The following is a 144,179-nucleotide window of genomic DNA, read 5'->3' as shown; positions in this document are numbered from 1 at the left end:
TCAGAATCTATCTAACAAATGATCCGAGAATAGAATGTCGTTCCGTTTTGATAGTGGGGGTGAGTCATAGCGCATTGCGCAAGTCTCATTCAGAATGTGACCTGACTCAGCAGGGAATTTCCCCGCTTAGTTCAGAACAATGCACTGCTGCGCGTGAGTTCGTATATAGGTCAGGGTCATACTTTAGTTACATGGATGGTTAATTTTTCCTTCGCTCCCTTTAGATAAATGAATAAAATGGTGTAAAAAATTCTTATTTGTCACGGAAGGGAACAAAAACTTACTACTTCGGGTGATAATAGATCTGAACCGGGAGAATTCTTACAATTCAGAGATTTGAATTTGGAGAGAACAAAGTTAAAAGACATGGGTGGGATGTCGAAAATTGAAAGAGGGTATTTTTGATACCGACGAAATCTGACAATTTATCAAGATTGACTGGGCTACTGTTACATTTGGAAGACAGCTTGTTGATGATGTTAATAAAGTATTCATTGAATGTATTTGAGATGTGTTTAGGATCGGTGAAAATGTGTTTACCTGATCTAAGTTTGATGGTTGTAGTTGACAATTTTGATGGAGCATGTTCACGAAATGATTTCCAGTCACTTAGATATATTCATGTCACGAGATGATAGGAGGTTGTTGTAATACTGTGATTTGGATTTAAAAATAAAATTTTTGACTCTGTTTCTTAAGTGTCTATAGTCTGAGAAGCAGGGTGTCCTTTTGGCTGTATCACGTAGTTTGATTAATTTTGATATCTCTTCGTTCCACCAATCAGGACGACGCAGGTGACGTACTCGTTTCTGTTTTATAGGAGCATGCTTGTGGCTGTAATTAGCTGTACTTTCGGCCGACGTTTCAATATCTTTTCTTCTGTGTATAAAGTTAACGCAGTTTTTGTTTTACTCCCACAGCATGCTAGGATAACAAATATTCTGTATGGCAAAATACTCTGTAGCTGTGTATACACAGTGATCATTGTTACTAATGACAAATAAATTCTAGTCCAGACTTGGATTTAATTGTATACAATAACAATATTGACTTTACACTTATGTCTGTGTTGATAAGTTAAGAACTGGGCTTTTCTTTTCATCAGGCTTCAGGGAGTAGAACAAGAAACTACAGTATCAGAAAATCACCAAACAATTAGCCGAAAATTTCAGCTATAAGTGGACATCCAACATATATTTGATATCAATCAGAGACATTTTCATTTCGTAATCCCTTCAACTGCCTCCCGACATACCCTTCATATTTTTAAATCCCCCAGTAAATCCCCCTCCAGAGAGGCGTTTGTGAATGCATCCTTACTTGAGGATGTCCTTGACACACTACTGTGTCAATTATCATGTGACTCGCCTTCCCGGGCTCGCCTTCAAGTGATACCGACATTTATGTCCCTGGACCACGCTTGATCCCGCGGTTATCACGACTAGGTTGATACTGTACTAAGAGAGTCACAATCAGGTATGTGTAGTGTCCTCTTGGATCAAGTTCGCCGTGTAGTTATAGAGTCGAAAGAACTTTAGAATCTGCCAGGCCATTATTGAAGGGTTAGCTCTGCATGGCAGGGCTTCCAGTTTGCTGCGGATCGGTAGCCCTACCACTCCCTTTGCTGGTTGTGTTGGGGGAGTGGGGCCCAACACAACCAGCAAAGGGAGTGGTAGGGCTACCGATCCGCAGCAAGGCAGGGCTGTGTGTTACCGGCGTTATACGGCCTCCCACCATAGACCGTATAACGCCGGTAAAATACAGCCCTGCCATGCAGAGCTATTGAAGGGTAAGCCTAATTCACGTGCCGCGAGCCACGAGCACAGGCGTTCTTTTTTGTGGGTAGTTTGTAAAGTGTAGTTTCTGCTACGCTCCGACGTTCTCTTCCGTAGATAAGGTGATAAGGCTACGGAAGAGAACGTCGGAACGTAGCAGAAACTACACTTTTACAAACTACCCACAAAACAGAACGCCTGTGGCCACGAGCCACGATCCGTGTGCCGCGAGCCAAAGTTCACGATGCATGTTAAGCTTGAAATGGCATGGGTCCTTTTCCCGGGGTCCATTTTCACTCTAATTCACTTCATCGATTCATCTTCACTGTTAAATCACATTTAATAGACGCCTTGTATGTGCATAAAGTGGTGACCTGCGATATCTGGTTATGTGTGTTCACGAATTCAACATGCGCTGGACGGTAAGGGACTAGAAAATTATAAGGAGGGAGGGCGAATTTGTCAAAATGATGCTGAGAAAAGTGACTCTCCCAAATTGTTATGCCGTTCCTGTACGTGCTATAGTCAACATCAATAATATTTTATTTGACAATATTTAATAATTCATAATATGACGCCTCATCCCACCAAATATGAAGGCTGTTGCACTAATATACTGGCAAATAAGTTAAATTCAGGTCAAAGGTCATCCTGGTTACTTTATATTTTTGCTGTACACTTTCCTCCCATGATGGCTGTCCAGCAAAAATCAGACCTATAGCAATATTGGTTAGGTCAAATGTCATCCTGGTCGCTTGATATTTTAGCAGAAATTGTAGTTAACATAATCATCTCCATCGACTAAACTTCAGACCTTCACTTCTGGTAGCTAGCCTATAATATATAGATGTGCATAATTAGTGAGGTACAGGATGATTTGAGGGTCGAAGGTCGGTGTCCCCAGTCAAAGTTCGGTAGACACCAGCCGTCTTTGACTCTTACGTAGGATAAGCCACAGCTTGGTTGCAGAGGGGGGAAAGGCAGGTCAAAGTTCATAAATTCTCAAAAATAATATTGTAAATCTTCTTAACATTATCATGGCTTAAAACCGAGATATTTGAAATATAGCAACCTTACCATATGGTCTACGAAACTAATGTACAGAATTTCGATTGATTGATTTTTAATGTTACAATTTTACGAGCAGTGTGATTTTGAAAAATACTGGCCCTCCCTCCGTATAATTTCTGTAGAATTCGTAAACACACATTCGCTGATCACCGGTTCATGCATTTAGAAGGCGGCGTTGAAGCCCGAATGTTGATTTATCCATGAAAATGAATCGATGAATTAGAGTGAAAATGCACCTAGCTTAACATGCTAATCATGCATCGTGAACTTTGGCTCGCGGCACGTGAATTAGGCTTACCCATATATTCAATGCCCGTTCGGAAAGGTCAGTGCACTGTGCAGGCGCAGTCAACGAAGCTGTTCGTGCAGAAAAGTGTCCGTGCAGAGTTTTTCAGAGAGTGGACAAATTATAAAACAGCTAATAAAATTTTCACAAGAGTAAGATGTCAGTAAGTCCTGCACTGTTCATATTATAGCCACACCTCAAAATTGGGGTCTTTTTAGTCGAATGCACATCACAATCTGTAAATCAATTCGTGACACAATGTTATTGCCTTGAAATTCAGAATTTTGCTCGTGATGTAAGTACTTGTAATAATGTAACTTTTTAATGAGATATAGAATTGGTCCGAACTTGCTATTCTATCGAGAGATTTGATTTAACGGCAACGTATTCCAAGAATTTTAACTCGGAGCCTTACTACTATTCATGGATTTGTGAGTAATGTCAATGTGATTCCTCCCACAGGAACAATGATACGAAAGCTAACGTCAGCAGAAGTCAAGGAGCTTGTGCAGGTGTTTAAAGGATGTTCTCCAGATTGTCTAAGTCTCTACTATTTACTGAAGAATAGTGTCAAGACAGACAACACGTGGCCCAAAATTGATGTCTGCGTAGACAGCGAGGATCTTGCTGGACTGACGTGTGCAGTAGCCACCTGGTATGCAAATGATGACAGAAACGGCGATGCCGAAACGTATTACTTTTTATACGCGTTGGACGTCGCAAAATTAAAGGCGTTTCTACGAAGGCCTGACGTGCTCGATTTGAAAGAGCATTCCAAAGTTAATTTTGCACTGTTAAAATCTGCCAATGATAAATCAATGAGAGAATTCTTGAACAAGGAGTTGCGTATGACATCTCAGTTCTATGATCCTGGATACTCTTATGTCATTGATAACATAAACGAGTCTATTGCAAACATGTCAACCAGAAACCTTCCAAGTGATTTTAAAGTTGGACCATTACAACGCAAACATGCAGAGGTACTTCACGAAGTGTATACCTACGGACAACCTCCTCCATTGTCAAGATTTGAAAATACCATCAAACACCAAAAACATCTTGCAATTTATAATCAATTGGGGGAACCAATATCTTGGGCCGTTGCCAAAGAATATGGAGAAATTGGAATGACCTATACAGTGCCCCGTTACCGGAGACAGGGCTTTGCCAGTATTGTGACCGCAAAATTAGTGCAGATGGTTTTAGATTCAAATGAAATTGCATTCGTTTCTATCGCACCATGGCATGAAGCATCGCAGGCTCTGCACACAAAACTAGGTTTTCAACGTCGAGGAGAGATGTGGGCGATAGAATATTTTATTTATAACTACGATATTACCCAAAGAAAATGACACATGGCTATAAACCCACATAAAATGACACACCGCTATATAGCGATCATACATAGAGAATGACCGTTAGTATTGATACCATTACAGTGGACGTAGCAATATAATCGATGTATACCATTTTATGTTGGAATTCGCAGGTACATTTATGGAAGTATTCAACTCAGTCACATCTATATAATAAAAAAAAACTATGATAATGCTGATGGATTGCATCAGTAATCCCAGTCAGACACATTATTGGCTAGTCTTGTAAAGCATCGTCAGAATAAGTACTTTCTACAAATGTGGTCAAACACCTCAATTGAAAAGGTTGAGCAATGTTGATGCAGATGCTCAATATGTCAGATAATAACCAATAAACATGTAGTTTAACTAAAACTGCTTATAAACTATAGACTTGAAAGTGATGAATAGATAAAATCCACGTGTATAAATGTCTTCTGTCACTGCTAAGCACCTAGAATCCACAGTACCTCTGCATGTTTGACAACAAACACACTGCACGAATGTAACAAGATGGTTTTTGGTAACAAATGCAACAGGATGGTAATTGTTTTTTCTTTAGGAGTGTTATAATTGGATAAGGACAAACCATAGGACATGGTGTGCTGAAAAACCTTGCCAATGAAGTGTACTGTACTTATCTACAGTTTCAAAAATCTACATTTTAATATTATGAAATACTCGAGTAATACTAAGGCATCCGAGGACTTAATTTGTGTAAACGAAACTCCGTTGAGTACAAAAGATGATCGATTAATCGACAAATATCTCTGAACACTTTATCCATGTGTAAGGATTAATTAATTGTATTTTTTATTGGTAACTATCATTGACTATGTGCGTGGTAAACATATTTGTTGGTCAAAAATAGTTAATTTGCTTCAATACAAGTCAAGTTCAATCACTTCTACTTAAATTTCAATCACCAAACAATACACCAAACACAACCATGGTACACTGAATTAAACGCTGACCAAAGTGTTTACCGATCTTGATAGTGATACTGGTAAATCAATTTGGCCGGCACCTCCTTCGGACAAAGCTGAACATAGTTATACATTTACAGTCAACTTTTTCGCTCCATAGAGTAGGTATTGATGATATATCTTTTCCTACCACAGATTCCACGTTCTGGTGGAATTGATAGTGTTATATTGCTTTAGATGTCAACGTAACAAGAATATCAATCTAGTATTTGCGGTATTGTCTTTCACCTTCCTAAGTGCGTTTCTTTCTTTTAGCCAATGTAAATTTACTTCGTGTCAAGTACTAGTATTTTATATTTTGAATTACGTCGTTAAATGTCATCTTTATAAAGCGTAGCTTTGATGTGCAAGGAGAATTTTTGCTAGACTTAATATGAGCGGAGATATAAACATTTGCTGGTTTAGACTGCTGAGTTCGAGTGCAGCTACGGTAACATTAAACAACATAAACTTCAGCATTGCTGCGTCTCTGTGTAGTTGTATCAAGTTGGTACCTCTCGACGAGCAATTTCGAAGAAGAAGAGGAAGTTGCCGACTTTATGAGAAAGATCAAGTTCAAGTACGGACGAGCTGATGAGATTATTTTAAATCGTAATACATGTAAGCAACCACTTGGTAACATTTTTAAAACACATATTTTTAATGCCAACGGTCGATATTTGACGTGGCAAATGCGCGCGGATCGCGAGATATCGATAAAAACATGTTCTCAAAAAAAGTAAAAGGTTGAATTCCGGTGGCCCACCTAAAGTCAGTTTCCGAACATCGAACGTTCGGCACTGGGGCCGTTGTCAACTATAAAGTTAGGGAATACGAGCCTACGCTAACGCTGCTGTATGCCATAGTACCACTGGCGTCGGTGACCGGTCATGCAAAAAAAAACGAAAAGGAAAGTTTGCTGATTCCACCAGAATTCGCATAGGTGACCACTATAGCAGCTGGGAAAACTATACATATTCAAATTGGAAACATTTTTACGAAAAGGAACTTAGTTTCGGCCGACAGGCTGTCTCAGCACTGGCAGACGACAAAATGTAGTGAAATCAGATAAGGTGAATATTTTATACGTAAAAACTGATATCTATGTGGTATTGCTTAAAAATATAATACAACTGATTGAGAATAATGAAAACGACAAAAACTAGGGAGAAGTTTAAACAAAACTTACTGAGGTAAAGGCATAATGTTGTATGTAAAGTCTTCGCAGTGGGAGGTAAATTAATTGCGTCGTTCGAACTTACTATGGACTCCCTGCGATATCGTCAATCAGCACAACAACAAACCTTCGGGGGATTTCGGGTCAAAATCAGAAACGATAGTAAAACTTCGGGATGTAAAAAATATGCTCGGGAAATGACGTTCTTTTATCGATATCTCGCGATCCGCGCGCAGTCGCCACGACAAATATCGACCGTTCGCATTAAAAAAATGTGTTTTAAAAATGTTACCGAATGGGAGTGCCACTTTAAGATTTCAATACCGGTACTGTAGAACTCAAGTCTTTTGATAGCACTGTACCATACATTGGAGTGTAATACGAATAAGTTATCTGAAGAAAAGTGACAAAAGTGATTTTATTGTTTTGATTTTTGTTATGACAAGAAAATAGTCATACAAACATGGAACTGCACAAATACGAAAAGAACTATAAGCCATGACAAAGATACAATATGTACTATACTGCATTACAAGGATAAATAATCAAATATGTAAATTTATCATTTATGCGAAATGGACTGCGAGACAGCAACTTGCATAAGCTTAGTTCACCTGAGTTTTGTTTTTTTTTTTTTTTTCCTAAAAATAAAATGCTTCAAAAATGATGATACTTTTGTCCAATGCCTACTTCGATATTCATTGTGTAGACTTCTTGGAATTCCTCTTGGCATTGTTTACATTTTTAAGATCAAAGAATAAATATAATACTTGTAACAGCGGTATACCCCTACTTCTCCTACAGGCTAAAGTAATACAGTGGAGTAACTGCACTTGTGTTGCCTTACCATCCCAATCGTCTGATTAATTCAGTGATTGAGAGCGTGTCTCTTTCGACAGATGTGTGTTAGAGCCTTCACTTTTAAGTCTCCTTCATTCAAGGTTACTCCAGAAACCAGTATGCATAGTAGCCATAGTTTAGAAGAAGTATAAGCTTATGAATGGTCTAGGGACAGCCAACAGTTTATTCCAAGAAATTGTACGCCAATGCGTTTCAATGTTTTGAAGTGTAAATATAGCATTAGAAAGAATTTAAGGCAAAACAAATTTTGGTGGGGAAAGTAAAAGCTGTTCCCAATTCCTTCGAATCACGGAAAAGTTTTCCCTTTCACTTAAAATTTCCCCTTGTCCCCCCCTTCTTCCCTTTCACTTAAAATTTCCCCTTGCCCCTCCCCTTCTTTAATAATGCGCGTCTCCCTACTACAAACACTGCCCTCTGCCCATCTAACAAGTTCCCCCGGTCCTTACATAAGCCTATAATGGGTTTGTCCTTCTATAACACGGACATCTTTCCCGCCCACCGATAGAATAAATGCCCTACCGAATCACCGAACCACTTTCGAACAGTGTCAAAAGGAACAGCTTCATTTGCTGCCACTGATGCCCCGCGTCGGACGCCGGCAGGCTTCTGACTTTGGCTTTCCATACGACATTAATTATTCATAAGAATGACCCCTTTTTGAAACGTCATCGCTGAACTGCCGTACCTGCCCTGCCCCTATCGAGCGTTAATACATGAAACAACGTTTGGGCTTTGATGATATAATTCTCAACATGTTACATCACATTCTACCCAACGTCAAGTGTTGATAGAGACTGTGATCGAATTAAATTACCAGGTAAGTATTATATTTAACAGTTTTCGGGTTCGAAGCAAACACAGTTCTTCGAGAGCACTGCATGTACATATTATAGCGACGGCCAAGAGTCATCGCTAAATCTGCGTGTAAGTACGTGTGCATGGAGTTTCGCAAGTATTTTCCTGCAGTTTGTAACCAGGTCACGCCTCCAGGCACTAAGCCGTTACCATAATCGATCACAAACCTATATAGTCTCGCTTGCCAGACCTCGGCCTCGACCCCTACCATCACCACACGCCCTTTGATCCCCTGCCCATTCCAACCGCTGGCTGCGCTGCTCACGAAACAAGGCAGCGCAGCCAGCGGTAGAAATGGGGTAGGGGCTCAGACTATATGTCACCCTTCAGTGATTACAGGTGGGGTTGGCCGGGGGAATTCTGTGCGCACGGTGGCACCTATGCTGTAAAATGTAACCCTCACCTATCCTTGTGTCTAAAATGTGACCGGCCCCCTTGTCTGACATTCTAAAACTCGACCCTCCCAATCACTGCGGTATTTATGGGGCGCCGAATGTAAAATAATTAGTTTACACATTCAAAACATCATGCATTACACATTACATCATAGTCTCTGCCTGGATACACACACACACACCACACACACACACACACACAAACACGTACATAACACGTGCACACATACCATTGATACACACACATACATACATACATACATACATACATACATACATACATACATACATACATACATATAAGTACGCTCATATGCACATATCACACATACATTACATACATACACACAAACATACGTACATACATGTTTGTATATGTAGACACATACGGACATACATATATATATACGAGTAAACGCACACACAGTATCTGTGAGAATACACGAGCACATATACATTCAGTACAGGACATACAGAAGACTTTGGTGGAAGGTCTGCTCATGATACATACCAACAAAGGACGCACAAACTTATACACAAACACATTCCCACAATTACTGCACACTGTCAACGTTGACGACGATACGTATCACGGAGATGCATAGTACATGCAGATTTCTCAAACACACGAGTGAGTTCAGCTTCGCGACACACATGTGAACTACATACAATTCAAAGATACAGATATCACTGAGACTGAATGCGCATGCGTTAAAACAGCTACACATACAAGTGAAGTTTCTCAAACACACAAGTGACTCCAGACACACAGGTGACGGGGGTTCCCACTCATATTCTAGGAAAAACTGCATAACACACAAGTGACTTTAGACACACAAGTGACGAGGGGTCCCACTCATATTCTAGGAAAACTGCATAACACACAAGTGACTTCAGACACACAGGTGACAGGGGGTCCACTCATATTCTAGGAAAATGCTCTGCATAACATGCAAGTGAATTCAGACACACAAGTGACAGGGGTCCCACTCATATCGTAGGAAAATGCTTAGCTATTTATGTCACCGAAATTGAAGTGTAATAAAGGGAAAGTGGCTTCAACATCACTCATCTCGTCTTGTATGTGCTTTGGTGTGTTTAGTGTCTGAAATGTTTTGGCTGTTAGTGTGAAAATTAACAAACGAATCGTTAATTTTAAAATAAGCCATGGCGAGACGTGGGCGTAGTCAGATGTGTCTTTGACAACCTTGACTCTTTTTTTTATCCCCACGTTTCGAAACCAGAGCGGTCTCTTCCTCAGTCGCCTAAGATATATGTATATCTTTTTTGTTTTATGTCACGTCGATATTGTTGATCTCCTGTTCTTCTAGCAATGAAGCCAGAATATTTATGTTTGGATCGTCATGTGTTCGTTCGTTCATTGACTTGTTCCTAATACAAAAATGCCGTGGACTTTGGCCTGTATCAGTATATCGCTAATGTTTGGATTTCTTTTGAATGCGATGATCGGTTGTTGTGGAAATATTTCATTGAGGCGTAGTGTTTCGTCCTCGTCTATGTGTTCCCAGTTTTCGCACATTGCTGCTTTTTATAGCTTGTGTTCTTATATATATTGTTGCTATAATTTTCGTTGTGAAGACTAGTGTTTTCTTTGTTTCTTCGTTTGTTCGCTTGTTCGGTCTATATCTTTTTGTTTTATGTCACGTTGATATTGTTGATCTCCTGTTCTTCTAGCAATGAAGCCAGAATATTTATGTTTGGATCGTCATGTTCCTAATACAAAAATGCCGTGGACTTTGGCCTGTATCAGTGCATCGCGTATGTTTGGATTTCTTCTGTATGCGATTATCCATTATTGCGGGAATAGTTTCCATGGGTTTTGTCCTTCTATGTGTTTACACTTTTTGCACATTGCTGTTTTTATAGCTTGTGTTCTCATATACGGGCTTTGTTGGGAACACAAGTGTTTTCTTCGTTTGTTAGCTGGTGTTCTAGTTGCGTATTAGTGCACAGGGAACGTAGTAATCTTGTTGTTGTTGTTGTTGTTGTTGTTGTTGTTGTTGTTGATGATGGTGGTGATGATGATGATGATAATAAAAATATTAAAAAACAATGTCTCATTCCTTGCTGTTGTTTGTCGATGTTGTAGATAATTATAAAAGAAAACTGTAATCGTGACCAAAAAACGACGTAGGTCGCCCAACGTCACTCCCGTTCTATTATACAACCAAGGTTGTATAATAGGACGGGAGTGACGTTGGGCGACCTACGTCGTTTTTTGGTCACGATTACAGTTTTCTTTTACAATTATCTACAACATCGACAAACAACAGCAAGGAATGACACATTGTTTTTTAATATTTTTTATTATCGTCATCATCATCATCACCACCATCAACAACAACAATAACAACAACAACAACAACAACAACAAGATTACTAAGTTCCTGTGATTAGTGTAGCCAGTTGAGTAATGGGGCAATCTGATTAAAATCAGATCTAGAGTACGGCGACGTCTCTGTACTTGCGCGGTTTTCTCTTGTTGTCGCCTTACAACAAGAGAAAACCGCGCAAGTACAGAGACGTCGCCGTACTCTACATCTGATTTTAATCAGATTGAGTAATGGGGTGTAGCCTGAGTACCGGGTGGAGTGCACGAGTGCGTGGAATGTCCATGGCCTTGAAGTAACGTTTGACTTAGCGTAAGTGCGATAGCGAGTCCGCAAGATTAATGTTCATGTTGACGTATCTTGCTGTGATATAGATTTTCGAAAGGGCCGAAAGCCAGAACAGTTCGCGGAGCCAGGACGTGGCTATAGTATTGCGGGACGTGCCGGAGTTTATCATATACATCGTCGTAGTATTGTCCGTATATACTACAATGTAGAGTTGGTCCACTGGCGCGCCGGCCTGCAAGCAAGCAGTATACGATTGTGTAGAGTTCTTGCAAATTGATATATGCGTCTGCAATCGCAGGGTCACGGTGGTCCGTTGACCTTCGCATACAAGACCAGTCGTTCGCGTACATGCCTGGTCCTGCCCTAGAGCGCGTCGGTGGCGAAGATCTGTTGGGGCAACGGTGTTTCCTCGATTAAGAATGCCGTACCATGAAATTCGCGTGTAGCGAACTGTGTTTGCGATGTGACCAGATTTCCTGTTTGTTGTTAGCCACGTTCGACTAATCTTGTTAAGTGTATTGACCTTTGAAACAAAGTTATTTTTAGGGACTGTTCAGAATTTACTTCCAGGGGGAGCCTGGAGGATTTTCTTTTTCTACTACATCAGAGTCAGAGCTACATATATCACTGTCACTGCCAGTATGTAGTAGCAGGGCAGTAGTTGTATTAACTTTTATTTTGACAATACTTTGTTTAGTTTATACAATTGCGTCCTTGTGCTACTCCCTACATCATGTTGAGTTGTCCAGTATAAAGCTTGCCAACACACCCTATGTGTGCCGTGCATTTTGATTAAAGACATAAAATGCATAAAAAGGTTCTAGATTTTGTTTAATTATTACTAACATTAAAACCACTGGACGACATCAAACTGTTGGGAATCAAAATATTTTCAGGTCCCCCCTATAGGCAGAGCAAAACTTTCACGTCCCCCCTCGACTACCCCAAAAATTTTATGAATCCCCTTGAATTCCTCCAGCCCCCCTCACCATTTTTGAACGCGGTCTTAATTATGCGTACCACCATCCGGAGCTCTGTGACAAAACATAGTGTTTACTTTCACATCGACACATAGACATTTGTTAAGTTCAGGCGATTGTTATTATTTCTTCGTCCACTTAAATCATAGACAGTAGATGAACGACACAGATGTAAGACATTTCCCGGATCCAAGAACCATGAGTAGGCCCTCGGATACTCATATGTTGTGAAACTCACTTGCAATAATTGTGTGTTTGAGTAATCTCACTCGTACGCCACTGTTCACAAAGACGCATATGTATTCAATTTCGGTAACATACACAGGCTGTGCATTTTCCTAAGATATGAGTGGGACCCCTGTCACTCGTGTGTCTGAATTCACTTGCATGTTATGCAGAGCATTTTCCTAGAATATGAGTGGGACCCCCCGTCACCTGTGTGTCTGAAGTCACTTGTGTGTTATGCAGTTTTCCTAGAATATGAGTGGGACCCCCCGTCACCTGTGTGTCTGAAGTCACTTGTGTGTTTGAGAAACTTCACTTGTATGCGTCGCTGTTTCAACGCATGCGCATTCAGTCTCAGTGATATCTGTATCTTTGAATTGTATGTGTGTCGGCTCACTTGTGTAGCGAAGCTCACATGTGTGTCGCGAAGCTGAACTCACTCGTGTGTTTGAGAAATCTGCATGTACTATGTATCTCCGTGATACGTATCGTCGCCAACGTTGACAGTGTGCAGTAATTGTGGGAATGTGTTTGTGTATAAGTTTGTGCGTCCTGTGTTGGTATGTCTCATGAGCCGACCTTCCACCAATGTCGTCTGGATGTCCTGTACTGAATGTATATGTGCTCGTGTATTCTCACAGATACTGTGTGTGCGTTTACTCGTATATATATGTATGTCCGTATGTGTCTACATATACAAACATGTATGTACGTATGTTTGTGTGTATGTATGTAATGTATGTGTGATATGTACATATGAACGTACGTATATGTATGTATGTATGTATGTATGTATGTATGTATGTATGTATGTATGTATGTATGTATGTATGTATGTATGTATGTATGTATGTATGTATGTTGTATGTGTGTATCAATTGTATGTGTGTATACGTGTTATATATGTGTGTGTGTGTGTATCTAGGCAGTATGCACGTTTTAAATGTGTAAACTAATTATTTAACATTCGGCGCCCCATAGGTATTCTCCCCGGGAATAACTAAAACAGTATCAACCAATTTACAAAACGGTGGTACTCTATGAGAGAATTATGATCACTTTTTGCCAATATATAACATAAAACTAACTGTGCATTTATGGACGTTTGATAACTGATATACACTTTGCCATCTGTCCCATATCTTTTTGTCTCTTGTCTTTCATCAGTTTTAACTGTTCAAGGTGTTTAATGTAGGATACCACTGCATCGTCTTTGCTTTCAAAGCTTGTCGATAATGTGAATGTGTGTAAAAGAATCAGTGTATTTCGTCGGCAATTTCCTATTCACGAAAAGTAAAAGGGACATTCAAAGGTTTGGCCGTAAAATCATCTTCTGTGAAAAGTGACCCTCCCCCAAGATAGGTTTAAAAAGTGACCCTCCCCAATCCCTCAGCCCTGGCTGTGGAAACGCAGCTATCTGTGGCGGGGTAGCGTGCGTCTATGCGGGTCATCAAAGGTCAACCCGCCACGGATATATCCGTAGCGGGGTTGACCTTTGATGACCCGCATAGACGGACGTTACCCCGCCACAGTTAGCTGCATTTCCACAGATACCCCGGCCCACCCCCCTGTAATTATTGAAGGCTCCCTACAAATGAACCTTCAAATTTCTGATATTTATTCTCTACCGATACTCTAAAGATGTTAGGCACTCGTTCTAGATGTGGTATTATAACGAAAAAAGAAAGACGGTTCAGATTCTACAGGTACAGGTCAGGTTTTTTTGGAACCCCGGGATAACGCATCAAAACAATATAATGAGCAGGTGTGCCTTCTGGCATATCTCCTCCCAAATTTCCAAAATGTGCATTTGTACTACCGAACTTGTTGTCTTGTTTTTTCTTCCTAAGGGAACAATGACACATAGGATGACATCAGAAGGAATAAAAAAAATTGCGCAGATGTTTAAAGAATGTTCTCCAGACTGTCTAAGTCTCTACTTCTTACTGAAGAACAGTCTCAAGACGGATAATACGTGGCCAAAAGTTGATGTGTACGTCGACAGCGAAGATCTTGCGAGACTAACAAGTGTAGTAATTACATGGTACCCACATGATGATGGAGACAGCAGAGCTGAATTGTGGTACTTTTTATACTCACTGGATTCCAGTAAGTTAAAAGCACTGCTTCGAACGCCTGGTTTGATTGCGAAGCGGGAGTATGCCGAAGTCAATGTTGCTCGATTTAAATATGCCAATGACAAGTCAGTCGGCGACCTGTTCAAGAATGAGTTTCACATGACATTCAAGGCGCCTGATCCTGTACACTCTTATGTCATCGATAACATAAGTGATTCCATAACAAATACGGCGAACAGACAGCTTCCTGAAAACTTCAAAATTGCCCCATTGCAGCTCAAACACGGGAAAGTGATGCACGCAGAATATTGGTACGGCGACCCTCCTCCAGTGTCGAGATTTGAAAACACCATCAAATATCAACAACATCTAGCAATCTATAATGAAAAGGGAGACCCGATCTCTTGGGCAGTTGTCAAAGAATACGGTGATATTGGAATGACCTATACAGTACCAGATTACCGAAGACAGGGCTTTGCCAGTATTTTGACTGCAAAGTTAGTAGAAATGCTTCTACAATCTAATGAAATTCCATTCATTACAATTTCGAGATCGAATGAAGCATCAGTGGCTTTGCATACGAAACTGGGTTTTGAACGTCGAGGGGAGGAATGGACCTTTGATTTGTATCACCAAAACACAAGTTGATAAATAACTCAATGATGACATATCTCCCAAAGGGTGTTTCGGATTTATGATATTACGAAAGCTGACCTTCTTCAATCGTAAATCGCCGAGATTTTACAATTGATGAAAACATACCTGACTCACCAATGGTGCGGAAATATGTGCGAATATTTTTCAGACAGCATGGAAATAGAAACACGCGTCGAGAAGTTATCAGAAATAATTGCGGTAATTTCGTATTTAATGGTGACATTTACCGTATGGATATGCAGCGGAATGAAGTACGGCACAAAACTGTGCATTTATCTCCTCTGAAAAGAAATTACGCATCCACCGTAAACGTGTCATGCCATAGGTAACGGAAATGATTCAAACCAAAGTTATTGGAGGTAACATGATTGTATATGTACTTAACTGCAGAGATATATTGGAGTCGAAAATCAACCCAGAAAAACGTCTTTGGAAGGAACAGTATGATTAGACAGCAGCTAGTGAAATATAAATATATACACACACATACACACACACATATATATATATATATATATATATATATATATATATATATATATATATATATATATATATATATATATATATTATATATATATATATATATATATATATATATATATATATATATATATATATTACTACAAACGATTTTGAAGGATTAAAATAAATAGTGTCAGCAGAATGTTAAGCCACGGCGTTTTTCCAGGAAAATGATACCTTGAGAACAAAAAACGCCCAATGTATTATGAGATACAACTTTGAACATTAAATTGCTGACTTCCGCTGTATCACGGCTTGGGAGGACAATAAGACTTGGGAAGACAATTGACGCTCTAGAATTTCACAGTAACGGACGTTCAAGGTCATTCTCACCCCGAGTATCTTCTGGAAAGGTGACAATTGACAACATTTGCCGAAGACTTTTACAGCAAAAGTCCGTGGATCATCAGTTTCTCACGCAACACATTTCGTTGAGACTATCGGTAACTTTAACCCTTTGAGCGCCTTGTCCCCTTTATAAAATAAACCAAAGTCAATTTTTCTCAGATTTTTGCCAAAATTTGGAGAAAAACTATAGCCAATGAAATGAGATGTCCATTTGGTCCAAAATTATCAAAAAATTACATAAAAATTCATAAAAATTGGTAAAATTTTGCACTAAAATTTTGGCGGGAGAAATTACAGTGCTCAAAGGGCTAAATACCAACGCTGAGTATGTGAACACCATTTTTGATTTTTTTTATGGTAATACTCCGTTTAAAATGTGAACTTTTCTATCAAGTATTGTCATGATGCCTCCACCAAGTAACAATTAGATGAGGCAAGATTGATCACTATCCCTGTAATTAAGAGAGATAAATAAAGGCAACACATATGGCTTCTATAAATCAAGCAGTGAGACTTCTCGTCGCAGTCATTGCATCGTATTATTAACCAGCCCCTTATAGCAGATTTTTCCCGATTTTATCTCATTTTATCTCATTTTTTTTATCTTTTCGTCTGACCGACAAGTCGGTCTGCATGCAAATCTGTAACACTACAGAACGAACAAAATGCAATATTTAAATGTTATGACCACAAGTTTGGGATTTATAAGTTGAAACATATCACGAAAAATAATTATATATTTTTAGGTGATTGTACCGCAAATAGTGTTATTACCAATGCTTTATGACGGATACCAATAGTAATAACACATGAATGTGCGTATGGTTTAAAAAGTGCCAGGCACACTCACCTGAAGGCGCAGTTTGAAACTTGACATCCTGCATCACAATATACCGTGTCATAACAATATTCACTCAAAAAATAGAGTTTTCTAAAGGTACTTACGTCAGTCAATCAGAACACTTTGAACACACTTATTCAATTGTATTACGTGTATTTCAGATCGATCAATTGCGTTTTCCAGCACTTTTTATCACATGACCAACATTGACACGATTGAAACTATTTTGGGATATTTGCATGATGTTGTAGGTCACGGACATTTTGTCCATGCGCCCCCTATAGCTCCACGCATAATCCAAGCTGTTGCATTCCTTCCCTGCCATCTCGAACATCGTATGATGCACGTCTATTAACGCCATGCGAAACTTGATGAATGTTTTTCAGTTTTATGTCACCTGCCTCAGGCTTGCCTGCATGGAATACGCTTTTAACTGAGTCACCTACCAACTGATGCATGCAATATTCGACTCCCGTCCCTATATAACTTGCATAACGTCACATTCCACACGGGCCGTCCTACTTGAACTCTGCCCGTCTTGCAATTCAGGCCGCCTTGCCCGCATATTGATTTGTGTCTCACTAGTCAACTATACAGTAAAGACAGTATTGACTTCAGCCCTTCTCTCTATTGTCTTCCTCTTTACTCCACCACCCACATTCTCTTTTCCCCTTTCAACCAAGTTGCCTGGAACGTCGGACTCTTTGACGATACGACCATGGAGGTAGATGATACGACATACCCTTCAGCTTGGCTGAGGCCGATTACGTTTTACCCTATACACTGTCGCGTTTCCGAAAATTAAGTGAGTTTGTCATTTTTTCCCGTCTGCAGGTCAGTCCTCACCCAAACATGCAGCCCTAGTTTTATATTTAGCAGTCAAGTGATCTACATTTTCCACATCATATTTTATGTATTAGGTACAACTTTGTCTCAAGTTAACCTCAGGAGGCGACTGCCAGTGCGGTTAGTGTTTGAAAACGTCGACTTTCTTGTCACCATCTCTATTGTGTACGAAATGTGTTGTTTTGATGACTGCCAGGATTTTGCACACATAATTCGTGTTACACGGCTAGACACCAAAAGAATGCTACGAACAACAATGGTGTCCTTTATCAGTTGACATTAAACAAAATCTACATAAACAAATCGTAACATGACAAAACTATCTTGTCACAAGCACAAGAAGATTTATAATGGTATACATACCAGAGCCACCAGGCTTTTGAAACTATTTCTTTCATTCCGCATTTTGCGACTTCATTGATTTCACCAAAGATCACACTGTTGAGACTGACATTTTTCTGCCATGTCTTTTGCTTTCGCTAAAGGCATCACATCAAAGCGACATATGCCATTACTGTACGACCTCATGATAATAATCGATTTTCAACCAGAAAGTATCATAAAATCGATAGAAGTACTTATCATTGGGCTTTAAAACGCGTGACTTTACAACCGTAAACAATCCATCGAGGTTAGACTCAGAAGTAAGAAAATTAAGGACATTTGTGGCGACTTCTTCTGATAAGACTTGCAATTGGTATCAAATTAGTTTTTTAAAGTGAAATGTGCACTTCAAAGTCAAGGGGCATTGCCACAGCGTTATTATCAAATATTAGGACGGTTGAATTTAGTTCATGAAATTAATGATACTCAGTGCTTTAAGGAACAGACTCAAAACTGCAAGACAAATCATTGAAACTTTCGTCCGGTTTGTAGACCATATTGTACTTCATTAAAAAGGAAAACCCAGCGGCATTCAAGAAAACACACGTGTCTGTCTGTCTGTCTGTCTGTCTGTCTGTTTGTCTGCCTGTATGTCTGTCTGATATGTCTGTCTGTCTGGTTGTCTTCGTGTTCGTGTGTTTTCAAGGTCAAAATTTTACAATACAGTGTACAGACGAAACTTTGTCTTTAAAATGTTCTTTTCTGGTTTAAATTGGAAATTGTGTCGAATTCCTAGTGATGAATTCGCCAATACATCCGAAATGGCTATAACACATCTTCTCTTGTACGCCGTGCGAAATGTTCGCAAAGTTTCTGCTTTGAATGTCAACATACTTGAAAAGAAAAATAAATTTGTATTCTAGTACAAAATTTTAAAACAAAATATCAAAAGGTAAAGCTGTTGTCTTATTGACTTTACTAATTGAAGTTGTCCATTTTACATATTGTCGCTATGACTAGTCGCCCACTTGTAGAGAGAGATTGATAATGTCTGTGCAACTAAGCTGAACGGACAATTTCCGACCAGTCAAGTATTCGCAATATTTCATATAAAATACTGTCTTTTCAGCTCATGTCATTAGCTGTGGTGTTCTCATTTGACAAAAGCCCCCGGCCCGTAGAATGTAGCAAGGTAGGATACAGACTGACCTTTATCTAAAAGGAAGTACTCGTTCAATAACCTTCGCTATTTACGTGACTCATTCAGAGATCGTTTGACATGCTTATGTTATGAACAGTTCCCAAGTTATTGACCGTAAATTACTGTGTCGGAATTTTTGCTGACAAAAGACATTTGACAACTTAATTCCACTAATAAATTATCTAATTTTATTGAAATATTTGACCTGGCGTTGTCGAGTATGAAACTTGTATAGTCCAAAATAATATCAATAGACTCTGATTTTGACTTTACAGAACGACCCCTAATACTTCCTTTGACTCTATGATTAAATATCCTGCATTATTCTCCATCTCATGGTACATGATCCACTATTGTAGAAAGTCAAACGCGGTGGTGCAATCGATTATATGTGTTCCAAAAAGTAGCTGACCAATTGGGTAGAGTAACAGTTGTTGTTCTAATTTCCTTGGTAACATTTTCACCATCGTCTTGAAAACTTTGGGAAAAACCGTGTGGATATCATTATTTCCTTTCGGTTCGGATCAATGGTATCATGATGTTAGGTATGGAAGTTCTATTATGAACTGCAAAATTGATTTCATTAACATCAAAGGAATCAAGTGCGAGGCAGATGGTTATTACTCCAGATTTAAGTAGCTGGGCTTGTTGTGTGACTGAAGTAAGAAAACGTACACGTGGTGATGAATTTACAGCACTAAGAAAATCAAAATGTTGATAAATTTACAGAGTGAAAATAGTTAAAATATGATGGAAAATTTAAATGGTGAAAAGCGGTAAAAGTTACGAAATTGTGAAGCATGGGTTCCGCAAACAAACGGTGACCCTCCAAGTTACAAATAGCAATGAAAGAAAAGGCGAGTTTTTAAACCACATTTAAAACAGTCTTTACACCTGGCTTTATGGACGTCTGGCAAACATTATTTAGCACGCTTTTATTGTTTTTCAGTGATAAACACTCGCATAGTCACGAACTGCCTATTCAATTGACTTGCTTCTGCTTAGGCGTACAGATGCAGGTAAGGTTTAGTCAAAAGTTAACATCATTTATCATTCATTTGGAAGGAAAATCCTCTATTTTATAAACTTATAATTCGATGAATATACCAGGCGACCGGAGATAGACCAAGTATTGTAATAAATACTTAAAAACGCAAAATGTCTGAGCGAAGAGACTGAATGCTAAACGACGCGGCTTCCAATGTAATTATAAATTAGGGTTGGCAATGAAACTATTTACAAAGTATGTGCAGAAGGAAGAACTTCGTATTATTGCATTAATCGATATTACTTGATCAGATTAATCTATCGCCCTTCGTAGCACATGTAGACACATTCTTGCCGAATACATTTGTTGTGCAGTTGACAAATTGACGTCATTGTCACCTTTAAAAAGGTGATTGCTTTTCGATGAAAGATTCTCTTGTCCTCGATTATTGCATATTTTAACCCTCTTCCCATGCCATCATCAATTCAGTATACATTTATGTTCGGCTGCGTTCATAAATGCCCCTGGAGGAAGCGAGAGATTTGAAAGGGGAACTACAGTGGCATTGAAGGGGGACTTGAACATAAAATAATGCCTCTGGGAGAGTCATACTGGACCAATATTGAACAAAAATCACAAACAACAGGTTCGTAGCTGTACATTTCATTGTCTACATATATTAAAAGCATTACTTTCTCACATCCACGCTGTCGGCACAAATCGCATGAAACTATCCAGCCACTTTGTTGTGTTAAGGTAGAATGTTCATCGGGGACAGATATTCGGACTCTCAATCGTTTACAATTCTTTTCTGATCTACCACTTTTTGAGGCTCATTTTAAGCTCTTGGAGTAAGAAAAATTTTCACTGTCTTAGTTTTTCAAAAATCTAAAATTTTATTTTTCTCTGTAAAGTTAACACAGGGATTGCGGCCCTTTTGAATTTCAAATATTGGCATATCTTGGATAATTAGTGTCTTTAAACAAAAATTTGCAAGGTGACCCCTGGTTTTTATTCTTGATTTTTGAAAGAGGACGGTTGAAAGATTCTTTGAGGGAAGTTTGAGAGAAACTTTAATCCTTCACTTTCGAGGCGCATAATACAATAGGAGAATGTTCCTTGTTGAAGACACAGTGACCCCTCTCGTTTTGAGCAGTCTGTTTGGAATTTATGCTCACAGTTTGTACACAATATAATTTTCCAACAGAGACATAAAACCAAAGGTGTAAAACCAAAGGTGTGCGTCAGTTACCTGACTGCTATACCGCCCACCTTTTAGCTCTGACAGCATCTAGGCTAAAGGGATCCACATTCTACGAGTCCACACCGGACGACAGAGTAATTTCAAGTGGAATTTTACAGTAAGCAAACATTGACTCTGAATGAGGTTTTAACTGCATATACTTCCCCTTTAGCCTGATCCGTCAAAAAGAGAATTCTAATGTGGTTTGAGTAAGAAACGATTTTTGTTCGAGGCCAAAGGCGCGCAAGATACACTGTCAGTGTACTAAAATGTAGCCAGCACGTAATGTTTTTTTTTCGTTTTATAACTCTAGTGTTTAGCCCTCCGCCTGCCACAATGACTACAGGACAAGTCATTGTAAATGACAAAGTCGCTCCACTGGTTATAAACGTGATTCGATTTGCCTAGATTTTACTAAATTGCAATCAAAATAATTGACTGACGAAAATTAAAATGACCACCAGATGGCTATGTTGTATCATGAGAAACAAACTGACGTAAATATGTTTGTCTTGGCACAAGGGTAGAACGAGAGTCGAGAACTGGAACATGACGACACTGCCATCTTGTAATACAAATATAAAGAGGTGTTTACAACCGACAATTTGTGGGCCGACTTGCAGCGATTTGGAAGCTGTTATCCAATTAGTTGGCAGCATCTTACCGTTATAATTGAATAATACAAATAAACTCCCTAAGTTGCTGTGAATAGTGGCAATCGACCAATCAGATATACCCTTGCAAACACGCTGCAAGTCAGCCGCAATTTGTGTGTCAACCGCAGTAGTGAAAGCACTACGATCCAGACTGATATCTCAATTAACATTCCTCTGGGTACAAGCGTAACAAATGACTGAAATCTGCCCAATCATGTCAGAATACGTACTGGCTCAAGACGACAAAAATGAAAACAAAATGAATATCAATCATTCATAGTGGAATGTGTCGCAAAGCAAATCAAATGCATGAATAAGACAAAGAGTACTGTTTTTTGTGCAAACTTTGGATAATTCAGATAAGGCGTGTGTAAATAATAGCTCTTCGCACGAAAGGCCATCTGACGGCCATGAGTCGGATTAGATCGATCGTGTCTTGTTATACTAGACGAATCGACCCAGTCCACATGTATGTCTGCGAAACGGCTCCGGACGCACGGACGGACGCGCGCGCGCACGCACGAATGGAACCAAATCCGTGAATTCCGTTCCGCACTGCGTCCTATGGGACTAATAATCTATAACCACAATATCTGGTCTAGAATTAGCTGGCGTTTTGGGGTTCTGAAGTCAGACCAAAGTAAATGATTATGACGTCTCTTTCTAGTCTCCAGTATTTCCTATTTATTCAGCCCTTTGGAAAGTCTGTTATTCAGTTTATCATCGCCTTTACTATGGTTCCTCCACGTGCATATTGCTGTGTGAATGATCGCATGCAAAGAATTTTGTCTTGTCCACTTTCGCAAGGTTCGTGAATGCATGAAAATTGCTCAAAAATGTGTCCGAGTTTCGAAAGTTTTCACAGTCAAGGAGAGGATCGGGTCTCACATCATCAGCTATGCAAGGTTTTATGATTCGGCAAAAGTATCAAAGCGGGGTAATTAAAGCCTGGCTTGAGCGAAAAGGAAGTACTTGTTCAATAACCTATACACATGACTCAATAAGAGGAGTTCACCCACATTCCAGTCTTCTAAAGCAATATCCAGGAGATTACCCATAAATTGCTACTATCGAATTCTTGCATGATACAAGTTCTTTTGCGACACAGTTCCACTTAACGGCGATTTCATCGAAATCTTCAATGGAATGAATGAGCTTTACCTACATGAATTGAATGTATGACTTAGCTTCAATTTCATATCAATAGAATTGCTATTTCGAATTCGATTTATACAGACCGAACCTTGCAGACTTCCTTCGAGTTTGTGATTAAATATCTGATCATGCATATGATTATAGAGAGTTTACTGTATTTTCCACCCTGGGTTAATAGATCTGTTGGTAGCCAGAATCGTCCGCAAGACTATCTGAATCCCAGTTAAGCGATATAATATGTATTTTGTACTACGTTTTCAGGAGTATGTTTTGTTTTAGTTGAAAATTATGCAGCGAGCCTACTCAAAGGTAGCACACTATAAATTCAAATTATTGAGCTGCGTGTCGTACTCTCGGGCGAAATCATTATACGAAACCAACACTCAATGAGATTAAGCAGTTAACATTGTTTTACCAGCACGAATACTTACTATGTTCGTAATCAATGATTTCTTTACAAGTTAAACAGTTGGAATCTTTGAAAACTAATTTATATGCCAATATATTGCAGTTTTGGGTACGTATTCGTTTTCATTTTAGCACTTTATTACGAGAATATATGTGTGTTTTGTGCAGCCGCACATGTCTTAATAGCTTGAATAGCTGATGGTACTGTAAAGAATGTAACAATTATCCAACGTTATAGCTGAAATATTTAACTGCCGGTGCCATTCAATGGTTCTGAACAATAGTTTGTATGAACGCGTTAAGTATGATATTCCGTAAATCAGTCCTTATTTGGAAAAGGAAAGGGATTTTACCGCTTTTGCACCTTAACATGGATATTTTGATAATTTACTGTTCACTGTGATTGGTCATCCAAATACATTAAGGATAAGTATTTAGGGCACACGATACTATAAATTCCGTCAACCAAGCCGTAGTAACGTAGTTCGCCGCTGGCCATTCATACTGTTCCCTGTGACTACTTCTTGAACTGACAAAAGTCCACGCAATAGTTCTTGCATACCGTTTTTATTAATCGTATGCTTGTAAATGCACGCAGGTGCATGCAGATAGTCTCTGTATACTGTACATATCGCCTTTCATAAGTGAACGATAATCGTTGGGAAACCTTAGTTTCCTTCGTTGACGCTACTTTTTATTTCGGTGAAATTTAGATCTGTGCCTTTATTTGACACCATCTTCCCAAATATGGGTTGCGGGACAAGCCAAGTAAACGGAGGCGATGGATCTGGTTTTCTTGACAAAGTCAAGGAGGTAGCAGGAGAACACCTTGCTCATGCTGGAGAAGTAGCCGGAGAGGTTCTAAAAGTAAGTAGAGGATTATTTTGAACAGGTTTTCTTGCCACTGTTTCACAAAACTCGTACAACTATGGATAGTTATCTATATGGAATTGCGGTGTGGTATCAATTACGATCATTGTTGCTGTAAACGGAAATACAGCCAAACCAAAACAATTTCCATGGAGTTACGCGCACAACTGTTAAAAGAATAATTACAAAATCCGAACAAAAATTTGTTTCCATGTGACCTAATATGCCCTTTCAACGGGAAGATAGCAATGCACTAAACGCAGGGCAGCAATACCACAGTGAAATTTAATCGTCATATCATACTAATTCTTTAGAAAAAATGCTATCAGAAAGACTGCCTATTTCGGTAGGTGTGTTGAAGCGGTCAGGTTTGAACTAAAACTGAACAGCGTTTAACTATAGGGAGCTTCAGTCCATTTATTTATGCTCAGAGGTAGAGATGGTGTAAGATTGGTGAGAAATGCACTCCTTGGCGAGAATTAAGTGTGAGAACTAATTCTCACCGGTGAAAATTGAAATTCACATGGTGAGAATCACCAAGACTCCCCATTCATTCTGATTCATTCTGATTCTCGCCAATGAATGGGGAGTCTTGATGATTTTCGCCAATGAACCGGCGAGTCTTGATGATTCTCGCCAGTGAATTTGAATTCTCACTGTACTTGGTGAGGATTTGTTCTCACACTTGATTCTCGCCAAGGAGTGCATTTCTCACCAATCTCCAGTGGAAATTAAATTTTCTCACTGACAGCGGTGAGAATAAGAACAGATTCTCACTGATTGCGAGAAAGCGCCATTTTCTCGCTCTAGTCTCGCAATTTTTCCCTATAGTGTATGTGAGTTGTGTAGTTTGCAGACAGTTGAGGATGACTACCATTTTCTACTCGAATGTCCAACGTATGAACCCCACTAGCTGTAAATCTTGAAATTTAAATTTCAAAATATCTTCCTATTCTCTCCTGGTTTTCTCTGAATTCTACCCTCTGAAGGGATATGGGCTTTTACTGCATCATTGACAAGTAAATTCAAATTTTTACGGTCATTGATTTCCCCCATTTTCAAAAATTGGTAATATTACAAAGGAAACAGAACATACAAGGTCACATTTGAAAACATTCACCCCTATGCATTACATTGGACTACTCTGTGCAGTTTATGTGAAGAATGCAGTGCAGATTTGCGTTGTGTCCATGGCTTGTATTTTTCTGCATGGGGCTGCGATTTTATGTTTGGGCAAACATTTAATCACTGTCAGTGTAATCTTTATCTTTTCCAAAATTGCACATTTAGTCCAAGCGGGTATTTAATAATAAGTGTAAGCACACCCCTAAATTAGTACATTCTCAGAAACTTATTTTAGCTTGAAAGTAAAACCTTAAAAATAATGCTAAATGAAACAGCTAGTGGGGCTTTAATCCTCCTGTAATGTGCAAATTCAAGATACTTCTTTCAACCTAAAATACTGCCATATTAAGGAAACAGAGCAAATATATGTTTCCAGCAAAAAAACGCAGTAGAGGGCCTTGCCATTGATGCGTAAGCATACCAGGCTACAGTATTACATTCGCTCTCTGGTCAGAGTTGTTTTTGTGAACGCTTATTTATTTGTAGATAAGTTGTTTTTTTTTCCTTTTCGGGTGTAATCACTGCATTCGACTTGCGATCTGCATTCAACATTACTGTTACTGTTTGTACACATTGGCCGGAGGCCGTATATAGTACTGAAATAAACTGAATATTGAAAATGGTTTTGTCTGTAACAATACTTCATCAGTTTGGCAATTTCCATAGTACATTCTCTGAGAATTTCACTGTGAAAACAGAGCAGTTATCTATCATATATATATATCTGTGGATTTATAATTGATTTGTAGCAATTTTATTTTTTTCTGGAACAAAAAGACATTTTGTCCAGAGTATTGAGATTAGCTTTATATGGTTTCATAAATTCAACGTTTCAAGATACACATGTGAAACCTAAACCTCGCTGTGCATGCCTTATTGTAAATAAAATATCTATACGACAAAGAAGTGAAAACAACGTGTAAAGGGGAAAATTCTATGCAGATTTTCTGAGACTGGAAACCTTGTATGACTCTTTTTGATTATTTGCCTGGTTTCGTTTTGCTTGTGCTGTGAATTTTTGTCTGTAAATTGAAATCAATAAATCAAGTCTTCGTTATTCACCAAACTGACTAAAATTTATCATTTCTATTTTAGGCAACTATGATGGCAGGAGGAGGTGGAGAAGGTGACTATGGAGGAGGGGACGAATAATCAGATAATGAAGGAGTACAAGGTCACCAATAACTGTGGCATGTGTGGTTGAAAAGAAGAATTAAACATCAAAATATAAATATTCAAGTACAGCTGTAAACTTTCGACGCTATTAATATAGAGATTAGACAATGCTCACACCAAAAACACTAAGCAATGTGACAGTGAAAAGAAGAAATTTGTAGATTTCATGTAATGGTTTAATTTGAATCAACAACTAAGTTTGCATTCCTTTGGCAAAGATAATGGAAAAAAGATAATCATGATAATTACTTTTTATGAGGATATTAAAGCCTCAATAGCTGTAAATTTTACGCATAATTTTCATGATTTTATTTTCAAACCTAAGTTGGCTCCTGTAAATGTGCTAACTGAAGGACATGTAGAGAATTACTACTGGTCGCTGATTTGGACCATGTCTACACGTTTTAAGAGGCTGAATAATAAACGGGTGCCGCACCCATAAAATGGCGCCCTCACGGAAAAGTACAAAAAAAATATTTTCTGCTCATACACATCATGATCATACCAGAAAAAAGCATGATGCCATTTACCTAGCTGAATGGACAACACACAGTGGCCAGCATTTTGTTGTTGTAATCTTTGGCTTCTCTGTCACATGATTACTTTTTGAAAATGGAGGGAAATCTTAAACTATTGTAAAACATTTGAATTTACATGCAACTTTCAATACTTATGACAGTGTTATACACTTTTTGAGTCTTTGATTGGTCTTCTTCAAAGAAAACTTTTGAGAAACTGAGGATATTTTTAGATCAGTTTATAACACATCCACAGCTATTGGGATTTTAAGGTAGAATGCCATTCAGGGACTGATAGTCAGACTCTCAAAGTTTTACAATATTTGTATGCTTTGCAAAGCATACGGATCATCATGAAATTTCCAGTTTATATACAAAGCATGACTATAACCTGACCCTTGACTGTGTCCTCTATGAGAACTCGGTACGAGAAAGCAACATGCACTAATATTTAAAAATACATTGATCATGGCAACAGTCTAATTATCCACTGAAGTTTTTGATTTACTGCTGTTCTCTTTAATATTAGTGATTGACATCAATTTACGTACAACAGTGCTGGAAATCTGGTTATGCATAGAAAGTGTGATGTACATTAACAACTCATTCAAAATGCTATATTCACAATTTAACCAATGTTGAAATTCCTATGAACTCATGTGTCAACAATGTAAAAGTGGACCTTTTATGGTCTGCAAACACCAATCACTGAAGCTGCATGTATTAACACTCCAAATGTAATATTTTAACTATTAAACGGTCAGTATGTAAATGCATGCAGTTCAATGTGGGCTGATAATTTCATTCCAAACTAATATGACACACTGGTGACTATATGGGTCATCATACGTACTACACTGATAACAGAGAGATAGCCTCATTGGCAGTGGTAAAAACAGAGACCATAAAAAGCATGTCCACCTATGAGCATCATGTCTTAATTGCCGTAAAAAATATCCATCTACACCAAACCTAGTAGTGCTGTAAAAGCCAACTTAATACTGATTGCTGCCTCAATGACCAGCAAGTTTAAGGTACTGCTATCAGTCCAGAGGTCACTGACCTGCCTCTGAAGCATCAGGTACAATTGTGTGGTACTCAATATCTCAATAACAAGTTGACCTCTACTGTACTCCAACAGCAATCTAAAATTATCCACAGTAAACCACACTGTGATAGAGCCTTCACTTGTTTGCTATGTATTTTAACTTTGTGTGTTTTCAGAGATGGATGTGGATGCATTGTTTTTGTGCATATATATCGCTCTCTTTTTGAGAATATGCTGGCTCTGAAAAAGGAAATTCAGTTTTGGGTTTTCAAAGAGCAAAGTAAACTTCGTTTTTTCACAGTTTGGCACTGACTTGGCTTGTATTTAGCATCTTTAGTAAATTTGTGAAATGTTCTCGTTTGTTTTGTTTTGCTCTGGCCCTCTGTAATCACATGCATTTGTTGGCTTTTTTGATGAAAGCGCCAGTACTTGTAATGTTTGATGGTCTTTTTCACTAGTTTTGTTTTACATTTAATTGCCACTCATTGTTCTACTACTAGACCTGGTACAAGTCTTTGAATAAAACTATTTTTAATGCAATGTACTGGCATTATCGCAATGTATAGTGCAGCAATCACTATGATTCCATCTGAAACTTCTCTATCACATTCACTCTACGCAAGTTCACATGTTAGTGAAACTGGGTGAAGACATTATATGATCATATTGTGGTCAAGGTCAAAGTGTTTCACATAAAAAAATACTACTAATGCATAACTTGCTTAAATGACTTTATTTTACAAAACTTATTGGAACCATACCTTCTGGATTCCCCCAAAGTATCGAAACACCCATTATTTACTGCATTTTGTTGATGTGTATAATACGGTATGTTATGTCTAAATTCACTGTTATTGCTTACCTTTGAATTCTTGTCTGGAATTCAACTGTCAACAATAACAATGCAGTCTGCACATATACAAGCTAAGCTGAATATTATCTCAATATGCTCTTGGGATTAGAACAACACTTCAGTTTACATTAAAAAAGTTCAAAGTGAAAAAATTATCAAAAGTTGTATTTATATAATATATAAAATTCTAGACAGTAAATCCTGCCAAATTGCTTGCTGTAAGTGTACAAAACTTTCTTTCACCAAAGAGAACTTTGGATGGTGAAATTCTTTTGGGAACAATTATCACAATTTAAATACTGATAAAAATGCTCTGACAAATGTTTGTTGTTCAGAGTATAGACTGTGCTGTGGATTCATGAGTAAACATGTATCTTCTTTTCTGATATGAATAACGGTCTAGGTAGGCAGTGGAGACTGATCATATCTAAATGCATAAAATTCCATGGTAAATTTTATGTAGAACCATGTTCAAGGAAAAACGTACAATGTGCAGTATTTAAAAAATATTATGCATCAGGCACTTCATACACATCAGCAACTCTTTGATACATACCCTGTTTGAAATAGCTGTGATTAAACTGGCAACTAATGCTATAAAACTAACTTCTGTTCATTAATGTATATATTTAATCCACTAGCTTCCTCTGGTTTTATGTCATTATGAAAAATGGGAGAATGATTTCACACTTGCTTGTATAGAATGGCAAAATTGGCCCAAGTCCTTATCCAACAATGTCACATCACAGTTGTATTACAAACTGTCATGTTACTGAGTGAAGCAAAGCTGCTGTTTGTCTGCAGGCAGTCGTCGACATCGTCAGGTAGTGTAGGAATTTCAACAAATATGTAAATCAAGATACTTGCTGCAAATATCACAGAAACTACTAGTAATGAATAAAGTCTCCTACAGATGATCACATCCAAAGGCACTCTGTCAGAATCATTGTCCTCAATGCTATTAGATTCTGAGTGACTTGGGTTGGTCTTTGTCAATGTGGAAGACATATGGTAAGAATTGTTCTTGTTGTGTTTTTCATCAGGATCATCAACTACATGTATGGCTGTGTTTCTGCTTATGATTAGTGCCATATCCACATCTGACAATGGTCCAGTCTGTGAATGTGAACTTGTCTTTTCACAAGTAGCCCTGACATCATTGTCCATTTCCAATTGTTCCATGTGCCCATCATCCTGTACTGTCCTTGATACTCCTAGACTGTCAGTCCTCATTGCATTAAAGCCTGCCCTCTTTTGAACCTACAAGGAGAGGTTTAAAAGGCAAAGTCAGCTACACCGTATACATCTAAAGCAATGCATGCATAAACAATATCTGAAAGAAAGACTTTTGAATTTAAAAGCAATTGAGACTTCTTTTCCCATTGATCAGGGTTTTTACTAACACTTCAAATGTAATATTTTAACCATTTAGCTCCTCAACTCCCCCGTTCATTTTCACATAAAAGACAACAATTTTAAAAAAGAAATTAAAAACTAATGATGCAAAAGGTTTGTGGAAATAATGGAGGCAAATCTTTAAACGCTTTCACTTTCAATGTAAGATCTGCCTACAAGCAGGCTGTCATGATTTGAAGGAGCTTACATGATTCTGAGTTCCCTGGTCACAAAGCAGGGGTAAGGACTCAAAAATAATGAAAGAATTAAGTCTCACCTTTTCTGCTTGATTTTCCCACTTCAGTCGTATAACAACAACCAGCAATACCGCAGCTTTGAACGCCATTGCTGCATTTAAACTCACCCATACACCTAACAAGAGAGAAAAGTCATATTGGGTGTCTTTAGTATGCAGAGAGTAATTTTCAATGATTCTGTTGGAGATACTGCATGTTTAATATCAGCATAGACAGTATTGACTCTAAAATTCAATCCTGAGGTTCTTTGATAGATTGTGGTTGAATTTTGCCAGTCTGAGAGTGTTCAATACACTTGTTTAATAAGTTGTTTTACTTGCTGTCTTCAAGTTCACTGGGTGCAACCATAGGAGGAACTTCTTTGATGCAATAGATGACTTCTTACATAGTATTCAGCTTGTCAACTCAGCCTGTACATGTGTAATCTTCGTGTTATTGTTGACAAGTGATTCTGCTCTGGCCTCGAATTCAATGTGTTTTACACAAATAGGTATGATGACAATCTAAGTAGTAAGTGTTTCAACATTCTTTTGGGAGCAAATAGACTTCAATTGACATACAAAATGAAAATAATGCACAAATCATCAAAAGTTAGCATTACTGGAATGGTAGAATTCACCTTGGGGACAGACATTTGCACTCTAAAACTTTTATAATTCTTTTCTGATCTACCAATTGTGGGGGCTCATTTGAAAGCTCTTTGAGTATTAAAAGAAAAATTTCCATGGTCTTAGTTTGTAGAAAAGCAAAAATTTTATTTTCCCTCATAGAGTTAAGACAGGGATAACAGCCATTTTGAATTTCAAATATGTCATGAGTAAAAGTTAGGCTATTTGTTTCTCTAGTACAAGAATTGGCATGGAGACCCCTGATTTTTATTTTTCATTTGGTAAGAGTATGGCTGAAAGTTTCATTGAGGAAAGTCCGAGACGCATACTGCCTTAACTTACTTGTAATGCCTGGTTGAACAAAAACATTTTGGATTTAAGTTTTTAAGGATGATCTTGTAAAATGTTTGTTCAAACTATGACAACTGAGCTACCTGTCACATGAAAGTTACCTTCAGTGAAACAGTAGTATACTTAACGTAATACCGTATTCAAGTTTCCCATTGTTTAAATGGGAACACGGAGTCATTGGCACTAGCTGTTACAATGATTGAAACTTAATAAACATGATGCCATGACTTTTTAACTTGCAAAGAAAATATGATTGAATAAAAAATAATAATGACTATATTAAAGCTTTTCAATATAAAGTATGGGATTGGCTTCAAAAAATATCATCTTCAACACCTTATTTTTACCAATACAAGCAAAGTTCCTAAATGATGTAAATTTCATTTTGATATGTTATAAAATCCAGTTCCAGACTTCTCCTCTCATTGATTTATTGGTATTTCATGATATGATTGCCATATTCCGGATTCTAAATGTCATGCTACGTTTTTCTCTTTCTCTGGGTTTCATAATATTAATGTTGTTGTGCTTGCATTATTAGGGAGAGATTTCTGTGCTCCCACATTAAATCATCTAGTTCCAAAATATAAATGCTCAGTTCACCCAACAAGGTTCTCAGTGCTCTATGAATGTTCTCTTTGACAATTTCATTCGTGAGAGTAAAAATACCGCAATTATACAGTGTCGCTCAAATTTGATCAGAATTGGTATATATACCAGTATGGGTTACCAATGATCAACAATAAATGTTGTTTCTATCTGTTCAGTGGAGGAAAATTCTACGTTGATGTTAACCAGAAATACAACAAGAAATATTTAAACCAGAAAAAACAAGAATGACAAAAGTAATTAAGGTCTGAAACTTTAGGTACTGGAGGTCAACTTTAGCAACATGCATAGCAGAAACAAGCCCCTCTTAGTTTGAGTATAGATGGTCTTCCCCCCCCCCCCCCCTCTACTGTCTATGGTTTCAGCATGGTCTGTAACAGTTCATAAACAATGATAGGAAATGACTCAAGATCAGTGGAGTTTGCCTTTTTCTTACTGGCATGCCATCACTCCTGCACATTTGCAGGATTTCACTTTTTCTTACCTCATTTGCACATTTTTGACACTGATGTGTTCATTTGAACAAATTCACATCTCAACCCCTGCATCTACCTGTACACCAAATACTGAGATGGTAGCTCTGGCGGTATGGGAGCCTTTGTGTGTGAAGGACATACATCCACACATAAATACCCACAAATATACAGACATACAGACGCCAACGACTCATCATATAAGCTCTTTTGGTATTTATATACAAAACCAAATATGAGCAAAAAATTAAGCAGTTTCGTTGATGAAGTAACACTTGTGCAATGATTCTGCTCTTGCCCACAGAATGAACACATACAGTTTTAGAGTTACATTCTTGAACTCTTCTGTACAAATGAATGTTACTTACCAAGAACACTCATGTCAGCTGCCAGCACCAAGGCAAACATTGTCGGTACGGTAATGATGTAATAAGTAATGAAATTGACCATAGCACCGACTTTTTGAAGACCGCAGCCTTGAAGGATACCAATACCTGCTTCCTGTCACAAAAGGTTGAAAACAGGTAGTTAAAATTTATCAGTACATCGCCAGTAAAAACACACCTTAGCCTGAGCTAGAACATACATGGATGATTGGTTATTTTGCTGTGCTACCTTAACCGATGCTCATGGTGCCTTAAGGTAGAATGCGTCTCAGGGACATATATTCAGACTCTCAAACTTTTAAAATTCTTTTCTGATCCACCACTTGTGGTGGGGCTCAGTTTTAAGCTCTTGGTGTAAGAATCCTTTCAGTGGCTTAGGTTTTTGAAAATCAAAAATTTTATTGTTCTCCATAGAGTCAACACAAGATCGGAATGCCAGCTATTTTGAATTCAAAATCTCAGTAAATCTGGTTATTAGGGCCCAAGCGACCGGCTGGGACCCTATTGTTATTGCTCAAGTTCTACTACTTCCTCTTCTTCCTCTTTTTCTTCTTCTTCTGCCGATTCTTTGTCGACCTAGATCTCTTAAACGGCTGAACGAAAACTTCTCAAATTTGCAGGGCAAATAGGTGTCAATTAGTACTCGTGCACCTGACCCTTGAAATTTTGATTGGTCACGTGACCTGGCGGCCATATTGGATTTTCCAAAAACCAAAAAACGGCTTCTCCAGAAGACCTAGGGGTCTAGTCGATTTGAAATTTTTTGTGTAGCAAGCATGACCTAAGGTCTTTAGAATTTGCAAATAAAATCGCGTGCGGTCACGTGACCTTGGCCGCCATATTGGATTTTCAAAAATACTCATTTAATCTTTAAAAATCTTCTTCTCCAGAACCAAAACACCGATTAAGCTGAAATTTTACTCATGTCATCCTTAGTGTCATCTCTTTCAAGTTTGCAAAAACCATTTCGATCGTCTCGTGGTTTGGCCGCCATATTGGATTATGTGAAATCACAATTTAATCTTTAAAAATCTTCTTCTCCTGAACCGGTCAACCGATTGAACTAAAATTTTATATATATAATCTTTAGTGTGATCTCTTTTAAGTTTGCGAAAGGCGTTTGGATCGGTCACGTGGTTTAGCAGCCATATTGGATTTTGCGAAAAATCGTAATTTAATCTTTAAAAATCTTCTTCTCCAGAACCAAAACACTGATTAATCTGAAATTTTACTCATGTCATTCTTACAGTGATCTCTTTCAAGTTTGCAAAAAAAATTTCGATCGGTCACGTGGTTTGGCCACCATATTGGATTTTGTGAAATCGCAATTTAATCTTTAAAAATCTTCTCTTCCAGAACAAATACACAGATTGAACTAAAATTTTACACTCATAATCCCTAGTGGTAGTTTTTTTAATTTCCAAAAGGCGTTTGGGTCAGTCAGTAGGTTTGTTCGCAGTATTGGATATAGCGAAAATCGCAGTTTAATCATTAAAAATCTTCTTCTCAAAAACAAACACACAGATTCAACTGAAATTTTACTCATATCTTTCTTAGTGCGAGCACTTTGCAAACAGCATTTGGATCGGTTAAGTCGCCTCAATGTTCATAAGGCTGCAGTGTAATACCTCGTCAGTCAGAAGATCGATTAGTGATGTACGATATATTGTACACTGGAAAGTCAAAGACGGCACAACAGACTGCAATGCCCGCTGTCAAATTCAGCTGGCAGTCACACGAACCCTAGCTACACGAACCCTAATCTCGGCGCCTTGTGTAAGGCAACTTTGGCGACCAGCTTTTGTACGCCAGGATGACGTTGTCAAGTATACTGCCACGGAAGTACTTAGAGCAGTGTGCCACTAACTTTAAGGGGTGGCCGACTGAATAAGAGCGGGACAAGGTCCCACCAGGGCACAATTACTGGGGTCTACGCACAGCTGATATGTGAGTGTCAAGGATCATAAATGAAGCTTTTCGGGTAATGTTATGTATAGGTGTCTGAATGCACGCTCACTTGTTCATAACTAATAAAAAAGAAAGATACATGACATTGCAAGGTGTGGTGATTTGTTTATGTTTCTCTATCAGACATGCATGGAATGGCCCTGGTGTGTTGCGTAACTGAGAGCATGTAGCTTATTAAAGTTGTAAACAAGACCACATCAAGCCCAGTGTGTTAATGTCGTAAAAATCGCTGATACACATCGATTAAAACAACACCTTGTTTAATAAAGTTCTGCACCTGATCGTATTTCACTGTAATTGCTTTGTGCCATTGCACGCCCGGTCTGTGAAATCGCCGAAGTTTACCTGATATTTATCAGCGATTTGGGGACTCTAATATCGATACTAGACGATAGTAGAATGACCGGCCCTGTGCTTCGGTACGCCAGATCTGTGAAATCGCCGAGATTTACTCGATGTTTATCGGCAATTTGGGAACTCTAATATCGATACAAAACGATACTAGATTCTGTCAAATCGCGGGTAAATAACCGATATATATATTGGAGATTACACCACCTTACAGTTCTGGTCAAGCCCGACTTCCAAGGACTGACTCTAACTTCGATACTGGACGAAACTAGATTCTGTCAAATCGCGGGTAAATATCCGATATCGGAGATTTCTCCACCTTACAGTTTTGGTCAAACCCGACTTACAAGGACTGACTCTAGTTTCGATACTAGACGATATAGATTCTGTCAAATCGCGGGTAAATATCCGGTATATATCGGAGATTTCACCAAATTACAGGTTTTGCCAAACCCGACTTCAAAGGACTGACTCTAGCTTCGATACTAGACGATAGTAGATTTTATCAAATCGCGGGTAAATATCCGATATATATCGGAGATTTCACCACCTCACAGTTCTTGTCAAACCCGACTTCCGAGGACTGACTCTAGCTTCGATACTAGACAATACTAGATTCTGTCAAATCGCTGGTAAATATCCGATATATATATCGTAGATTTCACCACCTTACAGGTTTTCACAAATCCGACTTCCAAGGACTGACTCTAACTTCGAAACTAAGCGATACTAGATTCTGTCAAACGATCAACTCCATGACTCATTTAGCACTTTCCTTGTGTATTTTATCCACACACTCTACATTAGGCGCCATACAATAAATTCTTGTTTGCTTTTCGCGTGCGGGTAGGATTTTCAATGGACGAAATCTGAAAAACAAACATAAATCGCCTGCTTGAAAATAAGGTGCGTTGTGGCCTTCCTTTGTTCGCAATGACGCAGGCAGTGTTTCCGCTGCCTGCTCGCAAAATCGCAAATGCGAGAAAAAAGTAGCGTTTGCTGAGAAGATTTAGGCAAAAATTAGCCAAACCTGCGAATCGAAAATTGCACTATGATGTCATCACTTAGTCTGTCCACGCGCTGTCCTGCGTTCAACTTGAGACGTAATGCTTTATCTCTGTTCATCCCCGTCAGAAGATCGTATTTGTAACACATACAGTAATGAATAACATTGTAACGAAATAGCTCACAAACCAAAAGTACCCCATATGTTTACCATGACTATTTGACTAAAATGTTACTAAGTTTTGGGTTGGACAACTTCGCACAATGTGCCTACAGATTACTCCGTGCACTGTGCAGTACAGTGTCGTCGTCAACACTGAAGGATTGTAGTGACGGTGAAACTAAGCAAAAACGGTAAACTTTCGTTTTTTTACTTAGGCAGCTCCACCAATATGGGGAGAAACCACCCCTAACACAGGTTCTAAGCGCAAGTAGAGCTATGAAATGGAAAGAAAGATTATGATCAGAGTAGGAAAGTCAACTGGAATTTGCATGGTCAAAAGCTTACGCCTTTTTTGTCAACGTAGAGCGAATAAGGCACTCCTGAACGGTGAAAACATTGGTGGTGTATTGCTGCCAACAAGAAAATATCTTTACTGACGTTAGGAACTTGTGTGAATTGGCCTCCTTAAAGATGAATTCGCAAGAAATTTCAGTGTATTGTGACGTGATATCGTAAACAGATTTTCAGAGAAGGCGCTCGCTCGTCCGCCGAGTACAGTCGACGTACTTACGCATTCATATTGTGCCAATGCGCAAGTCTTGTCGCGATATTTGAGCATTTAACTTGACTGTCAGTGAAACAAAAGATCTTTCTCCATATCAAATCATTATGTGTTTTATATTTTAGGGTTCTCTTTACGTAATAGACATGAACATTTGGATTTATGATCCATGATTTCTGCGATCCTGGCATGATTCGAGCTCGCCGTGAATACGCTCTGACGTTTTTGGTGATGACCCCTGACCCAAGTGTCATCGATACGCTGTGCGCTGTCCGAGCATCGCTTGCTAAATTCATCGAGCTACCAAAGCTCGCTAAATTAAAGCGTAAAGCAAATGTGTCGAAAGTCTAAAATGCACACATTTCTCAAGTCTGAGAGTATTTTACTTTTGAACTGCTATGAGAATGGATATCTGATTCGTATATCTGATTCGTTTGAATAACTGGTATGCTGAAGCAGGTTTCGTGCCGTTGTCTATAGCGATATGTGCAGTACAGCATTGATAGCGATTACAGGTTTGTAACTATTAAATATAGCTGCATCGCATACGCCTAACTTTTGACAAGTATAACTAGCCTTTAAAGTTACAGCTAAGGGAGCATTTCACTCAACAGAAACAGTGCTCAGGACTAGTATTATTTGACTCTTAAAAAGGAGGATTCGTACTCAAGGCTGTTATGATTTGTTCAGCTACCCACTCTTCTTATTGCAAAAATTGTAATCTTATAAAAGAGACAGTATTTTCAACTTTTACCACGATGTTTAGCATTTATTTCCTGAGTGACAACTCCATACTTTGTTATTGCCAGTAACTTTTGCAGTTTATTATTTGGAATCTTCAGGTTTTGAAGAACACCTTTTTGTTCTACCAACATTTTCAAATTCATAGTATACAGGTCATCAAAATAACTAGTATGCCAAGAAAAACAAAACATTTCTTTGTATTCTAGACATATTTCAAAAACTATGTGGTGACGTGGGTTTCTTTATTCATTCTTCAATCAACAACGCGGGAAAAAATGGCAACAACATACGAATGCACGCAGAGATAAATGAACAGCAGTGTTGCTTTATTATTTTTGTACAGCAACAGTTCAGCGTTTGACTTTAAGTGCAACAGTGTCAATATTAGTTTATGTTCTAGTTTTATACATGCACTATCGTGATGTATTTTTGCAGTTTTATGTTTCAGTCAATTATTTAGTTTACGGTTCTGTTTTATACATGCACTATCGTGATGTATTTTTTGCAGTTTTTTTTCATTTATTTCCTCATTAGCAGAAAATAGGTGGACACAGCAGATCTGAATTGACACGCGCGAGGATGAGAAAAAAAAACTTTATTTTTCTTGTCATCACATCAGTCTGTATGGCTTACAAGTGACCACATAATCAGTTGAAATTTATTGTAATGCTATTTACCGTTTGTCTATGACACACACACTTTTCAAAGTGATGTAAATGGGAAATCGGGAAAACGATCTTTGACACGAAATTTTCATGTATAACAACTAGTTTAAGGATTAATCAACACATAGGACACATGTAAAATTACAGAATGAGCTATGATGAGATACATCAATGGTTCTACTCCGGAATAAAAAGGAAGCGATGCGTACGCCGTTCTACATACTCAGTACGCCCAAATAATCACGTGATGCCGGTACAACAAACCCACATGTGTACTGAACGCGTATGGAAATACACGTACGTCTGTGCGCGTTTGCGCACATGGCTTTGTTTGTACCGTGGTCGATTCGAATTCCGGGTTTGGCCTATTGTCACGTATTTAAAATGCTTGTTCGTCTCTCTCTGTCAAGCATACTTTTCAAATTCATTTTAAATGAGAATTGAGATGCGTCAGCTTTTAAATGTATTTTCATATGTGTTAACAACTAGTCTAAAAATTTCTTACACACAAGACACATGGAAGCTCAAAATGTGCACATAGTATCATCAGTGCAAGTACTTTCAACCATGGCAAACGCTTGGGCCCCGCCAACGCTGCTTGCAGCTTTAATATAATTTGTTTCTCTAGTACCAAAATATGCACAGTGACCCCCAATTTTTATTCTTGATTTTGAAAGAGAATGGTTGGAGAAAAGTTTGAGCAAATGTCTTTCACTTTCGAGTCTTTCACTTTCCAGGCACATAGTACCCTAACCCTTTCACCACCATGGTTTTACCCAAACCCATTGTTTTCAATGGGGATCTTGGATCTGTTTACAGGGAATAGACCATGTTCCGAACCGCGCCAGACATTCCGAGATATCGCGAGAATATGTGGTTCGCAGTGGACGTGTTCTCGCAACACAGGACAAATTGCGTAAAACAGGACAAGTTGCTAATTACGTTAAACACTGCATAAAATATATGAAGTTGCAATCTTTGCTCAGTTCTGCACTTTTTCTACTTCCATACAAAGTTTGACTTGTATTACTAAGCTGGAATCCTGTTTCTACGGCATGTATTAAAGTCTCGCGAGATCTCGCAATCAGCGGAACATCGTCTATTGGGGGTGAACAGGTTAAAGGGCCAGCAATGCTAACTTTTGCTGATTTTTTTTCTTTATTTTTGTTATGTATGTCAATTGTAAATGTTTACCCTACAGCCAAAAGAAAACACCCACCACTTAGCTCGCCAACAAAGCCTCTAAATGTGTAAAATGCTCTGGTATTGTCTATCTATATGTAAATTCTAGTCCGGACCACAATTACTTGTCAACAATAATAAAAGAGTTTACGATGAACATCTGAGTTGATAAGCTGAATACTGTGTATCTCAACATGCTTTGAGGACCAGAACAAGAAATTATGGTTAACACTCAGAACAAAAATAATGAAAAAATCATCAGAGTTAGCATTACTGGCCCTTTAAGAGATATGGTTACTGCAACTCTGATATGATGTATAGTATGGCATGTTGTGTACTAAGCTATTTTACTTATAGAACTTGAACCCTGGTTGAAATGAACACATTTGCAAACGCATTTTACTTCCGGACAATATGAAAGTAGTCTCATGTACCGGGTACATTGCATTGGTTTTCATTGGACATTTTGCACTAATTATGATTCTGAGAATTTATTATTCATTTGATGAATGGAAACCCAAATGGAAAACAAATTTTCAGTACAATATATGAAAACTGAGGAAGAGATATGCCGCCTCAAGCAAGTTGACGTCACAATACATGCCCACTGCAATTTGCATATGAAGAAAAAACTACCAATACTGTGAGCAAGAAATGCCTACATGTTGCCAAGGTTACCAGGTGTGACAAATTCGGAACTTCATTACATTGTTTCATTTCATTACTGAATTCAATGTATCCCACCCCACATCAGTGATAGATATAAAGCCCTAACTGTATAAATTACTTACCCCTACAGCATCTAACAACTGGTAGAGAGCAACGAAAGGAACGATTTTACCAAAGATAGCTAATACATCCCTATGGAAAAAAATATGAAAATGTAAATATCTGTTAGATACTGTAGCCAAAGGCAACCAGTTCAGATAATACTACAAAACAAAAACAGTAGATAAGCTTATACAAGTTGGTACGTTGCCATCATTCATTGCAAGCTTGAAGAAAATAATTCTGGCAACAGCAGAGATTACAGCTGGACATACAAACCCAGATGGAGCAAATCTACACAGTCATCAGACCATGCCAGTGAGGATTAAAACTACATCAAGAACACCGTGCTCACATTTTAAGGTAGAATGGGCCTCAAGGAAAGATATTTGGACTCTCTAACTTTCTCAATTCTTTTCTGATCTACCACTTTGGTGGGTTCAATTTGAAGCCCTTTGAGAAAGTAAAACTTTCACTGTCGTAGGTTTTTGAGAATCAAAAATTTTATTTTTCTTCATTGAGTTAACACAGGGATGGCAGCCATTTTAAATTTCAAATATCGGTAAATCTTGGGTAATTTTTTTCTCTGGTACAAAAAATTTGTACAGTGAACCCAGTTCTTACTTTTGATTATTGAAGGTGAATGGTTGAAAGATTCCTTGACGAAAATTTGAGTGAATGTTTAAGTTTTTTACTGTTAAGGATCAAAATGAATGAAATGCTAGCTACAGTATTTGGCTGTTCATGGTTTCTTAACCATAGTATCTTTCAACCATCTTGAACAATCTTGCAGTGCTAGCAATGCTGCTGAACCGACATGACAATTACATGACAATTAATGGCATGTGCACCAAACTGCCTCTGCCTCATTTATTTAACAAGGGTGGTAGTGTCATCGTGCGAAATAGGGAAATGTCCAACACAAACCTACAGATACTTTAGGACCCTGTAAACCAAGTTCTAACAGATCAAACATGCAGACAATTCCTTAACAATCATGCTAAAAAGTTACCAACACACATGAAGTCTACCTACCTAAGTACTTGCACACAAATTATCGAGCAATATGACCGATAGATATTGAGTGTTACCAATTTTACATTTTTTAATGCCTAATTTGCATATTTTTGGAAATTTAACGATAACTTCATTCGAACATCCTCCCATAATGATTTCATCTGTCAGCACAAGTTCAGTACAAGCATTGAATGTATGCGTGAACTCTGAGATGCATGTACAGTATATAACAAATGACGCCATGCATGTACCAGTGTAGAAGTATCAAAGAGCAATGCAATGCAGCAGTACCTGTATTGTTGAATGCCATAACAATGTCTAATTGTTATGAAAATCTCCAATTAACATAATTCGCAAAATTTTATTATTCTGTCATATTGTATATTTGATATGTATATGATAAAACCCTCATTGCCTGATTAGTTGTACAGACAGGCGCCAACCAAGATCATTTCTCAGTGCTCAAAACTAGGACTCACACAAAAATGAGTATCATATTACACTTTACTTGCATTTCTACATGAATGATTACACAATAGGGTATACTTACTCATCAGCTGTGAAAATATTACCGAGAACGTCTTTGGTGATGAGAAGAATGGCAGCCACTATTATTTCAATGACACCTGAGACAAAATGTAACTAGTATAAGTAAGCTGAATTTAACATAGCATGACACAGACAAACTATATATATATATATTATATATATATATATATATATATATATATATATATATATATATATATATATATATATATATATATATATATATATTATTTATTTCATATACTATAGGCCACCGGCCCGACAGTATACATATCACAAATATAGTTACATCTCTGAAGACGCTGTAAATACAAATGTAGACTGTGCTCTACAAAAATTCATTCAGTTATACAGAACTTGTTACATTTGGAATTGCACTAGAACGTTTCTTTGAGGAGAAAATATAAATTTTGATAGATTACGTATAATAGACACATTTTCAGATTGCAATAATTTTACAAATTTAACTGTAGAAGGTGGAGTATAGAAATATCTTGATAGTACTTAGCTCTCAAATCTGTATAAAATGGACATATCAAGCAAAAGTGAAATTCATCGAATATATATATATATATATATATATAATATATATATATATATATATATATATATATGAAGAATGGTAGCCACTATTATTTCAATGACACCTGAGACAAAATGTAACTAGTATAAGTAAGCTGAATTTAACATAGCATGACACAGACAAACTATATATATATATATATATATATATATATATATATTTATCACATACATAGACCTAGTTATCCCTATAGTGTGACGTCACATAGGTATACGGTTTACAGGATTTCCGTATACCCCTACTTCTGACGTCAGAAGTATATAGGGGTATACGGTGGGCACTTTTTTCTACTGAAACTGTAAGCATTCTCGTGCAAATGAAAATTGAGAGGGCACAAAGGAGTTTACTGAAAAATGCAGTAAAGGTAATATATAGCGAAAACGTCAAAGCTTTTGGTGGCGATGATTGTGAAAGTTTGTCTGGTTTTTTTTCGACTAGGTAAAATGAGAGCGTTTACTGTCGCCTGCTCCCTATGTTTGCTACTACCACTGTACTATGCTATCTCGTCACAAGCTGTAAACAGCCGAGTCATCGCTCAAAATCAACAAATTTATCACCGAAAAAGAATCCAACATATATATTAAGAATATGTTGTATCAAAATCAACACATCCTGTCAGGTGACGGGTTAAATTCTTATCATCAGCAAAGTGTTGTATTGCTGTTGAACTTCTGCGGTAGGCTGTACTAAAGCAAGAATGTTTACTGTAGTAACGTACGGCAAGCACGGTTTTCAGAAGCTTGTGCCACTTCGTCGACAGCTCGATAGGAGCCACGGCATCAATGAAGTGTTTTCATAAGACACAAGTAAAATCGAGATCGAATGAACTTTACATGGCAAATGTTAAAAGTTTCTTGTTGCGCTTTGTTTACTGTGATTGTTTATGAATTTTATAATTGTTTCATTCATAAATTACATTGTCCTCTCAATTCAAAACAGTGTCCAAGGCGCTGAGAATATATGCGAACGTACGATCTTCATACGGCATCGTACTCCTCAACGACGTTTATATGCATGAAAACAATAGAACACAAATATATTTGCATAAGTGTGTACAACGAACCCTTTGGTTTTTGATTCGCGTTCACATCACGTTCCGGCATCACGTCCAAAACGTCAACTTCAAGCACAGGGTGTTGTCTAAATGTCCGTCCCCAGGGGTGGGTAGGTGTTTCGTTGTATTGCTAATAAAGATATATTCTACCAACCTTTGGTGTTTTGGTCTTAAACTTAGCACTGCGCCTTGACAATCTTGCGTTAACGTTTTATCAACATGCTGTATCTATTATCTGATGAGTTTGAGTGCCTAATTGGCCAAAGTAAGCAAGGGTAAATTACTAAGCTGTGGACGCTGTGACCAGATTATCACCGGATTAAATTTGACAAAGTCAACAACGAACGCGCCAGTAAGGTCTTCAGTTATACCTTACTGGCGCGTTCGTTGTTGACTTTGTCAAATTTAATCCGGTGATAATCTGGTGACAGCGTCCACAGCTTAGTAATTTACCCTTGCTTACTTTGGCCAATTAGGCACTCAAACTCATCAGATAATAGATACAGCATGTTGATAAAACGTTAACGCAAGATTGTCAAGGGCAGTGCTAAGTTTAAGACCAAAACACCAAAGGTTGGTAGAATATATCTTTATTAGCAATACAACGAAACACCTACCCACCCCTGGGGACGGACATTTAGACAACACCCTGTGCTTCAAGAGTAACTGACCAGTGCCAGGTAAATACTTAAACTGATAGGGCAAGTTATATCAGGTCCAGTTGACTTTGGTTCGGGGTCGAGTTGTCTTGGGTTCGGGGTCGAGTTGTCTTGGGTACGGGGTCGAGTTGACCGGGGTCGAGTTGACGCGGGGTCGAGTTGACCTGTTACCTGCCCGGTTCGCCCGGGCCACATGGCATCAAACGGAATTGACTGTACGTGTATTTTGGTGTACTGGAAGCTCATGACTTCACCTAAAAATATCATCAACCCCACAATTTTGTTGAAACACTATATCCTGACTTTCAAAGTAGTAATTTGCCTTAAATTTCCCCAGAAGGAATCTCATACAACTCTCCGATCTTCTGCAGGCCAGCGAGATCAAGGTCACCATGTTGAATTCCTTATATAGTCAAGACCCCCTAGCTCGATTGTAGCTGATCTTAACAAGAACCACCTAGCTTGTCAAAACAGCTTTATGGCAATGTGCTATTGCTATCATGAGGATCAAGGAGTTCTCTCAGATATTTTGTTTTCAAACTTTATTTTTTGCAATTTTCAGGGAAACTTGTCAGTCATTGGAGCAATTATAAAAAAGAAGAGAACTTTATAGCAGTAATGATAAAAACCCAGGTTACAATGTGCATCAAACTAATTGTCTTCAACCACTTCTAGTTCTGGAGTCATAAGCGTAATGAACATCTTCTTTTTTCTGTTAAACACATGTTATGCAGTCACTGCAAGAATCACCATAAAAGAAAAATGCGCATGAAATTGATTTTATCATGATCTCTTTTTTTAACTGTAAATACAACCAGTTGAAATGACTTTGCCACAAACCTGATTATAGGAGACGTCCAGCAATATTAATTTTAAAATGAATGTATACCTTTATGCCTTTGTGACTTTACTTTGCCTTGCGTTCTTCGCTCACACATGACCCTATTGTAACTAAGTGTCCCCCTATTTTGACAATCATGGGACACTGTGTCCACCTTTACAATTCCTGGGCAAAACACTGATTATATAGTCTGTTGAAGCATGAAAATATCATCGAAACTTGATCAAGTACATGCACCAATTCATAATCATTGCATTGGGCCCACATTGTTCTTGATAGTCGCGCCAGCGGCTTACTGACTACGCATGCGCTTATTCATAATATACTATGCGAGTAACCGGAAGTGTACCCTTCTTTCCAAGATGGGCGCCGCCATGTTTTTTTTTTTGAGTACTCGTAAATAAACAAATACGAAACAAATTACTATGATATAACATGCCTTTTATAAAATATACCTCTTTTATTAGCCAGTAAATGTTATTATACACCTTGTCGCTGATACAAAGTATCGTTGATATAGATAACGGAGAAAACTGTCGTGCATATGAACGGGGGCATACGCAAAGAATGCTGGGATTGATTATAGAAGAGCGCCCCCTGTGTCAATAATTAGATTCAAAAATTGCAAGTTTTTAGACGGAACGCTATAGTTTTTAGCTTGCAAGTGGAAGGTGGGCAGTGCAGTTACCATTGCAATGATAATTATTGCTAATACGTCCCTTGTTTAACGCCATTGGCTGTTATCATTGTAAAAATTGCCAATTTTTGTCCAAAATTTTTACACGCTACAGAAATCTATACCTGCCCTGCTGCAGGGTTTGACGTCGTGTAAGTACGTGAACTGCTTTCATCAGAGGGAAACTGGGCATAGTTGTCATATAAACGTTTATGAAGTAACAATTACAGTTTATCATGAATCAATACAAAAAACATTGCCAATCTTAACCCCTGGCGCGACACCAAGGGCTCAGCCCTATATAATATTAGCAATTAAGCCCTGATATCACAACACTGATCAAGAACAACAAAATTTGTTACACAAGATAATCTGATTCACAATGCTTTTATGACAATGTCTAGTATCTGATACAACTAATTACTGAGAAATACTCACACATTGATATAAGGGCAACAATTGCTGCTAATTTGGCTTGGTCTGGTTTATATGCACCAAGACTGTTACCAACACGTATACTGACGACAAGATAGTAGCCGAATGGTAACTATAAAAATAATGACAAGACCAGTACCATATTAATTATAGTCTGCTGGAACATGACCATAAAAAGCAACGTAATTTTTACTAGAGGATGCAAATGGTGAAATAAAGACAGTAAATATGGTATCATCGATAATCCTGAATTTTAAACATATCCATGATTATAAGCTCTTGACTACCATAATGAGGAAAATTGCTATACCAAACATACTGTAATTCATTACATGCGTCATACATTGAACTTCACACACTTATTAGCATTTAATGGTGTGTACTCACAGGGCACATTTGCTTGCAAGTGAACTGAAAGTAATTTCAACTTGATCAAATAACACATTTTACACAGGAAATATTGTTGTTAAAAGATTATATATACATGTAAAAATCGATAAAGCGCAAAAACTGATTCACTATGCACCATTTGATGATGAAAATAATTCTATGTTTTCAACCGATTTTCATCGAACATGGAAATAAAGCACACAATTGTCATTTGTATGTAAACACAGAAATTTGGACTACAGTACGTACTATGTGTGAAAGAGGCATGTAAAAACATTATTATGGTCCAAACAAGGGACTTTTAACAAACCCTAGAGGCAGGAGACCATATTTGCCCTCCTTACGTCAGGCAATATGTCACCTACATGTACCCTTGTGCATATACATGTATAGTCCCATGCTCATGGTATAATATATATCATCTGATGTAATCGTATAAACTTTCCTGCACTCAAGGTATGAGTTACTGTTCAATATGGCAATGGAAATTTCCAGCAGTCAATCTGGTCAATCTAGATGTTGTTGAACTACCTGAAAGTTTTGGAGCTCATCAATATAGAGCCTGCAGATTTCATTGCCATAATGATCCTTCAGCTATAGGAAGAATGGCTGCATACCACATGAATTTAAGTTGTGACAGTGTTTTTGCTGAGGTTTGAGTAGATGTGTACTGGTAGAAGCATGACGCTATGATTTTTGTTTGGTGTGTTACGTATACAGAATGCAGAATGCAAGGACATATTCACATGGACCAGGAGACCCAAATAGCTGCTGCAATATGTTAGAACGTGCCTCAGGGACAGATATTTGGACTCTCAAAGTTTTGCAACATTCTTTTGGCCTTCCTAGTGACTTGTGGGGGCTCATTTCGAAGTTATGGAGTAAAATAAATTTAAGTTTCCATCGCATTAGTTTTGTGAAACTTGGGAATTTTATTTTCACCATGGACATAACAAAGTAATGGTGCTGGAATTTTAAATTTCGAATATCAGTTAATATTGGGAAATTTGAAAGTTGACAGTTTGCTTGAGGGAAGTTTGAGAAAAAGTTTAAATCTTTCATTTTCAAGGTGCTAGCTAAATTAACAAAAGCACGGTAGTATGTAAGTAGATGGATTGTCTTAATAGCCTACATGATCACTCTGCCTCATAGTCTACAAACACAAAAAAATGATTAAGATATCATGCTTATAAGCATGTTGATTGAAAAAGCATAAGATCTGAACATTCCTCAACTGTTATTCTTAACACACATGTGCACCCTGTAGTGTGCCAAAACCAATCCTACAATTACCTAATCTTCCAACACTAGATAAAAGGGCCGTTCACATTAGCCAAAAAGACTCGGCCCTTGTCCTAGCCAGGTTCGTGGCCGACCAAAAAACAGGTGTGAACGGTTCTGGCCGGCCACTGTCCGGACAATTTCTGTCCTAGTCGAGAGGGGTGGTTTGTGGCCGACCCAGGTCTCTGGCCGAGCAGTAAACAGCGTATGTGAACGCGTTTTGTCCGACTCAGGTCCCAGTTGACGCCCTCTGTAGTTGACATGCAGTGTAATCTTTGACCTATTCGACGATTCAGTATCATTTTAGACATGGCGAGTCGAGGAGTCAACTGGGCTACGGAAGAAATAAAGTGTCTTTTAGGCATTTGGAACGAAGATATGGTGAAAAATCTGATGGACGGCACGTCAAGGGATCGAATCGCCTACAATATCATCTCACAGCGTTTGTCAGAGCATGGGTTTGATCGTAGTTTATAATTGTAAAGAAGTGTCCATCCTGTTCTGAGTCCGGATAAAGGGGAACTTCAGACCACAGTACGCGTAGATTGAGTGAATATAGATCAGGCGACACAGGAATTAACGTTGCGCTCGAAACTTTATTTCCCCAGGTCAGCCTGATGGCTGCCTGGGGCAACTCTTAGCTCCGAGAGCCTGGGGATATGCTCACTCCAAGGTCCCCAAGTCCGACTCCCAAATTTACAATACTTTGTCGACAAGAAAACTTGCCAACGCTAGTTTCACAATGATTAATACCTAGTATGCATGAGACATGTCGAAACACCATTGTTTTATATCCAAGCTGTGAAAATATGAAAAGCTATACTTAACAGCTACAGTTCTGATAAAAGTTCGACTACATTTTCTTTCTATTGTCCAACCTTGCGTGAGACATTTCATGCATAATCATAGGAATTCACGAGACACGCGGGTGCTGGAATGCGCTGCCATTGAATTTAAACAAAAGAGACTTGAAAATGTAATTTGCCGCCAATTTTGAAGAATTACACCTCTAGTAAATCGTGAGAATTCAAGCCCAAGAGGCGAAATGTTGAAATTTGGCGAATTACTAGAATGAAGATTTTACAGAAACCGGTACAAATTATAGAAACATGACAGTAGCCCAGATCAATGCAAACGTAAGATGAAACATTTGAAGTCCGTATTCAAAAAAGTTTTTAACAATAATAGGACAAGCGGTCGGGGAAGAAAGACCTGTATGTTTTAGTACGAAGAACTTAGCCAGATTATGGGCAGCAGACCTGCAGTAAATCCCGCTGCAGGCTCGGTTGTGGACAGTTGGAGACGCTACCAAATGATCTAGGTTAGGACAGCGTTGAACGTAATGTGAACGCGGACAAAAGATTAGCTTATCTTCTCACATTCTGCCGGATTAGTTCTGGCCGGCCCTGGGCCTAGATGTGAACCCCATAAAAGACCTGCTCGTCACCAAGTCAGGACTTATAAAAGCAAACATATGGTACATGAATAGACTTTGCCATAAATAGAATATATTTACAATCATGTAAAGCGTTTAGAATTTCAGTGTCAAAATTTTTTTCAAAAAATAGTTTCCATTATTAAAAGACTACAGATTTTACAGTTCCTGCTATTTAGAAGATTGTATACTGTGCCTTTGACTTCATGTAAGTGTGCTCCCTAAGCTGGGGAAGATGTGTATTTGGTCATGAAAATAGATAAATTACAGTGTATTGAGTAGTCTCATCAAAAAATGTAGTGGATGATGGATATACATTTCTATGTGGTGTAGCTGCCCTCCTCGAGGTAAATTTCTTGACAGAATCAAAACATCTCTTGGGATTTGACATTAAACAGATCATTACTATAGACTGTTAAGACATATTCTTATACCAATCATTTTGTAGAATCTGCCTCGTACATGTATCCTTCTACACTTACCATAAAAAGTACAAAAGCGAGCTGGAATAAGCTTCCCTGGGCAGCAAGTTCTACTTCACCAATTGTACCTTTGAGTTAAAATGAAAAATGTAACTATTTGAAACAAAAAGAATTTATGTGTGGAAGTGACCCTGCATGCATTTAAATCTAGGATTTGTACATGTATATGTACTGAGCTTTTACTCACTGCACCATCTTCTAAACACAACAAACTCTGATGTAATATTAATGGATACACTTTAAAAAACTCTCATGATGGTAGATTTAGCAAAATTATCTACTGCTTGAAGGGATCATTCTGCACTCATTTTTTAAGTTACACGAATTGCACTGTGTATGAGTATTGGATGATAAATTTTAGATCTACGTGAAAACATACAGAATGCAATAGGAGATAATTTAAACAATATAATGACGACTGCATCAGCAGCACACAGATTATATTCAATTATTAAAGTTGTACTGACCCATGAAAAATGTACCAATTTCCCATGCCCACCATTCCAATGCCATCACTAAAATGCCAGCGACTGCTAGCTTGAACAGTGTATCCCAGTCCTGAAGACATGCTGTAGACCAGCCTAGGATTCAATCCATATAACAAGATCCATTAGTTAACATATACGCACAACATCTTGGGAGTGTTGGTGAAAATGCTTGGATACAAAATATCAAATATACAGCATATATTATATAAATTACCGTGACTACACTTTTACATCCCTGATATACATGACTCGACTGTCACTCTGAGGAACTGTATTATCAAGAGTGAAGTGGTACTGTTTACAAACAAAGAAATTACAAACTTTAGGTAAACATACTAATTAACAGTCAATGATGGTAAACAATTCTACAAAAGTTACATAAAAGCAGTAATTGACTGTAAAAAGAGCTCCATTTGTACAATGATAATAACCATCATTGTGTTTGTTTGAATTACTGTTTTAATTTGCGCTGAAAAATTTGATTCAGTCATCAAAACCAAAATGAAAAGATTTTTAACTTTGAGGTTACAAGAAGCGCTTTCCCGGTGTCAAATGGTAAGACGTACAGTAGATGATTTTATAACACGCCACTATAGCTGACATTCCACATTGCGATTCGCCAGAATGCATCACATTTATGATGAGGAAATAGATATATTGATCTACCGTAGTTCTCATGGAATCAACGGAAGAGGGTATTTTTGAAAGACTATTTCCCTGGGAAAATAGTTTTTGGCCAAAGATGGAAAAGTGCCCACTCATGTGACCGTACGTGTCGACTGTCATCTGCAGTTTGAAACGATGGCAGGCGACCAGAATATGATGAGCACCAGGGATGAGTGACAAGCCCCTCTCTAAAACAGCAGGATTTTCCATTCCAACAGCATAGGAACTTGAATCGCAGCTAGCTCATCGACAACAAAGATTCAACAGCAACCATTGATGTTGCTAGGTATGCTGAGGATATTTTTGTGAAGAAATTGGTACCGTACTACTGTTAGGGAGCCGTCATTATTTATGGCCTAGGGGGGGGGGGAGGAATTTCGAGTAACCCCTGCCAATCATGATGAATTTCAGTAACCCACCTCTCTAACTCAGAAATTTTGACTGAACCCCCCCCCCCCCTTGAATAGTTAAAATACCAATACATGTATTTGTAAATTTACAAAAATACAGCACAAAGTGACAACGTAACAACAGATATAAAAGTTCACACGCTATAACCAGAAATCAACCAATGTATCCCTCTTTGATTTGGATGTGTATCATGACAGGGTTGTCACTAGGATATCTGACTGGGAAGAATTTGAAAGTACAGAGGGAGGGACAGTTGCATGGAAAATTTTGAGAAATTGATGTGTGAAATGGTGCAGTCTGGTGCAATCTGAGAGGTGCTTTTTAATTTGTTTGTGTTTTTTCTAAGTAAAATACCCCAAGGGGAGAGCATGAGAGGTGGGTATACCATTTTGAGAAATTGATGTGTGGACTGGTGCAATCTGAGAGGTGTTTCAATTTATTTCACAGAAAAAAATGAGTAATCCCCCTCTCTTCCTCTCTACATTTTGAGTACCTCCCCTTGAAGTTTTCAATATTTTGAGTGACCCCCTCACATTCCTTTGACACCCCCATCCCCCGGCCATAAATAATGACAGTTCCCTTAGCGCTGTGAAGAAATCTTCAACTTAAGTAAACTTGTCATTATGGATTATTGCAGTGCATAATATCAAAGCAGAGAAAAAACTATAACATAAAACAACATGTATGGCATGTTATAAAACATTCATAACTGGTCTCTACTTGATTAATATATAGCACCTCTATACTATATACCCCTTGTGGCTGTGCATTACCAGATACATATCGCTATACTCCAAGGCAGTTTCTGGTAATGCATGGCCCCTTAATTGGTATAATAAACAGGTGCTATGGCACTCATGACATTAGGTAATAGGTGTTTAATATTAGGACCAGCCCATCAGTTTACCTAGACAGAACTAATGTAAGTGCAATGTGCCAAAAGATAGAAACACTAAGGATCTGGCACTTTAGACCTTATAGACAGATTCTGTCAAGTAGATTGACAGACAGAGCTAACTAAAAGATTTATGGAGTAGTTTAATATATGGAAGTGTGCTCAGAATGATTTTTTCATGCATCTTCAGTTCTGTTGTACTTCTTAGCAAAAAATCTGCTTAGTCTACATTTTTATCAAAAAGCTCTTTACAGAGTATGATAAATGTATATTAACTTAAGCAATTACCAACATAACTTGTGTTTTTACCACAGTCAAGTCACGCAGGCCGGAAAACATCATTCTTGTGGACTTATTACTGTGCTTTCACTGAATAATCGCTATCATACCAATCCATAATCCAATAACACTAGGTCAAAATGAATGTTTAACAACATATGTGATGCCTCAGGACTTAGCAGTGCAACAGGTCATGAGGTCACATGACTATTGTTAACTCAACTTACCTCCCCATGTTTCCTCATGTAAATTTCTCATTCTGATATAAATGACCAGGGAGATGAACAGCAACCACCACACTAAAGACAAGGCTAGTGCTGCCCCTCTGAAGTAAGACAATGAATAACATTGTATGAAGTAGGAATTTGGTAAACTACTTGTGAGGCACTTGCTGGCAGCTGTCTATAGATCTTTTAGTAACAAAATGACACTTCACTGATCTCAAGTTTAACATACCTTAAAGAACTTCAATGCAGAAAATTAATTCACAAAGAAATAAGGTTCATTTCAAGTCATTATTATGTTTTGTGATGTTTTTACATCACTAACATTTAATTTGTTAAATCTTTCAGAATAACTTGAGAGGTTTTATATCAATGTGTATTTACCATTCCTCAAGAGACAATGTAATTTACGCTCAAAATACTAAAGCTCCAGTCATGCAATCATGAGAGAAGTAAACTGTATTTGGTAATGGTAGACTGCCTAAAAAAAGGTAAACAAAGGTGGTTTAAAGTAAGCAAAGGTATTACTGTAGGTATAACTCCTTGTCATGAATACATACACCAATTGCATGTCCCAGACAAACAGGAAAACATAGTGAATTGGCACACTTATGAGACTAGCTGCTATGGAGAACAACATCACTGATATGACTATACTCTGATTTTGCAGATATTTGGATACCACGGTGAATCCTGCAAACCCCTGAAAGACAAATTTAAACCCCTGAAAGACAAATTTAAACAAAGAAAAGCTAGTGTCATGACATTAAACCTCTGAAAGATAGAGAAATGATGCCTGAAGTCTTTTGCATGTCACCTTGACAGAAATTAATGTTTACATCTCTGACACATTATTTCAAGATTGATGCATACTTTTAATGCATACTTTTAGATCTTATAGTTGTCGCTGGCGTTGTAGGAAAACTCACACAGGTTAAAGTATAGTCATAGTATTCTAAACCACCTGTCAGTGCATAATTTGTTGAAATACAGTATAAAACTACGATGTTTCACATTATATCATACCAGTATATTGATGGCACAAATACAGCGATCTGATTGGTCAAGACGCAAAAAGAACCGTGGTATATTGGTGATATACCACAGCTGGCACACGTGCGAGCTCTCAGCTTGAGCAAAAATCTGTTTTTTACGTTCCATGCCAGAATTTCAATATAGTGTCATTATATAATAGCAATAAATCACACCCAGCATATATCGTGAATTGGTCAAAATCTCGTGGTATACCATTGCTGGGTGTGCTTTACTGCTTAAACATCTTCTTCATTTATATCCAATTACAACTTACACTCACTGCTGCTGTTTGATCTCACTTAATATGCTCATATAATCTCTTTACCACTAATACAACGATTGCAACCACATGCAGGTAAATGTACATGTATAGAGCATTTAAAATACATATTAAAGCAAAACTTCAAATTTGTGGAGGTTTTTTGGCCATAATCCCAGACATTTGCAACCCATGGCAATTAGTAATGGTTGTGGGTTGCAATCAAAAAAGGAGACACTTGAACTTGAAGCTAATACAAAACACTCTGTGAAAATTGGTTGTTGAAGAGAATTGGACTGGTGCCGGAAAATGAAATTGGATAAAGATATGCAGTACTCACTGGCACGGCTAACATGTAAGCATGGACGTAGGTCGTCGTATATCTGCAAGAATTCAAGAGAAACATTTTCTTTGAAGAACACTTTAAAGTATATATCCATTTGATGAGGAAACATTGGCAATAATAAGAAAAAGTATAAGGTTTAGGTTATTAAAAACTACCAAAATGGTATTATATCTGTAAGTCTGTGTTGTTATAAATAATTGTTATTTGTAATCCATGCTCAATCTGTGGTGAAAATGGATTCCTATAGTTATCAGTGTACAACATAATATGTTTCCTTTGTTTAGTTGAGGTAGTTCTCAGCCAAGACCATTGGGACTGAAACTTCCTGAAAATACTTATCGACCGGCATGAAAATCAGCAAAACTTTCTGCTTGAAACCATCCACTGCTGATGGGTCATTTCATGGCAGCAAAATAATGATTGTTGGAAGAGAAATTATTCTTGGAGTCACAAATCTACATACCTGGCTATTTTATTATCTATTTGCAAACCAATCAGAATAGCCTCCACATTTAAGTAGATACACCAGATAAGTATACTTGTCGGTATCATAATAATTAAACTTCTCTGGAGAACTTCTCCAACTTTCTTTTTATTTGTTGTGCCATATATCTGTAGAATTAGAATTAGAATAAGAATAACTTTAATGTCCAAAAAAATGGAAAATCGTCTTCCTATCACTCGCAATAAATGAAATACAATAAAATGCAATACAAAAAGTTAGATGGCACACAAAAAAACACAATTACAAAGACACTGCTGATCAACAGCACACGGAAGTGATTTGAACAAAAAGTGGTTAAAACTACAAATTGAGTTCAATTCATTCTGTGTTGTTTAAAATAGATATTGCTGACGGTATGAAAGGGGTTTGTAAAAATTTCTCCTAGCTCTAGGCACTCGATATCTGCCCCCAGATGGAAGTTTCTGAAACAATCTATAAAGTGGATGTGTGCTATCATTAAGAATTGAACGTGTTTTCTGTTCATGGAATTGTGATATAAAACTGATAAGGGAATTTGCTGTGTTCCTGTAACTTTGCTTGCCGTATTGATTACACTACTAAGTTTAAGCTTATTTCTTATGGTGAGATTTCCATACCACGTTACACCATAATGTCACAACAAGTGTCATGTCTCTAACTTTAACAACCTATTGAAGCAGGACCCTCCATGTCTTTATCATGGTTTAGAAAAGGATGATGTCAGTTAAAATTTGTCAATTTCAGAGCATTTTGTTCTTATTTTATCTTAAAAACTGTATCTAAAATATCAGTGCATGTGAAACTTAAGGTGGCATATTGCGCTTGTATGACCAACAATTGTTTTCAATCTTATCAAAGATGACATGAAAACTCCCTTACACTACATATTTTCACAGAAAGCAGAAAATTTCAAGTTAAGTAAAGAAGCAAAAGTTCACTTTGCTTTTTTCACAGTAATATTTTTCATCTGAGATGACAAGGATTCTTAACCCGCTCATATTATATATTTCAAAAGAGCAAAGTATCTTAAGTTTAATAAGGTAGCAGCAGTTTACTCAAAGGCTGAATGTGCTACATATTTGGGGTTAAAAAACTCAATTTCAGTACCACTAAAAAAATAAATTCAGGTCAAAAATTTGATACCACTTTATAAAATTTAACATCTCATATGAAACTCAGGTAATGTAGAAGAAACTAATTTTTGTGCGTTATCTATTTTCATTGTAAATGTCAGGGGTTGTAAGACTGATATTAAAAAAAACATGATTAAAATCACATCAGCAAAATTCAAATGACTTATTCTATTGCCTGTCAAAATTATTCTTTTGTTGTATACTATTTAAAAAATGAACTGTGAAAATTTCACATAATATGACCAGGCTAGAGAGCAGATCTTTAGAAATGTTGACAATGCAAGAAAAAACGAAGCTTAATCAGATGATTGCATAGGTTTGCATAAATTTACACTTTTTCTCCACCAGCTAGCACTTGGCTAGTCAAGCTGAAAAGTAAGTCTTTCAAATTGGATTCACAAATTGATTAAAGTGACAATATTTTTGAATACAGATTCATTCATAAGTAATACTTAGTTATAGCAATACGGATAAATGTCGAGGAACTCAATCAAGGCATGTTGCATTTCCTTGAATCTGAATGCCTAAAGCTGACAAAAATATGACTTTACAGCAACACTTGTATAATGTGATGGTAATTGAGAAATTTGCTTTGGATTGATCCAATTTCTTTCGATGCCCCTCTCCTAAAGAGCAATTGTTGACCCAGTAAGTGCAATACATATACTGATTACTTTATCACAAAGCCTACCAGTGACCTCTCTACACAGCAGGGTCAAAACAAGGGTCATGCAATGCACTATGACCTTAACGTTGATTCAGAAGTAGTTTGACAGATAATCATAAGAACTTCATTTACAGAGGGAATAAAAACCCGGAATAAAACAGCCAGAAGTGAGCTCTGACCGACTATAGTGGCTAGGATATGACAGTTTAAAACTTCAGTTTCTCAAGACTTAATTACTTGCCAGCTTACCTGAGCAAACAGAGTATCACAAGCAGAGCCCACACCATAGACAATACATGTACCTGTCACGTTGCAAAACTAGGAAAGGTGATAGAGTCAATGATTGTGTCACGCTACTCATGTATTGATGATGATCGATTTACATGATTAACTGCTACTAAAATAACCTGAAACTGCAAAATGCCGGTCACTATATTGAATCTTTGCAATTGTAGCTTCTTTGCAACAGTTCATGTCTCAATCAAAATTTTAAGATTTCTTGCCATTTTGTATATAAATGTAAAAATAATATTTATTTAGGAAGTTGATGCAACCTGTCTGTGGCATGGCAAAGTTTGTAGCGATATACAGCGTTTTACCAGATCTCAAAATTTGTACATCCCAAACTCATACATAGCTCAAGTATCAGTAGTGGAAGCAATACATGACAATGTGATGCACGTTTTCACAAATGAGAGGCATTAATGCATGCAAATGATACTGAACTGATACCAAATCGAAATGTAAACTCACCGACATGCCAAGTGATCCAGCTGCCAACTCTTCTTTGCCAAGTCTTCCACAGAAAGCGACATTAACTGTTGTTAGAGTGGATATTGCCACTGTGAACAAAATCTAAGAATGAAACAAATGTAGATTTGTAAATACTACCTGCTCAGTAGATGCCAGGCCTGCACAAAAGTAATGTAGCAAAGTTGGCTCTTTATACAGTGAATTTTTACTCTAGACTTTATTCTCAAATAGCTGTCAGAAATTAATATTGATTGTCCAATTTAACGTAGCATGCACCTTGAAAGTGAAAGCATTAATAACCCTTTGCACCCTGACCCCCTGGTACTCTATGACGTCATCGACATTTCTGTCCGAGCCGGGTTCAAAGGGTTAAACCTTTGCTCAAATTCCTACAATGAAACTTTCAACCATTGTCTCACCAAATCAAGAATAAAAATCAGAGGTCACCACACAAATTAACTAAAATTTACAAGAAATGTGAAATTCAAAATGTCCATCACCCCTGTGTTAATGCTATCGGAAAAAATAAATTTTACACTTTTGGAAAATTAAGACAGTGTTTCTTACTCAAAGAGCCCCCAAAATATGGAAGATAAAAAAGAATTGTTAAATTTTGAGAGTTCAAATACCTGTCCCCAAGGCTCATTCTATCTTAACAGGTAAGAGGCAAATTGTTTGGATTGAAATCTGATATTCTTGATTTCATATAGATTGGCAAGTTTCAAGTACAAATTTTCTGGATGACGAACTTCTGAATATTGTGAAATTGCTCTGAATGATTATTCAGGTTCTGCCATATTAACAGACGCAATTTCATTTTACTGTTGGTTTTCCCTTTTAAGATGGAACAATTACCTCATGCAACTATATTTCTGCTACAATCACTTCACTGAGCTTCTAAACACTGTCTCTTTCTCAGACAAAAATATGCCAAACAAATAGCCTTGAAATTTTCACTTTGGAAGATTTAAGGTAACATTACTTTTCATAAACAAGAACAAAAATAACCAAGACCAAAGATTTTGGCCATTATTTAGTACCTCCCATGGTTGGGTGGAGAAGACTTATTTGTGTTTGCTTATAGATGTATTTGTTATACAGCTAAACACACAAAATCTAGTGACCTAGGCTTGATGTTTTCATTTTGAGGGGCCGATTTTTATTTGTGTAGAAGAGATAAAATACTTTGTATGAGTCACACTTGTACAAGAACATGCAATAAAATCATACAAGCCTACGTCACCTATCAGAAAATTTAACGCAGGGTAAAAATTCATGAGTGAAAATTGGCACAGCAATTAACTGCTCTAAATGGGCCTTCACCAATATCACGTAATCTTTGAACAGTTTGTTGACAATAAAGTATGCTCATGTTTTAGAAGAATACAAAGCATGTTGAGAGGCTGACATTTCCAACTTGGAGAAGACTGAAGGAAGGAGAAAGAAAGACCTCTGATCCCTTTTAACATTCTACGCTATCTTCAGATTTGTTTATCTGCCAAAAGAAAAGACAACATAATGGACAAAGCCTTACCCAATCACTCATTGTCACATGAATGACATCTGTGAAGATACTGGGTCAAAGTATGCTACGACCTCTGTTGAACTTTTTGTACTGATTCTTTACTTCAGTTACAATCTGTGCACATCTGCTGTGAACAAGTCTACAAAGTACGCCCATAATATAAGTGTCCCTACATGTAAGCCTTTGATATGCCTTTTCACTTACACAGAAAATGGTGCCTATAGGCCTCAGTCCTCATTACTATATTAGGGAAGAATTTTCAAGATTGATTTCCAGTCAACAGCACAATTTAAGTGTGTATCTGTGTTAAATTATCGATGTCACTCATATTTGCAAGTCACACACAATGACACATACAAGGACAACATATTACTGGTACCAAGGGTTCTAAATACAATGGATAGGGGTGTGCAGCCCCTTCGGCCTCTAGCTGAAAGTACTGTACTGCTTCTCTACTGAACCCTTGGAATTCATAAACATGTTTGAGGAGAGTTTCTTTGCAGAATGATTTGTCTGTCTTTTACCTTCTCTGTCTGTCCAAGGAAATCAAAAACAGGGTGCACAGTAGACCTAATTGACAGGTTAATATATGCATACATGTAGCTGTTCTGGGAGTACCCCTTCCAACCTGAAAAGTAGAGTAGCCTATGAAAATACAAATTAATATATAAGAAAGCTTCTTTGCTTCTTCATTAACCCTTCGAGGGTAGAATATACCACTGGAACAGATATTCAAACACTCAAATTTTTCAATAACTTTTCTGATCTACTACTTGTGGGGACTCATCTTAAAAGCTCGTAGGATATGTGAAGTTTTACTACCTCCAGTTTGTGAAAAATTTAATTTTTGTATTTTAAATATCAAATATTGGTATACACATGCATGTGGGGCAGTTTAATGCTTGTCTAGAGTACAAAATATGCAAGGTGACCCATGATTTTTACTCTTCAAGTGATTTGGGAAGAGTGGAGTTTCTTTGAGGAAAGTTTGAGTAAAAGTCTACGTACTTCAGTTTAGAGGTACTTGTTACCTTTACCATAAAACTTTGGTATGTGCACACCCATTGTGTATCTTAGGAGGATCATGGTGATCAATTGACGTATCCCAGCATGCATTGATATTTCTGACATTTCTGCACTTACAGTTGGCCAGGCTAGTTTTATCTGTATCCATAATTCTTGTTTCACAGCAGTAAGGGAATGACCAAACAATAAACAACCACGCCTCTGATCTTTCTCATCTTCCCCTTGAGTCTCTTCACTGTCAGTCATCTTATTTCAGCTGAAATTACAACCATAAGATATAGCGGTCTGATAGAAGTGTAATAAGACAGAATACGCGTAATTGTGTGACAAGTGTAAAAGATATAAAATTTGAAAAATCCTCTTATTATTCGACAGGAATATTGACATTGTCTTTCAAAGGACGAAAATAATCTTATGAGGGGGAAATGTGACAAATACAATTGTATGTGATGAATAAAAGTTGTTTCTGCCTCCTGGGTGTTGTAATTGTGCTCCCTAGATTGTAATTGCTATCATAGGGCTATGTATGTCTGTATGCGTGTTGGTTTGTGTGAGAAATTTCTCCTGCATTCAACTCTAAAAAAGTATTTAAGTGTTGATTACCATACATAGAGCCCCGGTCCTACTTTTCCACACTTCTATGATCAGTCGAAAACCCATAATTTTTTATCGATCAGAACAAAGCATTATCATGATTATTGGTACATAAGCATCACAAATTTTCTTTTTTATCCAATGACAGTGTTTGATTTTGTCTGCCTCTCAGTAAGCTTAGTGACCATAGAAAAGCATGCTATCATTTGATGTGGAGTACAACAACATTGCCACGGACTCCAATATCTTGGTGTTATTGGATGCTATTTGAACTTTGACCCATAAAAAGTTTTACCTAAACACTGGGAAAACAAAACAAGATTCACTTTTTTCAAAAAGTACAATCTTACCAACACCATGCCATGCAGCGAGTTATGGCAAGTACACATCTCTTGAATGTATGAGAAATGATCCTGAAGAACTAAATTTTTCCACTTGCACTGCACTGTATGCATCAATTTTTTGTTCTTAATTGACAATGAAATAATTGACCATTGATGCTTTGTCAATAATTTACCAAGAAAGCGATTTAATCATTCTATATCAGAAAAGCTGCACATTATCAATGCTGACAAATCTATGCTGTTAAATAAACGCTCTGAGTTGGTTTCAAAATGTTGCCACCAAAACAAATATTATTTATCAAATTTTAACACCACCTACAAATAGAATGGTATGTCCCAAACATATAAATGAGAGTGTTGCTATGAAATCCTTTCACTTCTGTCTGAAGATTGCAGGATGCATGGTGTTATTAGTTATATATATATATATATATATATATATATATATATATATATATATATATAATATATATATAATATATATATATATATATATATATATATATATATATATATATATATATATATACAATAAATATGAGAACACATCAAGTATGATTGGTACCTATTACTCGAGTTTCACGCATACACGCGATCGTCAGATAGGTAGATTTTATTGTGTGAAATTTGCTTCAGGTGCTTACATATAAGTGTCAGGTTGGGTCAAACCATTTGGTGTTGTGGGTTGGATTGAAATTTGACAAGTAAAATTTGTTTTCGTGTCGGCACTTGGAGACCAACTCCGAACGCTTGTTTAAAAGGCTAGATTTATCTGCATTGATTATGAATAGCTTCTCTGTAAGACAAAGGTTGCATTTCTTTGACACATTTGAGTAACTGCTTGCTTTTGATAGGATTGACCATGATATGTTAAATGGTTTAACCTGAGATTTCATGGTCAATCCTATCAAAAGCAAGCAGTTACTCAAATGTGTCAAAGAAATGCAACCTTTGCCTTACAGAGAAGCTATTCATAATCAATGCAGATAAATCTAGCCTTTTAAACAAGCGTTCGGAGTTGGTCTCCAAGTGCCGACACGAAAACAAATTTTACTTGTCAAATTTCAATCCAACCCACAACACCAAATGGTTTGACCCAACCTGACACTTATATGTAAGCACCTGAAGCAAATTTCACACAATAAAATCTACCTATCTGACGATCGCGTGTATGCGTGAAACTCGAGTAATAGGTACCAAACATACTTGATGTGTTCTCATATTTATTGTAATATTGCTCTGCATCCCTGCATCGAGCACTTTACCCCTCTGAGAAGATACAAACAAGTTTTGGTGTATATATATATTATATATATATAATATATATTTATATATATATATATATATATATATATATATATATATATATATATATATATATATACAAAATGTATACAATGTGCCCTGCCAGTTATCACCATAATGGCTTTATGGCAACCTCTGAACTTGGGCACAGAGAGTACGGTTATACATACCGGTACATATTGGTTTTGAAGTTTGCAGATTGAACATTATATAGTGACGGTCCCATGATCTCAGCCATATCCTATAGTTTTGCATTGCTGTAGCTATAATTGTGATGAAATTGTGATGGGCTAAAGACAAAGTCTACTGTATATAGATCTTTTCCAAGGTTATCCCACAATGTATTGCAGTGGCGGTGGATCAAACACTGTATATTGTAGTACACTCAAAACTACGGAAACACTGATTTGTGTTGTACAATGAATTGTTATCGAAGAATGACACAAATTTGCAATGCCAAATAATGCCCCATGTATATTATAACCATCAGCGACGAAAATATAGGTCAGGGTGTAATCTGCCATAGACTTAATTCTATGAGAAAATTACCTTGCATGTCTAAAAAGTCAGAGCGTAACATACGCTATACCCTGGCGCGCACTGCATCATGGAACTGGTAGGGGCTCCGCGGCCTCCACAAGTTTAGCCGTTTGTGGGCTGGGTTGTCTGTTTCATCGATCGATCGTCTGCTGGATCTATCGATCACGTACCCGTTGCTCTGCCCTCTACCGCAACTAATATACACCAAAACTACCTAGCCACGGCAGAGGGCAGAGTAATGAGTACGTGATCGATAGATCGTGAAGACGATCGACAGCAGACTACCAAGCCCACGAACGCTTGTGCCCAGTTAGTCAGCATATATATAATGCCCGGTCAAATGTGATTGAAATGGTGTTAGTTACCCCATAATATGTTACCCATATCTCGTTATCCCATGACTAGTATGAAAAACGGGAAGAAGGCCCAGCTCGCTCGCTTGTTGATCGCCATTTTCAGGCGACATATGGACAGAGTCTAAGTTTCGGGCAGGATGGACCTAGTTGACACCACAGTCGCTATACTGAATCGATACACACACACACTCACACACACCTTATTGCATTACAACACGCTTTGAAAAGTGCAGTATAGCATGGCGGTACCAGTAACACGACAGCCGCTGCGTAGCATGCGATGGACATAGACATCAAATCAGGTCAAAAAGTATGTCTACACAGAGGCCGCCGTGTGTATCGATTGACAAGCGACTGTCGTTGACACTGCCATTTCCAGTACACACTTCGTACTGAGCGCTACTACTAACCTTAATTCACTGATAATACACATCTATTATCCGCACAACCACCAAAACGAAATAACTTTCATTTTCTGTTCAGCGAGCTGCGTTGATATATGGTCAAAAGGTATGTGACCAGCCACCTTTATGTCTTCTGCCGTCGCGTACTTTTCACAATCACAGTTTGTGCCTACAGTTGTCTCATACATCACAGTGGAGGAAGTCAACAACGCACACGTGCACTGAAACTTTTCAGGCTCGCTCCCAGCCCCCCTCTGATCTGAGGGATGGACGGATGGACGACTCCCGGGGACGACTGTGACATGATGGATTTTCAAGTGAAAAATATTCTGCTTCACTTCGCATAAACAAAAAATAGATACCAAGAAGACACTAAATGCATCTGATTTCAGCAAGAACTCAACGGCATCCTATTTCATTTCTCAGGGTTGCATCGCTGGGGGCTGACCTGTAGGCCTAGAGTACAAGCGCCCCGACTGGAGCGACAGTCGATCTTATGACGCAGGCGAAAGTGAAGTTATAGGTATCTTTGGGAAGCACCTACAATAAACTCCAAATTAAATTCTCCAAAACTTATTCAACGTTTTAATCAGCTTGATGAATATATTTGCCAATCCGAATTAAAAAAATGCAATCGTGTTAGGGCGGGGAAAGGGAAGCGGCGATGCAGCCTGCGACGTCGACTTTTTCAATCAGACAGTTTAACTTGAACAGGAGGAGACACGTCTCCATCTCTACATTCACATCGTCCATTGTTGACTGAACCTTTCTAAGTATCAGAAATGGCATGCGTTCTTATTGCCGTGTAAAGTTAACTACTCGTTTGATATTTGTTCGTAAACGACAAACGTAGCGTACATATAATCATAATGCACTACTGCACTGTACGTGTAAGCTTTAACGCATAGCACTGTTCCTCCATCCACGGTGGACGGAATGTGACACCGGTAAGGCCCATGAAACTGATAGGCCCACCACTAGCGCTGGGCCCTACTGTTATTTTCATGAGGAATGCTAAAATCCTACAGTTATTCTGGATGACAAAATATGGAGACTACTTTTAACAAATCGCCATAGGCCCTAAAGCCCGACAAGTTAGCTCGCACAACCCGGCCCGAATTTGTCAAAAAGTGCAAGTCGACGTCCATCATTGGCCATTCCTTATGCCTGTGAACTTTTGTCCACATTTTGTTAAATTAAGAATTTGATAAATGATGAAGACAGTAGCCAAAATAATCAACAGATAGATAACCTAAGTAATCAAAATTATCATGAAAAGGCGTATTATAAAAAGAAGGGGATTTTGTACGTTTAATTTTGATACGATTCACTTGTATAGATTATCTATCAATTCCTCACTTTCTGTTATTGTACTTGTTAAGATGTAAATGGTGACTTATATGTCCATAGGACTGGGCAACTTGAGAGTTGCAGGTCACAATAATAAATAAATACTACTACTAGGCCTACATGACTATATAAATCGACAAAATACCTGGATTGATGGGCACTTTAAATACATAATTATATATAAATAAACACTTACACAGATTCTACCATTCAAGTGTTGAAGCGTTAATACCCATTCTTGACAGGTCGCATGTAAAAAACCTGGGCTGTGCAGAGTTTGACAAGTACCGTAGGCCTGCCATTGGAGGGCCTTTACAAGTACATATAGGCCAACTACTGTTCTCATTGCATTGTGCGACGGAATCACCGACCATCGAAAATTTCCCCAGCTTTCTCCCGGTAATATATTATTGTCTGGCGAAAACAGTATTTCTCCCTAAACATCGGGCGAGATAAGGGATGGACCATTTAGAACTTAGGAGGGAGGTCAAAATCAATATGAAAATATTTTGGAGTTCGTTCTAACTTTGACAAACTATTTTTGTGGATTTTGCATGCATCCATTGCTTCGGCCGACAATCATGAAAATTGAAAAAGAAAATCAAGACTGAAAAACATTTCTCAGTAATTTTTGAATCGCAGATTTTCCAGAATTTCGTCCACTCTAAAAGAAGAGCAAACGATCGGCACTTTACCCAATTAGAACTGTACATCCCCTCCTCGCAACCAAGTCAGCCACTTTTTTTCCCCCGAAACAAAATCATTTAGCATGCCTTAAATACTTTGATTAAAATTAACGCGCTATTCATGTCCAAAACCTAGTCGTCACTTTCAAAATTTTGAAATTTATTGCGGAGAAACAAAGGATATTTTTATCGTTTTGATTCAGAATTCCTTTTGAGGAATCGCCTGAATGTTTTAAGTGTAAAATAGCTCGTTCACAACAGTCAGCCCCCCCCCCCCATTAAATCGTAGAAGTTGTAGAACATGATATCAAACATTCAAAATGGCGTCATTTTAGACACAAACACAACTTGGTAGCCGTACTAAAAATCTGAGCTAAAAGTTTGGTCATTTACGTTCATTTTGCAATGTTCAATTCACAAATACACTTCCTGGCTGTGAGTGCATGTGCCGCCCACCCCTACAATTTATAATCGACGAACCACCACAAACATTGCGCACAACCTTGCGCAATGAATAACCAGTAAACCAGCCAAAAACAAGAACGCGGAAGTTGGGGCTCTGAGCTCTGCTTAGAACTGCCAACCTTGGCTGGCCAGCTCAGGGAAAGCAAGTTCCACATGAGTATGAAACGTAAATGACACTTGACAAGGTAACGTGTATGATTTATGAAAATGATCAGCTTGATCGACGATCTCTTCAACTTTCGAGCTTTCGCAATGCTTTACCTCACCGGGCCACAGGCGCTTCGATCGTCGGTTCGCGAAGCCCGTATGAAACAACAAGTGAGCTTTTTACATGTATTTAATTCACAGGCGCTCCTTAGCTGGGTAGTCTGCTAAGTAGATCGATTTTCGGATCGATCTATTGATCCCGTAGTCGGTATGCCTGCCACTGCAACCTAAAAACTCACAAGGTGTGCAACACAATCACTCAAAAAACACACCACCCGATTTGTCAACTGGCCGTGCGCTCGCACAAAACATTCAGAACTACACTCCCATATACCTAGTTGGATCATAGGCGCACGACGAATTTTAAAATCACTTGTCTGTAATTGAATGGTGAAACTTGCATTTTATTAACAACTGTGCAAACAGAAATCATGCGGACAGCTTTTGAGACATACTGTGAGCAGCGCCCAGAACACGGCTGTGGCCGCTCGGCTATCTTGTACACATTACTCTAAAGGTACGAAACTATTGGGAAAATAATTTAAATAAAATCCGTAAAATAAAACGTTGTTGGCAACCCTGGGGATTCAAACTTCTCTGTGTTGTCGCATGCGTGGTACTAAATCGATCGACTGGGTTCTTGAAACACAAAAACTGCACCGGGCCATGTAATTGCTGGTAAGTCGCTAAATTTTACCTCCGGACAACTCCCGTGACACCGCCATTTTGAAGGCTCCCATATCAGTACGAATAACAATGACGTATTGGTTTAAAAGGAAAGTATACGCATGCGTCAACTTCAAGCTGCACACTTTGAAAATGGCGCTGGCATGGGACTTGTCCGTAAAAAAACATTGCGCTAATTATCAGCCGTAGATAGGGCCGATGTTGACTTTACAAGTTAGGAAGCCGATCGATCGATTTGTGTAAGTATTCCCTTGATTAAGTTGAAGATTGAATCTCGAGGATGGCCAATAACCGTTAATTTTGTCTAATTAAAAATTATTTTCCAAATGCTTTCATACCTTTAGAGTAATGTGTACAAGACAGCCGAGCGGCCACAGTGTTTTGGGCGCTGCTCACTGTATGTCTCAAAAGCTGCTTGCATGATTTCCGTTCGTACAGTTATCAATAAAATGCATGTTTCAACATTAAAATTGTAGACAAGTGATTTTAAAATTCGCCGTTTCTATAAAGTTAGTAACGTTAACAGTAGAGCTGAGCGGCCACAGCCGTGCACGGGGCACTGTTCACTGTATGTCTCAATAGCTGCCCGCACGATTTCCGTTTGCACAGATTTTAATAAAATGCATGTTTCAACATTAAAATTACAGACAAGTGATTTCAAAAGACGTCGTGCACCTGTGTGGATCACAATTTAACCATCTCCTCAAAATCATGCCGATGAATGTGTTACTTGTCGCGTCATCTTGAAGAAATTGGCCGTGTTTTGAGACCAAGCGCGTTGCAATGCGGCCTGCAGAACGATTCTACCATATGACGTACGTCATTTTTTCCACTGCTGATTGGTTCAACTATACTTACATGTAACCAGTGACATCTTGCCATGACCTTTGTTTGGGCCGTTGATTAGCCAATCAGTAGTGGAATAAATTACATCATATGGTAGAATCGTTCTGCAGGCCACATTTCACTGGGCTTGGTCTCAAAACACGGCCGATTTCTTCAAGATGACGCGAGTAACACATTCATCGGCCTGATTTTTGTGGAGATGGTTAAATTTGTGATCCAACTAGGTATATGGGAGTGTAGTTCTGAATGTTTTGTGCGAGCGCACGGCCAGTTAACAAATCGGATGGTGTGTTTTTTGAGTGATTGTGTTGCACACCTTGTGAGTTTTTAGGTTGCAGTGGCGGGCATACCGACTACGGGATCAATAGATCGATCTGAAAATCGATCTACTTAGCAGACTACCCAGCTAAGGAGCGCCTGTGATTTAATTGAAGTAATGCGTAAGGGCTTCGCGAAGTGACGATCGCATCGCCCGTGTACCTCACGGCCTGCCTCCAAACACATTTTAGGGCCTACGTACCGTGCTATGTGTTCCCGGCGTTATACGGAGGTGGGAACACACAGCACGGTACACCGGGCTAGTTTCAGGGCAGCCAAAAAAGCTGCACATTGAATCGCCTTTTGGGCAAGCTGGAAATTAGCAGTTGGACCCTATGCCGATTGGACCCAAGTCAATTGGACCCCGTGATTGATCGCGAGGTTTTACCAAATTATGAAGTCATACAATCTATTCGAGCAATGCTTTGATTTAGCGTACGTAGTTTTATGTTTGGAGTTCGCTAGCAATTTATGAAGTCTTTGCCGACCACCGTGTATCGGCCTTGGCTCCCAAAGCTGGCCATGCAAATGTACCGTACGTTCTGTACTTCACTGTTTAGACCTGCGGGCCGGGTTGCCGTCTCCGAGTACCAGCACTGTCGAAGTGAATTTCATTGCACAAGAGACAGGAATAATGCTGCAGTCAATGTCAACCCCCACCTTCCCACCTCGGGGCATATTGGGGGATTTGGAAATTAATCTTATGAAATTTGTCAAATGCCCCACCCCCAGGGCAAGACAATCGGGAAAATCCCCACCTAAAATGAGTAAATCCCCCACCCCAATGGGTGGGACATTCTTAAATTCTGCACTTGTCCGTGAAAGTGAGTAGGGGGATCAAAATGAGGCAATTGCCCCGCCCCCTCAGGCATAGTTTCATGGCAAACACAGTCTAATCCCCCACATTTGTCCTGTATCACCTGAGGTGGGGTCCCTCGGGGATTACATTGACTGCTGCATAACAAACTATGAAATACAAGTCTTGGTCACAGTGTTTTTAATGCTGGTCAGTGATACTGGACGTTAGCTGACCAACAAATGCGAAATGATTAAATAATCTCTATCTCTGTCATTGGGTCCAATCGGCATCGGGTCCAATTGACCAGTTCCCCCAACGGTCCTCTGTTGGCAGGGTAGCGCGCGTCGCTATGCGGATCAAAGGTTGACCTTCGACCCACATAGTGACGCACGCTACCCCCCCCAACAGATAGATGCGTTTCCACAGCTAGCTAGAAACGTATTTCAGCGGGCGGGGACCATACGTTTAATTCAGTTCAATAAGGGAATAGATATCCTATCGGATAATGGAACATCCCTCTAAGTTGATGGCAACATTATAAGCTGGTGACAGTCGAAGATTCCATGTAGCGATCATACATGTTCTTGAAGGAATATACACCACTCGCATTGATTGACCAACCGGTCTGGCAAACTATTCTACAAGTTGACAATCCACGGTGCAAATGAGAATAGTCTTGTAGTATGCACCAATTTTGCACTCAAAAAATTCAGAAATGGTCTTGTAGTTGGCTTTATCAGTTTATAAGCATGGCCTCTTCTCCTTGACGATGTGTTTAATTTAAGTGATACGTTACAGGAGTCGATGTGGTTTACTATTTTGTAGACCTCGATCATATCACCTCTCTCTCTGCGACTTTTAAGACTTGGCAATTTTAAAACCTGCAACCATTGCTCATATGGACATATAGTGGAGCTGTGGAATCATTTTTGGTGCTCGGCGTTGAACCTGTTCCAGAATACTGCTATCCTTTACAAGCCAAGGTGACCAAGTTTGAACTGCATATTCAAGTCTCAGTCTGACCATGGTCCCTCAACAAAAGGGACCGTGGTCTGACCAGTTGCTTATACAGCCCAAAAATTATATCTTTAGATTTGCATGAAAGTGTTGCATGAAATTTATTAGCATAAATCATATAGCTGCAGTTTGACCTCTGTTAGGGTCATTAGGCAGAGGTTGCTAAGGGCTCATTGGTTGAACATTCTGTGATGTCAGCTGATATGATTTCTGCTAAAACTAAGCAACATCTGACTGATGACCTGTAGAGGTCAAAGTGCAAACAGCAATAAGTCAACAGCAGCAGACTCCACCTGAGATTCCTGGATGTTGTAATGAACAGGGGCCAAGCGTCTGAGAAACTGCATTTTCGGACTTTGCACAACATTATAAGAGTGATAGCTTCACAAGGCAACAATTTAGAAGGGCCTAACAAGGCATATCTGATGGCCAGCTTATCAACCATCAATAATGCAGTGGAGATAGAGCAATTTAAATGGTAGGAGCGTGTAAAATAGACAGTTTTCAAAGCCATGTAGAGAGGACTGGCTGTGTCAGCTGTCCACCTTCCCTTTTTATATACTCCTGGTATATTGGATGCCCCAGCCGGCCGCTAATGTCATATGTTACTCATACACATACAGCGATTTTATCGAGTGCTGCTCTGAAGAAAGGAAGCCCAATCCCAATGAAATACTCACTCGGTTATGTGATATCAATATTTCATAATTACGATTTATTATTTTTAATAATTATGGAAAAAATATCATATTTTAGACTATTAATTTCCAGTTAGCCTGTGCGACAGGCAGCAGTGTTTTTGTTAAGGGCGGTAAGCAGGTAAATGTTAAAGGGGTTCCCTTGTCATTTTACCGAGTTTCCCCTTGGTATATCAATATATCAATATAATCAAATAGGGGGACAGCAGCAATGCTACAGGGGTTCCCAAATCATTTACCAATATTCCCCAACCTTAGAAAAAACACTGGGCAGTACTTAGTAGGACCCTATTGACTTTACACAGCAGACTGGTTCACCAGTTCTGTACCTGACAACCTGATTTGAGCAAATCCACACTAATACTCATGATTGAAGTTGTCTATTGTGTAAAACACTGTCCCTTTGACAGTTCACAAAACATCAAAGTTAAGTAGTTACTGAGCATACCATTTTGTCCGTTTTTGTCATATTTGCGTAGTTTAGTGATGAGCATTGCAACATATATTCCACAGTAGTATCTCTAAATATTAGAATCGTAACAAAAAAGAAAGATGTGTCAAGGCATTTCCCATCATGTATGACTTTAGAGAATCAGAAATAGGTGTCTTGCCTCAACCCGAGGTGTTCGTCTTGATTGTGGAAGAATTAGGGGTAAATGGGAGTCATCGTGTCGATATGCAGAGCAAAGTATAATCCATTCATGTCATGTGACAGTCAGGTGACTCATGCCCATCTTACTTATCTCTTGTTACTAGGTGACGCCAGTTAGTCTGACAGAATGGCTGGACAGATTGAGATGCCTTTTACCACAATGATAGCTGTGATGTTAACTTTGAGTCTGATTCTACAAAACAACCTCTTGTGCAGCCAAGCAACAGAAGGGCATGAAAATGAAGACAAACAGACTATTGATACAGAATTCATGAAAGCAGTGTTCGGAGGAATAGGTGGGAAAATATGTTCTGTATTTCTAGCAGAGTATTTATGAGCATCCACTCTCATTTATATGACTTGACATGACCCTGTTAGACACTGGCGCTTAGATCTATATTGTACATGTATGTGTATATCATTTCTTTTTTATAAGCCGTTTTCTTTTCACAGTAATTTTACAGTTGTTTTCATAAATTCATGCACAGATATGCACTTTTGTTACCAGTCAACATTCAATACTTGTAAAGTATCAGACATGTACAAAATCTCCTGCTGCTTTTTACTGTAATTAAAAAGGCAGACTTGTGTGCCTTGACACGTATGACCTACAAAATTGCCGGGAAATTAGTTTGATCTGTCATTGAAAATCATTGTATGAAGGAGAATGAAAAGAAGCCATAAAACTTAAAACTTGTTGTTTACAATGAAGTTGATCTTGCTTCACTGTGAAAATTTATCATACTGTCTGCAAGGGGAAAAAGGAAAAAGTTGATGAAAAAATGATATGATATTGCAGTGAAAGAAAATGTATCTGCCAATCTATACTGTCAGTTACAACAAGTGCATGTTTTTGCTTCTTTTCCTCTATCAAAGCTGCACAACCCCAACAAGATTTTTGATAAAATACTTTTACTATAGCCCATACATTGGAACACGCATAGCAAACTTCCATATTGGATGAAAGAGATGGGAGAGTTGAAACAAAAAAAATTGTTTACTGTGGGAAAAACACAGCATTTATAATGTAAATAATGTTATTTTTCAAATCATTTGTACACCTAGACTTTGATTTTGACAGTTTTTGTCCGAAAAAAATATTTGTTCTGTAGGCCCAGTAATGAATCCACCTGATATAAAAACTGAAGAGGAGGGAAAGATATCACCAAGAATTAAAAAGCATCAGAAAAAACCAGAACAAATCCACATAGCATATGGAAGCCAGCCGTCTGAAATGGTAGTGATGTGGTCAACTGCTGTGGAGACAGCTTCCACTGTACTGTATGGGCTAGCACCAAGGAACTACACTCTCAGTACACATGGGCAATGTGTCTCCTTTACATTGGGAAACCCATCGGGTTTGCAATATATTCACAGAGTTCAATTAACAGTAAGTATAAATCAGTGATCAATGCGACTGACATCAATTTTTCTAAAGGCAGTTACATACATTTATATTTGCAAAGACACTTTTAATCTGTTTCGAGGTACAGTGTTATCATATGTATGCATGTACCGGTACATGTAGATAAAACTGAAATATTTTAAAAATAAGCTTTTTGTTAATGGCCATTCATGAAAATATATGGTTGCAATTGCAACAATATGTATAATTTGTTGTATTTGGAGTGTTATTTAGAATTTAAAACACTCTATTCAACTTCAAGATTATCTGTCAAAAGATGATGAATAGGGCCTACATGTAGTTCTCTATCTATTTGAAATTCAAGCTGTTACACTGTTTTGTTGTTTCAAACTAGGATTTAATTCCTGGACAGAATTACTCATACAAGATTCAAACAGATGATGGTGTTTATAGTGATGAGTTTCTCATGAAAACCATGACAGAAGGAGAGGTAAGTACATATAATGTACTTGACAGAGACTTTGGAAATGTTGACAGTCCTTTGTATTGCAAAAGTCATTGATCTTACATCAGTGATTTGTATGTAGAAACTGTACTGCTTCATGCTTGTTGCTATTGTGCATTGTTTGTCAGCATTTTGCTTAAAATATTCCAAGAGATTTCTGTAGAAATTCTCATACATGAAGTTTCTTCTAGTCAATAATTTATCAACAGATGTCATTATGTACCATATATTTTTAGTACCGGTAGATGCCGGAAACTATATAAACCCTGTACATACGGTACATTTAAGAGAGATTGAGAGTATATTTTGTGGTCCATTCTTCCAAAATGTGTTTGGGATTCTGGTGAATTAAGGTAGTATGCGCCTCAAAAGTGAAAGGCTTAAACTTTTAATTCAAACTTTCCTTAATGACAATTTTAACCATTCTCTTACCAAATCAACAATAAAAATCTGGAGTCACTCTGCAAAGTTTTGAACTAGTGAAAAAAATTACCAAACATTTTGCAACATTTGAAATTTAAAATGGTCGTCATCCTTGAGTTAACTCTAGGGGGGGGGGGTGGACATTAAATTTTGGATTTTTGAAAAACTAAGACAGTGAAAGTTTTTCTTTCTCCATGAGCTTTAAAATGAGCTCCCCCCTCCCGAGTGGTGGATCAGAAATGAAATTTGAAAATCCAAATGTCTGTGCCGGAGGCTTGTTCTACCTGAAGGTGACTGCTCATGTAATCCAAAACTGATTAAAATGCACAACATTAACTATGTCTTTAAACCTTGAGTCATACATAGCTGACTGTATGCTGACGAGGCAATATTCTCAGTACTGTCAATTGATATTTTCAGAGATGAAAGGTTGCTATGGTTTGTCTTTTCCATATCATGAAATAGTGTCCTCAGTTTCAAACATAAAATTAAATGATATTGATTCTGTTACTGGCCAAAGAAAACATTGCCGCATGCCATGCTTACTTTTGCAGTTTGTGAAACGGCTGGTACATGTACCTCAATATGTTTCTTTGGCTACAGCTGGTACATGTACCTCAATATGTTTCTTTGGCTATATTGGTTTACCTATGCAAGTGAGATAGATTTAAAGGGCCAGTCGCTGTAACTTTTGATGATTTTTTCACTGCTTTTATTTTGTGTGTCAATTGCAAGTTCTTGTTCTCTGCCCCAAAGTACATGTATGTTGAAACAACATGCTATTTAGCTTGTAATAACAGTGCCTGTATGTGTAAAATTCACATAGTGTTTAGGTATGAATTCTAATCTAGACCAGAAGTAAGTTGTCCGTAATAACACATATACAGGCCAAGTTGATAACCTGAACTCTGTATATCTTAATATGCTTTGGGGAAAAGAAAAAGAAACTATAGCTGACATTGAAAACTTACAAAAAGTAGTAAAAAAATCACCAAAAGTTTCATCTGAATACTGATATTTTGACAGTCTTTGTCTAGGTTCAGATACTGAGAAAAGGGTCTTTTTTACTCAGTTGATGAAATCATAATGATTTTTTTCTGTACTCAAATCTATTCCACAAAATTTATTCCATCTGTTATGAGCACTTTATATATGATTCCTGTGTAGCCCATGTCTCCCATATAATGTCAACGAATAAATACACAAAATAATAGGATAGGGGATATTTTTCTCTCATATTACATAATATTATGAATTTTTACCTTCACAGAGACTAGGTCCAGAAAGTTTGACGTATACTGTTAGGTAATGCAGACATTACTGCATTCGTCAGTGGATAAGTGAAAACTTGCTCCTGTGACAGTTTGCTGAAAAAATAATACATGTATGAGGTCGTTTACTAAAGTCATCCCTGAATTTACACTATGAGGAAAATAAATAACAAGAGATTCAGAATGAGCCCCCATGGGCAGTAGAAAAGAAAAGTAATGGGAAGTTTGCGACTCCAAATATGTGTCTCCGAGGAGCATTCTGTGTGAAAACAGTCTTCCAATAATTTGATGTCAACCAGCCATGATATTTTTAAAGAGAAAAAAAGCAGTTTTATTTTTTGTATGTTGACAATAGAAAGAAAAAGGAAAACTCTAATTTTCTAGTTGTATTCTTTACCAACAGGACTGGTCTCCCAATTTATTAGTGTACGGTGACATGGGTCGTGTTGGAGGTGCCCCTAGCTTGAAGTTACTCACTAAGGAAGCGTTATCAGGGAGGATAGATGCAGCCATACATGTTGGTGACTTTGCATATGATTTGCATACCGAAGGTGGCAAGGTAAGACAATTATTGTGAAACCATATTTATCTAGAGATGAGCAAATCAGTACTTGTTGGTCTGAAAACCCACATCAATGCACTGGTACAATAAGTCCCATTATCATGCATCCTAGTTTGCCCATAGACCTTAGACCTGGTTTGCCTATCTTGCATGCGTTCTTAATAAAGGCGCCCTTCTCAATCCCAGGTTCTCGCATTAGCGAATGTGTCAATAGCCCATTAACAGTTTGTCAACCTTTTGTTTTCCATTGAATATTTCATCAAGTAACTAATATTTATATTAGATAAATCTGATAATCGAGAGAGTAGAGGGCAGTAGTCTTTCAAGGGCTCATGGGGCCAGTGAAATTGCAAATTCTGTTGTATGGGCAGAAATATAAAAATGCTAGACCAAAATCTTTGAACAATGACATAGATTTGTTCACTCTTACAAGATACTGTGATGAGGAACGTGGAAGTCTTTACAGACCAGCAGCAATAGGAATTAAAGACAGTCGTTTCATAATTTATTGCACATTAGACCTTGTACACAGACACTGTGTGAATTTTTTTCCCCTCATACCAATGGGAGAGAAAAGAGTAGTGTTTGTCACACATAGGTTATCATCAGCCCTGTTGCACCCAAACTGCACAACATCTGGATGGGTGTAAATCCATAGGCAAATAAGAATTCAAAATGCAAGTATGTTAAGTACATACGTATACATTTTCATTAACATGAATGTATGTTTTCCAGCAACTCGTTGATTTATTTGCAGCATCAAAACAGTTTGAATACACTGAACGAGTTATTTTCACCTGTTGTTCATTGAGCTGTAACCATTTAAATTGCAAATGTTGTAATCGTAAACTAAGAAGTTTTTGAGGGCCCTGCCAAAAAGTACATCTTAAGTTTTTTTCATTTTAATTGTGTATGGGTACTTTTATGTGCATAAACAAACAAAGTAACTGAAACTGTCAATCATGTGTGAGGTTCAAATAGTCAGACAGACACCTTGGCCATGCTCTATGATCTGATAGCACTTTATCTTTGGATGAAACACATGTATTGACTCTCCTTCCTTTCTTTTGCAGTACGGAGATGACTTTATGAATCGCATTCAAGAATTGGCCACAAGAATTCCTTACATGACAACAGTTGGAAACCATGGTAACTAACTTACTATTGTAAACCTTACACATACAAGCCTGTTGAAAGAGTGCAATTTGTGTGTACCAAGAAGTGGTGTTTACCTTATATTATTAGCATTAACTGTACTTCAATATCCATTTTAAATTCATTTTCAAATGTGCCATTCTGTGTCTTTTCATATTTCCTAGAAGAAAGAGTATGTAAGGGAGATTTTGATCAAGCCAAGCAACAAACATAGGCATACAGTATGATTTGAAACCATGAGTACTTTGAAGATATGTGTCATACATATTGCTGGATAAAATGACTGAAAAAACATACCACAGATTATGATTATGGATGACATTAACACTTAGAAAATTTTACGTGTCAGTGAGTACTATATCTGGTGTTAACAGTTTTGGATTCATGTTGGAATTCAATGGTATTCTCTTTCCAGACTTAGATCGTGTTTTGGAAGAGGAGTCTGTGACAATCTGTCTGTAAGGGGTTGACAGAAATCATTCATTCTCGTTACATTGATATAATGGCTTTTTTCCATTTCTCCTGTAGAAATTCCATATTCCTTCAGCCACTACAGGTATAGATTTTCAATGCCAAACTTACCATGGCCAACGCCGGAAGAGAAAATGTGGTACAGCTTTAACATAGGAAAAGCTCATTTCATTTCGTAAGTGACTGCAATCAATATTGTATTGCTCAAAAATGCAGATAAACCAGATTAATTTAAATAACTCTATGATAATTGTTTCATCATTGTTACAGTAGTGTCTAGGTTTTGCTGCCTTTGCATGCCAAGTTTTTAACCTGTTCACTCCTATTTCCCAGTGAACAGGTCCTCTCTCACCATTGATAACAATGGATTTGGGCCAAACCACGCTGGTGAAAAGGTTAGCCATTTTGACTCAAAGTTTTGGTACAAGCCCCATGTTTTTACTTTGAAATGCTGGACCTCTGTAGTTGGTAAAGTGGGTGAAAGGGCTACTGTGTCAAATAATTTCACTTCTTGTAATATTTTTGTTCGGTACATTTACTGTAGTGTATACAGAGTGAAGAATTGTAAAATATTGTCAATAGACATTCTCATTTGTTTGAGAATGCCTTTACAAGCAGGTTTTATGTGGTTAAAGTGACATATTATGAATCAACATCAGCGTTCATGTGAAGAAATAATTGTTAAACCCTTTCACCACCATGGTTTGGCCTAAGTCCATTGTTATAAATGATGATTGTTGACCTGTTTACAGGGAATTAGGGATGCACAGTTCAAGCAAAGGGATGCCACAATTGTCTTTTTATCCCACAGTTATTCAACAGAAGTATATTTCACAAATGGACCAATAGAATCGCATTACCAGTGGTTGCTTGATGACCTAAGAGAGGCTAATAAACCAGAAAACCGTTCCAGGAGACCATGGATTATTGCATATGGTCACAGACCCATGTACTGTTCCAATGTGGACGGTGATGACTGTACAAAAGCAGACTCTATCGTCAGAGCTGGGTAAGAAGCTCCTTAATTTTTCATCACATAACTGTTTGTGAAGCTACTATACAATTTTTTAGATTTCGAAAATTTTAGGTGATTGCTAGTGTTAACTCTTTGGAAAAATTGCACTATTTTCTTCAGCATACATTCACATGCATAACAGTATGGAGGCTGTAATTTTCAAACTTTTTTACATGACTTTCAGCAGAGTGATATTACATTACATGTATGCCTACCCCTTCATGCATGATAATTGCTGTGTTTCAATATTTTATTTGTTGGAGTGTACTGGTTTGGATCAGTGCACACTGAATATGTCATAAGATGAATCATTTTACACCAATGTGTCATTTCATATCTATAAAAGTGCACTGTTGGCAAATGAACCACATATAGCATTGATGTAATGATCAACTGAAAACTGTGTCAGAATTGGAAAATGTCATAGAGACTAGGAATGTCAGCATAATGCAAACGTGCAATTGGAAACCGTAGTCGATACTAAGTATACAAGTATACATTAAGTGAAAATATGTATCAATAATTCAAGCTGCTATTTCAGACTCAAATTTTTCCAATACTTTTCCGGTCTACCCCTCATGGGGGCTTTTTAAAAAGCTCTGATAGTGAGAAAAATAAACACTCTCATAGTTTTTTGATAATTGAAAAATTCATTTTTCCCTCATAAGAGTTATGGTGGTCATCTTGAATTTCAAATATTGGTAAATGTTAGGTAGTTTGTCTCTAGTACCAAACTTTGCATGGTGACCCGAGATGTTTATTCTTGATTTGGTTGAAAAGTTTCATTAGGAAAGTTTGATAAAAAGTTGAAGTCTTTCACTTTCAAGGTGAGTACTTCCATAGAGGAATTTCAAAATTCAGTATTGTAGTTCATCATACAAATGAAGATACCGCCCATAAAAACATTTTCCCTCTTCTTATTGTTGTTTGCAGACTTGAAGAATTATTTTTCAATCAAGGTGTGGACATTATCATACAAGGTCATGAACATTCCTATGAGAGACTGTGGCCAGTGTACAAAGACAAAGTATTTACAACCAACTACAGCAACCCCAGGGCTCCCATACATATCATAAGTGGATCAGCAGGTTGCAATGAGTTTGATGGTGTATGTGTAAATCCAATGCTTGGACCAAGGGGTAAGGACGCCATTTTTGTCATCAAATGATGTTTTGGCAAAACGCTTTCAGTTATTAATTCTTTTTTAAAGGAACAACTGATAAGCCAGGGCAATTTTTGGTTTTTGATTTTTCAATCAACGGTAGGAATTATCAGAGTTAACGAAATTAAACAAGATAAGTTTTGGTGATAATTAGCAAGTGGGTCAGTCCCTCTACAGAACATAGGTAGACTTTGCAGTTGCAGCTCATAGAAGGTGTGAAAAATTGTCCACATTGGTGACTGATAAAAGCTGTCTATTCTTCCTACATTTCTTATGTCCATTGGCAAGGTCTACACTGGTCTAATGAGCATGAATTTTGTTGATATTAATTATTCATGATGTATGATGACATCCCAACTACGCCTTGAACAGTACTGTCATGACAGTTTCATCTTCATCACAAATTCTTCAGTTAAATTTTGCCGCTTTCTTTATGATGTACAATATATTGAATTTATTCAATATTGGTCTTTGAGTCAACACCAGTGGATACGGTGACCTCAGTCATACCAACGTTATATTCCTACTCATATGCATAAATCGTCCTTGAAAAATTGGTGAGATTTGAGCAGATTAGGCGCCGTGGATAATTAAAACATGCGCACGGTAAACGCAACTTCTGTGTTGGGGGGAAGGGGGTTTGGCTGTATTTCGATTACCGCGTGCAACAAGCACACTACAAGGTTTGCTATCGCAACAATCAATTTGGATACACTGTTTCATTTCATTCTATTTGTCGCATCATCATTGAGGTGGCACTGAACAGAGACTTTAGAGGGGGGCATGCGGGCGCTCGTATCGTATGCGTGATTTCATAGCAACTGTAATCACCAATTGTTTGATGCAGACACAGAATGAGGCTTGGTTGGATTTTCGCACTTCCAAACTTTCCTTTAGGGGAGGGGAGGGGGGTTGAGGACAAACACATTTAGTTTCGTTTACAGTGCACATATTTTAATTATCCACTGCTCCTTAAAGTAGGCTGTGGTTTTTGTGATTGCATCCATAGAATGTTAGGCAGAAGCTCAATCATGCGTCTGAAAAACAACAGCTGGGAGCCAGGCTAGCAGACGATCTTCATAAAAGGCAACATAGGCATAATGATACAAAAAATTTCATGAAAATTAAATTGGAAATATTTAAATGAATTACAGGACACCTTTCCAGTGCTAGTCATGAGTTTTAAAATATTCACCTGTATTGAATTTAATGTTTTTTCCTGTTTAATATTTGCAAGTTAGTATCATTGTATCATTATGTCTCATAGCCCTTGACGAATTGTTTGGGAGAATAGACAGCTTTTGTTAGTGGTAGATGGCACATGTCAACATTTTGAACTCTTCAAAATGGTTAGTAAAATTGGTTTCAGTATCACCAGTATACATAAGCAGCGTAAAAATAAACGTACTGAGAGTTCAAAAGTTAGGAAAACTCAAATATAAAGTATATTCATCAGCTTCTACTTCCATAGATATATTTTCTGGATGGCGTTTTTTGTAATGAAATGTGATTAACAGATGTTACAGCAGGCTGTAAATCTGAAATTTATGTTTATTGTGTGTTTCTGTTTATATAAAGTGTGCCCCATATGTTCCACTGTACAGGTCCATTTCAATATGTATCATAAAATGTTCATGTACTGTTCGTGCCCACTTTGTGTCACAACTCTGCAAAATATCCCAATGACCACATTCAGATTTACACTATTCCTGATCATGTCGTACATTACGGTAGCACAGGGAATGACACTGTTGCATATAAAATGTTGAAAAAGGCCATTGTAGCCATGGAGATTCAAAATGGCTACCATACAGTCTATGCACCTAAACTACATCATCACAGTATACCATACAATACCTCAGCATAATAATCATTTGTTTATTTGTCATTTTTGTTTGTTAATATTTGTATTTATTTAATATGTATTTATTTTAGATTTGTTAGCTTCAGGGTTCTGAGATAGCTATCATAGTCGCTTTGCACATATGGCAGACTGCATAAAAGTACGGAAAGTGATTTAAAAACTATCTACTGTTGATTGACCAATCAGAGTGCTCATTCAGGGTGTTTTATTTACTCATAAAGCCTTGGTCACCAAATTCCAGAAACGAATGACAGTGCCGTAGTAGAGTACTGTCCAATCAAAAGTGAACATGTCATATTCTGTAGACATCTGGTACGTTTTAATATTCAAATTGGTAACACAGCCGAAACCAGCTGCAACAAAAATCTTCTGTGCCCTAGGGCATTTATATAATGTGCCCTAGGGCATTTATAGGATATTCCATTACATTGGGAGGCTATTTCACAAATAAAAGTTTTAATTCATATCCTAAACATGTTACATTGACAAAGGGACGGTTGACGTAAACACATTGAAAACGAAAATATACATGTATCAGTTAGGGGCGATAGTTTTTAAGTCGGATAAAACCCTCGTACTCGGGCTCTTCTGGTATATAAAGTCCAACCCTACGATAAAATGTCTCGGCCTGCGGCCCTCGACATTTTATTGTTGGGTTGGACTTTATATACCAGAAGAGCCCTCGTACTCGGGCTTTATCCTATACTTAATATATGTTTCTGTGTGTTTTAATGTCTATTTCCACTGATTCTTATGCAGGTGACTGGTCAGCCTTCAGAGCATGGCTTCCTGGCCTCTATGGATTTGGTAAGCTGAATATAGTTAACTCAACACATGTACACTGGGAGCAAATATTAGCACTGAATGGACAAGTCATAGATTCAGCATGGATTGAACAGCAGCATCACGGACCATTTAAACTCTCTGAGGAAGAAGAGAAAGATTTATTGAAAGACAAGAACGAAGAAGATTTGAACTTTCTGCGTGAATGGCTGGATGATGATGAATTCTTTACTACCTAGCTGGATCATGCTTTGGTAGTTATGAACAGAATATTACACAGCATTGCAACTACAGTCAGTCTTCGTTATATGAAAAAAGGTGCTTGCTTTGGTTGTCAGAATCACCGTATATTTGTGCTATGTCTTTACTGCATTTTGAAGTAATAGTAAATGTCATGTTCCTGTAATACTGAAGTTAAAATGTTTAACTTTTGGATTCATTGGTGACGATTTTCTCTGCGACTGACATTTTTCATACATTTGTAGCATCTACAGTACTACATATGTGGGCGTGTAGTGATAGTTGTGGTTGCAATAGGATTAGGCTGATCAGTCACAAATTTTGATGTATGAAGATAACAAATTCTGTTAAAATCCAAAAATAGGAATCATCTGAAATAAACTATTAAGTTTGTTTGAAGATTGAAAGCTAAAGCTACAGCAATGCAAAGATATAGGGTCATATAGGGGTCACAAGAATGAATTCACCCTCAATCCAACTACAAACCATGGGATAGGTAGGAAAAATAAATGAAGAAGTATGTTTAGAACAATCCTTTATGTGAGACAATTCCAAACTACCTTCATATGAGGCTTAACAAATGAGTCTTCCATTTCTTTTACTTATATATAAATGGTTGAATGTTAAGTGTGTATGCATGCCAATCACAGCTAATCTGAAGTTGGGGGATGTTATTTAGTCTGTCAATGTATGGTATAAATAAAGTCTGCCACTTGTAAGAAACTAAATGGCTGGACGTATAGACCAGGCTTGAGTGAGGGTCTATGCTAGAGATAAGAACTGTAGGGTTAGAAGTACCGATAGTGCTTGGTCAGTCAACATGGAGTCAACATGGACTTCACTAATTGAAGACCATGACCTTTCTACACAATCTTGATTACTTAAAATTTTGCTTCATTTCAAAAGTTGTGGTATTTTGCCAACCATATTTGTAATAAGCTCACTTATCAAGAGGAATCTGGACAATAACCATGATGTAACCATGAATGAAATGCCTAGTTAGTGATGTTAGACTTGATCCATTCACCAGCAAATTACAATATAACCATGTACTGTTCTGTCGGTAATTTAGACTTCAACAGCAGAAAATGAGGATAAATGCTTCCTTTATACCAGTAGAGTACTATACAATGTGTCTGACTGTCTTACAACAATGACTTAACATGGTTCATATACTTACAGTGGCTGGAAACTGTTCAAATGTGGCAATGCACCAGGCAAAAGTTGGTTATTGAGTGCTTTTGTTTATAACTTACAACCGTGTTCTCAATCTTGTATCAATTATAAGATTCCTATAACTAAATTTTTAGTGAAATTGTACAATTCATGTAATTGGGAGAAACTATCAACAGCAGTCTCCATTGTCATTCTATATCAACAATCCACTGTCTTTAACAATTACTACTTTCGTACCTCTTCCTTGTGATGTGAAAGGTTTTGTCTTTATTCTGAATTCACAATTAATTCGTAATGCCACTACTCTGTCATCTGTTATATGTGTTGCTCGCAAAAATTCATGCAATAAAACAAATAAAACCTATTGATTTATATCAGATTGGTATTACTGCTGACAACTATATGGATATCTTGCATGTATTATGAACTTTTGCACCACCAAAGTATAACTTGATTATTTTTAGGAGCTTGGACCTCTGCATAGGGTAATACAGTGAAAGGTGGAAATGAAGGGCATCAAGCCAGATCTGATGTAAAGTAATGCTTTTATTTTGTAAATTATCAAAAAATTGATTTTTCTGTATATACATATTCATGTATAAACTTGAAATAAATATATCAGAGACCCTGATTCTATTTGTTGTTGCAGTCTGATGGATTGTATGAAGATGTTATTTTCACTGACTAATAAACATGCATGAATGATGCAGTTAAAAAATACATCCCTCTACATTTGTTTCCACATCATCTCCATAGTAAGTGACATTACCCATAATGCTCCTTGATCTGGACAAACTGAGATACTGAATCGAAGCAAATTTTGTCTGTACACTGAACAGCTTGGTCCATATTTAAAATTTCTGACTACATTATTGATGATCATATCTGTTTTATTTCCCACTTTGAATCAACCCCTTTCCCAGAAAAGATGGCAAATTTGTAATTTTATCAGACGATTTTGACAGCCATACACCATATTTAAATAAGCTGCATCTCTGTTATGGCAAAAGAAAGACATCGATTTTGATGAATGTTCATGATAAAGGAAATTTGCATACTAGTATCTGACAGGTGATATAACGAGACCATCTCACTTGCTGATAACTTTACCTGGAAATTATACAATATTTAACACTTCACAGCATTGGCTTCTCAAGTTACTTGTGAATTTTAAACACAATCAATTTTTGAGCATAATTTTAACAGATAATCTTGAAATTTAAAGGCCTGATAGCTGTATCTTTTTCGCATTATTTTTGTGATTTTACTTCCAAACTAAAATAAGTTCATTGGAATGTACTCATTGTGGGGTGTTTATACAGGTTGAATAAACTGTCCACTGGGACTACTGTGCAATTTTGAGCAAGATAAATAATAAATGTTTGCCCAAACATAAAATGGTGCCGTCATGCAAATAAAGCAAAAACACAGTAGACAGTGCATATATGCATTGGAATCTTCACAGAAACAACAGAGTAATCCAATATAATGCATAGTGCTGAATGTTTTCCACTGGGACACCATATGCTATGTTTTCTTTGTAATATTACCAATTTTTAAAAATGGCGGGAAATCAAAAGAACGGTTAAAATTAACTTGTCCAATTTTTCAGTGGTAAAAGACTATATCCCTTAAATCTGTAGAATTTAAAGAAAACCAGAGAAAAAAGAAAGCCTTTTTCAGGTCGACAAATTTCAAGAGTTACAGCTACAGGGGCTTTAACTTTCAAATTGTTAAATTCATGAAATTGAATTAGCCTTTACAAACAATATCTGAATTCTCAAATCAAAGAGATTTGTTGGTATCCTCACTTAACTGTGCCCTTTCACTGAGCTTTAATCTACAGGACGGTGTGCAAGACTGCCTGGCTAGGAAATTGTGTATAAGTGAAGTTACTGCTGTTGCAGTGTATATCAAAAATGTCGCTACTGCTGCAGAACTGGCTATGCCGTTATGTAGACCAGTATAGTACACCATATAGACAGTAGAAAAAGTATTAAAATCCGGTAAATTCTCGATCTGATATAAAAACCCTGAATCTTCAAAAAGCAGCAACTGAATACAGAAGTATTGCAGCAAAACTCGTAAAACTCCAGTCTTTGATTGTACTATTTGGTATCTCTCAACATCTCTTTGAGACAGAGTTTTTTAGAAAGCAAAAAATTCATTAGTTTGATAAGTAGATTCATAGAATCTTTTTAGGGTCTATGGTAGATTTAACTTGTACCAACAAAACAAAAGAGAAAAGAATGATTTTGAATTCAAGCTTTGCAAAGACAAGTGAACATCTTAGTACGTGAAGAGTGATCAATGCACATATCAAGTTTGAGTCTCTGAAACAAACTTCTGTACTGTTTAAACTACCCATTCTACAAAGATTCGTGGACCAGTTTTACTTCCCTTTCAGAGGCCCAATCTGATTGAAATCAGCAGAGCTGTATTGATTTACTCTGACTGAACTGTTTATACAATGCTTATGTTATGCACGTTCTGTCCTCATCTCTCCATACATGTATATTAAATACAAGGACCAATTTATGTTAGAATTTGCCATGAAATTGAAAGACTTACACTTTTTGCTCACTTACCTCAATGGCACTTTCAACCGTTCTCTTACCAAATCAAGAATAAAAATCAGGGGTCACTGTGCAAAGTTCGGTACTTGAGAAACAAATTACCTCACTGATATTTTAACTTAAAAATGGCCGTCATACATGGTTTAACTCTATAAGGAAAAATCTTTTCTTACTCCAAGAGCTTTAAAATGGGCCCAACTAGTGGCAGATCAGAAAAGAATTGTGAAACTTTGAGAGTCCAAATATCTGTCTCCAAGGCACATTGACTACAATTAAGGCAGTACACACCTCAAAAGTGAAAGATTTAAACCTTTGCCCAATTCTCTCTTCAATGAAACTGTCAACCTTACTCTTACCAAATAAAGGATAAAAATCAGGGGTCGACAAGCAAACTTTGTAATAAATTACCTAATATTCACTGATATTTGAAATTCAAAATGGCTGCCATCCCTGTGCTAACTCTATGGGGAAAAATAAAATTTTTAATATTTGAAAAACTATGATAGTGAAAATTTTTCTCACTCCAAGAGCTTTAAAATGAGCTCCCACATGTGGCAAATCAGAAAGAATTGTACCAAATTGAAATCTGAAAATCTGTTCCCGAGATACTTTGTAGTACCTTAAGATAAAGAACAGGAAGAGATGGACCCCAATATTCATTTAAGGGGGTGCTGCACCCAACACAGTGTATTTTGCTCAAAAATCACTTTTTTGCAAATATTAATTCAATTTTTAATTTAATTAATTTGTTAACCCAAGATTAAAATATTGAATGGGTTCACCTTTTGCTTGTCAAGCAATTGTCAGTTGCTTGATAAAGAAGTGTTAATTCACATACCCAATTTCCTGGCTTCTCTTTTCTCCGAATTTCAAGATTTACAAAGAATTTGACTCCACTCTGGCTGGGTCAAATTTTCTAAAATTTTCACATTATGTTCTTTAAATGCTATATATAACAAAACACTATTTTGTTTGGCAGTAAAGTCCTCACATTTTGAATAAGAGGATTTTAATTTTCAACATACTACTCCTCTTTCAAGTGAAATATTACATTTCAGAAAATAGTGTCAAGTTTTTGACTTAAATTAATTTTTATCATTAATACCAAAATTGAGGTTTTTTATCCCAAATATACACCCCTTCATCCTTTGAGTAAACAACTGCTACCATACTAAACTTGAGAGTCTCTGCTTTTTGAAAATATATAGTATGAGGGGGTTTTCTTGTCATCTTAGATGAGAAATATTGCTTTGAAAAAAACTGTGTTGGCAACGTGCAGCTCCACCTTAATTTCAGTTCAATTTTGAAAATATAAACAAAGATATTATTGCTGTCATTAATTAACCTGAACATCAACAGTGGAAACAGTCAAAGAAGACTTATCCAATCATATATTTTATATTTTTACATCTGATAGCATGCACAAATATACAAATACAACTCTCTGAAAATCAGAGATAAATGGTCCACAGTTACAAACAATGCTTTACTGGGAACAGACTTCATACATTGACATCTGTAATATTTGGCTCGCTACATAATAGAACAGTAGAAAAATTCTTGCCGTACAAATATAAGTAATCTTGGCATGATACACAATGGGTGTGCTTCTTGCATTCATGAAACCAAGCTTTTGAAAGAAATAACATTTGATTTCAAGGAATATTTGGAATAGTGGATGGAAGACAGTTTGGCTTTCCAAAGCTTCTTTGGTAAAATGGATGGAAAAAAAAACTGGCTTTTGATGAGGACTATTGATATTGTAGATGGAAGTGATTTATGCATTCCATAGCGCTGAAGGTAAAAAGGGCATAAAAAGACCACCAAGGAATTGCCTAAATGTAACTGGTTTCAAGAAGCAGTAAAAATACAACCTGTGAAGAAATTGTAGAGTATTTGATTTGATAGTTCAACTTAATGTGATCCATATATTATTTATTTTTTAGCTTCATTCAATTTCTTTCAAGTCAGTGTATTCTCTCTGCTATCTTCATGACCCTATGGTATAGACCACACAATCTGCTCTGACTGTAACAGTTGACTGGCTTGTACAGGAGAGCAGGTGTCATACTAAAGGAAAACTTGCCACAATATCATAATAGGCCATGGGAGAAGCTGCCTTCTTTAGACTTTTATAGATCTATTTTATGTGTTCTATGTACTGTAACAGTTTTCAATGAGGAACAGAGCCTGATTTTCTGCTGAAGTGCATTGAATTGATATTAACAATCATGGACAAAGTATAAGTACGGTATAATATTTATATTTTGGTAACGTGGCAGTATTGCATGTTAAGCTAGAGGTAAGATATCCAGCAATTCAGCTGGTCTCAGTACACAAATCACAGTCACAAGTTTGCATTGTTTCAGTGTATATGGTATTTACAATATTCAAGTTTAACAACATTTTGTTTTGGTTTTATTCATATTTCCATCCGCTCTGTCATTTTCACCTCTATCCTGTTCAAGACATATTGTTGAATTACTTTCTTCATAGTCCACGTTGCTATGGTACTTCATCACCTTGGCAATCTGTTTGGCTGGTGCTCTCAGTATCCTAGCAACTGTTACCATTGTTTCTTGGACTTTCTCTCCTGATAGACATAAAAACAATGCCAAGAGCCTTATCAATTTCATCTAAATTTCATGAAGAGAATGTAAATTAATGCAATTCAGTAAAAAAAAATTGCAATCATGGGATGTACCTAAGTGACTATGGGCTCACTGCTATCATTATGGGTTGCAAGGAATCTTTTATACAATAACTACTGTAACATTGCTTTTAGCTAATATTGTATCATAGCATGGACCCACATTTCTTCAGTCGTCTAACTTCACTATCTTCTCACTTTTAATAAGTTTGAAGGAGGCCATTAAGAATGTAACGGTGATAAACATTTGATGCCAATGAAAGATGTCCCTTGTATATACCTCAAGATGAATTCTGATATGCTTTGTTTTAACAAGCGACCTAGCGGCCGATATAGCTCCGCTGTGTTTATGTAGAGAATAACTATTTTTGACACATGTTGATGAAGAAAGTGGAAATCTTTGATAGCTCAATGCAGTGGGCAGAAAAAAGTAGCTAAAATAGCTGCAAAAATACACAATCGAAGATTTCATCATACTTTGAATATATCACATTGGATCATCCCTAAGAACATGTCAACCAAAGCTATCTGATGAGTAGTTTTTTGGAGAATAAAATTTTCTGACCAAAAATGGCAACAATTGCCCCCAAAATAAAATTTGCAGATTTCATCATAATTTCAAAAGATCAAATTTAGTTCATCTATAGAAACCTGTATACCAAATTTCAAAGCTGTTAGAGCAGTTATGTTATGTTATGTTATATCTATTTATTAAAGTGTCATGTGTGGTCTTAAACAGCTTGGTTGCCACACCCAGCCCCAAGGGCTTACAAGACACGAAAACAGTATATTTTGAGAAACACATTTTTTAACCAAAAATGGAAAAAATTGACCCAAAAATTCAAAATTGCAGATTTCATCATAATTTCAAAAAATATTATTTAGTTCATCTATAGAAACCTATATACCAAGTTTCAAAGCTATCAGATGAGTACATTTGGAAATACACATTTTTTGACCAAAAATGGCAAAAATTGCCCCAAAAATACAAAATTGCAGATTTCATCATAATTTCCATAAATATCATTAAGGTGATCTGTAGGAACCTGTATACCAAATTGCAAAGCTATCAGATGAGTAGTTTTGGAAATACACATTTTTTGACCAAAAGTGGCAAAAATTGCCCCAAAAATACAAAATTGCAGATTTCATCATAATTTCAATAAATATCATTTAGTTTATCTGTAGGAACCTGTATACCAAGTTTCAAAGCTATCAGATGAGTACTTTTGGAAATACACATTTTTTGACCAAAAATGGCAAAAATTGCCCCAAAATACAAAATTACAGATTTCATCAGAAATTCCATATATATTACTTAGTTCGTCTATAGAAACCTGTATACCAAATTTCAAAACTATCAGACCAGTACTTTTGAGAAATACATTTTTTGACCAAAAATGGCAAAAATTGCCTTAAAAGTGCAAATTTGCATATTTCTGCACAATTTGAACAAATCTGAAATAGATCATCTCTAGGGACATATGTACCAAATATCAAAGCTATCTGACTGGTAGTTTTGAAGAAGATTTTTAAAGATTTTTTTACCAAAAATGACAAAAATTGCCTTAAAAATACAAATATGCAAATTTCACCACGATTTGAACAAATCTGACTGAAGTCACCCTAAGTAAACTGCATATCAAATTTCAAAGCAATCGGACAAGCGGTTTCAGAGAAGAAGATTTTTTTACCAAAAACACCAAAAAATGCCCAAAAAATACAAATATGCAAATTTCACCATGATTTGAACAAATTTAAGTGAGGTCACCCCAAGTGAGCTGCATGTAAAATTTCAAAGCAATTGGACTTGCGGTTTCAGAGGAGAAGGCAATTGTTGACGGATGACGACGGACGACGGACGACGACGGACGATGATGGAAAATCAACCTATTTGATAGCTCCGCGTCGCTGACAGCGGAGCTAAAAATGTTATCCATTGCTGTAAGTGCCCAAGCATTCAATGAAACTGTTATTACTATGGTGACCTTGAAAGCAGAACAGCTAGTGTGCTTCACAGTTTAGAAAATCAGAGGGGCAACCAATTCACATTTAAAGATGTTATAATTTTCATTTCCTTTTGTTGTGAAATCATATTTTTTTACATATGAATATCGGTAGATTGCTGGGAAAAATTTTATCAAGCTTATGCCAACATTTTGCATCCCCTGATGTGTTATAACAAACAAATGAAAATTCGAAGCAAAGTTGAGAAGACCATATTTGTCTCTTGTGAATGGAAAGGATAGCTTTCATTGTGAAAATTTTAGTTTTTCTTCCTTTGTCTGCTCATATCACTAAATTGAGTCTTCTAATTTGTGAACACTACTGATGCCTTTACACAAACAGTTTGAACAGTTTGGTCAGTCTGAATAAAGCAAAGATTCAAACTTAACTTCAAAAATGCCATAGAAGTATATCAGAAGATAGATAAATATACATATTGAGGAGCAGTTAATTTGGTCTGTGTGCAGTCTAGAATATTAACAGCTCGATTTGACAGACTCTAATACCAGGAAACTAAAGATAATTTTAATTCTTCAAGCAACAATTATCAGGAAATTTTGTAAGTTTTAGGTTCTGTGCAAAAGCATTTCAATCCCTATAACACAAACTGCAACTGAAAATACATAATAAATGTTTTCCATAATAAGGGCTTTGTAGTTTCCAGATTTCATGGTAAAATTTTTATACAATAATCCTCACCTGTTTTTGCAGACAGTGTAAAGGAATGATCTATATTATGCGTTGCAGCGAAATCTTTGACTGTTTTCTCATTGATGAGGCTGGGTGCATCACATTTGTTACCGACAAGGAAGTGAAAAGCTGAGGAGACAAAAGAAGGGTATTTCAGTTCATAATTAGAAATTCATTTTGATAAACTTCCATAAAATTAATTTGCACATTCAAAATTGTGGCTATATTCCATTTAACACATTGAAAAGGGTCACACAAAAATTGTCAGATTGCAATATTTAGCTGAAATTGACCTAAATTTTACAGTAATAATGGCTACCCACTACGAGATCCCCATTGTTTTGACATTTCAATCAAAAAATGTTTTCGACTAAAAATGCAAAGATAAAGCCTGTAGAATGCAAATTTCATCATCATTTACATACATTTGAATCAGAATAGCTCAAATATCATAAAAATGAGTAAAATTCTAAAGGCCAGTCTGACCCACTAAATTAGTTCCCTGTTGCTATCTTTGGAGCTTAGTAACAGAGAAAGAGAGACTAATGTACTTCACATTGTCTGATTTGCATTGTGTACTTCCAGTGATTGTCTAAAAGGGAAGTGAGGCAGCTATAAACTTCACAATTGCTGTTGAAATTTGTAAGTAGCCTTGTCCATGGCATTTTTTGAAAGTAGGCTAGACTGGACTGCTATTGACACTTTTCATACAGTCTAAAAGTCATTAGTTTTTGTCTGCAAACAAAGAACAATATTATGGGGTACCTTGAGAGATATCCAAATAAACTGAATGTTTGTTATGTATACATGTATACATATGTATACTTTCAACACACACACCATGTGTTGTGACTATACCTGTAGCATTGTATATGTGTTTGTAACTGTAACATAGGATCGAATGTGTGTTATATGTTTGTAAGTGTCTAACATTGTTTGTGTGTTATATTTGTAACAATAAAATGGTGTGTGTTTTGTTTGAAATTATAACATTATATGTACAGGGTATGTTGAGTATGTTACAAAAACCTGTAACATTGCATGTGTATTACATTTAAAAATGCAATGTATGTTTTGTTTGTAACTGTATTGTATATGTGGTTTGTTTGTAAATGTAACATATAAAGATTTGTGTGATTATTAACACATAACTAGTTTATAAGTCCACAGATCGAGCTAGCACCCCCCGCCCCGCACTTACAGCATGCAACTGTCCCTTAGCCACTTACACAATGCTGACGTTGACATCTTGGTATGTGTTATCTATTTACCCATCGTTCTATTGCACACAACACTTGACGTCACTAAGCCTTGCTTCAAGCCCCTGGACCAGGTTCAGGCCACTTTCACTTTCAGTTCTCCAAAGATCTGCAAATCCAAGTTTGCAACCCAGACCTTTGCTCCGGAAGCAGACTGGCAGAACCTCTCCCCCAATCTTTGAGTTGTTTTGTTTACTTAGTTAATGATGTAGTACTTTATCTAGCTTTTAGCCTGTATCTAGTTTTTTGATATTGTGCCTATTGGTAGTTACGTGTAGGTTATCATTGCTAGTTTATTTCCTTGTAATTTGTTCATTTACATGTTAAACACCCTTGACTCCACATCCTGCATAGCGGTGTGTACTTACAAATGTATGTTTGTTATGTTTATAACATGGTACCTATGGCATAGTGTACGTGTTATATATACATCGACTGGCTCAGCTGTGGTATTATTTGGTTATTCTGCTTCAATCTATGCGAGTTACTGCGCACTTTATTGTGCCAAATTCTATAGGCAGGTCCAATTGACAAGAATTCTACTGATAATACGTATTGTGTAATACAATAGGACATTACAAACAGACCTTGAAAAAAACACACTTGAGACAGTTGTTTCTTCTCATCAGCAGTGTTTTCTTATTTTTACATATTAGACCGAGCTATGATTTTGTTGCACACACACAGAACCAATGTGTCTGAAGGTTTATTATCAGCTATGCATATACTCAAACAAGTGAAGTACATTATAACCTGGTCAAACTCACCTCCATCAGCATACTCCTCAGCATCTCTGACCCACTGTGATAAGTAATGCAAGGAAGAAGGGTCATCTACACTGTACACAAAGATTGCAGCATGGGTACCACGATAGTAATTCTTAGTTAGAGTTCTGTATCTCTCTACTCCAGCTGTGTCCCAGATACTTAACTGTTAAAATAGAAATGACGATTGATTCAATCAAATTTGAGTCATGGTATATTACACAGAGTGAAATGACCAGTCCATCCAGATCCAAAGAAAATGAATGATCAACCTGTAAAAACTGAACATTCTGAAATGAAGATTTCCATTATAGTCAGAATTTGATATTATCGATCTACTAGGTATAGATTCATTTTTGTGGGAAACTAGCAACAACTATGGAAGATGTTTACTTTCTATTGTTTTTATCAGTGAATGATACCGAATCAGGTTTTCAACAGGACAATAGAATAATACACTAGATTTGCAAACACTGAGATGCAAGTCTTAGTATAACTATGTTCAACTTAAGTCGCATCGCAATCATAAATTCATAACATGCATGTAACAGCATCCAGGGTAACTTATTTCCTGTGGATTTGGGTTTTTTGCAAATATATGCTAAGTCAAGCCATATTCAACTGTAAAGCTTTGATTCTATTGTTCTGCTGTGAGAAAAATCCCCACATCTTTTTGATGGAGGCACATTAAGGTAGTTGTGCCTCGAAAGTGAAAGACTTAAACTTTTCCTCAGACTTTTCTTAAAGAGTCTTTGGACCATTCTCTTTCAAAATCAAGAATAAAAATCGGGGGTCACTGTCCAAAATTGGTAATAGAGAAACAAATAACCTAAGATTTACCGAAATTTAAAATTCAAAATGTCCACCATCCATGTCTTAACTCTGCCGAGAAAAATAAAATTGTCAAAATTTGAAAACTAAGCCAGTGAAAAGTTTTCTTATGGCTAGCTTTAAAATGAACCTCCACAAGTGGTTTATCAGAGGAGAATTGTAAAAGTTTGAGAGTCCGAATATCTGTCCCCGAGGCGCATTCTATGTTAGCAAAAACTCAGTGATAAGCTAGATTTACTATGAGAATCCATTACTTCACCCAGGTATGCAAGCTGGAGAAAATGAAGGATTTATTTTGTAATATTGGTATATCAATGCATGTATCGTAGCTAGTAATTCTTGGCCTTGGCAAGACACAGTGCGTACTACAACATTGAATTGACATAATTGTTTTGATAAGATAAACAAACCAGCACTTGCATTTCTGCTGTCACAGGGCAGACTGTGAGATGGAACTAATACTTTTTATCAAGCATGTGACTTTGACACTAAGGCACATGATCTGCTCACACCCACTGAAACTTGATTTTGGAGTGCTTGATAAATTTCTAAAACTTTTCAACTTTGTGTTTGTGCATGTGTATGTATATAGAGCTTTTTAATTCATTTACTTTTACAGTCAACCATGCATTAACTTCAATACTACTTTGAGCATATAATTACTGTAATGTGAGAATTTAATTGCTACAGTTGCTGATAATTGGTAGTATTCAGGTTATGTTTCTTTAACACAACATACAAATAATTCCTGGACAGATCATTTCCTCCTCAAATCAGTGGAGATGAAAATGTTATAAATATGTGTGTCCATATTTCTTTGTCCTCTCATGGTGACAAATACTGTCCCTATTAGTCCCTTTCAATTCTCGGACTCACTGTTCAACCTGTAAAAGCAGCTATCACATACAGTATGCAAACTGTACATATTAAATGCATTTTTCATGGATGAAATTATCTTATCAATGGCAAAAAGTTCATCATATTTCAAATCTTGTATCAGCTAAGGCGATGTCAATCTTGTCGAGATTTACATGTTTATTTTGGTGTAAAAAGCTATAATGCGTACATTTGTTGATAACTATTTATTAGTATATACCTTAAAAGTGAAAAAATTAAATTTTTGCTTAACCTTCCTACTTGAAATTTTCAACCGCTCTCCCGAAACAAGAATATACATCAGGAGTCACCATGCAAAGTTTTGGACTGGAGAAATAAGTTAAACCTAACAATTACTGATATTTGAAATTCAATATGGCCGCCATCCATCTGTTAGCTCTATGAGGAAAGTAAAAATATTTTTGAAAACCTAAGACTGCGAAAACTTGTCTTACTCCAAGAGCTTTAAAATGAGCCACAACGAGTGTTAGTTCAGAAAAGAATTACAGTAAATATTTGGCAGTCTGAATATTTGTCCCCGAGGCGCATTCTACCTTTAAATAAATATGTCCCTGTAAGAAAATGATAAATATCCTATCTGCTCTGCTGAACAATAGAAACTGAACTTTGTACCAACTGTGAACCATTCACCACCAGTTTACGAAGAACTAGGTATTTTTTTTTTAGGTCAAAGCAGACTAACTGTTCAAAAAATTATCAAAATTCAACGGGCATAAATATAACAGAACATGCGTGCACCAAAATACACTGTAGTGATCAAAATGTGAAACAAAATAATACAAAAAGGTCTGAATCATAATTATTCATTTAGACTTTAAAGTAGGAAGTGGCACATTTCATGTGATAATTTAAAGTTGTTACATGTAATTGTAAATTACTGAAAATATTAATAAAACCCCCATACTAGCCAACGACTAATTTAAACCACAATCCCTCCAGTGGAGGGGCTGTGGTTAACATTGCATTCTACTCATACCCAAATATTGAAATGGACTGTACGGAACCCCATAAATGAGTCCACAGTCCCGTAGGACCGTGATGATCACACCATCTACTTCCTACAACTAAGTTCATAAAATAGTTATATATATAATGCTAGCCAAATATAGAACAATGAGTGCAGTGAGTGCATGGTACTACATGCTCTGTCATTTTCCGGAGGAATCATTGGGATTTCTGTCAGCTAAATTATGTAATTCTAGCAGTGAACATGCCATACAGCTGTTCGAGTGCAAGCATATAACTATCATGTGGTCAGCTTGATACAGAAAATTCTGTCTGTATTGACACAGATAGTCATATTCTTTCAATACAGTACCTTCAAAGAAAACTATCATGGTGATTTCAACGTTATTTCCTCACACAACATACGACCCGCCCCCTGAAACGTCGAATTATGTGAATGAACTGCAAAATAATGGTATACGCATGGCCCGGGTCACACAGCATCTCAAAAACTTTAAGTCTGCATGGAGGGCTGTGTGTTACCGGAGGCCGTATAAGTTACGCCGGTAACACACAGCCCTGCCATGCAGAGCTACTCAAACACTCAGCTGTACTTGAATTGTGAATAAACGACCTGTGGCTGTAGGCCATAGTCGATCAGTCGAAAGCCGAATTGCACAGCAAGTTCCTTATTGTGTTAATTCCCCCGCCCCCCCCCCCCCGACGTTAATCGGACAATAGACAAGTCATTATGCGCTTTGCACTTCATATTCGAGACGGAAGTAAAAATGAAAGGCAGTCCAAGTAAGAGTGTTTCACGTACCGTGATTGTCTCGCCGTCGACATGAAAATCTCTGTTACAGTTATCAAGGGCCGATGATTGAGTACGCAACTCATCAAACACACCATCTCGCAGTCGAGTAAACAAAGAAGTTTTTCCAACTCCAAGTTCACCTAATAAAATGATTTTATAGGTAAGACGACCACGGCTTCGGTTGATATAGGACATGATCACCTTGCACCCGTCATCTTTCCTGTGTTTCCAGTGTTTCTCTCTGCTATAGGTCACATGACGAGGTAGAACCTACCCTAAGTTGACCTTTGTCCTGTACGTATACTATGACCTGACATGCCAGCGACCCCAACGCAAGCATATCTCACTCCCTCACTCGTCGCGTTTGAGCTCACTATGCTATGTATCTTCACATACTAAACGTACCGCACAAGTATTTTTTTATAGTGCATAATAAAAAGATAGTGTCAAAGTCAAAGATGCAGCGACGACCTTTGACACCAGGCGATCAGAAGAATTAATTAATGTGATGAGGAAAGGCGGTCACTAAAAATCGTTATCAAATATCTAGATTCACATTCCTTTGAAAGGAAAGTAAACTTTATTCACAAAAACTTACTTTGATAGTAGATATCTACCACTGATCAACATGAAGCGTAATGATAACTGTAAATAAGTAAAGCAAACGGAAAATGTACAAACTTTATATGAATGTTTTCAATTAAAGTGACAATAACATAATGTCAATAGTGCAGTTAAACCGTCAAAATGAGTTCCAGACACATCCTTTACCACCAAGTCTCAGCAGACCTGAAAATTTACCTATAAATTCGGTTGCATCATGATTTTAATCTCCTTTAATCCCAGGCTCATCACGCCACTTGGGATGTCTTACGTAATCTGTTGAAACTCACTGCGTCATCTGACTCTGTCAAATAATCATCATCAACTTCATCTTCTGATAGCATTTGATATGAGTTGAATGTTGGTGTATCTCCGAAGGTTCCGTTTTTAATCGTGTCTTTGACAATCTGGTTCTTTTATGTGGTGGTTTGAGTGGCGTCCTTTCTGTTTGTTTATATCGTCGTTTAGTCTGAGCAAACAAGAAGACCGAGGAAAAAGTGAGAGAATCTAACGACTTTGACAGCCGCCGTTATTTTGTAAGTTGGGTGTATTTTCAATGTCCTGTATCAATACCTTCACACAGGACTTCCCACGTAATGGAAGTTAGTCAAAGTACATGCCATACCATATGTACCACACATTCACTTTTCGATACCACTCATTCACTTTTCGATACCACTCATTCAGATTTTGACACTACTCAACCAGTTTTCGAAACTACCCATCCACTTTTCGATACCACTCATTCACTTTTCGATACCACTCATTCAGATTTTGACACTACTCAACCAGTTTTCGAAACTACCCATTCACTTTTCGATACCACTCATTCACTTTCGATACCCGTCGCCGATTTTGAATCCAAAACTTGCATTGACCTTCGTTTTCGAGCACAACCATCTCGCCTAGGTACACGATGTGCTCAGCCGCGCTTGTAAACTTACGCAAAGCCTACTTTTCTCTCTCTATGCGAGGGAAGCGTTCGTATCCGCCGCCATTGTTAATCCCATTCAACCATGAGCACTCGGGCGAAAAAATGAGTAGTATCGAAAAGTGAATGGAGTGGTATCGAAAAATGGGGTAGTAATTTTGGCATGAATGACGCTCCATACATGCTACATATGCAATAGAGGTGGTTCAAGTCGGTGAATTTCTAAAAATGAAATCATTTGCAGTAGTTTTTTATGTCTCTCCCTTTTTATACAACCCTATTTGGAATTTTGCAGCCCTGGCCAGGTTTTCCTAGCGATTGAAGGCGTTACCTTTGAGTCTGCGCAGTCGTAAGTTAATTCCGCCGGATAAGAGCTCTTTACTGCGTGTGGCTGTGGTGTGGACTCAATCAATTAAGGTAAAGGGCGACGAATTCGGACGCGCACACGCTTTAGAACGTTTCTGCGCAGATTTAACTCCAGCCTGCCGCAGATGGGTTACTTTGTAGAGCATGTATTTAACATTCCCTGTCATTGTTGAAATTGCGCTTTTACCTAATTTTTTGACCCAGTCTCTTAGAAATGCATGTGACCTATAACCTTGTCATATTTTGACCCCCTAGGAAGCTGGTTTTTATTCAATATGAGCGAAAAATTAACATTTCTCTCCCATTTACATGGTGCACATTACCCATTCACCTGGAGATATTGTAAAAAGTAGCGTGGTGACACCCTTTTATTAAAAGTGTAAACTAAATGGTATTTATGTCTGGATTTATTCGCCAAGTTTGGTCAAAATGACACCATTCAAAGCGACAGGAAGAAAGTTCGAAAATTATGTAGTGATATAATTTCGATATCGTCATTTTGTAATCGATACTTATGTTAAAATTTCTTTACAAACATCATGAAAGCTATAAAATACGATAGATATGAATCTTAAGTCTTGGTATTTATTAAAATTAACTCATTTGCTAAGCGTTTTATAATTGCTTTCTTTAGTTTAAGTGAATTATATCAGTTTTATTTATTTCTAACGACGCCATTTTAACGTCCGTTTCCATGGAAACGAGCGTGGTGAACCCCATCTTTTTATTTCACTTTTGCACTTGCACAACTTCCAAGAATATTTGTGCAAAATTTCAAGAAAATGACACCACAACCTAATTTTGACGTTATTCGTAGTACTTCACCTTAATCCGCTGATACGGACAGTCAATTAGCAAGTTGGCAACATCATGCAGAACAATTACAGTGGTATGTACACGGGTTGGAGAGGAGATACAGAAGGACTTGTAGATAATAACGAAAGCAGTCAGACGGTTTGGAGTCAAAATCTTTATCTGAAATATCAAAGTCAAAATTAATGAAATAACTTGTAAGCTTACTAGTAATAAACAAAGCAATCAGACGGTTTGTAGTCGAAATCTTTTCTTGAAATATCACAGTCAAAATTAATAAAATAAAACAAACCTGTGCACAAAGAACCCCACCCCTCCCCCACCCCAGGGGACTGACTCCTTCCCCCTGTGTTTATACTTCGTAAAGTCGACGTGCGCATACGTGCCTAGCAACTAAAGTGTTTCTGTGAGTAAACAAAACGCCTAGTAAACGTGTCTCCATCATCTCGTGACAAAATCGATAATAGGTTAGCACTGCATACGAAGGTGAAATATTTAAAGCTTGCCTCGCCCTTATCTATCTTTATATATCTTATATATAAAAATTCGAATTTACATCTAAGACCGTTTTCCTCAACACGCTTTATTCTACTTATTTCTTTACGCTGTTCGTTCTCTGTTATTTTATATAACCCGTACCATTCCTTCTTTCATAGTTAGATCGTTTCCTTAAACGTTTTCATTATCTATATCAATTGATGATCACATTTGAAAGTCGGAAATTTCCAACGCCATAATGGTTACTCCGACCAATCCCACATGCGATCACAATGTGGCACAGAAATTTTATGACATTATGGTTTATATTCTAGCTGTGGGTTCAATCTCATACTTCGCGTGAGCTTCGGCCATTGACGACCACAACATCGATCGGAGGTTGTGACTCTTGACCCCCACCTCATTAGACCGACTGCAGCATTTGATTATTTGCCAAACAATTTTATCCCGACAATCTATACATAGATCTGATTCAGCTTCGGGTGGGCAACTAGAAATAAGTGTTTTATCTTACGAAACAATTTGTTAGCACAACGTACATCGACAAAAGATGCACACTGTGCGAAAATCTCTACACGATTTCAAGATTATCAGAGGTGATGTTCCTCCAGCATGGTCGCCATATCGACTAGGATACGTATATCTAAGGGTATTTAAAAGGGACAAAGTCGGCCGTTTTTCATGAATTTTGTGAGATGCAAGATACTTCTTATATTGTTTGACATGTTGCAAGATACTGAATAAATTGGTGACGATGCATATATTCGACCCCGGTTTCAGACAAATTTAATGAAACCATCGCGAAAATGAATCAATGGTTATGACCATTCATTTTCGCGATGGTTTCATGTATCGTATCTAAAACCGGGGTCGAATATATGCATGGTCACCAATTCATTCAGTATATTTCAACATGTCGAACATAATAAGAAGTATCTCGTATCAAACAAAATTCATGAAAAAACGGCCGACTTTGTCCCTTTGAATTGTAGTGGTAGATGATGCGAAGTAGATGATGTGCGGAGTGTAAAATTTTTGAGCTTATTTGAGCTTATTTAAACGCATGTTTTCAACCTTATTGAGTTAATAAGTTTCATATCTCACTATTAAAAAGAGCACTCATCCATTGTAATTATTTTATATGCTTCATTATAGGTATAATATTTTATGGCCAAGATGGAAAATACATAATTGTATACGTTCCCTTTAATTTCTATATACTCAAAAAAGGTTTTCATGATCAACAATATCACTCAATATCAATTTCATGATACAAAATACTATTTTAAGCAGCGGATTGCCATAGCTGTATTGGTTACTTGACTTATATCACACTGAAGCAACTAAGCAAAACGTGTACCACACAGAACATTGTTGTAAATTCATCGTTTACATTTTATTGGTTAGCTTAACATAAGTATATTGTAATATTGTAATAAGTGGGTATACTTCGTAGGATAAGATAGTCAATGGTTACAGAAATGGTTTATTATAATCGATATAGGTAATGTACGGATGTATTTTGTCTTGCACAATAATATATATCAGATATTCAAGGATAACGCGGTGAAAATATTTTAGTGTCTGTCATATGACTAGACTAGAACACATTCTTATTATCGCATGTACATAATTTAACCAGTACTGATTACGTTAGAATGACATTTACGATAAATTAGTGAGATCTAGATGTACACATTTTGCCGAAAGTTCGGGATCACGAACTCTTGCCGAGTACATTCCACAGTTGCTAACCATTGTGTAAATTTACAGCAGGGAACCCAAACAATATTTAACAAATATACATCAGATAAGAAGTCGGTAAATGAACGGATTTTCCGGTTATTCTCGACAAATATTTAAGTAAATGTCTAAGTACATTGCCCTGCGTAAAATGCTTCCCCTTCAACAACATCGTACGCCTTACTTGAGATAAAACGTGCAAGGTTTCGTCAGTTTGCAATTCGTACGACAGGACAAAGTACTAAGTTCATGAAAAAATTGATTGACTTATTTGGGTTACTTATTAAAGTAATCGGTATGCCAGACCAAAAGAGTAAATCAATCTATCATGTGTATATGGTGTCGCTAAGCTACAAAGCATAACATTCCTATTTAATGTTACTACTACGCACGTTATTAAGCATACCTGTTCGGTGAAATATTCACCAAAGAGAGAACACGTGAACCGTGTTCTTATATCATATAGTGGGCATTTGCAGTTTAGTCAGTCCTGCATTTCAGACACCAAAGACGAACCTATTATCGTTTATTTTAGGCTATAGGAATAGGAGGTTATCATCTTTGTATTTAGGATGTCCTTCACTCAGCGGAGAATTCACACAAAGGCGGGGAAGACAGACAGAGCGACAATGTCAGGTCCAACACTGTTTACATATGAAGACAGGGAAATTCTGCGCAGCATCTGGTCAAGAATGTCATCGTTGGATTCACTGTTGGTAAAGATTGACCTCGTACTGTCGAGACTGGAGGCGGAAGAAAAAGGAGTAGATATATCTGAGGGTACAACCACTGATTTAGAGAACGCGACTTCTTTTCACGAAGAATCAGTCAAACAAGTAAGTAGCGAATGTCAGAGTTTGCCAGGGAAAAATTGCCACTGAAAAGAATTTAATCACTTCCGTCTAATTTTATATTTTCCTTTAACAGCGCCCATTGTAAGCTTGTAAAACGCCCTTCTATGGTACATGAACAAACACCTTGTGGCCCTTGCTACCAAAAGATGACCAAAAGCATAAAAGTCCATGTAAGTTGTAGGACCTCTCCTAAGAAATGAATGTTCAGAACCGAAACAAAAACTGTGTGTGTGTATGTATGTATGTACGTACGTATGTACGTATGTACGTATGTACGTACGTACGTACGTACGTACGTACGTACGTTTATGTATGTATGTATGTATGTATGTATGTATGTATGTATGTATGTATGTATGTATGTATGTATGTATGTATGTATGTATGTATGTATGTATGTATGTATGTATGTATGTATGTATGTATGTTGTGCGCATCTCTGTCTGTATGTCTGTCTGTCTGTCTGTCTGTCTGTCTGTTCTGTCTGTCTGTCTGTCTGTCTGTCTGTCTGTCTGTCTGTCTGTCTGTCTGTCTGTGTGACTGGATGGCAGGCTGGCTGGCTGGATGTATGTGTGTTTGTGAGTGTGCGTGTGTGAGTGTGTGTGTGTGTGTGTATATATGTATGTATATACATGTATGTATCACTTTTAAGTTTTGAAGTTCATTAATAGTAACGATATTTTTGTCATTTCGATTCGAATTCTTTTCAAGAATCGTCTTTATTTTTTTCGTTCAAATTTTGTGTACAGGTTCACTATGGCGCTTCCTATTTTGTTTGTTGTAAACTCCCTTCGTGATAAAACAACAAATAGTCTTGTCATACCAGAGAGAAGATATTCAGAACTTTACTTCAAGTGGAACTTTAGGTTATGTTAAAAATATTATGAGACTGAAAGTGCGTCATACAGATGTAGGTCACAGCTAAGTTAGGTGATTCCGATTTTAAATATATACAAGCACAGTATCATTGACAGGAGTTTTGTTTACAAAACGTTGCTATGGACACCATTTTTCCGCAAATACCTGTCTAACGTCTGTTTACAATTATATGCCCTCCACTGGACATCAAAGTTCATGATCAGTCTACATGTCTGCTGTCTCGTATCAACTGTACGTGTTAACGGCAATACGAGACTCTCTAAAAAATATCAGTGTACATAACACTGCATAATGGCATGCCAAACACCCTAATGTTGTGAAATCGAAACATGTAGGAACACAGCTGTTAATCAAAGATAACTAAAATTTTCAAGTTGAATATATATAAAGCTAGCAAACATTGTACTAGCAGTTTCTTCTCATTCTATGGGGAACTTACTAGTGACTGTGTGTTCGCTATTACAGCCTGGTGCCTCCTCCCCGAGGGCAGCACTCAGGACTGCTGATGGGACATTGTTGCAGACGTCAGTAAAAGGTCCAAGACATATCCGCCAGTGGCTAGACCTAAACCTCTCACAATGCAAGCTGAAAAATCATCAGAAGCCCAACCAAAGCAAAGATCAATACTTCCACAGTGTATCACACTCCAGGTATACATATAGTCAGATAATAAAGTCAATTTTTTACAGAGTGGGTGGACTCTACAAGTTACTTTATTAAACGCTACTGGTGAGCAGCAGACCTTACTGTCTTGTCGAAATTAATTGCTTACAGCCTGGTACCTCGATTGTCACCGAGGCCTGCACCCAAGATTGCTGATCGATCATTGTTGCAGACACCAGTAAAAGGCTCAAGGCTTGCACCAGTGGCGACATCCATATCTCACATAATTGAAACTGACATACCATCAGAAGCCCAACCAAAGCCAAAGCCAAGACCGAAACCTATAAAACATTTCCCCGTCCAGGTATAAACATATTATCATTATTTCAATGACAAACATTCTGTCCATTAGCAGAGCTGACCGACCACACAAGGGTCTACCAGTATGTGCTTTGTTGTCAAACAGTTGCAAGCGTGTCTTAACGTTTGTAAATGATTTTGCGGGTCAAAATACTAAAAGTGTATCACGGAAAACTGTCTGCTTGATTACATATAAGACCACAGGCGCATCGAATCACCGACAGGCAACGAAGTTTCGGACATATATGGCTCAAAATGTCTGAGTGCATACTTTGCCATATTTTCATAATAATTTTATGATTATACATCTAACATCGATGACTAGGGCATCTTATGGACCATGTTGTGGCCATTTTCATATATATTTTACGATACGTGTTCTGATTTGAAATATCGACATGGGTGCGATCGTCTGACCTCAAAAACTAAATACGTGGCGCAAGGGAAAACTTTAAGGTTTCTTTAATGTTAAACCGCCTTGAAGGGATAGCAGTAACGGGAACAACTGTTCCTTACAGAGATCCGGGCAATAGAAAAATATCTTTCCACTAAGCAAATAAAGGTAATACCCGAATATGGAACATATCTTCATTTCTCTCTTCTTAATATCTAAACATGATCTGCCATATGACATTCTGACTGACGTATTTGTAATTTGTCGGTACAGCCTGACATTACAAAGATAACGATGCATGTAGCAACACCGGTTGAGGAGGAGATATCTGACACTTCAGGTGTTGATGGAGAAAGTAAACCTGGTGCCGACAGTGATGATGATGATGATGATGATGATGATGAAGATGGTGATGATGATGATGATGATGATGATGATGATGATGATGACACAACTATCACAGAGAGTGGAGAGAAGGTAATTAAACATCATCTGCGATCTGCATTTCTTTTTCCTTCATTTGTAGACATAGCGTCTTGCGTGTTGTTTTCACAGTTTGGCATATAAAACCTGAAGAACTTTACAAAAAGCAATTAAACTGCTACATTTATTCATGATACAATGACATGACAGCAGAGAAAGAAGATTAGCGTGTCGATTTCAGCTAATTACAAATTTGCATACATCATGATATTTTCAATTGAAGCTGTACGCGAAAAATCTAGCTCAAGATATCGATCAACACTTGTGTGGCAATAATGACAGAGAAAAGTGTCTGTTTTACAGACAATTGCAACATATACTGAAACACGGGAACATTTTCAGTCCACATTTGGTTTGTGTAAAATTTTGATCTGCTTTAACTATCGGTATTCCTATTTTTGCAGTATGAAAAAACAGAGCGAATTGAAGATACTATGTTTGAAGAAGACAATGAGATGGACGAGGAGGATGAAGGTAAGATAGTGCAAACACACTTTATTGTAGTATCATGTCATGTGCGCAGTGGTGTCTGCACACTTGATTTGATGATTGTTCAAGACCTAAAGAATGCTTTGCATGGCAATGATAATACCTTACAGTACTTTAAGTGACTAAACCAAATGTAATCATAGACAACATTGTAATATCGTCCAATGGTTTGTCACGAAAAACTAACTCAAATATGTGTATGTCATCGTTAATTGTAAGGGTTAAGATATACTAACAAGTCACAGGTTGAGTTAAGGTGAAATCACAGAGAATCACTTACCGTCACAGTGAGTCATGGGGAGTCATTCCCTGTGAGTCAACCCGGTTAGTAATACTTGATTCTGCGGAACTCAATTCTAATGGTAACTTATTTGCTGTAACTCAGCTGTAAGGGTAAATGAGTCTGTGACTCAACTCTACGGTACAAGATTTTGTGTGAATCCAGTGGCATGAGAGTCTCCATGACTCATTGTACTGACAAGTGATTCTCTGTGATTGAACTCTGAGAGTTAATGATTCTCTGTGACTCAACTCTGACGGTGATTGCGTCTCTAAGATTGCATTCTACGAGGCAAAGTGATTCTCTGTAGAGCAAAATGGTCCTCTCTGACCAACTCCAATTGTGAGTTATTCTTTGTGACAGCGTTTCGGTTAATAGCTTACCTTTAGAACTGATTCACAGAAAACTTACCATCGAGTTCAGCTGCACAGATTCATTTACCATAAAGATGAGATACAAAAAATCACTTACCATTAGAGTTGTGTCACAGAGAATGTGTTACCATTTCATCACAGGAAATCTGCGTACTACGATTGTGTAGTTATGTCCATAGTTCACAGTGAAATTGTTTCATGTGTAGTTGCATCGCATCTATAATTCACACTGATTTTTGGCATTTATTGTGGTTTGTTCATATGCGTAAGGTCATCCCGGCCTTTATTCCCTACTCTCATTCTGATTTAGTTTGTGTTCTATTTTGTACATAATATGTTAGAAAGTACTGATGTTGAGAAACTCATCGTTACCTTGTGGTTGTCAGTGTCTACAGTAGGGCTCTCTCTATCGACAAGAAGTTGACAGTGTTAGATGTAGACTTGTGGCACTTGAAAGCATTCCTTGAACTTATAGAATTTGACATAAATGAATGGTTGACCTGCAGAAACGGATACCAGTATTCAGGAAGAAGTAGACGCCCCAATTGAAGTACAGGAAGGTCAATCTACGGAAGACGAAGTAAACGATTCATCGTCTGAAGAAAGTGAAAGTGCAATCATGATGGTACCATCAGTTGACAAAGAACCAACCCTTGAAGTTTATGTAAGTGACACATTCGTGACGTGTTGTGAATGAATTCAAATTGAGCATTTTACTTTTGAAATCTGTAATTCACTGTTTTTTAGTGAAACAAAACCCGATGTCCCAATAAGTGCAGCAAACAGGGTATTTTTCGTACAGGTGAAGCTCTACGACTTTGTAATTCTTCACCACGTGACATTTTGCAAGTGTACACTGCACTGTGACAAGATTTACACAAAAGTTAATGACTCATATCTTAGCCAGGCACATATATGTTATGCACATTAACCACGCCATTGAGGATTATAATATTTTTTGAATATTTTTCACACAATACTCGTTGAAACAAGATTTCCAAAGCATCGATGCAACGAAATGAAAGAATTTATTGAATCGCCATGTTACAGAAAATTGAATGATGCACTGGCGTCAATGACGAGGTTTAAGTAATACTAATTAACAGGTAATATTATTTGTCGTATTTTTTTCAGAATGAGAACACTGTCACTGTGACAATATATTCCTTGGTTCTGGATGAAGACAGTGCTGTAATGGAAGATGATAACGTCAAACGTGTCTATGTGGAATACCGTTTCCTTGGAGTGGATGCCTCGGAGTTAGAAACTAGCGTCTCCTTACCAAAACTGAAGCAAAATAAGCCGGTTTATTTCAACTTCAAAAAGGGTACGATTTGTTTGTTGCTGTTTTTGTCTGTGTATTTAATCATAAAAAATATGTCGCTTATGCTGTTACCAGTTGTTCAACTCCTTAAAGTGGTATCTTTGACGTAACTGTCAATTCAAAGTCTAATTTACTGATATAATTTGTTTTAGTACCAGACTGTGCGGAATTCTTTACACTAACCAAACAAATGAAAAAGATCTTCAAATGTTGCACAACCTATCTGTTTATTTTCTGCGCAAGTCACAAGCATACAAAAACATGATTGCCTTTTAAATATATGGATGCATAACAGTATTGAGTTCACCAGAATATACGATAACAGTCTGAGGGTATATCATCTTATCGATACAAGAAAACTTACATATAGAACACATAATACTCTGCTGTATTGCAAGTTAATGCAATTTATACTTGACGATATATTGGAAAGACCAGCTGTCTTTACAGTCTATCCCAGCCATGGGTTTGGTACATACGCAGTAACAATGATGAACAGTCAATAGGATTGGTTCCTATATTTGAAATGTTACCACAAACAGTGTTTATAGAGGACATAAGCTTGGAAGATTACATTTATACGAAATATAACCTGCAACTTACACAGATGATAATACTATCACTCATCATTGTGTATTCAAGTGCTATCAATGAATTTTACGAGTTTGATGCATAATCTGTGCTTTGGTTATCGAATTGTGTGTTCTGTCTGTGACTATTTCAGTTTTCCACATTGATCCAGAGAAGAATAAACTAAGACGAGACTACCTAGCCAGTATGTTGTTACCGGAAGATCCATCTGAAGGAAAGTAAGTGTAGTTTATACTGAAATGCCACTTGAATTTTATTGAAGAACCTGCAAATGTACATCAGTGATTGTTCAAACATCCGAATCTGTGTATGTTATATGTATAAGATTAAGCTATTTTCAAAAATGTGATGCTTTCGGCTCTTATTTGTCTTAACTCTTGCGCAAATCTACAATCAACACAAAACCTGTAACAACTGTTAAGCCAACTGTTCGTACCATACAATCGTGCAAACCGAACAGTAAACCACTCGGTTTGCCGAAAGTTCTGAAGGATGTTTGATCATAAGAAGCACTTCATCGTTTCAAGTAATATTGGAAATTTAACCAAGTGCTATGGGTCTACCAACAGGATACGATTTACTGTGGTGAGTGAACCACCTGAAGATCATCAGAGTCTGGACTGTGAAGACATCGGACACGCCTATGTTGATGTCAGACAGATACTGAGTTCAGACAGAGATGTTACAGAACAAGATATAGATGGTAAGTCTCACTTCTGTGAGCATTAATGCAGAATTGCCCATTGTCTTCAAATTTGCAATTATAATTTGACGGCATTGTTGAAAATTTTGAAATACGAAATGTCAAGTTACATATGGATACATTACATCTCAACCCTATCGTCCCATTTTACTGTGCAGAGATCGAGCTTCGTCATCGACAACAATAGGATTGGCTACGCGATAGTGTAGTCAATGAGTTGCCCTTTTCACATCTCAGCTATTGCTCAATTTCCCGGCCTTTCCTTACATAGAAAATACCAAGGGGGGTGAAATAACAATTTCAAAACATCGCAGAACATTAATTACTTTCTCTTCTCTTCAAATTGCCACTTATAATACATTGGATTCAGCTCAATTTCAAACACAAAATATATAACATAATGTCTTTCCTTTTCACAGTGTATGATGCAGAGGACTCGGAGACTGTTATCGGTGTATTGAATGTTACTGTGGAATGTCTTGCAGCTCTGAAAGTAGTTGAAGAAGAACTTCCCAACCCAGTGGACATCAGTGAACGAATGAATGAAGACCAATGGTCAACTACAGACTTTACCTTCTAACTTAACATTTTGACATTTTTAAGAAGGATATTTTGATTTTTTACATAACTGTTATTGATGATGAAACTCAATTTATTCAAAAGTTTTGATATTGCACGATGCCATATTTCTATGTTATCAATGACGTAAACATGTGTTCAGTTTCATTTGTGTCATTTGTGCTGCATTAGATACTTGACTTCGTCCGATAACTGATGCAGTTCACGTGACACTCTTGTTGAGACATTACTGTAATATGTGTCATGAAACAAACTTTTGTGTTTGTGTGTCACTATGCTATACTTTTTTATCATCATTCAAATTATTTTGCTGCCAGTCGCATTGCAGCTCTGGACAACTGAATCTTTTAAAACATCGCTACTCTGTCGTGATATATAATCATTATTTGAAAATGTTCGTGTCAATGTGTAGGGCCTAAGCCTTTCTGTGCTATGTACTTGGAATACTGTACGTCGCTATAGAATGGAACTGGTTCGACATCGGTAGAATGGATATGGTTCGCCGTCCAGGAGCATATACTCTGGTAGGCGGAACTGGTTATCTTTTAAGTTTCATAGAAATCTTTTATATTAATATAGCTATTTAGTTGTCGTCAAATTGGTTTTTATGATGAAACAGATTTACAATTTTGACTTACTGCAATATTTTCTTGGTAAGGATGAGAATAAAACATAATACACCTACTTGTTTTACTTTCTGAGCAAAGTTCATGAACGATAGTGTTGCATAAAAGTACAGTACATGTAATCAACTGTCCTTGATTTACAGGTGTTCGTTACCATAGTAGCAAGTAATTATAAATGCAGTTTTACAGTTCTGAAAAGTAATAAAAACTATTTGAAATAAAATCCGTGCAAGGATGTCTGAATATCGCATTGCATAAATAGTAGTGTAGCCCCCCTCCATATGTGGTGAGACTGCGACATAGGATCCGCATTGCCATGGATCCTCAGTATGAAGTCGTACAACAATTGTTTAATAATGATGAGTACATTAAAGTTAACAGCTCACTTTCATAGCTGTTTGGTCGGGTTTGTTTGTTTGTTTGAATGGTGTTTTTTTTATTTGCTTAGCATCAACCAGCTAATGGCATTTTTGGACGTAAAATCTTGAAATAATTAATGCCATATTTAAGTAACAAAGACTTCACCATGGTACATATATAAACTGCAGGGTATTGGTTAAAGGGCTATTAGTACGGGGATTTTCCACAGAAACAAACCGGTTCCGTCACACCCGCCGGACAGGTAAAGGTCAGGTACAACAAACAAAGAAAAAACAAGTAGACAGGCATACTTCATGGTCATTTTAACTCACATTATCTCTTTTGAAAATTCCAGAATGATGTTTTTGATATTAGCTAAGAGAAATGATAACCATTTCAATAACAGTTGACGCCTCGCGACGCAATAAATATCAGTAAATTTTGTGTGTGTTTGACACTCCCCATGCGCCGAAGTATGCCCTGTTGATGTATTTGATTGTCGCTTAGAATTTGTTATTTTGCCTTGACGTTGAACGACTTGTAATCCTGTGTCAGTAATATGCTAGATAAATTTGCATTGAGGGAAATTTAGGCACTTGGTAACACGAGATGCCTAATTTGGTAATGTGATAATACGATAATGATGTAACGTCGGTGTCGAGACGAATTCGAGCACGGAAGGCTGCATATGATAATTTCATTTCAGATGCCTGTGCTTCATTTATTTTAGTATTACTGCACTGATTATCTGTTGCATTCTACACAAATGTTATCGGGTTGTCTTACGGAGATTTTTCAGTAAAAATCTATCGGATCACATTTTATGAAGTTGTGACTAATCCCCCTGCATATATTTGCGGCAAGACACTGAGCTTGAGCAAGGCCAAAACTTCACCAGCGAGTCTACAGCATTACAGAAAAACGTCTTATCAGAAAATAGGCAACAAAGAGGACCTCTCTAGAAATCAGCAACGACAATTTTAAAACTGTATCCAAAATATAACAGTATAAGTAGTCTAAAGAAAATTTTGACTTAGTAAAATAGGAACATGTCATGCAAACACATTTTCAAAGATATTTTACCTTATTGTTTTTTGAACAATTACGTACGTTTTTGTACCGAATATGAATACAGTAACCCCAATTACCATGGCATACCTTTTGTATTTTGTCAACCTTTCAATAAAGTTGAAGAAACATGAAATGGAACGTCGAAATCAAATTCAAAAAACACCCGAGAAGGCAGTTTTGAAAAAATGCTACTGGAAGAAACTAAAAACGACAGAATATTGTACAAATGCAGTACTGTATTGGGCTCTGTTTCCAACAAAATGTAAGTAAATGAAAACCTCCAGGTAATGGTAATTAACTTCAAAGCAGCGGTTTCTACAACAAGAATGTGTTTATCGACAAAGACAACCTCAAAGTTTCCCTCAAAATAATCATCGGCCAGTTCTTGAATAATAGCAAGAATCAAAACCTACATTTCAATTTCCGAGGAGTCGGATCACAATTTTCGGAAAAATGCGAGCAAGTCCATGGACTGTAATAAATCTGCCGAAGGTAGTGACATACCAAGTATCACAGCAATCTGGATTATAAAACAAATCGCAGTGTTACTTAGTTAACTAACTCGTCTGCATAGATTTTGCTAAACACGTAGTCTGCGACCAATCTTTCTATATACCATTATCAACAGAATCTGTGACTGAAGAATTGGTACCACAAAGGCAAGTAGACATGCATCGACTTCATTAAATGTTATAAACAAGAGTAAATAGAAGACTGATTTCTTTGAATTTGAACACTTTCCTCTTCGTATTATATGATGACGTAGTAGCCAACCATTAAACATATTTGTTTCCCGACCTGGCATCAGGAACGTTTTTAATTTCCTACCCTTGAATGCTAGCGATCAATGACAAAAGAATAAAAGCATCACGACTTCTATGATTTCAGGCATTACTTGTGTTCAGAAATATCTTCAAGATTTGCAGGTATGGATTACAGTGAGTCCCAGCTGCGGGAAAAAAATTTTTCTTGGACATGTTCGAAACACGGTCCCTCCACATTTTGGCAACAATGGCGCGCGCGCATTCTACGTTTGTACGTCAAAGCGGAGAGCGTCGCCATGGGAACCCGTCGCACGTCGCGCTCGATCACGTTTATCGCATTGCACGCTGACGAGACTGTGTTCCCATTGTTGACAACACATCGGCCGCATTTCAATTGTACATGGTTTGCAGTATGGCAGGCAAAAATGTCTAACTCCGATGCAGTGGTCGATATTGAAAATTCTGATTCGAGTAGCGTCACTAAAATCGATGACCAAATCCCAGAAATCTTGAGTACAACAACATCTCCTAGTACCAACATCGACATTGACGACGAAATCAGTGAAACACCGATTACGACTACATCTCCGAGTACCGTCATCATCGAAATCCCGAGCACATCTACTGCTGTTCAGGCAGAAAGTCAGGCCATCGAACACTCAGACGACGAAAAAATCCATCATTTTGTAAACAAAATAGCTGTAGGTACACTTGCTAAACTTTTTCCTATCTTACTAAACGCCAATGTTCCCAATTTTACCCATCTTTCGCCAAAAATATTAAATATTGAGTGAGAATGTGCGGGCATAAATTCTCCGAACAGCGAAAGTTCACCAGAAAATGAACAGACTGCGGCATGCGACGCCGAATCCCCCATGGTGTTTTAGAAGAGACTTAAGCTTATATAATTTTTTCTCTCAAAAAAATTAAAGCAAAATGTTAAAGGCGAGATGTTATCAAGAAAAAAATGTAATTGTATGTCAAACCGCAAGGTACAAATTGTCGGTTTTTCAATAAGCAAGGCGGGAAGACATCACGCACAGGGCGTTCGTCTCAGTGCATGTGCAAAGTTATAAGTTTACTACCTCAGAAACCGTTTATAATACTTCTTTATTAAAACTGAAAGTTGTCTCGACCGGAATTTGACTCAGCCTGGAAATCGCAGATTGAAGTTTATGCATCATAGCTATCTGGCCGGCTGTCATGAGCGTCATCATACAAGTGCATGGAATTTATAGCAACTGTTGCTCGACAGGACTCAGAAGTAATTCTGGCCCTATGTATCTTGACCCGAAACTATTTTAAAGTGGTTCAAGATACATGTGATTGTGGTACACGAAACTGTTCAACAACTTTCCGCCAATTTTCGAGGTTTCGGTCACGATTTTTATTTCTTTTGTTTTTGGAATGAGGGATGGCGAAGCTAACACAAGGAACACTGGCAGTAGAGGCGACGATGTTATCACTTAGAACGCAATAGCTACTGTTATTACCGTCACAGCTGTAACTTCTGTACTTAGACACCATATAATCTAGTCGAGAACACGCATTTTATTAACTGAAGATCTTTTTATCATTCAGTCTTCCCCCGGATTGCGTGATAACGTAGTTTATAAGATATCAAAGCACTCTCTGTCGAGAGATTCTAACATTTAAAATTTTCCGAATCGTTTATTATTCATCATTTAGGATAACGATGCGTACCCTGAATAATTATCAATCTTATACACCACAGCCAAAATCGTCTGATTTGATGGTCTCAGATTATATACGTATATTATCTTTCTGTCTTCCCTCTGTCTACCTGTCTACACATCTGTTTTTTTATTTTTGTTAATCTTATCTTGTTAATCTTTTTCGCTCTTTGAGACAAAGCCATGAGACACAGTCATGGAACCAGTTTGTGTGGTATCTCCTGAGATTCCATGCTGATCAAGGTCCAAATTTTCTGTTGCCAGGACACCAACTGTATTCACAACAAGAAAGGATCATCAGTTAAGATCAACGGAGAAACCCTTGCATGCAGCAAGCCGAACTGATGCAGACAGTCGTGAATTCAGTGAGAGCAGCCGTGCAGAAGAGAGCCCTGAAACCGAGGAGAGAGCAAGTTGGGGTCGCAAAGCCGAGTTCATCTGTTCTTGTTTAGGATACGCGGTAGGGCTCGGTAATCTCTGGCGCTTTCCTACCTTTGCTATACCAATGGCGGTGGTAAGTGTTAATTCAATTTTGAGAAAGAGTTGTGAATTCAAGATTTAAATACGTGATCCACAGCTCATTTTCATGCATATGTGCGACCCTTCTCAAAGTTGTTTTTCGTACTGACGTTCGATCAATACATCAACGTAGGCTGTTATTCAAAGTCAGGGTTGCCTAAGACTAAGGAATGCTTGCAAATGAATTCGTATCGTTCACTCTTCTTGTCTTGGTTTTTTTCAGGGGCGTTTTTATTGCCATATGGCATTATGTTGGTATTCGTTGGAATACCAGTGTTTTTCATCGAATTAACCATTGGTCAGTACGCCAGCCAGGGATGTGTTGGTGTATGGAAGTGTTGCCCATTATTCAAAGGCAAGTAGTTTTTTCCCTTTTCTTTTGCTTTTTCGTTAAACTACTGTTTTACTTTTGAATAATTGCATGGAAGGTGTTATATCCGTTTGTAAAGAAAATTGTAATTGGCATATAGTTACAATTTTCGTCTGAATATAAAAGACTTGACATGATAAAAAAATACAAATACAAATGCCAATGGTGGAGATTTCTTTCACTTTTCAAACACCATGCAATTGTCTCGCAGATCCAATCTTGTTATGAATAAATAGAAAAATTGATCGATTGATTGATTGAATGTTAGATGGATAACTAGAGGGGGGGGGTAAGTGCATAGATTGAGATATAGCTAGGTACATGTAGGCGGGCAGACAGACAGATAGACAGACAGATAGACAGACAGACAGATATATTGAGAGTTAGGTCGACTGATTGATTGACCGGTTGATAGATCGATTTAAAAGAAATAAGTTATTTGAGTGAAAACCTTTAAAAACGCACTAGGTTTTGCAGTTAAAGGCTGCATGTTGGTTTCAAAGATGCCGTTCAACCAGAATTCGAATTTCCAAACTGTGTCCCACCCAATAAAAGCACACTAAGTCAGTGTACGTTACGCACTAGGCATTTTGTCACAAGTAAAGCGAAATACATCAGAGTGAAAAGCCGTGTATCAACGAAATAAAGGAAAATATAATGGAGGACATGTCAGCGGAAATAAGGTTCTCATTGTCATTGGATGATTCTTTACAGGGCTTGGCTATGGAATGGTAAGCCTAAGTGCTTTGATATCGATTTATTACAATGTTATCATGTGCTGGGCCGTGTTTTATCTCTTTGCCACGTTTTCGGATCTACCAAGTCTGCCTTGGGTGGGCTGCAACCACATCTGGAACACTGAGAATTGCTATGATGACCGGGATATTAATGCCACGTTGCCAGGCAACGACACCAACATCACAGTGGCCAGCGCCAGTGAGGAATATTTCAGGTATGTTTTTGATGACAAAAATTTCACTCCTTTATATATATATATATATATATATATATATATATATATATATATATATATATATATATATATATATATATATATATATATATATATATAACTCAGACGCCCCCCTATGCAACGTTCAGCTGCCCGCTTTTCATACAAAATATCGACTAATTCATATAATTGATATGTAGGAACATCTCTTATGATCACTGAGTAGCGGACCAACGAGATGATGATGACGATGGTGATGACGATGATGACATTATCGTGATGATGGTGGTGGTGGTGAGATGAGATAACTGTCTACTAAGATGGTATTTGTAATGAAATCCGAGTTCACACTCTTCTAAGCTTTTGACACACAAAATCAATTTAATTTTTTTTCTTAAAAATAACCAATTTCCATACAGACAGACAGTTGTAAAGAAAAGTTTACAGGTTTTTAATATGATCAGCACGTTGGCAGTTTTTAGTTCAGTTACTGAATTGCAAACTCGTGACAACTAGTGGCAGACTTCACCTACATTCAACTGACCAGCGATAAATTCCGTTGCCCTGAGTATCTTACATTTAGCCATCAAACGTTTGTATAAGTTTGTTACCTTCACTTTGAAGCAACACTAATTAATTGAATTTCTTCATTTTTTTCGACATAGTATTTATGTGCTGAAATCGTCGAGCGGCATCGATGATACAGGATCACTTCGTTGGCATTTAACACTGTGTTTGCTGCTTGCCTGGACCCTTGGTTTCCTGGCTCTCGTACGCGGTGTTAAATCAATCGGCAAGGTAAGATTGGTCCTCGCCAATGAATGCTGTTATTCTTCCTCGGATATCGTCTAAATTCAGCGGGTGACATTATTCACTGTTGACTTTATCACAACTCTTCCCTTTCGTTTTGTTGAAAAGTGAATACCTTGGATGAAAAGAACAAGATCTGATATCTGGGGAATAAATCAATCGATTGATTGTTAAGTCTGTCACTCTGCAGGCGAACCGACATCCCGGTCGCGGCAGCCAAGACTTTAACCTCCAAGTCGACCTATGTGTCACGTGTGTGTGGCCAGAAGGTGAAATAATTTGTCTGTTACGTCAGTATTCACTGTCAACTCAAGCCCACACAAAACCAGTGTAAATGCACACAGACAAAACTATATGAAAAAGTTGCGAGACTTGACCGAGAAAGTGACGGTTTCTCGCAGTGACAGTCTCTTGTTATTATCACCGCTATGAATGATAATTTTTTAATTCTCACTGGTGAGCAGTGAGAATTGCACTCAATGGTGAGAATCGCATATGATAACATATTTTCACGGGTCAGACTGGAAATTCTCAACAAGCACAGTGGGATTGGTAATGTATCACACTTATCGTTCATTGGTGATAATCAACGAGACTTGCCGTTCATTGGTGAGAATAGGCAAGACTTGTTGTTCACTGTTGAGAATCAGCTAGACTAATTTTCACCAGTAAACGGCGAGTCTAGTTGATTCTTACCAATGAACGGCGAGAGTGGTTGATTCTTATCAGGAAATGATGAGAATGATACACTCGCTCTCTGAAAATTACCGATCACACTGTGCTTGACTAGAATTAATATTTCCAGTCTCACTGGTGAGAAACTGTTATCATACTTGATTCTCACCAAGGAATGCATTTCTCACTGCTCACAGTGAGAATTAAAACATTCTCACTAATAGTGGTGAGAATAACAACAGATTCTTACCAATTACGAGAATACGCCACTCTCTCGCTCCTGTTTTGCAAATGTTTTCTCCTGAGCTTATAGTGCAAATGCTGTAGGCTAAAACGGCATACAATTTCGTATCTTTTGTAGGTTGTATATTTCACCGCCATATTTCCCTACGTCGTCTTGATCATTCTGTTCTTCCGAGGCGTTACACTGCCAGGTGCCGGTGAAGGGATTAAATTCTACATGAAAGCAGATTGGTCTGTTCTGTGGAATGCCAGGGTAAGCATATTTACCTCAACATATACAAAGACAGTTCTTGGTTTTGGCGGACACGCGTGAATACCCCGGCTACATAAGTGAAGGCAATAAAAAATACTATGGTGATATATCGTCGATAGTTAACTTTGCCAGTACATACATACTACTAATACATGTAGGTTAAGACAAGATTCTTGTTCTTTTAACTTTTATTAATTTCGAAAAATTCCACCTCGTGACTCCGTGATGAGAGACCATTTGCTTTTAATTCGGTCATCGTAAGATAATTGAACATAAAACAAAGAATCTGAATGCTGAGAAAAGGCTACACCTTCTTCAGTACATTTTATTCAAGTCATGCATATAAACAAAATACATGTATATTTTTAGGAGGAGAGAAATAAATTCGTTTAACAAAATATGATCAAACAAGTGAAATTGTATTCTTTGACTAACATCTTTCTGGTTTTCTCCATATTGTTAAATTGGCAGGTGTGGAAGGATGCAGCTGCCCAGATCTTCTTCTCATTGAGTGCAGCCAATGGCGGACTTCATGTCGTCTCAAGCTATAACAAATTCTCAAATAACGTCTACATGTGAGTATGCCGGCACCTTACAAAATGAAATATGTCTGATTGCGATGACACCTATATCCATACAGGGCATTGAATTTTCCTCGTACCTAACGTCTTGCATTGCAATGACACTGAAACAAAGCACCTTTAGTACTTTATCGTACTTTATCGAAAGAAGGGCCGACAAGGTTGATTTCTCAACTAAACCTGATATCCTTTATTTCCGATTCACATTTTTGCCGCGAAATGGAATATCACATCGACATAAACGTAAATGTGTATGACATCATCATAGGTAAGTGGGTTGATGAAAGTAAAATCCTTGGTATGTTTTCAGTAAGCAATGTGATCTCGTCTTACCTTTAGGGATGCTATGATAATTCCGCTGTTGAATTGCGGTACTAGTATCTTCGCTGGCTTTGCCATATTTTCTACACTTGGTTTCATGGCCCATGAAACTGGCAAGGATGTCTCGGAAGTTGCCGCCTCCGGTAAGCCTTTGATGTGCCTGTAATTCTCATACACTTGGACAGCGTTATAATTTATATGGTAATCTGACTGGCTATGACAAATATCGGACAAATATTGCCATATTTGAGTGTTCCGGTACTTCTATAATCGTTATCATACCAGGATGCCCCTCGTAGAGTCTTAAAGTGACATAAGCTGTAAGATGCTACGGAAATGCACGGTATTTTTTATTTGGCTAAATAAATATTGATGATCAGATCATGAGTATTTGTACATTATTTCCTCTCAGCTTTTCGTGGACTATGACCGTGCCAAAATAATGTTTGATGATGTTCGACATTTCAGGTGTGGGCTTGGCCTTTATTGCATATCCCGAGGCATTATCCCGGATGCCAGGAGCACCATTTTGGGCATTTCTCTTTTTCATTATGTTAATTACCCTCGGACTGGGTTCTCTGGTGAGTATCTACTCATCCTGGACTTGCAAACTCACTAGGGACCGCTCCAAGTAATATGTACTCTTACCTTGGTCCTTGGATAGTGGAAATTAAAGAGTTTCAACTTTCGTGTTGCCGTAAACCACAAGCCTATCTACGGCAACGCCCACTCTCGCATAAGCTTTGATTTTTGCGTAGGCGCATGGCACAGAAAAAAGCTCCTACTTTTATGATACATCAAATTTATTGATCAAATAAAGAAAAATTATACCTATATCCATAGGTACTTCATGCTTTCGACTGTATTATTGTACAGAAAACAACACTGAATGTTCTATGAACTTAAAGTTGAGAACAAATGTAAGTTTATAGAAAGTATTAATCCTCTTTCTACCAGGCTCCATAGACAAACCAACGAAAGAAATACCACTTGGAAGAAAGGATTAATCTAAAGTAAACTAAGATGCGAAGAGAAACATTCCATACGTGATACAAACGAACTATTAAGTCTAAAATGTAAAGTCGAAAGTAAACAGAAGAAGAAGATGATGATGATTTCAGTTGCAGCGAGAGACAAATTTGTTGTTTAATTAACAAAGTGGCGTCATTCCCATTTGTCAAATTTCCCTTTGCAATTCTTATGGGAGGAATTGATAGTTTCGATCTAGTTTGAGAGGCACAGAGAGGGGGAAAGCAGGAGGGAAGGGAGGCAGGCATGGTGAGCATCAGACAAACACTCATGTCTAATTTTAAATTGCATTTCATTCAGCACATTTCTGAACATTTTTGTTATTTGTCTTTTGACTAATTTTCAGTTGGTTCTGGTGGAAACTATCGTAACTTCCATCCGCGATGAGTTCCCAATCGTCAACAAGTGGATCAAGGGACATACATGGCTTCTCCCTTTTGTAATCTGCCTCGTTCTGTTTATACTGGGACTTCCACACGTTACAGAGGTAAAATCTTTCAGTTACTTGTGATTTCATTAATTGGGATTCTGTGCCATTCCTCACACGTGGGAAAGTAGAGCCAAGTATAGTACAATCATTTTAGCTTTAAAAGGTACACTTTTGCTCACCAGTTTCAAGTACTATTATACTTCACCTAACATTCGTCTACTTTATCATTTATCCTGAATGTAAAATAGCGCTTTCCATGAAAGATTGCGACATGCCACGGTATAGATCTGCACTTCGATTATGAATAGCATCAGGGTCGAAATATTTTATGGAACTTACTGCTGAATTGTAAACAAATGGATGGGTTTTTTTACACTGAGATATCTATGTACTTTTCTATTTCAGGCGGGTCTTTACTGGCTGGCTCTTCAAGATGCTTACGCCGCCGCAATCTCAATGCTCATCCTTGGCCTGACGGAACTAATTGTCATCACCTACATCTATGGTAAGACACATCACCTGGAGTCTCATGCGTATTAATATCTAATTTGCATATTCTCTGACTTTTTGCCCGGCTTTGCACACATTTGGCGTGTTTGTCCAGACATGGATGCATAATGTAGACTTTCAATTTTGAAAACACGTGTTCGCTGCAGTACACGGTCTGGAGTGCATTATGTCTGCAGATGTTGATCATTTTTCGTCCTCTGAATGGGCTTCGGAAGTCACGAGGGTCTTTTCAATCTGGCGGCGACAAGCGACGGTAAAGTCTATATTATCCATATCTTTCTGTACTTTCACAAGTGAGTCTTCTAAGAAGACATATCACTTTCGATAGAATTACATGTAAATATGCTTTTCTTTTAAACCAGGTTACAGAAACTTGCTACGAAACTTAAAGGATATGATCGGGGAGCGAACCCGAACCTTTAACTACATCTTGTATGGGATCACAGTAATCCCAATGTTCATAGCACCGTTTCTTGTCGTGGTAAGTGGAATGTCAGTGTATATGATAAACATATCGGCATAAGTAGTGAGACTCTGGCAGATAATAAATTAAAATAAAATGAAATAAAATAATCATTGATTTGTTAAATTGAATCAATCATAATTAAATCTCTCGACTTTTATATTTGTTCACAAAATTAGGTCGTTAATATCATCATCATAAACATATCTGCATAATCCTATGAATATTGCACTTGCAGCAAAACTCGAATCGTCTGTAAAATAGCTATGCAGGTAAATACGTTTTGCTACACCCACTCAAAAAGTTCTCGTCCATGGTGGTGGCGAAACAGGTGCTACTCGTTTCCGATATCGAATCGTAGCTTTCGTGTCGTGTTCGTCAATATCAACCTCCATGCCCTTAATACTAATGATGTTTTTATTCGCTGCCCGTCTGCAGTGAGCCGTCTATTTTTAGGAGCATTCGATATAATTCCATTTTAGTATGACTACAAGGAGTTGCAGAATTGTCTTTACCAAGCTCACCACGACTCTCTTTAATTGAGTCATCCAGGTTTACGAAGAGATCTCATCATTTCAGTAGGACCAAACTGTAGGCAGGTGTATCGGCTCAGAATAGAAAAATAAAGCATTTACAAAAGAAAACATTCAATGATGGATGGAGGACTCCAGTTGATGGCATTACTTCGGTCACACATTGTCACCATTTTGACTAAATATTTGAGCCTCGGACCGAATACTTCACTAATAAAACGACATAACAACCTTTTAAAAAGTTCTGATTTTGATAACTCTAAACGATAACTTTTTCGAAGTCAATAGGATTCCTACCCGCCTTGACTATACACGTCGTCTTTCTTTTTTACGATAATGCACATTGTATTAAGTAAACGACAGCGCCGAATTGCGTCAGTAAATGTATTTGGCCCACACAGTCTGAATGTGAGTTGTGATGCGAACGAAAAGACGTATACTAACTGCTAAACAGTTGCCCAGTCGCATTAATCATTAATCAAACATGGACAACAATTGATCAAACGAATGATATTCCCATCAATTTTCGTAAAAAATAACAAATAGCAAATAATAGACATGTTAGTCGACAGTATACCATTGTTATCGAGACACAAAGATTTTAAGGTTAGCCTAATTGTAAGCCGAGTATTATGTTTAGCGTTTTAGTGATGATAGTGACATGTTTTTTTGGATTTATATTTGCTCATTTAGGCTTGTTTCAAATACCATGCTTGCTTTGACACATTTTCTCAACTATTCCCTCCATCCACAGTTCGTTCTGATTTACTACATCTACGACTACAAACCACTGGAGGTAGGAGCGTACACGTACCCTTACTGGGCTGAGCCCATCCTGGGTTGGTTCATGACGTTTGGATCCATCGGGCTGATTGTACTCTACATGCCTTATCACTTGATCTTTAAGGAGAAAGGTTCGTTCATTGTGGTAAGTTGTACAACGATACGCATTACCTTTCAATCCATCCCTGATATATATATATATATATATATATATATATATATATATATATATATATATATATATATATATATATATATATATATATATATATATCCTTTGCAAACATAAATATACATATAGGGATAAATAGGATGCTGAGAGAGAGAGAGAGAGAGAGAGAGAGAGAGAGAGAGAGAGAGAGAGAGAGAGAGAGAGAATGTGAGTGCGCACGCGCGCAAGGCATACCTAAGTATCTATTATTTTTATCGGTCTTCAGCGCCTGAAAAATTCCCTGAAACCAAGAAAGGACTGGGGCCCACTGAGGGAAGAGAACCGCACGATGCAAAACACACATCATGGCGAGGAAATTATCGAATGCGTCGACGACGTGCCACCATCTTATCGACTACCGCACGTTAATCCGTCCGTTGATGAGGTACCCGAGGTCATAGTGCACGGTGATGGACTGGTAGTAAACCATCGTGAGCAGTCGACACTCAATGGCAAAAATGCTGCTAATGAGGATTCCGACCCGGACGCAGAGACAAATGTGTGAAATTAAAAAGAAAAAAAAACTTAATAATACAAAACAAAATAAAACCTGTATATTTTCCCTTCAAGCTTTAGGATCTTCGTAACTTATTTCTATTTTAGAATATATTAAGCTGAAACAGAGGAAGACTGTTTAAAACAGGCTTGGTCATCACTACTTTCTCGTTTTTGGCCTGATGATGACAAGGTCGACTTAGCACCTGATTTATTGGAGAGTTTTGAAGTGTAAAACACAATTTGTTCTAATTATAATTTAAGCACCAAAGGGGAGACAGGACATAAAATGACTACAAACACGATTGGAACCGTAGTAATTTGGGATAATTGGATAGAGAAGTAATGTCTGTTTAATCTGCAAATGTCAGCTTATCTGCCTTTCTTTTTAAGTTATACACTTGTTTTTTATGAGTAATTTGTAATATTGTAACACTCAGCTATTGGGCACCTTAGACTTTTGAGAAGTTTGAACCATAAGAAGATCCAGTGCTCCAAAATAAGTTCCAATCACGTGTACAACAAACAGTTCATGTTTTACACTCTACAATAGATTTTTATGTATTTTATTCCCCATGACAAAGCTTTCAAGTTTAGGGTTAGGGTTAGGGAGGAGCTGCCTGCTGGGTTTAGTGGATTCCTTATCAGTCTTCAGACAATAAAATCGAGTCTTCTTTAGGTTAACGCAAGGTCATATAGCATACTGCTCTGCTAAGTTGCTGGGTTAATTACCTAATTTGGTGTGCCAATTACACAGACGTCTCCTGGACAACTGGTCCTTCTCTATGTTTCTTAAATTTGTCACGACTTACCACCTACCACTCTCAATAGATGAGCACATTAAATAATATGACAAATATACTGCGTGTGTGGGCGTGGATTGCGTAGAACCCCCTTTCCACTTGAGGGCGCTCTGTGGAAAATGAAAAATCACATCCGCGTTGTATTGCAAGGAAAACCCAATTGAGAGCAGACTTTCACCGGAAGGTGTCGTAGTTCTATAAACGATTAAAGGTTTTCTGTGTATAGAATGATAATTAAATCCATCAATGCAAAATTTGTGTGTTCAACCTTGTAGACTGGTGGGGCAAACTGTCAATTTCAGAAGGAATCAATGCAAATACCTTTCTTTGGTTTCCAAAATCTTCGAATCCGTAAGGGGCTTTGTGCATGGGGGGGGGGGGGGGGGGAGTTATGTTATGTTATGAATACAAATGAAAATGGAGACTGCATCAGAATTAGCGATAGACCTGATGATGTCGGCATGTCGGGAATTAGAGTTCCGATATTAAAACTTGAAATCAAAAGACGACCCATACTTCAAAGCAGGACACAGCGAAATTGGACGTTTATATAGTATCGGATATTTACAGCGACAAGGCTATACAGTATCGAAATTAGTATTGTTTGGTCAGATATGTGAGGTGGTAGACTTGCTCCAAGTTTGTGGGCATTTAACATCAAACAGAATAAAGTGAAGGAATAAACTTTGGCAGACCGTCGTGTTAGTGGTAGGCTGTTGCGTAGATCGTGAGGTCTGCGGCCGAGATAGACCTGGCGACAAGGGGCATATCTAGTGAGGTAACCAAATCTCCGACACATATCGGATATTTACCTGCGATTTCACAAGTCTAGTATCGTCAAGTATCGAAGTTAGAGTCGGTCTTTGGACGTCAGGCTTTGTCAGATGTGTGAGGTGGTCAAATCTCCGATATATGCCGGATCGGATATTTCCCGGCGGTTTGACAAATCTATAGTATTGTATAGTATCGATATTTGAATCCGGAAATCGCCGATAAATATCGGGTAAATGTAGGCGATTTCACATACCCGGCGCGCCAAGATACAAGGCAGGTCATTCGAATATCGTCTTGTATCGATATTAGGCTCCACATATGGATTGCTATAACGACAGAATTATTTTGGACGTCAAACTTCGATATTATAGACAGTTTAAACATTCGATATTTAAACTTCGTGCAAAGTCGCGCCTTCACGCCTTTGATCAAAACTCACACGGCTGTAACTAGTGCATCAAGGCCCCGTCCCGTTTATCGAGGTACTGGCAAACAGTGATATTTTGTCACTCCGTTTATCTAAAGGATGCCTTAACATAAACGAACTTCGAACGAAATTACAATCATTGGTGCCACCCGTCACAATGACCAGACGTCGGGACATTTAAACTTTCGGGGGACACGGATCATTATTTTGAAGTCTATATAACCAGATATAACGAACTGCAAAACGAATTTTTACTGCAGAGGCACCTGTCATATTTCTGGCATTAATTGTAAATTGTGAGATATTATTTATCGATGACTTTATTAAATAAAAAATCATCGTGTGGTAAACAGTCACGATGCTTCCTGTAATCTGCTAACGATTGTGCTACTGACCATGTAAATGTGTTCTCAGCGATAATTTTGGCACAGGGTTAAAGTGAACAAGCGTTTGCGAAGTCATTGGCAAGTACTACACTGAGCATGGGAATGGAAGGTTAAATTTTCAGCAATACAGTTATCAGAAACGAAGTAATTTGACGATAGAAATTATTGCATATCTATACCTTTAAACCATCATCGACGTGACAAGATTTGATGCAATCAGCCCCCCCCCCCCCCTCCGTGCCCTGCACTCCTCAGGGGGAGTGCGGATAAAATGTATCCTGGCAGTGCTAGCTGATACGCCTCTCGCGGCGAGGCGAGAGGGATGGGGATTTTAATACAACTCCACGAGTGGAATTTGCTTTTTTTATACATTTGTAGACAACGTGTCTTATGGCATTTGTCGACAAGACGGATCGAAAAAAAATCATCATATATGCTGCGGGAATTGTTTCACTAATACAACACTGAAATCCTGGCTGAGCTTCTTTTCGTATTTGACTTTAGGAACATTTCTATGAAATTTGCAAACTATACAACAAAAGACGAAGTACTGTAAAACTATGTTCAATTTGATATTGACAGGGATCCTAGAAAATACGAGTTTTCTTGCGATGTCAGACAGTCAAACAATACTGATCGGTATCACTTCCGCTTTTGCTCACTGCATGAACAATGTCAGGATAAGTTTGTCAACATCGGCCTTATTATGACAGTATTCTTTTCATCTTGGATAACTAGTATTTAAGGCACATATCCAGTTTGATGAGCAAAATAAGCACTAAAGTTTGCTGAACATCAAACTTTAGACCGTTCAACAAATAAGCGGTAGAGCATTTGGTCATTGGTTGGGTCTCAAAGATAGGCGTTGTGATTAGTGCTCTACTTGGCAGATTTGCAAACGCGGGATGACCCCCAAAAGGCAAATGGTTTAGAGTCCGTCTTCACACGCTTGTCAAACGTGTTGCAATAAACATTGAACTTGAACTTGTTTACTTGAAGTTGAAAAAGGAAGTTAAATTAAGTTCAAAGTTATTTTAATTCTCAGTTAGAACAGAAAGCTCAACCAAAAAGCCTTTGATAGTAAAGCATTGGGCACAAGATTGTACGCTACGTTATTTCCGAATAAATATTACGCCTGTCATCCATTCTGTGTAGCTCGGGAGCACCTAGTGGCATAATGCATGGAACATTTGGTAAATTGGTAACCGAAATCTGGTACCCATGCCGAATTACCTAAGATTCCGATATTTGAAATTCAAGATCGCCGCCACCCCTATGTTAACTCTTTGGGGAATAGAATTTTCGATTTTCTAAACCTAAGACGGTGAAAGTTTTCTTATAAAAGAGATTGAAAATGAACCACCACGAGAGGTAGATTAGAAAAAAAATTGTGTAAGTTTGAGCGTCCAATAATCTGTCCCCAAGGTGCATTCTACTTAAATGAACCTCTTTCCATTTCAACAAGTGTTAACATTGGAAACTGTTAGGGGAACACCATTTGATTTCTGGGGGGGTATGGAGGATTTTGAGAAAAAAAATTGTCGCCAGGTGAGATAGAAGAAAAAAAAATGATTCTGTCATGGCCTGAGAAAAAAAATTGTCATAACAGACAGAAGTGAAAAAAAAAATTGTTACAATGCACCAGAAATTAGCAAAATTTGGAAACCCTATTCTCATGTATTCTTTGCCGGCGCGCCGCCATAGGCGGCGCAAATGTTTTTACCACAAGCAATTCTTATGTTTTTTCCCAGCACTTATGATATAAGCATGCACTACATAGGTCTACTTTACACCTCAGTGCACTCAATGTTTTCCTTCCCTTTTCTGACCCAAGAAATCATATTTCAGGATTTCTGTTGCAATATCTCAATGGCATAGGCACTCTCTAAAGGGGACTTTTTAACATTCTGTAAATTGTGAAAATTTTAAAACACAAGACAGGAGTCAATAAACTAGTGTTAAAATCAATATAGTATTCTCTCAATATAAATATATTAGGAAGATGTACAAGTTGACAATGAAAAATCGAGGAACAACAAATATAATGAAATACAAGGGAGGGGTCACTAAAAAAATTGAAAACTTCAGGGGGCGTTACTCAAAATGTGGAGAGGAAGAAGGGGGCAGGGTTACTCAATGTTTTTGGCGAAATAAATTGAAACACATCTCAGATTGTACCATTGCACACATCCATTTCTCAAAATTTTCAATGCGAGAGGGGGGCACCCCGTCTCGTGCTCTCCCCCCCTTGGGTCTTCTAACAGTTTTACTGGTAAAAGACAAATTTAAAATACCTATCGGATTGCACTACACTGCACCGTGGCGCACATCAATTTCTCAAAATTTTCACAGGATCTAGGACAAAACTGAACTGTTGTGAATTCATCCTTTATTATCATAGAAACATGTTTTCATTTACCTCAGTTCAATGACCATTTTGACAGTTAAACATACCATATTCATGCTTTTCATTAGAAGCTGGCAGCTGGAGAAATGACACAAGAAGGTCACAGATTTTCCGTTCCTGTATATTTATTTATCTTCAGTCTCTGGCAAACAGAACTGTTTTTCACAAATTGTATTGTCATTGTTTGGTTGTTGAATATTGTGACACAAACACTGATCATGCATAAAATGTAAAAAAATATTGCAGTGTTCAATGTCATTTTCAAACAGTTTTACCGAGTGCAAAATAACCTGAAACTCCTCTCAGATTGCACCATTAAACACATCAATTTCCCAAAATTTGCAATACGAGGGGGGGGGGTTCCCCTCTAGTGCTCTCCCCTTGGGGTGTTCTAACAGTTTCACTTAGTAAAAAAAATTAAAAAACGTCGATCGTGAGATCCGAGCTTTCAGCTTTTTCACTTTTTCTGTACAAGTGGCTATTTTCTCTCCACGACCGGTCGCCAGGTTGTTGGCTTTCAGTTTTTCATTTGTTTCTGTATTTTCTCTCCACGACCGATCGACAGGTCGTGGCTCTAGAGAGTTGTATTTTTCGCGACAGTTTTTCTCCACGACCAGTGAAAAAAATCCCATCTATAGTCCAGGATGTATCCACACACCAAACACCAAGCTGAAAAGTGCAACGGTTCGTGAGTTTTTGATGTTGACGGCGGACATACTATCATACATACACACACGCCATCAACTTCAGCTAATGCGACAAACCTCACATTGGTATACCAAATGTGAGCTAAAAAGAGTTGTCCATACTTTGAACCAGCGAAGATGTGTTCGGCTCAGTGTAATAAAAACCATGGCCTCCCGTGGTAACTTGTACAGCTTCCTACGGTAACCGATGGAACTATGTCCTCATTTTATTTCCGATTCTCGATGTGTCCCTAGTCCGTGTATTCGTCAGAAACACCAGGTTAGAAATCCTGGTGCTCAGAAACACTGAATTCTGGTTCAAAGTTATAAGGTTGAAGGACTTGTGTATCCATAGCGCACCATTTCAATATAAGCGTACGGTAGATCAGACCCCTAGCGATACCCTGTCGCTTCCTCAATTACACACGAAATCTCACGTCACCAAAGTGAAGCCTCTATGAGGAATTCCGATAGGTGGCGCTCATACACAATATTTAACGCTTTGAGCGCCAAAGTCAATTTTTATCACCCTTATAAAATATACCCCAGTCAATTGTTTTCAGATTTTTGCCAAAATTTTGGCAAAAACTGTAGCCTATGAAATATGATGTCCATGTGGTCCAAAATTATCAAAAGAATTGCAGAAGAATTCATAAAAATTGGTTAATGTTGCACTAAAACCTTTGCTGGGAAAAATTATAGCACTCAAAGGGTTAATAAAACATTAGTATCTCGGAGAATAAACAGCAATATTTCTCATCTTTTCATCATAAATGTTACAAAAATAATCTTCTACAACTTTTAAAGGCAGGCTGATATTTGGTTGAGCTATCCCATTAATCAATCTTTGTTACCATATAAAACTTTCAAGTATGTTGTAACACACGCCATCAGTATCTCTCCATATAGTCCCTGATTGATTAGTTTTTATATCAGGTGCCTATCAGTGCTTGTAAAGCTTTTGGATGCTAGAAATCTGTCGTCTGTTTTTCATACTCCATACTTCAAGGTATGTGAAACTCGAAAGCATACTTGTCATTCAAAGGTTGTACGTCAAAGACTGAAGTCACCATGCAGTGTCCTGCTCTTATCAGAATATTGGACAGTCAACAACAATTGTGTTCTTCCCTGCGGATTCGCACAAATATTCGCGTGTCTACGTTATAACTACACTGGCATGAGATTGAAAGTAGTGATACTGCAAATGTTTTGTTTGAGAGGCAGTAGCATTAAAAAAAATTGTGCTCCTGATTAAAATACAGTTTGTGACTGTGCTCGGCATTGTCCTTGGAGTACCACGGACAACTATCAGTATTCGTAAAATTTGCTGAGTTTCTTAATTTTAAAATATTTTCAAGAAAAGTATTGAAATTGGCAAATTCACAAAAAACGTCTATTGGCAGATTATCAAATATCAAAACCTACGATCGTTCGACTAAGCGTCCCGACCGACCTTCTATTTATCACAGAGTAACATAACAGAGTGGCAACACTTGCATGCCTTTTGTTCCATGGTCGTCTCGGTAGACTATTGGCTTTTCATATTAAAATGAGCTTAAAAGGTGTTAAACTTTTGGAGGCTTGGTTTGTGGTTGATAATTACACGAGATTATGCGAAACATACGACGAGATGGCATCGTACTGCCCGTCGCGTAGCAACCATAGTTACTTTGTGAGCTCTCAGGCCAGAAACACTGCCTCACGCCAATCAAAACATAACACGCCAGCAGTTTCATAAACATGTCCTTTCTTGGCGCACGTGTAAAGACGGTATGACTGACCGTAAACCATTGAGTAAAACCAGACAGTATCGATAAAAGACTTTCAAATTTGGTTCAAACACACTCATTATATATTCATTAAAAATATTAGAGGAATTTTTGAAACGGTAAAACCCACTTTCCTGAAGCTCAAAACACTCCGTTTTCGCCAGCACATCAATTCCGACCAGCACCACACGACAACAAAAACACAAGCTTTGTCGAACATACTTCGCTTAACAATTGGTGAAAATCCGAAAATACCGAAGGGTGCATGGTCGGCACTCTTCGGAAAAGAGAGCCAAGAGCTTCGTGAGGCGAGGCAAACATGGATTGCTTACGTAACCGCTTCACGCCTTAAAACAATAGCTGTTGCCACTCTGTCTGATATTACTCTGTGTATTTATACAATGGATTCTCGCTACTAGTTACCTCCGTGCACAGACAAAACTTTGTCTTTGTGCTTTTCGCCGTGGCGACCGAGCGGCGAGTGAGCGTGGCGAACGAGGGGGGTTCCCCCTCTGGCAAGGCGAAAAATGAAATTTTGGAGTTGAAATGGTGTTCTCTGGTGGCATCTGAGGTAACATTTAGCTGAGACTGAAACAGTACTTTTGTTGTGTCTTAGACGTGGCTCACATACAACAAAACAAACAAACACGAGTTTGTTTTGTTTGTATTATTTATTAGTCAGGTGGCTTAGCAACAAAAAACAGCAAGATCGTTACACGGATGACAAAAGTGCCAAATTTGCTACAGAGGTTCACATATATGTGTAGATCAAAATTAGCTATTGCTCCAAAAATTTGGGCCACCGGAAAGGCTCGATGACGTCATAAATTCAAAATGGCCGCCACTTTATTGCTTAAAAATGGTAAAATACGGTTTATTCGGCTAGTTTTCAATATTTTTTTTAATATACTGACACAAACATTCTCAATTATAAATAAAACATTAAATTGACGCAAATCAATTACTATGATGACGTCATAAAGCCAAAATGGCCGACCAAATTTAAAATGTCTGCCGTAACATTGTTTAAAATGTTAAAGCACTCTTAATTAAGCCTGTTTCAGCATTTTATCGCCTGAACTGAAATTAACACCCCAAATTACAGTCAAAACATATAATTGATGCAAATTAATTATTGTGATGACGTCATAAAACCAAAATGGCAACCGAAAACTACAAAATGGTCTATTATGAAATTCACTATGCTTGGTACAATAGCCCCTATACGTGACAAAATGATAGTTTCAAGGTAATGTACAATATGTATTAATATTCCATAAACTCAAAATAAAAGATAAATGTACCAAAACTTAGCCAATAAGTTCAACACAAGTAACAGACTCTTATGAGATTATTTATTATTAAACAATAATCTGTGTTTGAAAAATCGAATCGATATAAAAGGAAATGAAGGCAACTTCACACACAGGTTCAACCTTGTTTATGATACGGTATATATATATATATAGTGAGTAGATCAATGTGGTTTCGTGATAGGGAAACATGGTGATATACCAATAGATCGATAATGTTTTGACCCTCGTAATGTGACCTTGGTCCCAGAAAAAAGGTTTTATGTTGATGATTCCTCCTACCGGCATTTCCGGCCAAAGTGAGGTCCCTTCTTCAGTCACTTGAATGGTCTTGTATTCCAACATGTTTAGTTTGATGGTAGCCATCAAAGAGAGATGCTAAGATAATTATGTTTTAGTATGATTGTTGCGTGAATTGTAGCTCAGGTCGTTCATTTGTACTCTCCTTGTATTTGAATTTTGCTTGAAGGAGGATATCTTGTATGCTTTTTCTTTCTTTTATACGTTATTATAGGTTTTCTGGTGGCCAGTGTTTGTATAATCATCCTTCATTATTTTCCAGTTTCTTATCACATAGTTTGATTGGGCTGGTTATGATGAAGTTGTGCTGACAAGGTTTTTGTTACATCATTACTCTTATTTTTGTTGATGAAGGATGGCTGACGTTTTGTTACATTAACTTCTTTTTTTGATACAAGTTATGTCTTTCTTTTTGTAATCTCGTTGTTGAAGTTTTTGCGTTGAGAAATTGACCATTTTATGAAGTCCATATTGTTGTTGCACGTGCGAACATATCTGAGTAATTCACCTTTAATGAAGCATTTGAAGGTTGGTGGCAGATAAATAACATCAGATGGTTCTGTGTTGGTTTTACAGTGGAGCCATCTCTCTCGATTGCGTCTCTGGCATTTGAAGACCACAAGGTCGAGGTATGAGATTTTGTCGCTAAAATGTTCAATTATGAATTCCCAAGTTGAACGTATGGTACAGGGTGTTGCACTCCTCGGCAAATGTTCTGAATGTTATAAGTTAAACTTATAACATTTATGTTCTGTTCCTGAGTAAATCATGAAAATTATACCTTTTTAAACGTTTCCATACGAATATTTGACCGGATTTGGGATTTAATATAGTTTTCTCCGTTTCATGGTATGTGATATTAGCTATTTCTGGTGAGCCCATGCTTCATCCATAGATTTGTTTGTATTTTTCTCAGTTGAATTAAAATATGTTGCGTTTCAGAATAATCGACAGTAAGGCTTTCATTTACGTTGTTGGTGGGTTTTTGTATCATATCAGTTTACTGGTAATGTTTCAGAGTCCAACGCTGCGATTGCTTTATTTATGGCTTCATTTTTGTCATATTTTTCTACATTGATAACACTTCTAATGTTACCAGAATAGAGTTTGCTTGTATTTTTATTGATTCTAACTAGTTAATGAAGTTTGTGTCCCTGATATATGTAAGTCGTCTTCGCATGATTGGTTTTATGACAAAGTCTAGAAATTCCGAGATTCGGTTTATTGGGCTCGAGCAGCCATTTCTATTGAGAGGTTGGATAATGATTGTTCCTTCTGCTTGGGTTCTGTATATTTTGGCAGGGGATAACATCGTGGTGTACAAATTATTCTACTTATGGGAATGGGGAAACTGTAAATCACCTCGTCAATGATCTTCTTGTCGCAGATAAAAAGTTTTCATATACAATTTCCACCTTATAGTTAATGTCGCCAAGTCTTGCCTTAATGTACAATAATAGTGTACATTTCGCAGCTGTCTATAACTTTCTTTAATGTCATTTGTCGTATTCACAATTGCTGTGCCTCTTACTTTATCGATGGGTTTTATTGTGATTTATTTGTTTTTAGGCCAAAAAAAATAAATAGTTTGTTTCTCATCCCCGCGCGCGTCAATGTAGACCCGCCGCGCCAACCTTTTTTTTTGCATCTCAAGAGGGAACGAAAAAAAAATGAAAAAAAAAACCTAACGCAAAAATACGCGACGATAGTGCGCCACACACGGCTGCGTATGTAAACTTAACTAGGCATGCGCAGTGTACAGTTCTGAATGATGCATGGCGTATTGAATTGGCGTATTGTGATCTGTCATGTTTATCTCCATACAAGTGACGACCGGGGCGAAAGTACTGCTGAGACCCTTTGGTCTCGTGGATGTAAATGCCCAGTGTTCTTTGACAGAAGTGTATCAAGACCTCACAAGAGGAGTGTGTCCACTGGCGATCGATTTATCCTACAGAATGATTATGAACATGTGCTGTGTCGAGGTGCTTGTGTCGAAGGAGTTGAATGGAAAGTTCCAGAGCGAACAGCGAAAGTTACCGACTGCTTAGACTTTGGCAAGTACTTTCAGTTTACGTTGAACAATGATGAAAACCCCACAAATAAAGCACCAGATCTACTGTGAATGCATTTGATTTACTGCTTCGTTCTCGGGGTGAAAAAGTGTGGCCAACTTTCCGAAATATAGATAGACCAAACGCAAGATTTCAGCTGCATAATGCCATTGTGAGGTGGCTTCAAGGTCAAGATCTAGGGTGGCAAAAACAAAGTAAATCCATGGGAGATCAGTTTGTTCGTGTTCTCGGAGACTGTTTATGGATCACTGACCCACATCGACAAACGTTCCATCAACGATCTTGCCCGATACCAGAGAACTTTGATATATTCCAGGGGTACAATTTACCACAATCTCACAAACACGGGAATGCTGACGAACTCACATGGAAAAAATGGAAAAAATCCACGATATCTTAAACGAAAAAGAAAAGTTTTCACTAAAAGAACAAGTTAAACCGTTCAGATCATACCAAAGCAACACAAATATTTTATGATATACAAAACTGAACTAGACAGAACATTGAACATCACACAGTGCTGTAACATTCCATTCAGAACTGTACACTACGTCATTGAAAGCTATCAAAACTGCATTCTGCACTAGTCAAAAAGCAGCACTGTTGATATGCTAAAAATTTGCTGTGCATTTATCTCTGCATGCATTCCTATGTTCTCATGTTGTAAGCGCGTTGTTGTTGATGGTTGAATAAAAAAAAAAGTAGCAGCAAAAAAAAACCGCGTCACCGCATCATTTTTGCAAGATGCCTAGGATGAGAAACAAACTATTTTTTTTTTTGGCCTTAGACAGATTGTTCAGAGCAGTCTTTTCTGCTAGACTTATGTTCTTTCTGATGTGGGTTGCGAATGGAATTTCCTCTATCGATCTAAGTTGCTTCGAGACAGTTTTACAATTTTGGGTTTTCCGCTGTTAGCAGTGTCGACATTGGATTTATCTTAAAACATATGTCTGATTGATTGATTGATGAATTGATCGTTTGTTTCTCATGATATTGCACAATCTTATGATGCGAATAGATTTGCTGATATCTGATAGGACAATTTTTCTGTATAGGCACTTCGGAATGGGAATAAATTTCAAGCTTGTGCTTGATGCTTTGATTTCAACATTTGGTAACGTTTCATTTGCAAGATTTTTGATGAATCTGAGAATCTTTCTGAGTTCTTGCTTTTGTTTAATCACCGAATTTTTGTTTATGTTCTTCCTGGCGTTTTTTATTCTTTTGGTTTCAAAACAGCAAAACGATACCAAAAACGAAAGGCAAAGACGCTTTTCATAAAATTCACGAAAGCTGCAAAAGTGAGCAAGGTGAGCTAGCTTCAAAAGTCAACAAAGTCTTCTCTTTGTTCATAAAGCCCTGACGAAACTGTCTTTTTTAGGCCAGCACATCCTCCAGAAAGAGAACTATTGCAGCACAAATTAAACTTATGTGTTTGTCACCACACATCGAGACATAAAAAACAGAAAATTCAACAAAGGAAGCAAAAGACCAAACTCACAAACATAAAACCTTTTTTCGGGGGCTAAGGTCACATGACCAGGGTCAAGGCATGATCTATTCACCGGTTTCTCGCCATGTTTTTCGTTATCATGAAATCACACTACTATTGATCTACTCATTATATCGTAACACTTTCAAAGGTAGAACCGATATGTAAAGTTGCCCTCATTTCCTTTAAATTGATTCACTTTTTCAGACAGAGGCCATTGTTAAATAATCAATAATTTCATAATAGTTTGCCGCTTGTGTTGAGCTTATTGGCTAAGTTTTGGTACATTTATCATTTATTCTGAGTTTACGAATCATCAAGACAAATTGTACATTATCTTGAAACTATCATTTTGTCACGTAAATGGGCTATTGTACTAAGCATAGTGAACTTCATAATAGGCCATTTTGTAATTTTCGGTTGCCATTTTGGTTTTATGACGTCATCACAATAATTAATTTGCATCAATTATATGTTTTGTCTGTAATTTGGGATGTTAATTTCAGTTCAGGCACTAAAATGCTTGACACAGGCTTCATCAACAGTAATTGAACGTTATGGGGGATATTTTGAATTTGGTCGGTCATTTTGGCTTTATGACGTCATCACAATAATTGATTTGCATCAATTTTATGTTGTATTTGTAATTTGGGATGTTTGTGACAGTTTATTCAAAATAATATTGAAAACTGCCTGAATTAGCAGTATTTTACCATTTTAAGCAATATCACGGCGGCCATTTTGAATTTATGACGTCATCGAGCCTTTCCGGTGGCCCAAATTTTTGGAGCAATAGCTAATTTTGATTTACACATGTATGCGAACCTCTGTAGCAAATTTGGCACTTTTGTCATCCGTGTAACGATATTTTTGTTAAGCCACCTGACTATATGACACACTTATGGTTTTATTTGCAGTGAAGATTTACCATTTAATCTTAAATCACCTGCAGTCTGCTCATTTCATTGCTCATTTCCCATTCTTCATTACCACGTATACTTTCCCCAAAACCGTCAAACTCATCCCACTGTCACTGTCACTGTCGTTGTCACTGATATCACAGAGTTTCAGGGCAGCTGTTGCTTGTTGGAGTTCCATACGGAGGGCATCCAAGTTTGTTAGTATTGATTCAGCTGTTGCCGCAAGTGTACCCTGACCATCACTTTGACTGGCAGTCACTTTTGGTAATTTTGGTAGTTTTCTTCTACTTCTTACCATCTTCCATTCCTTCTCTGCCACTTTCATAAGAACTTCACATTCAGGAGTGTTAACACTGGGACCATTTATTGTCACATGCAGTAAGACGTTCAGCATGCTGCTGTCTAGCCTATTTCTCAATCTGGTCTTTATCCGTTTCACAGCACTTGCCCCTCTTTCTGGCCAAGCATTTGACATGGGTATAGTGATGCATATTTCCCCTATCCAACTCAGCAGTGGGTATATTTCCTGAATTTTCACCAGTTTTACGATAGCTAAGTCTGTAGCAGTTAAAGACTTTGAGGCTTTAGCTAAGGCTACACACTCGGGCTTCCAATCAAGTAGATGGTACTTAAAGCTACGCCACTCAGATAGAAGCTGACACTTCTTGGCATCTTGCTCAACTGCTTCTAACGCTTGGAAATAGTGAGATCCAATTGCATCGATGTGGTAATCACCATATGTTTTGAAGGCTGGATGTGATTGTGCTGGTATCTTTGCTGGGTCAAACACTGTGAAGCTAGTTAGCATTGGTAACGACTGTTCAAACCGGTTATCAATGTTTTCAACTAGCTTGTTCACATACTTCACCAACAATGACTCAAGCTGCTGAGTTATATTATATGTGGGGTTAAATTCATCTCTGACATGCTTTCAACATCCCTCTCCAGTTCTTGTCTTAATTTAGTTATAGGTGTTTTAGTCTCTACGACTTGCTGAAGTTTGTCTTTGGTGTACTCGATTGTGGGCTTTATATGTGAGAAATCCATATTTCCTCTTGAAAGGATTTGCTCAGCATACACAGAGATGGGAGTATCTCTCTTAAAATATACAGTGCACCAAGAAACTTGCAGTTGTTGATCTTCATCAAGAGACCTTGAGCAGTTGGGTCTGCTTCCAGCTTCTTCAATGCCATTAAGATACAGACATAATTCTCACATGCTGAATCCACAGATGCACCAAAGCTAAGCCACCTGGTTTGGCATGCTTTCTTCAAACGTTTTAACAAAACAGTCTCGGTCTTGTCGGAGAAGGTAAGTTACTTAAAGGCGGAGCCTCCCTTTAAAAGGACGCCAAGGTATGGCGGTGTTCATCGTGTAAGTGGACACCAAACAGGCAACACGCGGGCACACGCTCCAGAAAATGCCACATTTTAGTTTCCCCCGGCCGCAAAAACACAGACAGACTGCCAAGCGGTCAGCGTGAAGTCGCTGCTGATCGAACTCTGTCGTTATATTCAAAGTCTAACGCGACTGGAAGACAATTTTTTAGGAAATTCGAGCGTTTGTGGTGGGGAATCAATGACCGTTGGCGATTTGAACCGACCGTCAATCAAAAGCTTGCATAAACTCCGTTTGCAGGATTAGCAAAAGGTGACAAAAGGTTGAGATCAGTTTGTGTAATTAATATTATAGAAATCAAACATCGTACTGGCCAAGTGTTTGACTGGGAGGAGAACTCAACTAATGCGAGAACCTGGGATTGAAAAGTGCGTCTTTAAGTTCTTTCCGTACATTGAGCGAGGAATATGGACATCCTTTTTGGGAGTTTTGAAAGAAATACAACAACTGTCGTAAACAATTCTCAACTTCCGCAATGTAGTAAATGTCCTTGACTGTGCTTGTGCATGCCAGGGCTAAACGATGGCAGACACAGTGAACTGACAGCAGTACATTATTCAAATCTCTCTTCAGCCTAGTTGCTACACCATTCACTTTACCGGTCAGAACACTGACCACATCACTTACGAATGATGTCATCTTCTCTTTATCCAATTCTAGATCTTCTAACTTACTCTCTATAATGCTGGACAATGTTTCAGCATCAGCAGAAACGCTATTTTCCAGTACATTTGCAGCAAACAGAAAACTTGTTTTCACTGTATCTGATTCTTTACTCAGATACTGTATGAAGCAAATCATTTGACTGACAACTGAAACGTCTGTTGCCTCATCAGCAAGCAGGCCAAATAGGCCCCTGCTTTAATTTGTTTCAATATTTGTACTTGCAAGGTTTTCCCTAATACTATAGGAACATTTCCCGTATTGACCCAGTGGGAGAATATGTGAAATATTTCAGTTTTGAAAAACCCAACATTTCCACCAACTGCAAAAGGGACTTGATCTTTCTGTTTGCAATTTCTTCCTTCATCAGCCAATAAATGGCAGTGAAGGCTATCACTAGTACATCATCCGAGTGCTGTTCACTCTCATCTAGTTGTTTCTGGAAAGTGGAAACTCTCTGCAACAATTCTGTGCGGATGGCTTCCCTATGATGTTTACTGTGTTCTATGAGAGCTTCAGGGCGAAAGTGAGTAGAAGGATCACGATTATATACTTTGGTCTTGTTGTGCTTGTTTACCATATCATGTTTCCTACAGATGTAACATTTAGAGGTTATTACCCAATATCGCCTGTTCCTGTGTCGTATCAGCATGAGTGTCATTTGTGCTGCGTCAGACACGAGACGAAGTCGAGTGTCTGACGCAGCACAAATGACACGAATGCTGATACGACACAAGGAACAGGCGATATTGGGTAATAACCGATTTATCATATACCCATGCCCATAATTTTAGGGAATTTCAATAATAGAACGAAAAACCTTAAATTTTGAGGCTTTACTTTATTACGCTTTGCGCATAAATATCAGAATGTTTATGTGAACAGGCTTCATTCATAAAAGTATTCGACGAAGATGTCAACAATCACGCGCGACATCGATGCAAGTCGTCCATATCTCAATGAAACCCAAGAAGAAAGACACCGGGATACAAAATCGTCATACAGCAGGAATATTTTAAGGTGCAATATGCTATTACAACTGTACCCGATCAAAAACTGCTCAGCTTTTAAATCTATCCTGATTTCGATCGTCGTACGGCACGGAGCTCGCGCGGAGAGGACGCCATTTTGTTAGTTTACCTTCGAGTTGCCATGTCAACAGTCGTCGCGCGCGCGACATCGCTGTCACGCCACGCGCTCACTACCTGTTCGGTGGAGACCGTGCACAGTGCCGGCGCCGTGCGAACGGCAGAATGTTTGCTAGAACTTGACCAAAATAATACCATGGGAAAAAATTTCAAGACTCAACGTGATATTCCCGTATTTTGCAACCAGAAATACTAGTGTTCCTCGAAGCCCTTCAAGTTTTTACGTCGGCGACATCGCTTCGCAGGCGGGGAGCGGCAGCCATTTTGTTGTTTACGTTGTTTACCAACAAACTGCTAATGTAGTTCGGGAAAGCTCTAAAACTGATGACGTTCATCGTGCATATCTCGACGTTTACCGTGAAATATCACGGCTGATATTTACGGCGAACGTCACTAGGACGTAGCAATATGGGCATGGGTATATGATAATATTATACATCTACCATCGAGAACAATAGAATTTAGCGTGCGCTAAGAAAGCCGTACAGAACGCACGCCCGTTCCGTAACACGTACGGTTTCAAGGCGCCCCATTCCCTGCGGTTGTATCTGCGCGTTCACTGTACAACAGTTTCAAGGGACCCCTTGGAGGAGTGCCAGAACAAGTCTCGCGCGCTCTGTGCGTACGTATGTGTGTAGTGCACACACTCCAAAACTTGCAGTTTTGTTTCATCTCCGGGCTTTATATACCAAAACACACACAACATTATTACAGTGTGTGGCTACGCTGCCAGCCAGGTCAACTTTATTCACAGTCATAGACAGAGCGTTCATCTGTTCCCTGTTCGCGGCCTCCTGAGATTCTTGTATTTCCCGCTTCATCAACTGCATCTTGTCCGTCACTAGTTGATTGATGGAGGTCAGCAAATGGTTGTTGTTTGCCTGGATTATTTGATGGAAATCCAGTGAAGAGTTGTTAGTAGCATCAGCAGGCGGTCTGGTTTCCGATTCAGTCATGTTTAAGTCACAAAATAGGGAAATGAGCCAGCGAAGGTGAAAGTTACGTCGTACAAAAACTTCAGGTGCGTGTCTGACCCTGGCAGAGCGTAGACTGAACATAACCACACTTTTCCTATCAATCCAACACACGTGATATACCATCACAGCGCCCTCACAATACACCAAAACAACAATTTCTCCCTATACGATGTAACTTGAGAAATTACATGAAGCGTCCGAGGTAGCGTTCCACACTGGCGCGATAAAATCGGAAGAAAATTGTTGACATTGCACGAAAACGGTCACTACTCCGACATTTTGATGCCCCGATCAGGAATGTAAGATGTATAATAATAAGGTTATTACGAAAATACCGCAAAGGATGCACTCGGACTCGGACATTGGGCCGCGCATCGCCCTCCGCTTCGCGTCGGGCGATACGCAGCGCCAATGTCCTCGTGCATCCCTTGCGCGGTATTTTCGTAATAACCTCATAGTATACTCCATCACCTTATACAAATATGCACCAATATTGGGATGTGGCCTCACAATAAGATGTGCTATTTCTGAAAATCCAGGCGTGTTGGAATTTACTTCTTTTATCCAGTTGTGACATCCGTTTAACTTCAGGATGAGTGATACCACATCAACCAGTTTTTGAGCAAATATCATGGTGATGTAATATAACCTTCTGGAAATAACTTTTGTACATCTTTTGATACGTTGGTGGCATATATACTGGATTTCAACTAGATAGAAGACTCTGCAGCTGAAGATGTAGGGAGTTTTAACTGCTTCTCTTTCACCATATTGCACTCAGATTTTACATTAGAGGAGGGATCAGGCTTGGTCATCTAATGTTTGAGAGAAATGTACAAATAACTAAATCAAAAAATGCTAAAATTAATATTATATTATATCATGCTACCATGCGCCATTCTGATTGGACGAGAGCGATGCTAAAATATTGTTTTAGCACTGATAGCGGTGGTAAAACGGGCCCCTAAACCAGCATTTTTGAAAATTGCCCGGTCGGTGCATTTGAACGATGTGGCTCTGAACTTAATCCGAAACAGTCCGCTTTGTTTCAAAGACCAAGTTCGAATTTCGATACAGAGATAAAGTATGGTTCTGTAACTCACCTCTTGGTGAAAATAAGCGGTCTATGATGAATGAAATCTCCGAAGCAACACATTTATTTTGGTATGATGATGTACAAAATTGTATAGGGTAACAGCGCACTGTGTAGTTTGCTTGATCGATTCAGCAGGAGTCGAGACGCGACATACCGCTCTTTAAAACGAAGCTACTACTACTAGTATTCGTTCATACACAAATAAATTGAAACTTCCTCACTGTAACGGTACATCAGATATTCCTTCCTAGAGTTTGGGCTGTAACAGACCAGGGTGTTCTAACGATGTAGCCCAAGAACTTGAAGAAGTTCAAAATAACAATGCGATCATTCCTGGCGACTGCGACGAAAATCGCTGTGTCAGAGTCAAGCTCTCGCTGAATCGGGCAACACACTCTGCTCGCATATTACAACTGTTCATACAGTCGCACTGTTCATACAGTCGCCGTAATCCATGTCTTGATTATTTCAAAACTGCACGTTTTCTGGCACAAATTATCCATCCAAAATATCCAAGAACCTGTAACCCCACTGCACCACCTCCTCTGTCTGAATGTTACGACGGTTGGCGCACACCGGACTGACAGTGAATGAGACAAATCTATTTTAGTGTACGCCTACTACGCCAAAACAAGCCAGCGCTATTGTTTTTATGTAAATTTACGAAAAAAAATTGTTACTTTTTCTTTTGCTTTGAACTCTTGACCCATTTCTGTGTCTGAAGCAGTTCGTGTTGCATGTAAATATTAATGACATTTTGATGAACGTAATGCCTATGTTATCGTAGGATATTGTGTTCGTGTGTTGTCAACGTAATCCAAACTTATAAAAATGCTCGGTCTCGGGCGATGATTTTCCGACGTTCGATCTCTCAGACGTCCGTTTTCTGCATTTTGGGCTGAAACTGACGAAAATGCCGGACCAAGACGACAAAGACACACAAGTTGATATAATATAATAGCAATAACCCCCTTCGCAGGAGGGTATACACTCGATTTTGGTACAATTCGCTCCATATAGCACTCGCCTATCGGCTCGTGCTATATGTCGCGCATTGTACCAAAATCTCGTGTATACCCTCCTGCGGCGGGGGTTATTGCTTAATCAGAAAGAATATACTATAAGTACAATCTACGTTAAATTAATACTATAGGGTTATTCACAAAATACGGCCCTGTATGGACGAGGGCTCAGTGAGTGATGTATTGGACGAGCCGAAGGCGAGTCCAATACGTCACTCACTGAGCCCGAGTCCATACAGGGCCGTATTTTGTGTATATAACCCTATTATTATACACCTCCCTTCATTAATCGTCCGTATAAACTATTTCTATGGTAAATTGAGGGATGCGGCATGCGTGATATGAGTGGAACGCGCGCGATTACTGCTCCGCGCCGTACAAGTCCCTTGCGTTGGCACGAACCTAGACTCTCCACAGTCGCTGTGCCTTGTTTTGTGCGCGCCGCGATGGGCCTGCATTCGAAGGCTGTGCAGCTGTGAGCACGCGCTGCCAGACACAGCGACTGTCCGTTCTTGCAAGTATATGAATATTCATAAGGGTAGTGACGTCAAAAGAAAAACCTATCTAACTGGGCGGAGAGAATATATATACTAGTAGCTGGTAGACCTATATACGCAGTATGTTTTTATTTTTCATTTTTAATTTTATTTGGCTATGCTACCTGTCATTTTTGTTTTGATTAACGGATGTGTGGAGTTCTATAAAGTACCCGGATCAGGCAGAAATCCGACCGGTCGCTTGCAAG

At 37.8% G+C, this 144,179-nt stretch overlaps 5 protein-coding genes across 8 annotated transcripts; 3 read left to right on the top strand and 2 right to left on the bottom strand.

The window, feature by feature from the left end:
* Nucleotides 1–29,305: 29,305 nt before the first annotated feature.
* Nucleotides 29,306–64,219, bottom strand: LOC139117449 (multidrug and toxin extrusion protein 1-like). Of its 4 annotated transcripts, XM_070680567.1 has the most exons (16): nt 64,074–64,219; nt 60,642–60,780; nt 57,974–58,075; nt 57,470–57,538; nt 55,400–55,548; nt 54,931–54,973; nt 53,857–53,999; nt 53,300–53,397; nt 50,801–50,914; nt 50,334–50,401; nt 46,749–46,857; nt 42,499–42,574; nt 40,955–41,024; nt 33,506–33,638; nt 31,117–31,211; nt 29,306–30,704 (listed from the first exon to the last, which is right to left on the bottom strand). In XM_070680567.1, the coding sequence occupies exons 2-16, from the start codon at nt 60,768–60,770 to the stop codon at nt 30,183–30,185; spliced, it is 1,920 nt and encodes a 639-aa protein (XP_070536668.1). In that variant the 5' UTR covers nt 60,771–60,780; nt 64,074–64,219; the 3' UTR covers nt 29,306–30,182. The 4 variants fall into 4 exon arrangements, with proteins under 4 accessions (XP_070536668.1, XP_070536669.1, XP_070536671.1 ...); XM_070680568.1 differs by lacking the exon at nt 57,470–57,538 and having other exon boundaries at nt 64,074–64,212; XM_070680570.1 differs by lacking the exon at nt 64,074–64,219 and having other exon boundaries at nt 60,530–60,662.
* A 2,380-nt stretch (nt 64,220–66,599) lies between these two features.
* On the top strand, nt 66,600–84,416 carry LOC139117447 (acid phosphatase type 7-like). Its single transcript, XM_070680565.1, has 10 exons — nt 66,600–66,753; nt 71,897–72,088; nt 72,905–73,182; nt 73,553–73,648; nt 75,761–75,916; nt 76,993–77,068; nt 77,603–77,720; nt 78,357–78,554; nt 79,494–79,699; nt 82,346–84,416. The coding sequence occupies exons 2-10, from the start codon at nt 71,920–71,922 to the stop codon at nt 82,606–82,608; spliced, it is 1,560 nt and encodes a 519-aa protein (XP_070536666.1). The 5' UTR covers nt 66,600–66,753; nt 71,897–71,919; the 3' UTR covers nt 82,609–84,416.
* On the bottom strand, nt 84,314–97,596 carry LOC139117448 (uncharacterized). Its single transcript, XM_070680566.1, has 4 exons — nt 97,228–97,596; nt 93,735–93,897; nt 91,718–91,837; nt 84,314–88,954 (listed from the first exon to the last, which is right to left on the bottom strand). Exons 1-4 carry the CDS (start codon nt 97,411–97,413, stop codon nt 88,758–88,760), a joined length of 666 nt encoding a protein of 221 aa, XP_070536667.1. The 5' UTR covers nt 97,414–97,596; the 3' UTR covers nt 84,314–88,757.
* Nucleotides 97,597–102,643: 5,047 nt separating this feature from the next.
* On the top strand, nt 102,644–111,101 carry LOC139117854 (X-linked retinitis pigmentosa GTPase regulator-interacting protein 1-like). Its single transcript, XM_070681087.1, has 9 exons — nt 102,644–104,555; nt 104,680–104,872; nt 105,536–105,739; nt 106,150–106,219; nt 107,395–107,552; nt 108,023–108,215; nt 108,937–109,021; nt 109,373–109,506; nt 109,926–111,101. The coding sequence occupies exons 1-9, from the start codon at nt 104,332–104,334 to the stop codon at nt 110,084–110,086; spliced, it is 1,422 nt and encodes a 473-aa protein (XP_070537188.1). The 5' UTR covers nt 102,644–104,331; the 3' UTR covers nt 110,087–111,101.
* A 5,590-nt stretch (nt 111,102–116,691) lies between these two features.
* Nucleotides 116,692–123,788, top strand: LOC139117720 (sodium- and chloride-dependent glycine transporter 2-like). The gene is made up of 11 exons (XM_070680962.1): nt 116,692–116,717; nt 117,107–117,239; nt 118,288–118,422; nt 118,894–118,997; nt 119,343–119,467; nt 119,793–119,905; nt 120,700–120,840; nt 121,189–121,288; nt 121,656–121,774; nt 123,044–123,217; nt 123,510–123,788. The coding sequence occupies exons 1-11, from the start codon at nt 116,692–116,694 to the stop codon at nt 123,786–123,788; spliced, it is 1,449 nt and encodes a 482-aa protein (XP_070537063.1).
* The last annotated feature ends 20,391 nt before the right edge of the window (nt 123,789–144,179 follow it).

Source organism: Ptychodera flava, chromosome 18, assembly GCF_041260155.1.
Source record: "Ptychodera flava strain L36383 chromosome 18, AS_Pfla_20210202, whole genome shotgun sequence".
Taxonomy (NCBI): Eukaryota; Metazoa; Hemichordata; class Enteropneusta; family Ptychoderidae; genus Ptychodera; species Ptychodera flava.
Note: the sequence above shows the minus strand (reverse complement) of the source record. Positions and strands in the feature narration are given on the sequence as shown.

Excerpts from the sequence above, each read along its gene's own strand:
- LOC139117449 (XM_070680567.1), bottom strand. The coding sequence starts at position 60,770 with ATGACTGACAGTGAAGAGACTCAAGGGGAAGATGAGAAAGATCAGAGG. Across the intron at positions 55,549-57,469 it reads GTGATACTCTGTTTGCTCAG|ATATATGGCACAACAAATAA; the intron begins GTAAGCTGGCAA and ends CTAATTCTACAG. Across the intron at positions 33,639-40,954 it reads AGTTGTTAGATGCTGTAGGG|GAAGCAGGTATTGGTATCCT; the intron begins GTAAGTAATTTA and ends CTTTTGTGACAG.
- LOC139117447 (XM_070680565.1), top strand. The coding sequence starts at position 71,920 with ATGGCTGGACAGATTGAGATGCCTTTTACCACAATGATAGCTGTGATG. Across the intron at positions 73,183-73,552 it reads TTCACAGAGTTCAATTAACA|GATTTAATTCCTGGACAGAA; the intron begins GTAAGTATAAAT and ends GTTTCAAACTAG. Across the intron at positions 79,700-82,345 it reads TCCAATGCTTGGACCAAGGG|GTGACTGGTCAGCCTTCAGA; the intron begins GTAAGGACGCCA and ends ATTCTTATGCAG.
- LOC139117448 (XM_070680566.1), bottom strand. The coding sequence starts at position 97,413 with ATGTCCTATATCAACCGAAGCCGTGGTCGTCTTACCTATAAAATCATT. Across the intron at positions 93,898-97,227 it reads TCGACGGCGAGACAATCACG|TTAAGTATCTGGGACACAGC; the intron begins GTACGTGAAACA and ends CTATTTTAACAG. Across the intron at positions 88,955-91,717 it reads TACACTGTCTGCAAAAACAG|GAGAGAAAGTCCAAGAAACA; the intron begins GTGAGGATTATT and ends TATGTCTATCAG.
- LOC139117854 (XM_070681087.1), top strand. The coding sequence starts at position 104,332 with ATGGGGAACTTACTAGTGACTGTGTGTTCGCTATTACAGCCTGGTGCC. Across the intron at positions 105,740-106,149 it reads TCACAGAGAGTGGAGAGAAG|TATGAAAAAACAGAGCGAAT; the intron begins GTAATTAAACAT and ends CTATTTTTGCAG. Across the intron at positions 109,022-109,372 it reads GAAGATCCATCTGAAGGAAA|GATACGATTTACTGTGGTGA; the intron begins GTAAGTGTAGTT and ends GTCTACCAACAG.
- LOC139117720 (XM_070680962.1), top strand. The coding sequence starts at position 116,692 with ATGGTGATGACGATGATGACATTATC. Across the intron at positions 117,240-118,287 it reads GTGTTAAATCAATCGGCAAG|GTTGTATATTTCACCGCCAT; the intron begins GTAAGATTGGTC and ends TATCTTTTGTAG. Across the intron at positions 119,906-120,699 it reads CCCTCGGACTGGGTTCTCTG|TTGGTTCTGGTGGAAACTAT; the intron begins GTGAGTATCTAC and ends ACTAATTTTCAG.